At 39.9% G+C, this 144,179-nt stretch overlaps 5 protein-coding genes across 10 annotated transcripts; all 5 read right to left on the bottom strand.

Annotated features, from left to right (window-relative positions):
* Positions 1–30: 30 nt before the first annotated feature.
* Positions 31–7,726, bottom strand: LOC121185716 (mortality factor 4-like protein 1). The gene is made up of 12 exons (XM_041044087.1): positions 7,545–7,726; positions 7,176–7,222; positions 7,006–7,073; positions 6,736–6,822; positions 6,424–6,504; positions 6,184–6,209; positions 5,338–5,426; positions 4,311–4,412; positions 3,745–3,833; positions 2,559–2,731; positions 2,145–2,229; positions 31–618 (listed from the first exon to the last, which is right to left on the bottom strand). The coding sequence occupies exons 1-12, from the start codon at positions 7,582–7,584 to the stop codon at positions 534–536; spliced, it is 972 nt and encodes a 323-aa protein (XP_040900021.1). The 5' UTR covers positions 7,585–7,726; the 3' UTR covers positions 31–533.
* Positions 7,727–12,293: 4,567 nt separating this feature from the next.
* LOC121181832 (relaxin-3 receptor 1-like) lies at positions 12,294–14,102 on the bottom strand. The gene has a single exon (XM_041038006.1). It carries the CDS (start codon positions 14,088–14,090, stop codon positions 13,104–13,106), a length of 987 nt encoding a protein of 328 aa, XP_040893940.1. The 5' UTR covers positions 14,091–14,102; the 3' UTR covers positions 12,294–13,103.
* A 601-nt stretch (positions 14,103–14,703) lies between these two features.
* On the bottom strand, positions 14,704–66,087 carry LOC121178663 (E3 SUMO-protein ligase PIAS1-like). Of its 5 annotated transcripts, none has more exons than XM_041032931.1 (14): positions 66,056–66,061; positions 51,860–51,922; positions 40,805–41,300; positions 27,887–27,971; positions 27,642–27,780; positions 27,379–27,513; positions 26,089–26,194; positions 25,073–25,146; positions 24,609–24,769; positions 23,950–24,083; positions 23,374–23,605; positions 22,640–22,776; positions 21,496–21,536; positions 14,704–19,389 (listed from the first exon to the last, which is right to left on the bottom strand). In XM_041032931.1, exons 2-14 carry the CDS (start codon positions 51,914–51,916, stop codon positions 19,024–19,026), a joined length of 2,163 nt encoding a protein of 720 aa, XP_040888865.1. In that variant the 5' UTR covers positions 51,917–51,922; positions 66,056–66,061; the 3' UTR covers positions 14,704–19,023. The 5 variants fall into 5 exon arrangements, with proteins under 5 accessions (XP_040888865.1, XP_040888881.1, XP_040888890.1 ...); XM_041032947.1 differs by having other exon boundaries at positions 23,374–23,584; XM_041032965.1 differs by having other exon boundaries at positions 19,250–20,133.
* Positions 66,088–75,146: 9,059 nt separating this feature from the next.
* Positions 75,147–81,797, bottom strand: skor1a (SKI family transcriptional corepressor 1a). The gene is made up of 7 exons (XM_041038569.1): positions 80,034–81,797; positions 79,296–79,371; positions 79,134–79,205; positions 78,909–78,971; positions 77,745–77,819; positions 77,476–77,550; positions 75,147–75,631 (listed from the first exon to the last, which is right to left on the bottom strand). Exons 1-7 carry the CDS (start codon positions 81,795–81,797, stop codon positions 75,537–75,539), a joined length of 2,220 nt encoding a protein of 739 aa, XP_040894503.1. The 3' UTR covers positions 75,147–75,536.
* A 10,972-nt stretch (positions 81,798–92,769) lies between these two features.
* map2k5 (mitogen-activated protein kinase kinase 5) lies at positions 92,770–142,712 on the bottom strand. Of its 2 annotated transcripts, XM_041034877.1 has the most exons (22): positions 142,273–142,712; positions 141,897–141,945; positions 141,333–141,400; positions 137,306–137,375; positions 136,486–136,526; positions 134,939–135,006; positions 134,765–134,813; positions 132,907–132,971; positions 125,489–125,528; positions 125,261–125,329; positions 124,473–124,554; positions 123,302–123,363; positions 121,229–121,277; positions 121,043–121,116; positions 119,948–119,998; positions 119,743–119,814; positions 118,428–118,457; positions 113,846–113,872; positions 113,450–113,482; positions 107,480–107,541; positions 106,298–106,343; positions 92,770–95,906 (listed from the first exon to the last, which is right to left on the bottom strand). In XM_041034877.1, exons 1-22 carry the CDS (start codon positions 142,402–142,404, stop codon positions 95,796–95,798), a joined length of 1,350 nt encoding a protein of 449 aa, XP_040890811.1. In that variant the 5' UTR covers positions 142,405–142,712; the 3' UTR covers positions 92,770–95,795. The 2 variants fall into 2 exon arrangements, with proteins under 2 accessions (XP_040890811.1, XP_040890820.1); XM_041034886.1 differs by lacking the exons at positions 92,770–95,906; positions 106,298–106,343; positions 107,480–107,541; positions 113,450–113,482; positions 113,846–113,872 and adding an exon at positions 116,238–116,330.
* Between the last annotated feature and the right edge of the window lie 1,467 nt (positions 142,713–144,179).

Genomic DNA, 144,179 nt, shown 5'->3' with positions numbered 1-144,179 from the left:
ACAAGAAACCACAGTAAACAATGCAGAAACCATGTAGAAACATTTTTTTTTTTTTTTTTTTACAAATTGATACAAATACACAAGATACAGATACAAAAACATTAGCTGCTGAGTGCTGACCATGCGGTCCAGCATTAAATTGCACCTCATGTGGCATAAGAAACACTAATAAATACACACATGCAACAGTAACAAATATCTATTGGATGGAATGCACAAAAACACCAAAGAGCTGCTTGTGGAAACTGTGAATTTTTGACAGAGAAACATATTTTCTTGTGTCTTTTCAAAGGAGTGAGAGAAAAGGGGCAAAGGGAGAGAAAAGAAAAAGAGGTTCAGCTAAAAAAGGTTTCCTCAAATTTTTGACTTCTCAACTGTGACAAGCTCCTGAGACCGTTGTGGAGGAAGCGCATCAGTTCAAGTGAAAAATGTCATCCAAGTCTGCACTCAGAAGGGTAGTAATGGTTATTGTACATGTGGTCTGGGAGTGCGGGAGGATGTGGCTCAATAGGAGCGCTCTGTGTTGAGAGCTCTCACACAGCCTTGCGGTGGTACTCTGGGGGTGCGACCTCATAGTCACTGGCACTGAAGAGGGTGGATGAATTCTTTACCAGGTACCTGCGGGAAATGTAAAACCGTTTGTCATTGTGGACCGACACAGAAACGGTTACTGATGAAAGAAGCAACAAATTTGTTCCTCGACAGTTGTCACACCCAGCTTGTTATCCAATTACCAACGAACATCTAAAATATAACAAATTACTTTTATACTAAGATAAGATAGTGAAGGCTGTCTGCCTCCAGAGGGGCCTTGCACAACAGGCTTTAAAAGAATGGAAAATTATAACTCAGCCTGCTATCCTGTCAGATTAGAGTCCCAACAGAAGTCTCGTCCAGTTGGATTTTAAAAAGGATTTGTCTAGATAAACATATGATGTGACAAGAGAACGCTCTTCACAGGAAACTCAGAATATGTTTGCAGGGCTCAAACAAAGTAATCCTCTGGGGAGTCGACAGTTAGAAAACAGATAAAGCCAGTTTAAAAAAAAAAAAACTTAATGAAATGTTTTTATAATATGGAGCAAGCGTGGGGCTAGATAAAGAAGGGGTGAAGTTATTATATCTTGAGGCTCAAGGCTAAACCACAAATATCTGCTTAAATAAGAAAAAAGAATAATTTGTTTAATCAGGAAAATGTCAGAACACGGTTTATGGCATCTCATTCTGTTTTTTTTCCTTACCTTTTTTTTCAGTGTATTTCATCAGTAGTGTGTTCACAGATGTTTTAATCAGATATCCTTCACCAGCATTTTCCAAACCTACATAAATATGTGTGTGACGTGACTAGTCACAGCTTTTTCTAGTCTGATAATCAGACCGAATTAACACACATCTCTACAAATGTTTATCCCTTCTTTTCTACTGCTACTGTGGTTCATTAACAGTATGAATGATAATGGCCAGTGAAACCAAGCTGGCATACACAGCAGTGTAATTACTGAAGAAAAGAAAACCTCTCTGTGTTCAGCATTTATCAATTTTTTAGTCTGGTACAGCTACTGCTGAAAAGACTGCAGTTTCATTTTTAAAAAGAAGTGTATCTTGACAGTCCAGGTAATTTTTACTCTTTGAGAGCTTTTGTCTCCCAATTACTGTTTGCTATTTGTCAGGTTACCTTGTAAGGTAACGTGAGTAATTTCTGAAACTTCAATATGAAATATGTATTGTTCTTAAATGTAATGTGTCACAATTAAGTCACTTGAGAATCTCACATTAGTCAGTGAAAGTAAATCTGCATCGCAGGACTGGGACAGAAACAGGTTGTGTGTTTGTTCTGATTAAAAGTTTACATAATTATCAGAAACAATCAAACATCACACATGAATCATCCGTGAAACCCTTCTGAATGTGCACTCTACTCAAGGACCCAAATTCCAGATCTACCTGACATAAAATGTTGTTGAGTCTACAGCTGGTCTCAGCAAAAATATTTTCCAGAGCAGAAAATCAATTTCATGGCTTATGTTTTGAGGATCTGCAGCAAGCCTGGCTGCACTAATATGGATGTGGATGTAGAATGACATTTGAGAATCGGTCAAACATGACATGGAATCTGTGGTGGTGTGGTGGGAGTTAAATCTCACTTGAGGAAGTCTTGGAGGTAACTGAGCAGCAAAGCCAGACTCTTCTCGTCCAGTGGAGTGTAGGCCAGCATGGCTCCAATACGCACTGTTGGGGGAACAATGTATGTGAGGAACAATGCAGAGCGAGACCTCAGGCTCAACAAAATTCAGAACAATTTTTTTTTAACAGTGTGAATGTAAAAATGCTCCTTGAAAAGGAAAATAATACAGCGGAGTAAATAACATGTTATACTCCTATGCAATTTAAGTTTTGTACACAACATAGCTATTTCAAACTGTAAAGCTGTTTCAGGTGCTTTTAGCTTTAAAACAACCAAACAGGTATTCACAGTTCCAACAGTGCTCAGGGTAGGAAATATGGATAATATAGTCTGTTTGTGTGTGTGTGTTTTACTATGTGTCCAAGGTTCCTACCAAATAGGCGCAGCAAGTGTGGAGCTCCGTAGACCTGAGACATTGGCATGTCTGGGTGTTCAGCCAGGATCTCAGCATACTGCGGCCTCTCAAACTTGTAAAGCAGCTGTGTGCCCAGCATGACGTTGAAGTACTCCCGAATCCCTGCCACCACTTCGTTTACCGCATACTCCCTGAGTGAACGGAGAGAAGTCGCATTTTTCTCTGGAGAGGGCTTCCATGGAGACTACAGAGACCACAGCTTTAAAGAACCATCAATCATATGGATTTGAAAACTTGCTTGAGATACAAAATCAGTCAAAGCTAATATCATGCTTGGGTTTATTTACGTTAAAGTCATGCTTTCGTTGTGGTGTGATGCATTTTTAACACTTGAAAATCAGCCACTCTGGCGTGTTCACCTGCTAGGAATGAATTTTGGAAATGTGACATTAGAGACCGAGCTGCTGAAAAGCAGCGAAGTCACACACCATGATGATGAAAAATCAGACACAGATGGAAAACAATAAGTAATCACTGATGCTGTGAAAGAAAATATGAATTTAATTGCTTTTTTACCCCCTGACAACTTTCTGTGAAACTCAGTCCTGCTAACCTCTCAGAAAGAAAATTGTTTGTTTGATTTGTAAGCAAGCACATGAAGCACGCGTCTTGCAAACTGCTTTTGACAGCGTTACAGGTCCAACAGCACAACTTAGATGAAACTAGGTGTGCTTTTCATTGTATGCCTCTGCATTTGAAGCATGTACCAAATCTTAGCAAGCTGATTTTCATTATCTCCTGAAATGAATGATCGTCAAGAAGACCGGAAAAAAAAACATATACAAAAACACAGACAATGACTAAGCAGCATATATTATTTAGTGTGAATGGGCTAAAATATGGAAATACAGTAGTTATGGTAATTTTGATACTTCAGAATTTTGTAGGATGTCTCCTTATAGCTGAGGCAATGGAATACAAGTGCCATCAAGCCAGGTAAATTGCACTAAATTCTGTCTGAACTGCCTGTAATTCATGCCACAGAAGAACATTAAGGACACTGATGGAGAAGAATGCATAAACATGCTGTGACAGTTGGCATGATGAGCTGGGCACATGCAGCGACGCTAAGTGGATTATCACAGGATACCAACGTTTTTCTCTTCTTACGTCATCTGAAGGAAGTTAGGGTGTTTATTCTTACTTATTGTCCGAGTTTCCTTTTGATTTCTTATAGTTTGCATAGTCCTCCAAGACAGTCTCTACGTTCTTCTTAGCAGGCAGGTGAAATAACTGTAAGCAACAGAAAATTTCCTCTCTTTATCCAAAACTTTCATTTAGCCACAAACATTTACAAAAAGTCACTTTGAGGGTCTTTTTCAAGTATACCAATGTGTACTATACCACGGGCAGACAATTTTCAGAAGCATAACAGATCTGATTTGAAAAAAAAAAACAAAAACAAGTTAAGGAATAAATTTGTATTTTGAGAAGATTCAAGCATTTCCTGACAAAAGAGTTGAGGATGGATATTGGTTCTGACAGTGATTTACTCCCTGGTTCATCTCATAGATATTAAGTACAAAAATGGTTGCTAATTAGGTGTTTTAAAAAGCAGGACATCCATGTGAATTTTTAAGATATACACAACTTCTTTACGGCCATTAGGCCATCTTAGCTAACGTAAATATACAGCAAACATATGAACTTGTTATGGTTTCTGTGTGTGTGTGTGTGTGTGTGTGTGTGTGTGTGTGTGGTTATTTTCACCTGTTTCTGACGTGTGATGAGGTCCCAGTCGTCCACCAGCCAGGGCTTCAGCTCCTCTGGGATCTTAACCTTCACCTCCACACGGTTGGTGAACATCTCCTCCTGGACACGGACAGATGCACACACACACACTTTTATAGTTTCTTGTTCTGTTTTTTTTTTTTAAATACTTATATAGTTTTTGTTGATTATTTCAGTAGGTGTTTGGGAGCAGCAAGGCCTGTCCTTCACCTCTACACAAAGACACAAACAAGAGAGTATAATGTGTAACTGCAAAGCTTTACTCCCACAACTACCGTACCTGCATGATACAAAGTCTGCAAGAATGAACTTAACAGGATGAAAGTGAAGGGAATAAAGAAAAGTACACACTTCACTGTACAAGGTTAAAATGCTCTGTTGCAGTTCTTCTTGATATTGTCAAATGCCGGTATACAAATAAATTTTTATCAAGTTGACATTTTCTCACATGTTCTCTCTATTATATTTACATTTCTTTTAATACAACTGAATTATATCAAGACCTTAGACTGTGAACTACTACGGGCACAATGAATATTAGTGAATGCAAACTACATTTCAAAATGAATCATTCTGTTTTATTTTCAGAAATATCTCAGTTTTCTGTTGCTGGAAAGTGATATCGGGTCATACAGAAGAGAATAATGCCCTTCTCTGTCTGCAACCCATCTCAACCCTCACATGATCAGGGTTTCAATTACACAAGTACTCTTATCTTTTTCTGACAACCTAATTTGTGCGCAGGTCATAATTTCTTCTGCTGCCGGCTGATTGGCTGTCAACATATTCTGCTGTTTCTTGCTTTCTGAGGCAAACAAAGTTTGCAATTAAGGGCTTTTTTGCTTTGATATCTCAGTATTTTCCCACAAATTATCAGTTGTGACAATTTATAACTGTACAGAAGTCTGTTTTTCTTTTTCCCACATTTAGACATAAACAAATGCCATGCCAGGCAGGTATGTTTTCAGGTGGGTCCACAGGGTTACCAGAAACTGATGATACATACACTCTCCACAGTTGGATCGACCCGAGCCCTCTTCTTCCGTGGCCCCTGGGGCATTTCTCCGCTGCTGGTACCTTCACCCGGCCCTGGGGCTAAACAAGACAAGACTCATTACAGCTTACAAATCATGTAGGTTAATGGATTTAATGAAAAGTCTGTGAGACCAGTTTGGCAGGTTGTCAAAATAAAAGACTTGTACCGAAGAGATCCATTACAAGTTCCACAAATGAGACATTGCTTTTAGGCTTAATGGATGAGCGGGTAAACAACAACTCACTATACAAACCACATTTTTAGCCGCCAAAATTATTTGGAAGAAGTAAGAGGATATGTAAATAAAGCTGCACTTTCAGCCAATTCAATATACTGCTGGGAAGTGTTAATGTTTTTTCCTCAAAATCACGTTGGATAAAAAGCAAAATATTAAGAGTGGTTAACTTGAAAATAGAGTTAATGTAGTACACTTCCACTAAAATCCATCCATTTATCCATTAGCTATACTGCTTATCCTTTGAGGGTTGCAAGCAGCTGGAGCCAATCCCAGCTAACATTGGGTGAGAGGCAGGGTACACCCAGGATAAGCCACCAGCCAGTCACAGGGCTGACACACAGGAGCCAGTCATGCTCATATTCACGTATACAGGCAATTTAGAGTTGCCAATTAACCTAACTCTGTCTTTGGACTGCAGGAGGAGACTGGAGTCCCCAGAGGGATCCCACATAGGTATGGGGAGAGCATTTTGCAGGTCTCTCTGACGTGGATCATAACATTATCAAACTCAGTGTGTCTCACGATAAAACGTAGCTTAAAGCCTCTATCAACATGTCGTGTAGAAACATTTTACTTACTTTTCTGTTTTGCCTTTTTCACTTTCCTACAAGCAAAAAAAAAGACATAGTGAGCAGTAATACGATATAACACATGTATCCTGTTTGTTCCCCTGCACAGTGACTACATTTAGTACACACATCTGTACATTACGCCATTCAATGCTGTATATACCATCAGGCCAACATTACCTCAAGTTAAATGGTGTGTTTACAATATGCTGAATTATCAGAAGGTGGAAAAACAAGGTGGACACTTACAGATCAACATTTTTCTGCTGCACAGCAGCAATCTTCTTGCTTGGTGCTAAACCCCTCATCTTTCCCTCAACATAATGGTCCCTGGGGAAGAGAAAATGAAGTGAGGATCATTAAATAAATAATTTTCTGATATTTTTCAACGTGCTATAGAGTCAAGAGTACAGTGTTTTAACTCACAGCAAAGGTAACTCCTGGTCAAAATTTTCTTTTTGTTATTTTTTAGATTACTTGGGAGAAAAATGACTAACCATCAACAATTTGTTTATTTATTTTTACTCTCTCTACCCTCTGTGCACAAAAAGAGACACTTACTGATTGGCCTTTTGAAGCTCTTTTTGTTTCGCAAGGTTGCTGTCCACATATTTGAGAACTCTGCTTTCAGGAACCCATTCATCCCAGCTGCAAAAGAAAAAAATATGTCAAACCCTGAAATACAATCTCAGAGAGAATTAAAAAGTCCGCTACTGACTGATTTTTTTTAGTACACACACAGAAAACGGCCATAGTTGGGGATCTGTGGTGGGAACTCAGAGAGAAAAATAAACAGAAAATCAAACTGTATCTAAAAACTAAGCTTCTCACTTTTTGTTCCATCCGCTGTAATGAATGAAGTACTTAATCTGCTTATCCTTTATGCTGATCTTTACACACTGTAAGACAAGAAAACACACAGGCCTGCGTCAGTCGTTGGCTGACATTTGTTTTGCAGTTAATAATTTACTCATAACACACGATTATGCGCTGAAACACACCTTTGCCTCATAGAGCAATGGCCCATGAAAGCACAGGACTCTTTCACCTGCGAGGAGGGAAAAACAAAAGTGAGAATTTGATGCAGAAAAACACACCACCATACAATGCGTAGCATAATTAGCATGCTATCTAACACTTAGCCTAACGCTAACGTCTGATCCACACATTTAGCTTCATTTTAAGGCGATACGCTTTGATATGCGCTAATTTTGGGTGTATTTTAAATGTATTCCCCACGTATATGTGCAGTTATAATGGCTACGTCTCCCTCCCTGGAGGCTACTATTGTTGAGCTACAGCAGCAGGAACAACAACAACAAACCCGCCCCCTTCCAGGGATTCAGCCGGAGCTGTTTTTCTGTACCGACCTTCTTGAAATTTAGGTTTAGGGTCCTGTTTTGGCGCCATTCACAGACTCAACTGATCGGATGTCTGAGTGATCAAATTCGTGCATTGCCAGAGTCCATTTCTTCCGGGCAAAAACACCTCCGACATCGGAGCCAAAGCGAAGGAGAAGCCGAAACTGGCCTGCCTGCTGCTGGGTCACCTGACCGCGGCGCCTCGGAGCTGCGCTGCGTTCAGGAGCTCCTCCTGAAACTCGTAAAAGCAATCACTCCTTTTGTTCCCAGTGCAGTTTGAATTTTAAACACTATTTTAATCTTTATTTGCTGTTCTCATCTGGTATTACTCAATGTGTGATTTACATTTAACTGACAAAAATATTGTTTATATATATATATATATATATATATATATATATATATATATATATATATATATATATGTATATGTATATGTATATGTATATGTATAGATAGATAGATAGATAGATAGATAGATAGATAGAGAGAGAGAGAGAGAGAGAGGGAGGGAGGGATGGAGGGAGAGAGAGAATAAAAAAGAAACAGGACAAACAAAAAGCAACATTACAAGATTACATGGATGGAGGATGAAGCATAAATCAGATAAAAACTATTACACATTCAGTCACATAAAACAGTTTCCAAAAATCACAGTAGCCTTTTAGATTTAGTAAAGTTAGCAATCCTTACGTTGTTGAGCAACAGGCTGAAAAAAAGAGTCTACACCATGGTTTCTCAGCCTTTTCTGGACTGCGATCATGTTTTTTAGGTCACAAATTTCTCATGAACTCTCAACTTAGCGAGTTGTCACATTGTCATGTGAATTGGATCACAGCATACATTTGTGTTGTGTTTTTTAATAGCACTGTCAGACCTCCAAATGAATCAGATGATTATTAATCAGTATATCTGTTTGTCAGATGTTGTCTCGCTCCAGTGCTTGAGAATCTCTGTGCTGCAGAAAAACAGGCCAACTTTAGATCCAGTCACTAATGTCATTTGCCCCCCCCCCCCCAATGTTTTAACATTGCAAAACAAATTAAGTAATGACAAACCTGAATGATTTGGGACACCATGATATGTAGTAAGAATGAAGACCAGTGTACCAACAAGGAGATACAGTATTGGTTCAGTCTCATGTGATGGACTGTTATATATAAGTATTGTGCAAGACACTGGAAAAGCCACTGAGTCCCTACCAACTGTCCACGAGGTCCCCAGAGGAACATGCAGAGCACGGCATCATAATGAATTACCCTTCAAAGACCAATAAACATCTTTTCAACATTTCAAATAATGTTTAGTCTATTTGCTGGTGAGGTAAAGTCAAGTTAAAATGGAAAATGTGCACTTTATGGAATTATGCTGGAGTGGTTATGAGAAACAGCAAAGAATCATTAAACAATATCAAGAAAAATACCTTCAAGGCATTTATTGAACCGGTGGCTCTTTCAGATAACGCGTACGAGGAACCCCTGGCCGCTTTGCTGATATTTTGCTCCTCAGTACCTGTTTCACTGCATCACATCTCCATTGATCACTTTTTTCTACCTTTTTTTTTTACATTAAATAAACTAGATAAACTAATCTACAGATTCAGAGCAGAGCAGTACACAACCAAGAGATACACAGACAGAGTGCCGCCTGGAGCAAGGTCAAGAGAAAAAAAATGAGGCAGTCTGAGAAAACTACAGTGATAGTGATGTAAGCTGAACGCCTGTGGTTTCACACTTCATACAGCCGGTTATAGTGCAGTTAAATTGTTTTCATGGTTCGCACTTCTGTCAGCATTCAGAGACTCTAAGACCGAAATAGAAAAATTGTATAATGTAAATGTCAGTGAGTCTTGTCAGTGTTGTTTTTGTCTGTGTTCTTTGTTTGATTGCTTCCTTCTGATGTCAACAGGATGCAATCAGTTCTTGTCCTTGGTCACGTTGGGCATAAACCCAGTGAAGTCAAAACATTGCCTTTTTAAGCTTTGTTTGGGGTTTTGGGAGATATAATCCAGTGTGCAGATACTGTGTAATTTTTCTTCTCTGTCTGTTTGTCAGAAAACCTACTGTCTGCAAAACTACAAAGAGTGTGTCCTTACCTGCTTCATTTAGTACATCAATTCATGTACTGTGGTTAAGTACAGTTTTATAAACTTGTACAAAGATTAGAGAATGTCCCTAAAAAAAACCCTTAAAAATCTGTGCAGAGGAACTTTGTTTTTTCTTCATTCTGACCCCATTTGAAATCTCACAATGCTCCGAGACTGAGGCCCTTTGAAGGGGCCTGTCTCTATAGGTTTGGAGCCAATGGACTTAACTAACTGTATTGAAAGTGTATAAAGCATATAAACTATATATAAAGTCTAAGGCTAGCTCCATCTCATCAGTAAAATGCTGCTTCCACATTCATGCATCAGTATTAAGAATTGCATAATATCACGCAAAATAATATATCTTTTTTTCTGTAGAGTGTGTACTTTAACGTTTGATACTTCAAGCATTTTGCTGATAATACTTCTGCTCACACAGGATTTTCACTGCAGGAGTTAATTGTATTTTTAGATTGTCATAAAATATACAGTATAGTCATGGATTTCAAGGGGCTTTGAAAATATTTGTTTAATATTTGCCAAGTAGCCGTTGGTATACCATTAAATAGCAGTGCATTCTTATCTCATAAATATCAAGCAAATGAAGAAGACAAAGTTTTTCCTTCTTACGGTTTATCATAGTAATAAAAGTGCATAATGGTAAGAAGATATAATGACAAAAACATTCACAACATGCAATGTAAAAGCAGTTCCATTTCAAAACTGGTGCTAAATGACTGCGGTTGATTAGATGCTTCATTTTACAGCAATGACCCCAGTCCTTATTTTCTTGGAGTTCTTTTTTTTTTCACTTTGATTTTCTCGGGAACCTGGTGAGCGGAGACACATTCAGCTTGGTAAGAGGAGGCCTGATTGGTGCTTTTAAAAGCCGTATTTCCTCCGAAATGTCAACATTATGACAAGTCCTTTTAGAGCCAGGAGCTGACCTTTACAAGACCTACAGTATCTCCTTATGATTAAAGCACTAGCAAAGATCAGAGGCTTTAAGGTTACACTTACCAAAATGTCAGAAGATTTCTTTTTTATCAAAACTTCAAAAAAATTGAACCGTAAGACTCCATACGAAGTTTCTGGACAATATTTTACAGACGCCTATAGATGTCCTCTGTGAGACAGACAACATTACTCTGGTGCATCTTGCCTTTTAATCCCAACTTTATTGACTCGAGGTGTTGAGACTTACCTAAGATACACACTGTCAGGCCCTGCTACTGCTGGGTGGGACACTAATTTACAATTTAAAAAAAGGTTCTGCAATAATATCATATTGTTATATACAGTATACATATATATGTGACATTAAACATTTGCATTTGTTTATTATTATTGATGCAGTAAGGTGCAAGCAGCATTTTACTGTTGCAGCTGTTCAAGGAGGAGCTAGTTTGAAATACTTTATATACAATGGAGGGAGGAGAAGAAAAAACAAAGACCAGTGAAGGTAAAAGGATTACTGTTTTTTTGGGACAGTAAAATCACTGCTGAAGAATGTTGTGCTGACTTAAAATTCAGTTTCATGCACACTGCTGCCCGTGTGTGTACATCATGATATACGTGTGTATGTTATCTGCACATGAGATCTGCACCTGTGGCATATTTTTTCTTTATACACATATAAACCACTTTTCGGTCACTATATTCATTGGGATCCGTCATTGATATATTGCATTCCCTAGTCCCTTACCCTAACCCAAATTCTAACCTGACCCTAAAACCAAATCTTACCCCTCGAACAGGCCTTTGAAGGTGAGTCAGAAAGTGAGGACCAAAAAGTCCTCACTCCATATGGTCTATAACTCACCTCTAACTGGTCCCCACAGAGACAGAAGAACAATTACACACACACACACACACACACACCACACAACTGTATGAGTCATCCTCTTCATGCTAAATATGACCAGAACAATAATAACATTTAGTCACAGGAGAGTTTTTTTGACTGTCTTAAATAATGAGTGAAGCTCTAAAAAAAAAAAAAAAAAAACCCAGGACACGAAGAGTAAATAGTGTTCAGTTTGCAAGTGGCGTCCTTGGGAAAAGAAGCCTGAAGTCTGTTTTTAATTAACTCATTTAAATTTTTTAATGGATCTAATCCACTTATTTCCATCATGGCAGAAATCAAACTATAAAATCTTAAAAACAAGACTCGACAAATAAATAAATACATACATAAAAACAAAAACCCATGTCAATACATCCGAAAACAAACAAAAAAAAACAAAAACAAAAACAAAAAAAAACAGCTGGATGGTTTCTTCAAATACTTGTGTAAATAAAACGGGAATCTATGATCTTGTATTTTGTTCAGTTCAACATTTCACATTCAGGACCACTTAATTCAATCCACAAATGCAGCCAGCCTCCGTCCTGCCAGACAAAAACACAGCCGAGTGTCTGATATGAATGTGTCCGCATAACACCCAGCTGTGCGTGCACGTGCGCCGCAGCTCGCTAACCCACTCAGTGAGGCTTTCGTGCACGTGGCCGATGAGTGTTGGGCATGAAAATCCATTATAAAGTCTATTTTATCCGCCCGCTTTGCATGGTTGAACCTATTTAGCTTCTGCCAGCGGATCATTCTTCTGAGGAGTGAGACCTGCAGGACACAAACACCTCGGCTCTGTTTTACATGTGGTGTGTTCACGGTTATTCACATCAGACAATCAGACATTCGTTATTTCAAATCTTATAACCTGTTACATTGACTGGTGCATAGTCACGGATTACTTATGAGGAAAACTGACCCATGTAAAAACTTAAGCACATTTTTATTTCACACATAGTGGATACATTTTTTTTTCCGTATTTACAATGATATTTCACAAATTTTGTTCTATTGATTTTGGCACGCCATAGTCAATAACTTCTTTCTGTCTTTTCTCCCTTTGCCTCAGACTGTGATGAGGTGATGTTTGTAGCCACGATTGCGTTATAGAGCACATTTATGGGACACTGGACACATTATTCGCGAAGACATTCACATATGCACGTAGAAAGCGCGCAGCCACTTTTCACCTGTTCAATCATAACACGAGCACATAAGGCGTAGGTAATAGTCATGCGCAATTACGCACGCAGCCACTTAGACTGTGGGCTAGAGATACATCACTCCTAATGGTTAGTTAACAAGCAGTGTCAGAGTGGTCGTACGTGTAATATTTTTACACAAAATTAGCAACTCCTATACATACAGCCCTAAACCAGCTACAATGGTTCTTTATACAGATCAGCCACTTTACGCAAGCCTTTAAAGACAAGAAGCGCCGATGAAAGTGTAATTTTTCATGAGCAGAATCGAGTAAACAGTCTCGATATGAAGTTACTTGTTATGATTGTGTTTTCTGACGGGTCTCGTCTCTCACTTCATGCCTTTTCTGCCGTGCGCACCCGGTGCGTCATGGTTACTGCTTGTCAACACATTTCGCGCTCTGTCAAATCATTCACAACGCCCCAAATCACTATCCTCTGCGTATCAGGCCTCTCAGTTTGTTCCTGAACTCCTTCCTCATGAGGCAGTAAATTATCGGATTCAGGCAGCTGTTGGTGTGCGCCAGACAGACGGTCAGTGGGAACACATATGTGTGGACTATGTAATACGCTCTGTCCCAGTTTGCAGCGTTCAGCTTGACCAGCACACTCCACAAGGTGATGGCATGGTTTGGCATCCAGCACAGGAAGAAGGACAACACGACGATGGTGATGGACTTTGTGACTTGGGATCTCCGTTTGGGGTTGCTTGTTTTCATACTCCGATTCCGGATGAAACGCAGCAGCATGATGTAGCTGATGGACACGATGGACATTGGCAATACAAAACCCACAAGTATTTTCTGTATGTGATAAACCGCTAACCAGTACTGTCCACCTGGGAACCTCAGTAAACACAATTTTTCCCCGGTCACGTTGCTGACAGTTGAGAAAATCGACGTCGGCGCGGTCGCCAGAGTCGCCAGTGTCCAAATGACCGCGGAGATCCATTTGGAGGAACATGACTTCCGCACGGTTCTGTTCTTCAGAGCCGAGGCGACTGACCAGTAGCGGGTCACGCTCATGGCAGTGAGAAAAAAGACGCTGGCGTACATGTTCATCACGGTGATCGAGAGGATGATTTTGCACATGGCGTCTCCAAACGGCCAGCTGAAGTCCAGCGCGGTGTCCACTGCCCAGAAGGGCAGAGTGAGCACAAACTGCAGGTCCGTCACGGCCAAGTTCAGTACGAAGAAGTTCACTCTGGACTTCTTCCTCTCTTTATTGACCCTGATGAAGAAGAGGACCAGCAGGTTGCCTATCAAACCCGCAGCGCAGACCACCGAGTAGACCAAGCAGATAAGGAATCTCAGAACCGGGCTCCCGTCAGCCGTCACGTCGATGTCCTCCAATTTGCTGAAACGGTCCATATCCGTCAGTGACCTGTTCAAATAGACGCTTTCATCTTCCTCATTCATAATGTCAGCAGCCCGCAGGCACCTCAAGATAATCTACATTAAAGTTAGAGAAAAACACTTATGTCCCAACAGAGCTGGATCTTGTGAGCGCCACATTAGTGTTAAGTACATGATGCCATCCCAACTCCTCCGTTTGTATCCACCCCACCCTCCTGTCCTGTCATCTCCCCTCCTCTATTCTCCAGGACGCATTATCACCCAGCATCACAGTTCTGACAGTATGAAAGGAATGCTTCAACCCCCGCCCTTCATTCACTCATTTCGGGGGTGGGGTTGAGGTGTTTACTGCTGAAAATTAGCGCTGATGCGTCCATCAGTCGTGTGCGTAACTGAAGCTCCTTGGAGCGTGAGGATTCCCCATCACTTTTAATCAAAATAAAAGCATCTAATTAATAACTTAAGATGTTCATGTTAAGCGCAGCTCGTGTCGCAGCCAGGAAGGCACCGGCTGGAGTTGACAAAGCGTGCGTAATTGGTTTTGTACCGTGATAGCAAGGGAATAGTTGATCAAAGCGACTCTCTGCTGCCACCCGGTGTCCGGTTCCAAGTGTAACAGGCTGGTGAAACGTCAGATCTGCCAACAGAGATAAAGCCACGACAACACACAGAGAAATAACAGAATGCATTTTATTACATCTAAACTTTTCTACATAAACAGGTAACATTCAATAAGTAAACAATTTCTTCCAATGCAGGTAATAAATATTTTTTTTTCCCACTTGGTATATTTGTACAAACTGACAAGGGTCTACTGTACACTGTCTTCTCCTTTCCCTCCTTGAAAAGCCTTTTTTAAAATGATTTTTCTCGGATTGGAGCTGTGAAACAGAACCTGTGAATGTTTTAAGGCAGTGAGTGCAGATGTCGACTCGAGTCTGACTTTGAAATTATTTCAGTTGTGTGAGACTCTTTATTGGCCACAGTCCTTTTTTTTTTAATAATAGTACAGCTTTCATTTTCTAAAAAATATATAAATTAATTTATTCTCTCGCTCTGAATTGACACACAAAAAGCATACAAACGGACATCAAACACCCACGTTTGGATCTGAACTTTCAGTTGTCATGTTTCCATACAGACATAATATACACATTGTTGACGGTTCCCTTTAATCTAAGGTGAGAAACTGGTGACAACCACAGAGTTGAGCTGCTTGTCGAGATTGCCTGTGGAGCTCTTGAAAAAACCATTAAGAGTAACTACTGTTAAATGTGGCCTTATTCCATTCACTTTGTACTGTGCAGACATTGGTTTTGTCCCCAGTGTCCTCGCACAGAGTTCAAACCAGCAAACACATAAGCTGCTGCAAAAATTGCTGTATTTATCCTGCGCACATGTTCACACCTGTGTATGACTGCAGACGGAGAGGGACTGAGATGGCAACAGCCCTGTGCTTGTCCATCCTTACACGCAATCTGACATATTCGAACAAAAAAAGGCCCCATTTGTTATAAAACGAAAGAAAGAAAACTCAGCTCCGTGATGACTGCTTCTCCCTTAAAATAACAACTGCGAACCACAGGAGGGAGCTGTGGACACTTAATGAAACAAGTTGCAGGGGGAAGAGGATCTCAGGTTTTCTGTTTTTTTTTTGGTATTCCCATATAGACCCCAGTATGGAGAGCACTTCAGCAGAAACACATTCATAACGGTCTGCTCTCTGACTTCATGTGCGTAACTGTTATCTGCTGCATGACGAGTGTGAGGAAAGAATAAGTTTGAATAAATTAAATCGTTATCAAATGCGTTCATTAACTGTGACCACCTCATCAAGTATCCAAAGACTGGTGATTAATATTCAAACTAACTAGTCATGGTAACACTTCACGATCAAGGCACAAACACATGCCTTTATGTGATTAGTTAACACTTAATAGAAAACCATGTAATGAATGGTAACTCAAAGTTACCTCATACTTATTTCATATTCCTCCAAATTAATATAACATAGCTGTTTTGTGAAAACCATTCAGATACAAGTTTTCTGATACATTTCCATAGGTTTTCTGCAATGTATCATCATGGTGAAGTGAGAAAGAACAAGACTATGGGTTTACAGCCATGCTAACAGGGGAACACTAAGATAACCCAACTTTTCTCAAGAGGTTATTTGTGTTGACTTTTGGCTCCAGCAACGCATTACATGTTTGCATCTGACGACCAGTTTGATAAAAACCAGCCTCATGTTTCTTTAAGAACTAGAACAGCCTTGTGACTAAGTAACTGGATTAGAGTTCATTTGGTTGCATTTAAATTAACGTATGAAGTAAGTGTGAGTTCATCATTAATTGATGATCCATTAGGTGTTAACTAATCACATTCACTCACAGTGACTCAATCATTCCTTAATGGCGAGCAACAGGAATTCATAACGCATCCTGAATTAATTCATACATTATATCATCATGAGCTGTGCACGTGTTAATTAAACATGTGTTTTCTGGCCTTATTATGAAGTGTTACCCAAGTCAGCTCCCAAGACCAAACATGATGCATGACTAAAACGATACCTTTTTTTGAGAAATTGCGCAGCCGGCAGAGAATAATAAAATGCATATTAAATAAAATCATATCATATCACAACAGCTGACTCACACTCTCACCCATGGAACTCAAACAATTTGTAAAAATATAATATATAGAAATAAGAATACAAAATAAATAAAATACTGCACAACACAGGAAATACACAAGACTTGTTCCGGCAAATGATTGAGACAGTTTGAGAGCCGGGGTTGATTCCCATGAGACGAGCAGGGAATAAAGTTAAAAGAGGGAGGGAGTTGGGGGTCATTTTAGGTTGCCTACAGTCTCTCAGTGAGTTGCTGAAGGACAGGACAGGGGATGTCAGGTGACGGGGGTGTCTGTCAGAGGTGATTATCTCATTGTGGTGGGGATAATTAGGCTTTGAAGTGAGCTGCCTGTCTCAGACGCCTGGAAATGGAAGATTGAGGAGAGACTGATAAGAGGGGACTCTGGGAAAGTTTCAAGGACACACAGGCTGGAGCAGGGATGGGCTGATGGGACTAGGAGGTGTGCCAGGTCTACTGTATGTCACTACTAATGTGACCAGAATACAGTGGATCTCCGCAACTTGGTTCTGTTAATAACTGTAATGGAAGCAAAGAACAAAAACTGAGTCCACTCTTAAAATTGCACAATACATTCATGAGCAAACCCTGCGTTTTCAGCTGAATGGCAACAACATCGAGGTATTCTGAAACCTCCACCTGGCTTTGACACTTCCACATCGTACACGGACTATCTCGTAGGGTTGTTAAGTTCCAGACAGGTCATGTATTTTTAAACCAGCTGGCTCTGTGCCCAGTCTAAGTTGGCAAGCTAAGATCACCCGCTTCTACTGTGGCACAAAATAGCCTGCTTACACTATTCTACGCTTTTCCACAAGAGCTTTTCCCAAAGAAACCTCCCTAGACAGTTATAGATATTAGTCACAGGTCAAATTTTCACAAACTGCTTAGAGAGAGATGGGGCGGAGGTTGTGGGTGACCACTTAAGACATTCTTTTGAGTCTGAAAACTCTATCCCAAACACGCTGTGGAGCATGCACACAAACAGGCACTAGTTGAAACTTGGCCACTCGCCCCAATGGAGCTGTGGCACATGTCACGGACGCCTGTCTCTTTAATAGGCCGGACACTGCTTTAACAGTTTGACCTCCATCGTAACTTTTTAACAGTCAAGCAAAAAAAAAAGAAGAAGATGAGACTGACAAGACAAAAGACAAAAGGACACAGTCAGTCAAAGTGTCGGAATACCCACCAGCTTGACACTTGACTGAAAACACTGTGGCAACAGACAGATGCAACTGCACTCTGATTATTGTGATTATTTTCATAGGTACCATACATTTTTTTTGGCATTGTGCAAAAAAAAAAAAGAAAAACAAATTCTTCCAGCTCAAAACTCTAAACTGGCAGGTATAAATAGTCTAAAAGTCTCCATTTCAAATGCTGTATGTCGCCAGAGTCTTTGTAAGGAACAGGAAGTGAAGAAGTGAAAATTAAAAACCAGAAATGGCTAATCTCTCACCTACACACTCCCCACAGCATTAACCTGAAGGTCAAAGGGAATGCATATATATATATGCATGTGTTTAAATATCATACATAACTTAAAAGCATAATAAAATTATTAGTACATGAATAAACTGTAAATTCAGCGTCTGAAAAGTTCTTGTCATTGGATAGAGAAATAATACACCGTGAATTTAAAAATGAGCTCGAGCAAGAGAGAAAAAGAAAGGGACAGAGAATTGAAGTTCATATTGGAGAAATAAAAATTGAAAATTTAAACAGGATAGAGCTAAAAGAGGAGTAAAAGAAAACCACATGGCATCAGGCATATGTATAAGCTCTTGTGAAAAAAAAACAAAAAACTCAGCCCTCCACTTTGAAACAGCGATAGAAGCAGCTCACTAGACTGAAAATGTCCCAATTTAACATACAAAAGTAAAAGAGGAAAATATATTTTGTTCTCTGTACACGGTGCCACTCTTCGTTTCTGTAAAAAAGAGCCATCCTCCTTTGTGTTTTTGCTCAGGTAGCGTCTTTGCTGTTTGTGCCAGGTTGGTACCACGATAGCAGTAAGGTGGGTTCACGAGCTGGACAGGTTTCTGGTCTGAAGTCAGTAAACCAACACAGTGTCCACAGCTGACCCCTTTAAGTGATGACTCAGTACTGTTTTCAGGTCAGTCTAGTGAAGGGAAATCTCTGGCCCTTTACCCTATCATAATATTAGTGCTCTTCTTGAGGCAGTCTTGTCATTACGACCCCACAAACGTTCTGAGTTTAATGACTTGGGACCAGTCTAGTTTCTGGATCAAAACTTTACCCTGCAGTCAAACTGTTTGTGACTGGGTTCGCTACTGGATCAGAGCTGGACCCAAAGTGTAGTCTCGACTCTTTTTTAGTCAGTCCAACGATATAACATCAGGTATCCCGCCGTAAATAGCTGCCACTGCAGCTTCAGTGCTGCTCCGGCCGGCCACCACTCCAGGGTGTGTGTGTGAGGAGTGTGAGCCCGAGTGTGAAGACGAGTGTGTGGAGTGAGTGTCACGGAGGCTGCTGGACGAGACCAGGCTGCTGCTGCTGCCCGAGCTGCTCGCCCCGTTGGTCGGTGCGGTCAGCGAAGCGGCTGTCGAGGCTACCGACTGGTCGAGGAAGAGCTGGGAGGCGGAGGAGGAGGTGGTGCTGTAGGGCAAGAAGCGGTTGAGAAGCAGCTCGTGGTCGTCCGAGGCTGAAGCAGCGGCTGCTGCTGCCATCACCATGTTGTAATGCTGAAATATGGAAGAAACATGTGAAAGGAAAACATCCTGACACTAAAAGTAGCTCTTGACCGGAAGAGTTTTGAGACACTCCTGAAATCAATGGGCTGCCAGAATTTCAATCTACAGACCCCCTTTACACGGTGAGAGTTTGGGCTGTCTGAGAAGTCAGCTGACAGCTGTGAGAGGAACGTGGTAAAATCTCGCAATGGGAGTGCTGCTACGACCCACGTCTGCAAACCAACCAATCACAATGAAATGAATACACCAGCCAATTTTGTAAGTGCTGTTTTTGAGTAAAGATTGGGGGGAAAAAACCCCACACATATTTCCTTAGCTATGACTGGGTCAACACTCTTCTTCTCCCCATGCTCCCTTGTGGTTTTTCAATGCATAGAGGGCCCACGCATGCTTATTGTTTTTGCACTTTCAAAACGAAAGGGCAGAGGAGATGACGTGCCTCTACAGTAATATGCTTTTCTTCCGGTTACGTTGCAGTGCTGCGATTCACAAGGCTGTCATTGCACAATCTGACATTCCTCAAACTGATATACAATCTGACAGACTGCAAACCAGGATTTTATTAGATCCATCTCACACAGTGTGACATATAGTAAACATTGTTGTTGTACAGTCTAAAGGCGTCTTAAGAGTAACACACAAAGCATTTTAACTGTAAAAGTAGCTCCTAAGTCTGGGAGAAGTTAGAGGGACTCCGGAGGTCTCACTATCAGTCAGCTGCTGCCGGTACAGGGCCTAATTACACCAGAGTTTTGTAAAAATAGAACATTAATGAATTTTTAAAATCATATTATAATAGTGGCCAAGTTAATAACAATCTGCTCACCACTCCAATAAATTTAGAAACACCAGACAAGATGGGTTTTCACAACTCTTCATTAGTTAAACACAAGAAAAATCTCTGAAGTGAAATGCCAGACTGTATCCAATGAATGACGGCATCAAAGAATAACAGCAGAGGACATTTCATTTTGAAATAAGCTATTTCAAGGACAGGCGAACGTGTCCTAGAGCTTGCCCAAATTACCAAAAAAATAAATACTTAATACCAGTAATCTCCAGCGGTATCCAGCTGTGTAGGTAGTTTTGTTTTTATTTGTCTGGGTTTTGAGATATCAGCCCCTGATTCCTGCCTCCACCTTTTAGTGGTGCTCTGCTTGCAGTATTAAAAAAATGACATTTAAAAAATTCAACACCAGCTTCGTTCCAGAGGCAACGTCACTGTTGAACCACAGAAAATGCTGCCCACAGTCTTTGTCGTGTTTTTTTTTTTCCTTTTTTATGAGAAAATTGTTCACAGCGAAGTCTGTGGACTCTAACCAGAGTAACAGGGGCACTTATTCTAGAAATGCAGTTGCTGTTGAATTGTTTTTAATATAATTTTTCAATAATGTGTGAACCACATGTGAACTTTGATTCACCCTGACTGTATTCTTTGATTCACCCTGACTGTATTGAGGTGGCAACAGAAATCTCAAAACCAAAACTAACAGAACAGCTAAATTTTCTTTTTTGTGTGTAGGTGGGGGAACCAACTCTTCACAATGTTAATTTCAAATAAGAGCAGAATGACAGATGAGGATATCAGAAATCAAGAGATGTCTGTATTTATGGCTGGCTGCCTCAGTGAAATCAACCCACCAGTAACTGTGAGGTGACAACCATCATCTGTCAAATGTCTCACTCTCATGTCTCCTTAAATAGCCCGTAAAGACTACAGCCTGTACCAAGTGGACACTGAAACAGGTACACTGTGTACCAGCAGGTTGCATAACATTTTATGGGCAGCTGAACCAAATTACAGGGTTCAAATATATCTTTTACAGTGTTTTTTTTTTTTTTTTTTAATCTAAAGTGGTTAACTCTGCATGAACGATCTTCAGTCACTGTTCTTTTTACTACAAAGAGGAAGCCTGTTATGCTAATTGTGCAGCTTTTGCTTTTTTTTTTTTTGTAAATGCACGTGTAGAGTCAGAGCCCCTGTGTTATTTTAAAACAAACCATGGTCACAGGCTTCCACTGCTTTCACTGAAAACAAAAGTGGCTTAGCTGGTAAATTCAGCATCTCCACATATTGTGATGCGCAGCTGTACGTACCTGATGATTGTCGCCTTGAAGAAAAGAGAAGAAGTTCAACTCTGGAAATCAAGTGCAGGTAGAATCAGTGGTCAATATCAACAAAAACCACAGTGTATAAATCATATTAATTAGACTGTAATATTCTAGTTAAACTAGACAAATTCTGTCAAAGTCTCTCTCATTTTGTGAGAGAAGCTACATTAGGCCAAAGCTTCGTCAAGTGTCGAGTGTCCTAGAATTCAACCTTTCCTGTCTGGTATTATTGATATTGTCTCACAAGCCATTACTTCTAATCTAGAAACAAACACTCATCTTTGGCTCCTCGGAATAAAAAGCGAGTCTTTCTTCATCTCAGAAATTCTTTCTCTCCTTTTCCCTCATTAGCTACTGTCCCAACCATTACGATGTAGCAAGGCAAGGCGACCTAACGCCTCACATTTTGAGAGGATTCAATTTGCTTTGGAAAACAAGCTTTCTCAGTGTGACAGAATTTGGCAACGCCTCATTGCACATCTTGTGACTTGAGACGAGACAATCAACGTGCTGCACCTTCGTAACATTTCACAGTATCACATAAACACAAAAGCTTTTGAATGAGTGAGCATGAACGTGGGAATTTGGTGTGTTAGGTTTACAGGGTTGGATCTTCTAGACTCCTTGTTGCCCCCCCCTTTATTTCCTTCCTAGTTTATTCTGTTGATATTACTGTTCTATTTTCTTTCTCTCTCTATGCACTGACTGAATGTCAGGTGAATACGTGTCAAATACATCTTTTGGATTTACAACTATGCAAATATATAAGTGTTTTAAAGTTAATAAAAAGCCAGAGGAAGATTATACTGCCACAGAAGTCCAACGGTTTTCTGAACAGATAAAAAAAAATGAATTACATTTTTTTTTTTAGAGAAAAACTAAATGAGAAAAAAAAGTCAGTTGTCATTATAAGACTGCATTTGCCCTCTTAAGCATTTTGTTTTACAATCAAATTTCCATATGAGCTCCTTAATAATTAGGGAGGACTTTTTTCCACACTGTATAATTATATTACATTTTGTTTATCTGCTTGTTCTGACCCTTTATGAAGCCACTGTAATGATTTTTACGGCTTTTATATGTATATGTATATGTAGGTTCATATACCACCCCAATGAACAGTCATTACCTGACAGTTCATTGGGATGGTAGTAGGGTCTGTAGTCCTGGATGAGTGGGGGGACAGGAGGAATGTAGCTGGTGTCGATCGCTGGCATGCTGGGAGTGCGGCTCACAGGAGAGGCCTGGTGGTGCAGGTTCAGCACTCTGAAGGCAGACACAGAGAAACAGTTTTAGAGATAAAGAGATAAAGAATTTATAAATTGGTGTTTATTTTATGCCATGTTTATCGGGTAAGTCACAGGGTGTGCTGCCTCGTCTACTGAGCTCTAAACACAAATCTCTGAACAAAAACAGTCAGGACTCATTAAAGTCAAATGAAGCAGCATGAGTAGTTTCTAAACAGAAAATGCACCTGATTAAGTTTCACAGAGCCTGAACTCGAATCCTCAGTAAGGTATGTTTTTTTTAGCAGAAAGTCCCTCCTGATCCTGATCCTTTGCTAATGATGCTCAGATTTGTTTCGGAAACTCACCCATTTCTAAATCTATATGTCAATTTTAACTTTCTTAAAGGACTAAAGAATGAAATGTTTCTCAGTCAGCACTCTGGGCGGCCTGCTGTGAGTGCTGTCGATGTGGAAGGGTGAAATATACTTGTGTGATTGACTGCAAAACTCATGAATTATTTAACATTAGATACATAACTACCCATGCGAGCAGCTAAAATGAGCCTCATTTCCACACTTAATGAAATCCAAACTGAACGTGCAGGTGAAATCACTGTCTCGGGTATGTGTCTGACCCTTTGTTGATGATGGGCGGCGAGGTCGGGGACATAGAGGGACATGCTCTCTTGGCTGGAGGAGGCAGAGGTGGCGGGGGCGGAGGTGGTGAATCCTGCCCTTCATCGTCTGAGGAGCTGTCCAGTGTCAAGTCGATCACTTCCACCTTCTTGCTGTTGCTGCCACCGCCGCCGCCTTGGCTGGACGACGAGGAGCTCCGCTGATCTGAGCCTGCAGACGTTCGACATGAACCTCGAGAACAGCAGTAACAGACCAGTTTGCATTTGCTCAAATGTTTATGATTTTCCAAAAACACATACATGTCTCCCTCGCTCTCATATGAGACACAGTATGTTTGTTACTATGGAGACAGGCAGTTTACTCAGTGGCCTTATGATTGATGCTTCACCAAATTAAAACTGACATGGCATGACCAAAGAAGGAGGGGATGTAAATGCACCTTCTCTCTCTTCTTACCATGTCTCTTTAATCCCAGTGTAATCACTTGCAGCCTCTTCACACTGTCTTTATGTAAAAGCAACCTCTCGATTTCTTAACCCACCCCGTCCCCATTCATTTCTTATGCCCTGTCTCACCATCCAGCCCGTTGTTATAAGAAGCAGAGACTTCCTGCACTTCCTTCTTAGACCTCATGGGGGCCCAGCTGCCATCCTCCTTAAACTGAATCTCATCACAGTCCATGCAGCTGTTGAGGATCTCCACAAAAAGCCTGAGAACAAACATACACATCATTCACAAACCCATCCACAATGTGCACGAACACACACAGGAATAGTTTTTTTTTTTTTTAAAGAAAGGGCAGAGTGCAGTGGAAAAGACCCTCCACTTTAAAGTCTGAAAGACAAGCACCCCACTCAACGCTGTGCTGTAAAGGTCTCTCTGCATAAAACACCTGAAGGAATACTACACTGAAACGTCTGTTGTTTGACATTATATTCTCACCACTTGTGGGCCTTTAAATGTGAGTGAGTGAGTGATGTGAGTATTTGAAAGATACTGAAAAATATTCTGTAAAAGTCTGAAAACTTTTTACAAACATTTTAAGCACAAGTCATTAATTAAAGTCCAACAACATAAAAAGACTGTGGAAGCCTGCTCCTTTATTTTTATGTTCAACAGAGTTTACTGATTGTACCGCCCTCTGAAAAGACATGATTGCTCAACCATGTTTAGGCTAAATTTGCTGTTTTCTGAACTGAACTGTTTCCTAAAACATCAGGGCTGGGTAACTTACCCGTCGATGATAAGGTGTTCATAGGGGGCCTTCTTGTCGCAGACAGGACACACCCAGGTGGGCTTCTTCTCGTTCATCTGGATGTAGAGTGTGGCGTCAAAGCACTGCAGGTGGGAGCATGTCAGTGCCCGGCATGGGATCATCAGCCGCATCTTCCCCAGCTGCACAGTTGTGAACACACATGTAGTCAGGGCATGAAGATGACTTACACAGCAGGGATGGAGGGCAATACGGGATGCATGAATGTCATAAACATGCCAAACCCACATGGAAAAGATACATGATAGGGGTTGAAAAGACCATTTGACAGGAGATCATGCTTTCAAGCAGGAGTTACGAGCAAGAGGGCATGCTGAGCCACGTACAGGGACAACGAAAGAAGAAAAGAATGGACGGACATGTTTGGGCATAACTGAAGCTCTAAACGCTGCCTTAAATTCATGAAGAGCAGAGAGCATGTTTACCGGGCAGAGCAGCGACACTCGAAGGCTGGTCGTGGCTATTTCACTGTCTGGGTCTGCTGTTAGCTTCTCTTTGACTGCAGAACAGAGGCAAAACACACACACACACACACACACACACACACACACACACGAATCAAACAGAAAAGGTGAAACAGCTGTACTCCTTACAAACAAGCCCAGTTTCTCATTTCAGACCAAAACTCCTTTACTGCTTGTTTCAAACCAAGGTCACGAATGAAGCTCCTCATGCTGTGTGGGGTGGATCAAATCCCCTCTGCAACCCGAATCCTCTTAAATCACTTTTCATAAAGTATTAAATATATATAGATAGATAAAACAGTGCTTCCTCATCTAAAATGGGAAAAATGTGTCCAACTGGGTGAAAACTTCCAGAAATACTAAAATAAGGCCCCATAGCTCATAGTTTCATACCTTTAAAATATTATTTATTTCTACCCAAGATAAAAAAATGTTGGTGCAAAAAATACGTTTCACTACCAGCTTCCTCAAGGTTGCTCATAAAACACACACAAGACACTATAAGTAAAAACCTTATAAACAATATGTCAGTATAAAACCATATAGTGACCAGCTAATATCAGAGTTGGGTTTCACACAGAAAGGTTATTTTCATAGTGTTGGGAAGCAAAAATCTTCTCTCCCAATTCCTCAAGTCAGGGCATCCACTGATATTGATTCCTGATCTTTAAAATGTTCTTTAAAACACGTCTACATCACTGTGTGAACGTCCCTGGGGTCACTTTTATGCATGATCACATGAAGCCAGAGATTGAAGACCCTCACTACAACTCAGACAAATGTTATATACAGATTTTTAAACACAAACTTAAAGTGGAGCCGTAATATGTTGAGAACCTGAACTACAAAGAAAGTTATATTGTGGAACAGATGTTTGTAATAAAATTGTATTAAATGCAGATCAGTCATGTCTGGACGATGTTGGGTCCGTACGTCTCTGTAAAAAAAAAAAAAAAAAAGTGAATAACAGTCCTTACTGAGCGCCCTGGAGTGGTCTGGGTTTCTGATGCCTTTTGCGCGTAGTCTCTGTAACAACACTGTGGACGACTGCTGCTTCACCAAGTACACTGCCATGGAGTAACTCTGTGGACACAGGAGTTCATACAATTATATAATCATATGCAAAATGAAACTTTAAATCCCACATAGATATTTTTTTCTTGCCAGAGTGCGAGCTCTGGGTCAGTGGTTACAGAGACTGTCCTTGAACAGTATTACTCAATGTAACTTCACCAGTCTTTCTAATGTAAAGTTAATTCTCTTGCTCTGAGACAAATGTATGTTCAGCTGTGTGTAAGGAAGAACAGAGCGAATAAAGAATTTATGCACTGTAAACTGACATTTGAGGCCAGTGTGTACTTTAGCTGTGAGATGGTTCCTTTACTGCCCTGTGCTGTCTGTCTGCAGATGGTGGGTTAAGCTCCTCCCAGCTCAATATGAGTCAGCATATGAGAAAATGGACTATTTTTGGTCAAAGCTGTCAATTTATTTGATTTAAAATGTTTCATCAGAAGCTGAATTTATCAGTAACCGTGCCCAGTCATTGTGCATTTTGACCATACAAGGTCATATAGATGGGCTTCCCCTGAATATGCGGGTCTATCCTTTTTTTTCTCCACCATTTACTGCTTGTGTAGTTAAGGTTTTTGTCTGTATAAATTCATTCAATGCGTTCAATCACACAAGAACTGTAGACAACTGGTCAATGTTGAATTTAAAGCTTTATATATGGACGAATGCTTTAAGTCCACATCCATTTTGAGAGACTGTTTCTCTTGTGTCACACGTTGTGGTGGCATCTGTGCATCTGTCATGTGTCGTGAATATGGCAACTCAGGAACAACGTGACGATTCTTCATACACCGATGCGAATCAATCAGATCTGAGCTTGTTGCATTAATTGCCATCTTAATCAGGATTAACAAGGATCTTCATGGAGTCAACAACTTATTCATTTTGAAATTACCCATGCATCATAGACAGACAAGTACAGTATGTGCAGAAAGAAATGATATATTAATATATTGTATAATTAGCATATTTGGGTGGGTTGTAGAACACATAGCTCAACTAAAGTCTCTAGAGTGAACAAAGCAACATAAGACAACATTAAAGAATAACAAAACAAAGTATTAAATGAGTTAAATGAGTGAAAAGCGAGTAAATCTTCTGATTGGAGGAGATATAACCAGCAAATATAAAAACATTTACAAACTATTAAAACTGTCGTCATTTATGTTGAAGTTGCGAAAGACTTTGGTTCTCACCCTTCCAATCTCAGCGGTCCATGAGACCACAATGGTATTGGGGACTGTGGTGGACAATCTGACCAGTGAGGTAATATTGATGGGCCGGCTGGGCCGCTTGGGCTCTACACCGTTTTTGGTTGGAGGAAGATAACCCTGGATAACAGAAATAAATATCAGAAACAATACAATCCTCATCAGCGTTTAAAGTTTTCACATCCAGCGGCACCAAAAGGACGGCATGTTCTGTCGGTTCATTATGTGGTTAATTCAGTGCTCCTCACCGGCAGGTTACATGGCTTCCCGTTGACTTTCACACACAGATTGGGTGGAAAATGGTCTTCCTGAGGACAGCTCGTCTCCGACAGGCAAAACCGCAACTGAACTTGAACTGAGAAGTCACATTTGGTCCCCGAGATGTCCCTTTGGGTACAGACACAGGTTTATCACCACACATCTGTAGAAGCCATGTACATTTATGAATTATTCATAAACCCCTCAGCTTCCTGTATTGATGGAGTGGACTTACATTGAGCTGCTGATCTGCTGGACTTGCTGTGGTGTTAATGCAAAGGCGAAACATGTCTCCTGAAACCGCTGGCTGTTGTCTGAAGCTACAGAGAAGGAGAGAGCGAGAGAGAGAGAAAGAGAGAAATTTTTAATAACAGGGAAAATTACAAATAAAAACAAAGAGGAATGATGTTCTGATTTTAAACTTTTACATTCAAAACCGCTAACTTCTGCAAATAAGACCAAGCTTTGTGATACACAGTGAAGTACAGTAAACCATGGTTTTAATGCATGGATAAGCATAAGACACTGAGAAAAAAAGAAGTATGTGCAAAGCAGTGTATCATTGGGTGTCTCTTGCACCTTGTATGAACAAAATTTTCAAAACCAAATAACACCTGGACGTCAAAACCACACCACCTCACACAGAGGTGAAGACAAAGAAGAAAATGTGTGTGTGTGTGTATGTGTGTGCTCTATTTATGGGCTCACCCACAGGTGCTGGAAATAACTTGTGCTACTAACCCAGCCTCCATTAAAGAGACAGTAGGTTCGCAAAGGCAAGAAAAGCGTGTGTGTATATGTGAGCAGGAGGTGAACATGAAACAAGGTTCAAATCCGAGTTTTGCATTTGTAGTTAAAGGAATACTTCAGCATTCTGGGAAATATATTTATTCACTTTCTTTCCAAGAGCTACATGAAGGTAGTTTAACCTAACTTAGATAATCATTTTAGTAAGAGTTATGTACTGGAAGTATTTCTTAATGGACAACAGTTTATGCATTTGACAAAAAAACTAAAACAAACAAAAAAAGCTTAGGTTTGGGGTCATTTACAACAAGGTACATTATGTAGGAGTAAGAGGACCATGTTCTGTTGAGTAAGTAAGTAAGTGTAATGAAAGTTGTGCACCATGATAATCTTTCATTTAATGGTGTTCCAAAATACAACTGAAAAAAAAAAAAAAAAAAATACAACATTCAAATGTTGTGTGGGCTTTTTTTAAGTCGATGAAGTGCCACAAATTTGCCAAACAGCTGAAAAAAATCAAAGCATGTCGACAGTTTGATCTAATCCGTTTCACATATAATGCGTTAAATTGCGAATCTTGCAAAGACTGCATTCATTCACTCCACATCAGTTTCTTGCTAAATTTGCAACTGTTTGTAGACCAAGCTTTCATGAACAACCATGTATGTGACAAACAGTTCCAAAAAATATTGTTTTTGATTCCAACTCTGAGAGGCAGCTCATGTGACCAACGTCCTGCTCTGCAGGAAATGGTTTTGTTTCTATGGTGAAAAAAGCTAAAATCTTCTCCACTGAGCAAAAGCTCTCAGCCTTCACCACAAGATTGCTTCTTACACTGGTGAGTAAGCATTACAGACTGTGACCACTGTTAAACACTGTGATGTTTTATTCCCTTTGTGTGTACGTGATATTTTGTGAAATGTAATCACTGAATCTCAGTGGAAATTTTTTGGCCCTTCAGGCTGTGTAAATGAGTGGGGAAGACGAGTTAAAAAAAAAAAAAAAAATCACCTATCGTGAATCATGATTGTCGCTTTAATTACTTAAAGCAATGTTGAACTGTGAGTGAGTGACAGCTGTGACTGCACGATCGTGCACGTAAACACACATGCACACACATAAAGTACACAGAGGTAATTTCTCTCCATGTAGGGCGTTGAGGGGGACGGAGTCTACAGTTCCTGTGGATGATTACTGGACCAATCATGTTCCTCCTCTCATCAGCCTTTCAAACAGCCATTAATTTCCCCAGTAATGACCCATCTTACCACCCACATGGTATATAATTTGTATGGCATGTATTTATTGTATGTTTCTGTTCCTGCATCCTTTGAGCGGCAGGCTGTGTACCGCAGAACAAAATCATATGCACCGAGTGTGCTTTCGAACAACAGTCTTCCTCCTCTCCGGGCACACAGAGGCTATAAATAGAAAGTGCTCTCTCACTCTCTCACTCTGTCTGTCCTCGCTTGCTCTCTCACTCCCCCCCCATCTCTCCATCACTCTATAACTCACTCTCTCTCTGTGGCAGTGGATTTGTTTCTGGTGTTCCAATGTGTGTGGTTAGGAGAGATATGAGAAGGGTTGAAATGAGCTTTGATGGATGTCTTCCTCTCTCTATCTTACTCTCGCACACACACACGCACACGCATGTGCGAGTGCACACACGCAAACTTACTTTTTACCCCAATGCACAATCAAACTCCCATAGTGGTTTCTTTAACTCTAGTGATTTAAGATGCGTACACAGTGTTTGACTTTGAAATTTACTTTATAATGGTTTTATTTGTCCGACATGTTGTGATACTAAAACTAAGGCTCGATATGAGGCCATAATACTTCTCTGCTACTGCCAGATGTTATCTGCTGTATCAAAAGCTGTCAAGTTCTGAAACCTGGCATAAAACACTCAGATTCATATCCCTCTTTACCTATTCGGGACCGAACAGGGCCTGATTTAAATTATAATGCAGCTGAATTTATACTGTATTTTATTTACGTAAACTTCTTGAATGGCTGCTTATGTTAGAACAACATTTAAAGGAACAGGTTGACATTTTGGTAAATGTTCTTTTCTTGCACAGAGTTAGATGAGAAGATCAACAACACTCTTGTATTTGTCAGTTAAAAATGAAGCTACAGCCAGCAGATGGACAGCACAAAGGCTGGAAACAAGGGTTAGGGTTAGGGTTAATGGCTAGCATGACTCCGTCCAAAGGTAACAAAATTTGTCTGCCAGCTTTTCTAAAGCTTATTCATTAACAAATTAGATCTTATTTGTTTAATCCACAGAAAAACCTAAGTATAAAAGCAAGCAAAGATTTTACAGGGGGGTAACGTGCCAGAGTATTTCTTGGGAAGCTGATTCCCCTTTTATAGTCTTTATGCTAAACTAAGCTAACTGGCTCAGTCTAGAAAAAGCTGAGGCACATAAAGGCCACAGCTATAACACTTTGTGGTACTACCCTGCACAGTTTACAGGCTCGAACAGACTCTTGTGGTGATGAGTTCCACACTACACATGAAAACTGTTTGGGAGGGAAAAATGGACATGTGCCAAACTCTAATGGAAATCATTTTTTAGTGAGGTTCAGCATATATTGGAGCTGTACCATGAGTGAGTGGAAGTTCAGGATTGAAGCTGGTGCTACACTATGAGCCTAGTGCTTTGTGAACCATGTACTTTGTGTTCCTGGGTGAATGTTGGTGTGATTGCTGGAACATACAGTGGTTCTGTAATCATTTTCTGAGGTAAATAAATGACCGCGACAGGCCTACACGTTTTGTGGAATGTGATATTGTAAATGCATTTGCAAATATAGGCAACACTGTGGTGATATATATATATACATATGTATGTAGGTATGTGTGCCCCGTCCCATATTTTATATAAATGTATAATTACTCACACACTTCACAATTCATCCACTAATAATCTAACATAAAATATACTGTAGGTACAGTATAACTGCTGAAATAAAAACAGTATCAGTGTAAAAACCATACCCATCATGCAAATGGAGGGCATGGGTAAAAAATAAATATGTAACTAATATTTAGTCGTAAAAGCTAAAACTTTTGTAAGCAAAAAAAGGTTTGAAATATAACATATCTTAGGAAGGATCTAAATATTTTTGCTTTTTACTTTTAGTCATTATAAATAATTAAATTGACTACAACACATAGATTAATTTCAATGAATGAAGTCTCTACTTAACTTCACTAAAAGAAGACACAAAATTAATGACGCAGGGAGCACAACTGTAATTACTGTTATTAAGCACGTTTCTGCCACTGCCTGTAATCTTATTTCTGCTTAGTGGCACTTATTAGAATATGAACATTAATAAATCACTGGGACATTAATTTTCAGACACAAGCCTAATTACAATAAACAAATAAGAGCCTCTAGCAGTGCAAACCTCCAACCATGCATCAGGGGGTACCAAGAGTTTGCTCTGACTAAACATCACACCTGATGAGACCTCGCTGTCTGGTTTAAGGTGCAGCCATCTAAGGAGAGGAGGACAGCTAAGGTGACATTTCTAAGGCTGTAAAGTGGATATTACAGAGTTTGTGGAAGAAAAAGTACTTTCCAAGTTGTCTTGAAGAGAATGGACTTGGAAATAAGGACACGCCTCTTTGCAGTGTGTGATGGACTGTTCTTGAAGTGAATTTTTAAAACGAATCCGACTGTTTTGAAACCACACTTTCACTGTCACGAACATAAGAGTGACACAGAGGAAGAACCACGGTGGAGTGACAGTATGACATGAAAACCTGCACACACTCTGTCCTTCATGAGACATGGTTTGAGCATTTCAGACCCCTGCTGTACCAGCCACTATGCTGCATTTCCATTGCTTTATAATGCAAAATGTATGTGTTAGTGGGACAGATGGTGGGAAGGTTGACAGATGGGAAAGTTACCTCTAATGGGTTGATGTTTACAGCGAAGGGGAAATAAATGAAGGACGACCTTGAACGTACAGTCAGCTGCTATTTTTTTAGGTATCATATAGAAAACTATACAGAGAGGTAATTCTAATGTTTTGTCCATCCCAACTAGTTAAAGAATCAATTAATCATCAGGTTAATCGATAATGAAAATAATCTCTAGGTGCAGCCCTAGTTCGTAGTGCAGTTGAACTGTATTTAGTTGCAATGAGTAGTGCTAAAATTCTAGAATTTAAAATTATCATAAAGTTGGATTTGCACCTTCATAAATACTGAACATTACAACATTGATTAAGGTAAGATTTATTACATTGCTGCTGTATTAGACTGTATCAGAGTCAGCTAGGTGTAACCTCTAAACTGGAAACTGTTTAGAAACTGAGTGTGCAGTAGACAAAGGCACCTGTAAACATTTAGCATAATTAAAAAAAAAAAAAAAAAACCTGGAAAAAAAATCCACTTCAAGTTCAAACACAGCATTTTGATTTAGTGTAATTTGGTCTGACATTAACTCTAATCTGAGGGATAAAACAAGTCTTTGCACCCTGCACATTTATGTTTGCACATAACTTGCTTTAAGAGCCAGTTTGGTCACATCTGGTCTCAAGGCACTCGTTACATTACAGTGAAATTTTTCTACATTTTCTCCTGCAGCTACAGCCTGCAGTGTTCTCAGTGGACATATGGGGGGAAACTGCCAGCAAGGTCACTTGTGGCTACCAATGCCTACTATGTAGTATGGAAAGTGCGAATATTCTTACCATGCTGATTCTGACCCTATGGTACATAAAACCCCAGAAAACCCTTGGTTCTGGGTTTAGTCCTGGTTTGAAGAGAAGACGTGTGAGCTAAGCTGCAGAGAATGTGCTCAGCTCTATAGCCTGTCTTCAGCACAACAAAGCCCAGCTGGAGTTTATTAACTTGTTAGTGGTGTTGCTACTTTTTCTCTGTTTGGTACACCGCAGGCCTCTCTCACACACACACTCACACACACACGCACACACACACACACACACACACACACACACACACACACACACACACACACACACACACACACACACACACACACACACACACACACACACACACACACACACACACAAAGACAGCCACACATGCACGCACAAACACAACATACAGCAACATTCACAGGCCGAACAAAGACACAAATCCTTTCAGCGTCACTCAGATTCAAAACTACAGAGCTAGAAGGATCCACAACAAAAGGTCAGATCTCGATGTTATACCCACACTGACAACTGAAAACTTTCCAGAACTGTTACTTCCTCTTCCCCTAACTGCAGTGATTGTCCTTTATTATCTGCTGAAGGGTGTTACACAGTTATATATTGACAGGGCTCATTAAGACATTCAAGTGTGCTTACAGGAGTGCTCAGGCTGGGATTAAAATTTCTTCTAATTTCCTAAATAAAAGGTCCTGTTATCCAAATCAATGTTGGCTGGCTTCATGCGATATCTGCCACGCCTAAGTGAAAACATCACGAAGCACACTAAGAGCAACACTGAGCGTCTGACACAACGGTGGAAAGAACAGCGTTGCTTATGTTTGAGATCTGCTAAAAGAGCGACAAAATGCTGGGAGTTACAATCAGGGTTAGGTTCTGTCTAATCAGGCAGCTGGTGGGGATGATGATGACGATGATGCATCAGCTCAGGCCTCGAAGAAAATAATACCGGTTTAATAGGCTCTGAGAGATGGAAGCCATTTTGTGCGGTGTGTTTATACTTCAGAGCAGCCAGGGCTCCTTTGTTGATGCTCATTTGTTGTGAGAAGGCTGAGTTGTTTACAGCGAGAAAAAGATTTTGCTTGGGATCGCGCAGGGGTCAGAGAATGTGGTGAGTAAATGTCAGGTTGTCTTCTGATGTTGAGTGAAGAGCTGCCTTATTGGTTTCTGTAAGGCAGATGTTTAGAAACAACGCTACCATAACCTGACGTATTTAGCTGATAATGACGGTGATATATCATCTCCTACTGATTCACTGAGAACAAGGGCAAAACACAATGTACACAACAACTGATTTGCACAGATTAAGCGCGGTTGCTCAAGGACACTCTGGCAGGGTGCTTAACTGCCATGATGAGGACTTGGACCCAGGGCTTATGGATGACATGGTCACGCTGAAAAACACACTGGCATCCGGCTAGGGTTAGTTTTCTGCTCTGTGACCAACAATAAATCAAATAATCAAAACAAAAGCCTGTATTGATCATTGATCAGCCTGTCGTTTTTTGTAGCCTTGTTATTCTTGGATGGCAGAGGGATGACACGGCTGATTAGATCTTTTTGTTGAGCTTAGCGGTAAAATCTCACCGGATAAGTTGGATGTTTTCTCACCTGTCCTTCTTGGTATTAGGCTGCTGGTCTTTAATCTCAGCACTTCCTACCAATGTTTCATGATAAAATCCTGTATGGGAAGTGAAAGAGTTATGGCTTTTGAACCAGTTTCAGTGCCAAGCATTGCTACCATGAAAATGAACACAGTAAAGCAGAGCAGATCAGGAAACAGAAAATTAAATATGATCAAATAAAATTAATTGGAAAGAAAGGAGTGTCTTTAATGAGTGTGTCTAATAATATAAGTCAGACTATGACGGGGAACTGTCAAGTCCTGGACTTATTTCTATTCAATGTCTGACATTAACAAACATCAAAGAATAGGGACTAAACAACTAGAAAAAGTTGAGGCACATAAAGTCCACAGTCATGACATGAGCCTTTATGGTCCTACCCTACACGGTTTGCTGGCTGGAGCAGACTCTCATGCAATAGAGTGCCACCCTACACATGAGAAGGACAAGCAGACATTTGCCAAACTCTAATGGAAATAACTTTTTGTGAGATCCAGCATTTATTGAAATTGCACCACGAGTGAGTGAATGACTGCAACGTGCCACAAAATATAAAACAAATGCCTGTAAAAAACGGGGCAAATAAACTTCTCTGTGGCTTCTTGTGACGTTATTGCTGGTTACATTTGTAGATTACGAAGGGCCACTTCTAAATATCGTACGAGCAGCAAGGATGGATTCAGTTTTTAGGATTTAAGAGTTGCTAAAAACACTGAATATCAAATGTATTCAAATCAATTCATTCAATCATTTTGTGGCAGCTTGAGAGGCACTTGAGCTTCCTAATATTCAACTATAATCAATATGGTTTATGAAACATAACTAGTTATGCAAAATAATCTCATTACGTAATTAATATTTTTTAGTGTGAACTTTATTTCCAAGAATTGTGGAATTACATAAAGTTTCTTCATCATATTTGGTAGGAAACTGCAAATCATTGGGCTTTAGATTCAGTTGGAGAGGAAATCTGTTTTATAAGTGTACTATTTGCATCAGGTATCGTTAGTTAATCAGTTATTATGTTCACAGTGTAACTACAGCGGCAGGCAGGTGGCACCATGCTGACATTATTGATGCCCTGGCACCAAAATAAAAAGTATTGTTGAAGATGAAGGTGGGTTTTTTTTTTTATATTTATATATTTATTTTCTCTGGTTTTGAAAGAATGCTGAATCCAAATATGTCTCTGATCTTCTGTCTAAACAGGTGGGAAAAAAAAATCGTAACAATGAAACCCTGATGTCTAGTTTTCCAGGTTTGTAAGATTCAGTCTACAAAAATGAAATCATGGAGTGACTCATCTTCAAAGGAAGCGCTGTATGAATCACTTTACAGGCATTTATTAGACTTTTTTTACCACAGTATTTTCCTCCACTGTATGGATAGCATAGCAATTTTCCCATGTAACAAGCCATTATGCATGAAATGCTCATCAAACACAAAATGGGTTTGCATCTTTTTCCCGGAGATATGGTGATTAAATCATGTATAATGCATGTGCACCACAATGATATCCATAATGAGCAGAGAGGCATAGTTCTCTACAGAGGAGGGATAATGATGGAGATGAGACTGGAGTTCAACCAGTGAGGTTGCCGTGGTAATAAAAGAGTGGCGAGAATGTTGACCAGTTTACAGTGGCAGGACTAACTGTGGGCCAGCCAGGTTGGAGACCAGCTTACTCTGAGGAATCATCAAAATTATTGGTGATATAAGCTTCTACAGCTTTAAGAGTTCTCAGGATTTGGAATAATGTCTCAGCTAGAGACAATGTCTAAGCAAACTTTCATATATCACTTACGGTGTGAAGTGTCTGGAAATGCATATAAAACAAATACAAGTCCAGTTTTTATAAATCAAAAGAGAGCCAAGAGAAAAACTACAAGACCAAACAAACCCACTGCTTATTCAGGTAAAGGTTCAAAGAGCCGGTAAGTCCTAAAACAGTACAGATTGTGTGTAAAGTCAAAAATATTTTACTGCTTGCAATAGATAGATATGATAGATAAGCCTTTGCTGTCCCAAGGGGAGATTTGTTTTCCCAGTCTGTACACATTCCACACTGAAACATACACATATCCAAACAAAAACACAGACATGCGGGATTCACATCCCAACCCGTATAAGTATATATATATATATATATATACACACAGATGAGTCTGGATCTGTACAGCAGTGTCAACGATGCAGTTTGTTTAGAGCTACTATGGCAGAAGGGACAAAACTTCTGCCAAAACGAGCCCTTCTCCATTTTAAAGTCCTGTATCTGCAACCAGACGGCAATCAAAGGCACCCAAAGCTCTTTGAATGAAAGCATCCAAATGTTGTTCAAAGTGAGGAATATGCATGGTGAAGAAACTAGAGGTCAGAAATGTTTAAAAGGAAAAAAAAACAAATCATCATATTTCTGTTGAAGTAGTGAACTTACAGAACAGTTGTAGAGAGGAACTGAAATTGTGGAACACTGGTATGGCAGAGATAACACAACATTTCATCTGATGCTACTATTAAATGTCATACAGTTTGTTTTGTTTGTTCATTCTTTACACAGCTATTTCTGTCACTCAATGCCTAAGAACAAATTCAACGCTATGAAAGTTATGTTGCGTTCGCCCCAAATTTAAACAATAATTACATCCTGCCCCTCTTTATGAAAAGAGGCATTAACCAACCCTTGTCCTAAGCTGAATTGTTTTCTGCTGTATTGTTTTGTTAGCGGCTATTTCCACTTTTTGTCTTTTTTTTCTATTTTTATGCCAAATTGTTTGTGTAATTACAAACAGACCAAAACGAATTTCAACTTTCAATTTCACACGGGTCTGAAGTTTACATATTACGTAAACCTAACTCATTCAGCTGTGAAAACAGGCTTATTTATTCAAATTTTAGATGCAATGATGCACTGAACAAGTCATAATCTTTCCTTTCACTGCACTTAACATGTCTTAAGTCTGTCATGTGCATGTGCTCAGTTAAAATCCTGGTTAAGCACATACATGGCCAACAAATCAGCTTTCTCTAGCCTTAAAAAAAAATCTAGCAAACCAGGAGTGAGTGGGGGAAGGGAGAGAGCAAGGGAGAAATAAAAGCGAGGCGAGGCAACAGGAGAAGCAACAACAATGGGGGAGAGAGAGAGAGAGAGAGATAAAGAGAGAGTGGGAGAGAGAGGGATTGAACAGTAATCAGGAGATCAGAGAGAAGTAAACAAGCAGTGAAGAGACAGAGTCTGTCAAAGAGTGTGGTCAGGGAGTGAGGAGACTATGGCTGCCTTAAAGCAACAGCAAAAAAACATCTTCCAGTCTGCCCTAGAGTGGGGAATCACAATTAATCAAGAGGTTTTCATTACTGCCCTCCATTACTATTAGGATAAAGAGGGTCAAGACCTCCAAGCTGCAGCTTAGTTTAATTTTTAGAAGAAAATTCAGCTTCGTTTAATGATGTGCATCGCCTTCCTCTGGGTTTTACCTCCTCTCACTCATCCTTCAACTCTCTCTGCTTCTCTGAGAACAATACGATCAACATGCATTATTTATTGGAAAGTGCGCTTGTGTTTTGAAAGTGCTGTACGCGCGGCTGTGTGTGTATCAGTCTGTGTGAGAATGATGTGATTCAAATGAGGGGAGGGTGTGTTCTGCGGGCACAGGTGTATGCCTGTGTGATTTCATCACTTCGCATGCAAATTTTAAGCGAGGATGGCCACGGAGACAGAGCGAGCACTGAAGACAGAGGGAGAGAGAGTGGAGGCAGAGAAGGAAGGGAAATGTGCAGGAAATGGAAAGAGTGAGAAAGGGAGAGGGAAGAGGAGAAAGATGGTGTGATGACAGAGCTGCAGGCGCTGTGTTTGTACATGCATCTGCGGGCAAATTAATCACGAGATGGTCTCTCACTCCATTAAAATGCTAATGTAGGAAAATCTAGACATTTCCATATATTTGCAATATATCCCAGAGCCCAAAGAGCGTTATTATGCTAAATGCAGGCTGGGTGCTGGATGCACAGCTAATATAATGAAAAATCTGACCAAGATAAAGCCAAGATTAAAAGTCTCTTCAGTAGTAAATTAAAGGGCAGAGTGGATATGAGACATGATGCTTTAACGCTGGGCCTTCATGAAATTAGACAAGATATTGGATATTTGGATTATATTCTCAATCAGCTTCTTACTCTCAGTGATGGGGTCTAACTGAACCACTAGCTGGAACTGTTTTAGCTGTTTTACATGAAAGATTTGCGTTTTTGTCTGTGTCCCTCTCACTGATTTAAAAGGGGGGTGGGGGCACAGCTGGACAGAGGTGGACAGAGGATGGGGGTGATGGGAAATACATCTGTGCAGCAACTGGGATTTTGTAGTATTTCAATCAAACTGATGACAGTTGGTTTGTTTATTTAAGGTGCCACTGACAATGAAATCTGATCAAACCACACCCGCATAATCCTGACGAAGCAGACTAGCAGAGTTTTGAATGTTCAAGTCTTAATAAATAATTCCAGGGAGAGTTTTTTTTTTTCTTTCCAAACTTTAACTTTGATTTCGGCAACCATGAAGATTTAATGGTGTGGAGAAAACGTACAATTTGAAACCAAGTTTTCTGGTGCTTTAAGTTTTCTCACCCTTGTTATATGATCACGTAACTTGTTTAACTGAATTCAATTTTTTGTTTAGAAAAAATTTATCTTTAGTATAAAAATGTAAGCATAAACATTGTTTACAGAATCAGGTGCTTTGTGAAATGAGACAAAAGATTAAAGATTTAATTTGAAACACAGATATTAAGGATCTTCTCTTATTTTGGATTCACTAAAGCTATGTACTGCAAATGTACAATGCTTTCTTAGCATTGCTGCAGAGTGAGGCTCAACTAATGTTCTTCTTTCGTTCGACTTTCCTTCAAATTTCATAAAGCCCTGGACTCTCATTGCTCACTTGTAGTATCCAAGGAGACGCAAGACTTTGTAAAGATAAATACAATCCTGTCAACATATGTTGATGGTCTGCATGCAGTGATTCATTCGTTTATCAGTGGCTCCCCACTAATGTAAAATTGGTCTCACAGCTAGAAATATATACATACAATGAAAAAATAATGACAATTTATCATGTGGCAGCATTTCTCAGCCCACGCAGAACAAATTCCAGCACAGCAGTCCACACTTAACGACATTAATATCCAAATAAGCACCATTATTCAACTGTATGCATACTGAAACCCTATCCAGTGACAATGACTGTATATCTATAATTCATTTTTATATATTGGTCTCAAGCTTGTGACTAACTGCAGGCCTCCTTGATCATTAAAGGAGATAACACCTGAGCAAGAACAACCACTGCTGCAAGTCTTTGAAGTAGTATAAGAGAATCTGAGAAGACAAATTCTTCAGCTGTTACTTTTTTGGATAAATGATGGATAAGGCACCCAATTAATATTTTCACTTACGCCTCTTGGGAAGCAACTGTGTCCTCTGTCGACTCTGAACTCTCCAGAGGAATGTGCAAATGATATTTCTGCAGAAACTTCTCTGTGCCCTGTCAGTGCATTAGCAGGCAGCACAGCACCAGGAAACGGCAGAGGAAACACAAACGTCACTGTTTTCTGTGACTGCTGTCTCGATTAGCATGGGATTTATATACTGATATAACCTTTTTATATAACCTGATTATTTTTTTGGCATTTGTTTCTCATTCATTGGATAGTTTGATAATAAAGATACAGAAAGAATATGGAGAGAGAAAGAGAGCGAGAGAGATGACATGTAATTAGGTTCCCCGGTGAGAACTGAATGGATGCTGTAATTATATGTTATGTATTTCAATCATAAGGCTAGTCTGATACCAACATTTCACAAAACCTTGATAAAAAAATTGTATCTGACAAAATCAGCTAACCTTATTTTTAACAGGCTACTTGATCCAAATACTGAAGGTCCTCATTCAAAGCTAGTTGATAAGTTTAGTGATATACATATCCAAAAACAATGTATATAGAGTGAACGTATCCATCCACCATCGCTGCCCTTAAACCCAGCACCACCCCTCATTCAAAAAACAACACACACATATTTCCTCACCTAGACTGGTGGGCTTGATGAGTTCGTCCAGCATGTCGTAGAAGGGGAGCCTCTGGAGCTTGACATCTGGATGGACCGGATGCAGCGTGGCTGAGGTGGGCAGGTGGTGTGCCAGCCCGGTCAGCTCATGTTTCCCTGGGCCGAGCAGTGAGAGGGGCAGTAAGGCAGCAGGCGATGGGGCTCCACCGTGACCGGCATGACCCTCGTACGCCAGCTGTGTCAAGCCAGCGGGCAGTGCGGCGCCCCCTCCTCCAACGACTCCAGCTGTGGCTGGATGGTGCGGTCCAGGCAGTGCCAGCTCTGAGTGGGATACCATTTTGGCAGGAAAGCGTCGTCGGTAGAGCTCTTTGATCTTCATGTGCACAGCGGGGCTGCAGCCGGCCTTCAGCAGATGCAGTGCCTTGGTCAGGAGCTCGTGTTTGCGTCCGTGCTTGTTCCGCCCAGCGTAGCCCAGCAGCACCTGCAGCTCCGACACCCGCAGGCTCATCACCATTTGCTGTGATGGGAGAAGGGATGAGGAAGAGGATTTAGAAATCAACTCTTGAGATGCAACATCTACACCAATCTTTTAATGACTGATACAAAATGGCATAAATACCGAAATCACTATTGTACTTTAAAACAGGATACCACATGTTAAAAAAGAAAGAAAATAAAGCTCAGGAAATTACTTCCTAGTTCATGGGACAGTGTCTACATCAGAAAACAGCCATCCAGCCAATGAAGAGGATGGAAATTATGTCCTCAATGCAACACACGGACAAAGATTTGTGCAAGGCCAGAAAGCGTCTACTGCTTAGCCTTACACTCAGTTCGCCTTCGAACACTTGCAGATTCTCCAGGGACAACTGGGGTAGGTTCCTGAGGAAGAAGACATTTGGATGCTCTGCTAGTGCTTCTGCTACTGTCAACCTGACCAGGTAGGAAATAAATGGATCAGTATTCAGTGTCTTTATTAGGCTCGATGCTGGTGTGTTTCCTCTCAACTAAGCCAAAGGCAGAGCCAAGTCTCTCCGTACATTAAGATACCTTAGCTCAGCACAGCTGGCAGTTTGCCTCACAGATGTTTAAAAAAAATGTTACACACAGAGTAGTTTTCCTCCTGGCAGAAAACCATTTCATCGCACTACAGTGCATACAATAAAGCTTAAGTAACACGTGCATGGGAACCTGTCGGCTGGATCGGCTGTCAGCTCGACCTGTCCTAACAGTACAGATGCCACTGATACTGGGAAGCAGTGCACTTAATGTAGTAAGTTTTCATCTGTGCTGGAATGAGGAAAAAAACTTTAACCAACAAAGGATTTTCCCCAGCTCAACACAAGGCTCAACATGAGGCTGAGGCGGTACCTCCCAGGAGGCAGAGGGATGGAGAAGCTGCAGCAAGAGCATGGGAAAAAGCACCGACTTTAGGTTCAGTTTGAGGCTGGCCAAGACTACAGCGAGCGCTAGCAGCTCTTCATCTAACCAGAACTACTGTTCAGACATATGTAAAACTTAACAAAGAAAAATAAATGACTATATCTCACTTGGAGAGGCTAATTTAGATTCAGGCAGACAGAGAAACACAACTGCATGTATAGTTACTGCATATACAATAACTAACATACACATTATAGTTTGTTCATACTGAAGAGTGCCCATGAGTTTCTTTTCCAAATTTCACCAAAATTCATTCGTCATTCACAATAAAGCCAAAGAAAGCACAGCTTACTTGAATTAAAATAGGTGAGGCGATAATTTCTCACAATCAAATCAGAGGTTTTTTTTAATCACTAACAATCAACTTTCAGCTACACTCATTTTAGTCTTAGAGTATTTGACGCTTCATAGCAACATATGAAAAAAATAAACCAATACGTTGATATTAAATTTACTCCATTGTTCTTTGAATTAAACAAAGATCTGAGCAAATAAAAACAGAACTGAACAAAACAGTAACACACAAGCTCTTTTATCTAAAGGTGAAGGTCGGTAAAAAACAGAGCTGAAATGCAGCCTCAGCTCATTTGCTTGCATCTATTAACCATGTGGACAGAACATGACAAATAATAAGATATGAAATAGACCTTCAAGAAAGCCAATCTTAACTTCATTACACAAGCCATAAACATGGACACATACTGTATATGCACGCTGGAACCAGGTCTTTCTTTCTTGAAGCGAACACACACACACACACACACATCTACTGGGTAGACTTGGACAAACCTCCTGTCTTCATCTCCTTTAATTATAGAGCAGGGATAAACAAAATCACAGGCACACACAAACACACGCCCCTAAAATGACAAAGCACACGGGGCTGTTAGTGCCGAGTGCGTCCGTTCCCGTTACGATAATCAATTATACACACACATGCTAGTTATTACTGTTATGTACAGAATATTTTTGGTGTAGCGTCCATGTAAAGGATTAAACATTTACGCCTTGATTTTGTATCTTATAATGAGGCACATTCTTCATGGGTTACTCTGGGGTTCTGCATTCAATTGACATTTAAAATGACTGTGGCAAGCACTTTTTTTTTTTGTGACCTAACCATACCAGCAGCTTTGTAAACTTGAGAAATGATAACACTAACATGTATAATGCAAACAACAAAGTTAATGCATAATGATCTGAAAATGTACATATCAAAATCAGCATACTTCATTGTGGAATGAAATAGCCCTTACCTCACTCACTAGCTTTTGATTTACTTCCTCAAAGCACTCTTTCATGATCTTTTTGTTGCAGGAATGCTGCCAAGTCAAGAGGACAGGACTGAAGCTTCTTCTACTGCCGCCCTACTTTGCTATGGGAATCATCTAAATGTTAAAAATAGCCGTAACAATGCCAAAACCTCTTCCATTTTTTTGCGCGTGTGGCCCAGGTGTGAGAGGAAGCTTTCACTCTGGTCCAAATACGGCAAGGTGTTATATCATTACAAATGACGCATTACCAGTAGTTTGGAAAGGAAGTGAAACCCCCATGTGTCGCAGTTTACTGTAAAACCTGTTCCACTTTTGCACTTCTAGCTTTCAGTGCCTGCAAGTGCAGCAAACCAATATGTGCCTCAAGTAACAGCACAGCAGCTGAACCATCTAAAGCCATCCAAAATCTTTTATGGTAAAACGCTGCGTGAAACAAACCGTGGTTCTCTTCTGTCATACGTTTATTTAGATGAGATGTTTTTTATTTAAGTATTTTGCGACATAATTACAGAATAGGAGAAGTATATATTAATTCTTTCACATATATCAAATAGTGAAATAAGAGACTCCTAGTTTTTGTAGGGCAGGAAAAACAAATAAACAACAGGTCTGATAGGATGACAAACAGGTCATCACAAGCTTAAATGCCTTAAAAGTAGAGCTGCAACTAACGATTATTTTCAGTGCTGTTTAAAACATGCAGATATTTTTCTTTATTAATCTATTATCCGTGGTGTCAATACAATGTCAAAAAAATAAAATGTCTACTAAAATATGTCAATTCAAATATCCCAGACATCAAGGTGACATCTTCAAATGTCTTATTTTGTCCATCCAACGAAGATATTCAGTTCACTGTCACGAATGACACTGAAAAGCATGAAAATGAAAATGCGAATGAAATCTTCACACTTCAGAAGCTGGAACCAGCAAACATGAACATTTTTAATTTAAAAAATGATTTAATGGTTATTATGTTAAAACAATAATTGCCAGTTAATTTTCTGTCTGTTGACTAGTTAGTTGAACAACTAACTGTTGCAGCTCTATTTAAAACCTGTGCTCAGTTTATACTCACAGAGGAAAGAAAGAAGCTGGAATCAGTCTTTTTTTTTTGCCATTTTTCTTGCTTAAAAAAAAAAAAACTAAAATAACAACAACAACAACAAAAAAAAAACAGATTTTAAGTTACTACTTTTTTTCAGCTGTACTAACATAGTTCATAAAGGTTCAGGTTGTGGGATGGCCCAGTTTAAGGGGTCTGTTCAGTTCCTGCATGGAAAGGACCATTTTTAGACAATCTGGGCTCCAACCAAGCTTCACACTGCTCAGTGCGACAGAGCAGAGGCTGCTGTTTACAGACCAAACACTGCATCTTGTGTACAGATGCCACATATGTATGGCCATGCACACACACACACGCACACAGTTGTGTTTCCATCACTTCAGGGGACATTACATTGGCTTACAGTTCCTGGAGACTCGGCTGTGTTCACATGGATGTTTGCCCTTCGTTTAAACAACGTAAAGGGGCTGTGTTGATAGGGGCGTGTTGTTTCATTCGCCTACTGAAACAATGAAATACGATCCTCTAAGTTGAGCTGGAAGAACAGATTTATGTGTTTCAAAGCTTGTTAGATGCCAAAACACAGCACAGTGGTTTGTAATACTCACAGACACGATTTTACAACTGGGGAGTTTTCACGACGGCAACCTTTGCAACAATCTTGAGGTAAACCAGAAATGTACACTTGGATGTATGTGACTGGCCAGCGCAGTGCCATGCAGGATCGCGTTTTGATGCGTTGCAGAAAAAGCTGAGCCAGTTTCAGGTTTTTCACAAATGACACAGCGTTTTGGATGATCTGCTTTCAACAGCCCCCACAATTACGAACCCTAACCTTAAACCTTCCCACATTTATGTTCCCACAACATGAGTAATACAAGTACACACAGATATTAAGTGTATAAAATCCAGACATAGTTACCAGTCATGACACAGACCTGTCCTTGTCCTTTGTCACTACAGACATACGGCAAAGGCAGATTCAGGAGGGGTAAAAAAAAATAAAAAATAAAAAATAAAAATCAGGAGGCAGACACCCATATGTGAATGCAAGTCTGATGCCTTCAGTCTGAACCACACTGCAGTTATAAAAACACATCAGTCAAACACAGACGGCTCCTACAGCAGGACGACAAAGCTCAATCACAGGTGCAGCACGAACGCAGCGGCTGTCTGTCTATGGATTTTCAACGCTAAAGAGATTTTTTTTTTTTTTTTTAATGGAACAATAATTTTGCTATTTCAATTTCATTCTGTTTAGTATGCCTAGACTTGGACAGCACATAGGGACACAGTAACACAAAAACCCCCACACACACACAAAAACCCACACACATACATACACACACACACCAGCAGAGTGTAGTGTGTTGGTTTGGCCGAGGAACTCTCCTGTTAGTGACACAAATGACCAGTTCCATGAAATATGCATGTGGAGGAGAAGAGGAGGATGTGAAAAAATGATGACACCGGCTGCCCACCACTTCACACACCCACACACACACACACCCACACATGCACAGACACATAAACACACACCTTAACACAAACACACACGCCAAGCCCCCCCCTCCCCTCCCCCCACCCCCTCTCTCTGCAAAGCAAACACTCACAAAAGAGAGACAAACACACACAAGCACAAACACTGGCTCACATAAACCTAACACGCACAAACACACACACACACACACGCTTCCACCATACTGCGGATGTGTAACATTCCTCTGGCTTCACAAAAAAAACCAAAGGAAAACAAATAGAGGAGAGAAAACAGTGGAGAGGTTGGTGTTGGAGGAGAGATAGATGAACAGTTCACTGCTCCCACTATCGCCTCTTTCTTTTCTCTCCTCTGTCCTCCCCTCCATCAGTCAATCATTCTCCTCACCAGGACAGGTGGCCCCCAAACCCCTCCATCTTCCTGACCAACAGGCAATGAAAGAAAAGCTGTACCCTGCTTTGTTTATCTGACATGAGAGATTTTTTTTTCACCCTAAAATATACTATCTGCCACCAGATTTTGAGAATTTACTGCACCAGTTCATGTTTCTAAACAGAAAAGAGGGCGCAGCTCTTCAAACGCAGAGGGAGCTGAACCGGTTGGAGCTTCTCGCAGTAGAAGACGATGGAAACGTCAAAGACTGATCCATACTGCTGCCCATTACGGTGTCACGTGGGTGCAAATGTCATGGTTACAGAAATGGCTGGACACAGACCCCCATTTTCTGTTTTCTGATGACAGCTCATGGATTCATTAAGCTCTACTCAGCTAAAAAGGAAGGACTTCAGAACTGATTAATCCATAATGAAAACAATCATTAGTTGCAGCTCTAATTTGCTTATTAAATTGGGTTAAATATGCAGAGACGCTACTACAGCAAATCCTCCTGCACTTCATAATGAAGCAGTGGCCTGATGAAACAACCAACCTGAGCCTGACTTACTGATTGGTTTTGCCATTACACTGAAAAACAACAACGAAATGCTTTAAAGTAATATCAAAGAGGAATTTCGGACATTATAATGTCACGAAACTAGCTTGGTTTCAACAGAGCACGTCTCTGTGAAAAGGTGCTCCACTGTATTGTTTTACTGAAACAGCCTGACATGTAGGTGCAAAGGGAAGCCGCAACAAAGGAAGGAGGGTGAAACAGAGAGAGAGAGAGGATTCAATGCAAAGAGAATAGCTACTGGTAATAGAGGAGTTTGTAAACACAAACACACGGCATGAAGACCAGCGTGGGTATCTGAAAGCCGTAGCAGAGATTTTAGCCTCAGATTTACCAGCAGAGGACATTTTACACCGATATATGTCGAGTATGTCTAAATGTGACAGCTTTTGTCCCACAGGACAGATGAGGATTCACTGTGTCCACCACAGTGAGATTATTGTCAGAACGGAAAGGCCCCTAATACAACATTTTGATTTAGACATGACAGTAAAACTGAAACCCAGAAAAACCCAGAATGATGAAACTGCTTTCGGCAAATAAAGAACTGCATGAAAATATATTTTTAAAAAACCCAGAAAAGAACAAAAAAAAAAAAAAAACTGTGCAAAGAAAGGTCACACATTTTACCGCTATCACTAAATGAGTATGTCATTTAGCTGCATTGAGGAAGAAACTCCATCCTCCAATCAGACGAGGACAACACACACTGGACAGTATCCTATTCTTATTACAGTATCTGGTGATCTTATAACTTAACCCTAAAATATTTTGTATGACTGGAAAGGAAATCATTAAACATGCACATTTATCACCACACATACAATTTAAAGACTCATTTACTACAGTCTTTATGATGTGTGTTAAATCTTGTATCGGGAATATAATGACAACTCTTTCACTACCATAATAACCTAACAATGTGCTGTTTACACCTTATAAAAAAACACTAACCCACCAACCTACCCGTGGGACTCTTTGTCCTCTGTGGTGCTACTTTAGGTGTGTTTTGGTCTGTACCAGACTCAATCTTCACAAACTACACATTGTTTGAAAGCTCCAAGTTTCCTGACTCTGTCTGTGCAAAACATCCTCATATCACTGGAGCAGCTGTTGACAAAGAATTGGTTCAGACTATGGCTTTGGATCTATGGCTCCAAAGTGTATTCCACGAAAAAGGAACCACTACAGGTCTTAAAACTCCCTTTTCGGGGTTTCTGCCTCTGGATCTTTGGCTCAGAATCTCTTACATTCATTGTGACTTTCTGGTTATAAAATTTAAAGAGACACCTTCCAAAGAGACCAGGGTCCTGACTGTATTCAATAGGGTTGAAGAACAGTAACCCTGTTATTTTGGGTACACTATTTTCAGGCTTGTGCACAAAAATTAGGGTATCTGTTCAGGGGTTAACTTTACTTTAACATGAAGCATCTTGTACGTCAGTGGGATTGTTTCTAATTAACAGTCCTGGAAATAAATGAAGCTGAATTTACTTCAATGAATTCAATTAAAACCGAGAAAGAGACAGGCGAAAGGAGCAATTATTACTCCTGCCATCTCTAACTCTGTCCTTTTTTTCACCCTTTAATAATGTCCTTTTTCAACGCAGGAATTTTTCAGGTAAACTTCTGAGGAATGTTATTTGCTTTTCAACCACAGGAATCAAGTTCCAGTTTTGGTTCCTGTGCCATAGTTTCCCCCCGCAGAAATTCCCTGCTGATGCAGTACTTCTTGATAGCCCGGGCACTATCCAGGTGGAGATTGCGGTGCTGCATTTAGTCAAACTTGTTGTAATGTAACAGAACTTTTAAAAAAAGTTTTATAACCTTACCAGATGGATGAATTTGCCGATTTCATGGATGGGTACAATACATTTAATAACAATGTGTTACCCCGGCTGCTCTACCCTGTGCAGATGTTACTTATTTATATCCGTAAGAAGAAAGCAAAAGAGACGGAAAAAAGATTTTTCAAAGTTCATTTGGCAAGGGAAAAAATCCAGATAAAGTATGAAAACTAACAGACGGGGAGGTCCAACACTTCCTAATATTATATATTATAATGGAGCCCGTTACAGTAAACTTACTCATGAGTGAGTTCATGCCATCTGAAAGGAAGAGAGGTGAGATAGGAATAGATTGACGGGTACAGAGGTACACTTTTCACACGATATCACTTATGAATAACAGGGATTTCACCCCTGGTATCGCAAAGACTATTCTGATCCCGGTATGAGAATGATAGGGAGACTTGATTGATGATAAAACAATGATGACAAACATGTTTACGCCACTGGAAACTTTCTTCAAGAGGAGGTGCGGCTTAATTTCACAAAGAAAGATGACGACAGTGCACCCTACGCATGAATGCCACTGCATCCTAACCCAGTAGCATGTCCGTCACCCTCTCAAATAGGGTAAATCTCCTATGTCATAATAACATTAGAGCCACACACACAGAGGCTTGGCAGAATTTTTCTTTGACTAAGAAAACTTAAGTCAACATTTGCCATGCTTAGGCTCTCCTTGGACGACTCAGCCAGGCAGATGAAATCACTTTCACATTAAATCGCCTTATTTCACTCTTTTCAAACTACATCTGCTCACGTTTCGTGCGTGGAGTAGAGACGTGCGGCCACCTGGCTGGCATCTACAGATAGCCTGCATGTGCTGCGTTTATGGAACATCTGTAAATTGTAGCATTAGAAAAATAAAATGGGTTACACTCCCCCTCTGAACTATTCTCAACCTGTGGGACCAACCACTTTCTATTAGGGCTGCCACCTAAAAACAGGACGTAACACGGGCGTAAGAAAATTTAGCCTGTGGAGCCAACTTGAAAATGCATATTGTTGTATATTATTTAATCTGCTTCATGGAAAAACCTCCTACTGTAACTCAGTGGTATAGGGAAATTCTTAGGGTTTTTCCAATGGAGAGGTTGAGTGCCAAGTTAAAGGAAAATGACAACAGCTTTATGGATGCATGTAATTTACCTATGTAAGATGGATTACTCGATCTTACATTGAATTTATGAAAATATCCAAGCTGTGTATATGAGTAACAAAGGTATATATCATTTTGTAACCATACAACCTGCAGAGTAAATGACATGGCACTCTGTGGAGCAGGTGGCCCCATCAACTCTATGCAGCTGTGGAGGTATGACAGCTCCAAATGCTGGATTTTCACAAAAAGTCAATACAGCTAATCTTTCCAAAAAAGTTCTGAGCAAGAACAGATGGAACAGGATCAAAATAAAAGCCCTGTTCATCTCCACTGGCAGAGCAGTAAACATTTTAAACATACAGTACAAAGTGCTCTCAGTGAAGCACTGTTTCTCACACAGACAAAAAAACACACACCTGAAAAACAATCTTTAAATGCATCTTTGAGTCTCTGGTCAGCACCGTTGTGACAATTCAGACAGGCACTGTTTCCAAGGCAGTCAAAAAGAGAGAAAGGGAGCATTAAACTGTACAACTCCAAAGCTGAAACAGCACTGCTGGCTTTAATGGTATAATCTGAATATATTAATATGATTGAATTACTTATGAATATGTTGCACTTGGCTTAATGGAATTTTTTTGTTTATGTTTTATATTTGAAGGCATACAGGTCATAGTCTTACGATGGAACATTGGTGTGTTATTTATTTATGTTATTTTATTTTATTTTTCCATATTGACACAACATCAGCTTTTGAGCATTGTGTCTTTTATGGGTAAAATTATCAGTATTGTTGTGTGTTTAGATTTTTCAAAATAAATCACAAAACTTATTTTATTATTTCATTTTCTCTGCTGGCCTTCTGTCTCTCATACTGTGAGACAGCAAAGTTAGGGACCCTCTCTGTTTTAAATGTCAATGAAGCCGATCACAGATTGCAAGTCACTATTTCATATGGGTGCAGCTGTGCAACAATAGAAAAACAATACAGGTGATCACAGACAGCAGGAGCGGAGAGAGTGAAGGCTTAACGAGCTGACACCCAGCAGAGTAACCGGGCTGCGTCTATCCCACTGCTCATCTGACGTCAGTTTCATCTCTCGCTGACCAAAAGAGAAAGACATTTAGCACCACCCTGTTCTTTTTCGTCTTTCAGCGTGGACAAAGATTTTTTACAAAAATGTCCAAAAACATGTAGTGTTTTTAGGCACTGCCAAATGGCTTTTAGGAATTCCAATGCTTTTTAAGACTTTTCGTGACCTGCAGATACCCTGTAGATTCTTGTCAGACTGGAGAGCGGTGTGCAGGGCAATAATTTGCTGGTGGAAGTAACGGACGGAAGAATGAGATGATGGGGGATGGGGAGAGAAAGAGAGAGCAGCTGAGCCTCCAAACCAAATGAAATTCTCCACAGCTCCAGTGAAAACACAGGAGGGAGGGGGAGGGAGGATGAGGGAGGATGGGAGGAGGAGGGTGGCGAGGCTAGAGGGGGAAGCTTAGATGGACACGTTATCAGTGCAGTAAAAGATCCACATTTCTGTACTGGTCAGGCTGCTAACGCTGCACTGTCGGAAATGGATTTAACCTTTTTTTGATTATAGAAAAATCAATTGTGCTACGCAGATAAACACAGCATGCTTATAATTTATCCAATATATTTTATAGATAAGTAACAGCACATCCTGGCTGATAGGCCAGATAAAGCATTTGATGGCGACAGACAAATACTTGAAGTACACAGAGTTGTTAGATGGGAGAAGCTGCTGGTAGCTTGCTGCTTTTTGGCACTTTAGTTTTAATAATATGATATCTTTTTCCTGGATATTTAACAATATTCTATCTTCATTTTACGCCCTTCAGTTTTAAGAACAGAGCTTTAGAGAAATGTGGTTTTTACCGTCAATTTGGTAGAGCCGGTGACTTTATTATTGAATGAGATACCCAGGAGCCTCATCCACTGCTGCTATGGAGAAGAGAAGAGTCAGATGCATGAAATCAGAGCTGCAATTCAGAATGATTTGTCTTTGCACCTGGGAAGAAAGCGTTTCACAGCAGTTGCCAAAATTATCTGAAACTGATCCAAAATTTGAAACCAAACTGACTTGAACTTCTGAGTTCACTAATTGAATGGTTTTTAACTAAATGGAAATGTTTTTACCTTGGGAATTGTAGTGAAGTCTCTCCGTCTATGTTTTAAATTAATGAACCAGTTCGCTCATATTTTGTACGAATCAACTGGGAGAGTTTCATGGCCGCCCAACCCTCAGAAGTGCTCTAAATGTCAGCAATCTAACTTTGTCTATGCAAAAAAATTCACAGGACTTTTACTCCAGGACGTCACCTCCAACTCCAAATCAGTTCTATTACAGTAATATTTTAAAAACAGAGCACCAAGCTAAATATAGCTCGTTTCCATTCCAATGCGTTATCAGGCACAGGGAGACAGAGAGCGATTCAGAGTGACACTGCTGCATCTGTGAGAGGCTTAGATGTTATTAAAACACCCGTTCACACACACAGATTACTGAAACACGCAAACCAACTGTTGCAGGCTTGGTTTCTCTTCTTCTTATAAACACTCACATACGCACTCAAACGACCCTTACCTCTGCCGTAAACACACACCTGTTAGCACCGCTGTGCTGCAGCTCAGAGCAGTCGACTGCAGTGGAGCCATAATGAAAGGAAACAGGCAGCACGGAGGCCTGTTTGATGAGGAGGGACAGGTTGGAACTGGCCAGTGGCCGAGCCGCCCTCAATGGACTGTTTTATCTGTCGGGGGGGAAACACTGGCCTCCAAGACTGCAGAGTGGCTCTAGTTTCTGAGAAAACCCTGATCAGTATAGGTCACTCCTCTCACTTCTGTTATGATTTATTTTTCCAGTATTTTCAGAGACAGTAGATTTTTATTTTTATTATTATTTTTCTGAGGCCATTTATTTTCCATTCTGTTTTGAGCTAAGATGTTTATTGGCTTCTTTCATTTTTTTCTATATCACCTGAAAAGATTACTGCCCAGAGCCCTAACAATACACTGGCAAACATGTACTCATCAAGCACCTGCTTATTTATGAAATTATCCAATCAGTCGATCGTGTGGCAGCAGTGCAGTGTATAAAATCATGTAGATACAGGTCAGGAGCCTCAGTCAACGAGGTTTAAGTGTTTCTGAAACTGCTGATGTCCTGGGATTTTAACACAGTCTCTAGAGTTTAACTCTGAATGGTGTGAAAGATAAAAAACATCCAGTGAGCACCAGTTCTGTGGACAGAAACGCCTTGAGGAGAATGGCCAGACTGGTTGGAGCTGACAGAAAAGTCACGGTTACTCAGATAACCACTCTTTACAACTGTGGTGAGCAGGAAAGCATCTCAGAATGCACAACACGCCAAACCTTGAGGCCGACGGGCAACAACAGCAGAAGACCACTCTGGGTTCCCCTCCTGTCGGATAGGGGCAGAAATCTGAAGCTGCGGAGGGCACCGGCTCACCAAAACTGCAAGGTGAAAGATCAAAAATGTATTCTGGTCCGATTAATCTGGATTTCTGCTGAGGCTGCAGACGGTAGAGTCAGAATATGGCGTTGACAGCATGAATCCATGGACCCAACCTGCTTTGTGTCAACAGTCCAGGCTGGTGGGGAATGTTTTCTTGGAACACTCTGAGCCCTTAATAACAATCAATCATTTGAATGCCACATCCTATCTGAGTATTGTTGCTGACCATGTGCATCCCTTTGACCACAAATTACCATGCGCTAATGGGTACTTCCTGCACGATAATGCTCCATGTCACAAAGCAAAAGTCGTCTCAAACTGGTTTCATGAACATGACAGTGAGTTCAGTGAAGTCCAGTGGCCTCCCCAGTCACCAGATTGGATTCAGTAGAAGAACTTTGGGCTTTGGTAGAACAGAGGATTCACAGCATGAATGGTGCAGCTGATGAATCAGCAGAAATTATGTGATGGAACCATGTCATGTCGGAAAATGGTTTTAAAGATATGAAGTTTACTGGCACAGACGGCTGAGAAAATTTGAAAATATCTCCACTTGAGGAGCTGGACATTTTGGTAAGATTTCTAAAATTAAGATTCAAAACAACTACCGTGGCTGATTTTCAAAGTTGATGTTGATTCATTTTATCGTTTAACATAGTTTTTCTGTATGTTTTGATTGACTAAATTTAATCACACCCAATCAGCATCCAAATTTTAAAAGAGGAAATAACCGCAAACAAGTGAAAACAGGAAATTCACATAAGTACAATGAGAACCCACACACACACACAAGTACACCCCGGTTATCATGCGAGGTGCCTCAGTTCAATTGAGCACACATGCAAAGGGCAGTCACATACACAAAGTGCATGCATGCCACAGATCTGGCAGACAAAGGTAGCATGCGAGGGGGGACATGGTCTCACACACAAAGCTCATCAGGACCCACCCACGCACAACACGAGAGATCATTAACCTCGCAGGGATCGCATGTGCTGGCCAAATGCTTGGTGTATGTGAAAAACCTCAAACGTACCATTCAGTCACATGACCATCAAACAACACGCACACAATGACAGTTGAAACAGGATTCTCTGGACCGCACCTTGATTCTGACTGATTCTAAGCTGTTTTTATCAAAATCCTGATTTTACACTTAAAACCACAGATTAGTCAGAAAACACTGGCATTTATCTGAAGGTGAAACGAAACCTCCACATTTCCGTTCTACCTATTGCCTGTGTCTACTGATTGAGGATACTGATGGTTTTTAGGGCTCAAATTGTAACTAATACAGCAAACACTCCAACTGTAACTCCATGAGACAGCACCTGGGGATTAAGAACTACCAGCTAATATGGACTTCAGACAACAATGAACTTCAGGTGATACTGGGGGTTCAAGTGGTGACTCAGTCAACATCAGCTGCAGAAGCAGTGTGTTGTTTGAGGAATGTAAACATGTTTTATACAAAAAACAGCTTGAACTTGACAGTTTTCAGTATTTGTGTTGACACATTTCGATCGGTCACAAAAAAAGTCTGAGGTCGGATTTTGAACAATGAGTGTTCTTTAGCAGAGCCTTTGTCTCATTGGTCTGTGTTAGAAACAGATAACTTGACAACGGACACAGACGAGAAAATCAGCGAAGTGTAAACTGAAGTGATCACATGCACATTCTGTTTCTCTCTTCTCAGTATGTATATGGGTAAATGACATTTGGGTCATTCCGTGTCAAATCAGATAAGGTTGCTGCAGCACCATCTCAGATACCTTGTCTATATCATGAATGGATCAGGCCTTGGATGAAAAACCAAGGCCTGTAAAAACATTTCTGTTCAAAGCCTACGTTTTCATATTTTTCAGCCCTTGAGATTATTTCATTTTTATAGCCTCTAAAACACCTTCAATGGGAGGCCATATTTGGGGATTATTATCTTGACAAGGATTGTTCCTAACCTCACCAGACTTTGTAGGATGGAAGACAAACATTAGGGGGACAAAGTGCCAATGTCCTTCCATTTTTCCTTCATACAAAACAAACATTTTTTTTGCATAAGTATCTTTGATGCAGATTACTGAATTCTTGTGTCATTGAAATTGTAAACAATAAAGCACAGGCATGTTTCCAGTGTGTTCATTGGAATAAAGGGAATTTGAGGGCATCTGATAAAACCTCTGGTATAAGGAGGAATAAATCGTATCGTAAACAGCCCTCACAAACTCCAGTGGGAGTATTTTAAATGTGTTTCCTCATAAAAGGTTGGATGTGTGTATACATGTAATTTTACAGTGCACACGTTAGAAATCTGTACATAGAAACTGTACTGATCAGCTTGTGGAAACATGTCCACATAATGAAATCGTAAGTATACGCCCTTACACGTTATCAATAAAACCAAGTTTGTACTCAATTCAGTCCTGCCGATGGTTAAAGAGAAGAGTTTTCATTAAGTGTAATTTCTAGAACGTATTTTGCCACACTGCACATGGGTTTCAATCAAGTGATCTGAATTTTCTTAGAGTATGTTTAAAATTTAATCAGTCCATTGAATATAGCATCTATCAGAGTTAATACCCTTTTCCAATAATGGGGCCCTCATAGTAAAGAACAGAGCTTGCATTAATAGCCTATAGTAAAATGAGTCTACAGAGGACCAGGAAGTCCAGGAAGTAAAACAATACTTTTAACTATGAGTATTTATCTATGAAGGGAACATGAAAGGACACTAAACGCATTTAAACATTGTCAACAGAGACGTAGCGAGTTTTACCAGTCACCGTGCCAGACTATATGGGGTTTTGTAAAAGTCTAAGACGTCTGCTTGTGTCCCCTAGAGGCCATCCTGGCCATTATACCAAACGAGTAGCGGCTTTAAGCAACCACCATCATTTCCCTTTGAGCTCCACACATTTGCTAGCAGAGCTAAAAAAAAATCTATTGCTCTTTACTTGGTTTTGAGGAGGTGAACAGTAATGCAGTTCTTTTGAGTCCCAGGAGACTGGGAGATGGTGAGGCTAATAATGTTGTGCCAAGCAGTTTCTGCAAAGGTTCTGCAGGATGTGTGTGTTTGTGTGTGGGTGTGTGGAGGTTGTGTAGGCGGATGGGGGGGGGGGGGTGCATGCACACTACCTGGCCATTATATAAAGCTCCCACACTCGGCAAGAGGGCTCTGTACTGAGTGCCAGCTCCCTCCCCATCCTCCACCCCTCTCTGTCCTCCCATCCCCCCTCCTCTTAGCCTTCCAGCTTCTCTGACTCAGGCTTAACTCTGAAATACCTCCGCCTGTTGTTTTCTCTCCCTCTCCGCCTCTGTGGTATCAGAAGCACAGTGCACATTGTGGCTCAAACAAAAGACAGAGTTTGGGACAAAAATATGGATCAGGCCATTCTTCCCCCGTGCAGGATTGGTTCATGCAACCCAGCTGGACTGAGTTTAGAAGGATTTCTCTTTTATTCATTAGTGAGTTAAATGCTGTGCCGCCACACCTGAGGATACAGAAATCTAGTCCCAGCTTGCCACAGGCAGATAGTGAATTTGAAACTTGCCTCTTTCAAGGCTAAATGGCACAAAGTTGCGACAGCAAGGGGGTTTGTAATCTGGTGCCAAAAACAGTGCAGGTAAATGCTGCTGGTGGCAAATAAACAACACAGTTTTGCTGCTACGAGGACAAAGAAGAGTGATGGTAAAGTGGTTCTAACAACTGAGCGGGGGAGAAACACCAGTTAGATCATCACTGACCTCACCCCTGCGTCGAAAAGAAAGGAAGGAACGTAATCTAAAAGGCTGAGAATGAGGACATTAGACACCAAAATCCCACTGCACTGGTCTGGCAAGAAAATGAGGAAGAACGGGAAGACAGCAGTGAGCTACACCCGCCCTCTGCACCCTTTAATTCCTGCAGACTTGATGGAGGTCAGCAGACACCGAGATAAAGGGGAATAGTAGAGACAGTAACCTGTGACTGCGGGCTGTGCAGCATACACGCTGCTGATAGAGTAGAGAGCTCAGATGACTTTTTATCATTAGAGTGGCCTCTCTGATGTTGGGCCACATCTCACGACCGCCTGGGAACTGCCGCTGCATTACTGTGGTCTCATCCCCCAGCTTCATTCAGAGAAAGAAGGCACACTAGATAGGCCCACCAGGCTGGTCTGTGCTGAATGAGGTCTCCCAAATCATTTTCTACTCTGATTCACATATTCTCACTATAGCTGCATGATGGGAAAAATGTTTTTTTGCTGCAATTTGTTTTAGCTGAAACTATGAAACACGGTGCAGAGAGAGCTATTTCAAAATAATTTCTTTCTTCTAAATTTAAACAAAAACAGAGAACAGAAGATGCTCATGATGCATCACACCAAAATACTTTCCTCATGATGTTAAATTAAAATTACAGCCTTTGGCAAGGACTCTGTCATATTCTCTAATGATGCCAATTGTCTGCTCACTGAAGATGGCTAACAGCACATCAAGTCTGACACCCGATTACGTCTGGTCCTGAGACATTTTAATCCTAAGTGACCCGCAGTGTCATGGTTTAAGTCACATTTGAAAATATCAAATTATCAAAAACCATTTTTATTTATTTGTAGGTATTGTGTTCTTTAATTACCAGCTTTACTGTATTGTGTATTTGTGTTGCTGTGATCACCTGGACAGGCAAACGTTATAAAAATGAGTATTTACTCTGCAGAGCCTGCGACAGTTTCACCAGCTCAACTGAAAACTGTAAAAGTCGTGTCTGGAAATACTTTGCCTGTGAGACTGACTGACAGTCAAAGTATTTCACCGTGATGGTACATTCTGGATAATCCTCAGAACGGCAAAGAAACGGACATCTGACCGCAGTCAACACGACGCAGCACTGTGGCTACACATCTGCACTCTACCCCTATTTGCATGAGCTCCAACCTTGCCTTCACGCACAGTTCACATTTAAGTCGTTAGTTTATCATGTCTCATCTGCTTATCGCTCGGGCGCCCTGCCACTTTATATTATTATCTACATTCACTGGCCACTTTATACAGGTACACCTGTACAGTCTACCGCAATCCAATACAACTGGTCTGCAGTAAAGTCCATTTTTATGTTGCCTGTGATATTCAGTTGTTGTTGATACTGTCATAGAGGTGTTAATTAAATTATATGTTTTAGCACCGAGGTCACAGTTGGCAATGGTGTTGCACTGGACTGTATTATACTCAGAGGTGTTTCTAATAGTCTTCCCCCCTTCATGTTGGTAAAACTGGACAAAAGATTTGAAAGACCTCTCAGTTTAATGTAGTCCAGTACAACACCGCCTTGAACATGCTGTACTTGAAACATCTAATTGAAATTAGTGAATTTACAAATTTTCCATAACATGAACAAAAACCGAACATTATGAGCTTTGTAGAGACAGATGCTGCTGCTGTGATATGTGATCACTGCTTGTGATATGTTGTACTCTTGTATGATAAGATATGGCTTTGGCCTACACCATTTCCTTTAATACCATAATCTGTGTTTGTTTTTTATTTTTTATTTACTCGTAAATCTGAAGTTGTTTCAGCACTTGGGTGCAGTGCTCTGTTTTAAATTATGTATGTATATATGTGTGTTTGCATTATGCATACTTAAATATATCCTGTGCCTGTATGCATATATGTGCTGTCTGTTAATTAATTATTAATATTTTCTTGCTTTATTTATTTATTTATCTTGTTTTTATAACTTTAAGACCAAAATCAATCAATTCAATAAACTCTGTATTATGGTTTAGTCCTCTGTCTGCTTATTTTATTATTAGTAATATTTTAGTTTTCCTCTGATTGCTATTAGTTCTTATTGCTTTTTTTTTAAATCAGCTTAGTTGTTATTACTTCAGTTGTTTGGTTTGCACTGCATCTATCAACCTATCTATATCTATCACAACATGACAAGTACATGCTGCTGGGAACACTGCCTGTTAGGGGTTTTGGGTATTGTTTGAAATTTTTCCCACATCGGTGCCGAGTATAATCATATTTTCCACCAGAACCTTTTTTTTTAATTTAGCAAAATAGTCCAAACTACTCAGAGTTATCAGTGTTAAGAGACACACGCTGTGTTCTGATTCATTCTGATGGGCATTTGCAATTATTTTTGACATTTCACTGACTAAACTAATAATCAACTAATTTGCAGATGAATTAATTATGAAAATAACTATTACTGATACAAAGAGATGTTTATGTCCCAGAAATGTGTTTATTTCATAATAAACACCCAAACGTACTTAATGCAGAATCGCCTGAAAAATGCTATTTTCAATCATCTTCAAAGGTAAGACAAAAAAAAAACCTGCAACGCCCTTTAATCCTTTTTTCCATTTTACCTGTTAAAAGCCGGTTACATCTGGACAAACACCCACTGCCATATTGTATATTCAACAAGAGCTATTTATATCACTCACCATGATATTATTAACCACAACAAGTTGGCACTGATTCTGTAATTTAGAAAATATTTCCACATTTCCATACTTTTTTTTCCACATAGTTTACACCATCTATCTATATGAAATCTGTATTTGAAAGCCTTATGAAGTTGCAAATGTAAGCAGCAAGATGCACCAAATTCTTTTCAAGTTATTGTTTCTATTTGCGTAACCTGTGGTGAAGGTGCTATCAGGTGTTACTGGCAGCATGACGTGTACCACACTGCACCAAGGCAGCGCAGACGTAAAACTTTTGACTCAAGATTTATGGGAAAACAGCAGCTAATCTTGAAGCATGTCATACACAAAACCTCATGTCACATTGCTGCAAATCATAAGTGAATTATGAGTCACAAATTACAGCAGTGACAGTATAACTCAACTCTGCACACAAGTTGCACAAAGCCGCATGCCTCGGGTGGAGAGATTTATGAACTTCAATGGGAGGGTCTGACGAACGCACCAGACTCCTAAATCCTGCAGCAGGATAAAGAAATATTTCACGATGGCGGGCTTTTCACAAGACATTTTTTTATTCATTTATCCCCCTTGATCCACACCAAAATCTCTCAAATATTCCAATATTTAAAAACCTTACAAATGATCTACCAAGAGGGAGCCCAGTGAAATGTCTGTCTTTCCCTTCCAGTTGGAGACACACAATTGAGTCTCAAACTGCTACCTACCCGTGTCCATCTCAAATGTGACACGTTTCCACGGCAACGGGACTGTGTAACAAAATCACCACAGGAGTTAAGAAAAGCTTAGCTTAAAAGTCAATGACTGCAGACAGCGTGTGCTCTCACAGGACAAAATATCCGACAAAAGCAGAGCTTGAATGCTGGTTTGGCTGGGCCGAGCAAACAGAACATAAATCATGCAGCCTGAAGAGACAAAGCATATTTGTTATTTTTATCCGGCTGCAGAACTGATGAACTTCACTAAATACAGAGAGCGAGGAAAAAGGCAACGAACCCTCTACAACAGTTTGTTCCAGCTGGTTCAACACTAAACACCTTTGGCATTTCTGTACCAGACGAGGTCTATTTCACATTGTGAGCTGTGTGTTGCGTTCAGCTTCCTTACATCTTCAATCCGCCTATCGACAATCAGATTCTTACATTTTCAGTCCTTCTCTGTCTGAGATGCTGCTGTGAGATACCACTCTTAATCACCTAGAATGACCCCAAAACACACACGTGAACATCTGCACATGCATGTCGTCTTTAAATACACCAACCGCTGAGAACAGTTATCACTCACACCGGTAATTTCCATGTGAACGTGTGATTCTCTTTAAACCCAAAAATTAACTGCAGCGATAATGACAATGACGATAAGAGAAATAGGCAGGTGCTTAAAGGAAGAAGGGGAGCAGAGATGAGGGCCTGTATCATTAGGGATTAACCTAGCCACAGGCTCTACAAATAGACTGTCTCCACCTATAAGCCGCCAGCGCACAGACAGTTATTTGTATTGCCAGGTTGCTGCTGCAGCAGCTCCAGAGAAGAGAGAAGACAGTTCAAAGAAGCTGAGGCGGATCGGGACTCCTGTGAAACAAAATGCAATGCAACAGGACACATCTGGGGGCCTGGCAACATCAGAGGCTTCCACAAGCGCAGATTTAGTCTGGGGCAGCAGCTTCACACGTTTATGCACCAGTTCAGAGATGATAATCAAATACAGCCAAGGACAACAATGAGCAGGACACGCAATAATGTAAACCAATATTCAGCATATTATAGCTGAAATAAATTAGTCAATTAGTTGATCAGTTGCTCAACAGAAAACTATTCAGCAGCTACAGCAGCAAAAATCCCAAACGTCCCCCAGTTCTCGCCTCTCGTTTGGTAAGACTGGCTGCTTTTCTTTGGTAAACTGAATTCCGATTTTTCAGGTTCTGGGGTTTGGACTGTCGGTCAGATAAAACAAGCCATGTGAAGACATTACCTAGGCCTTTAGCAGATAAATCTCTTTTATAACGGAAATAATCTTTAGCCCTACAGATGTTCTTTGGAATATGGGCTAAATTTGATCTTTTTTTTCCCCAAAAAAACTTCCATACTGGACAAACATTCATTACTCAGTACCAAATACTAAAGCAGGTAGGGCCAAACATTCATGTTACCAGAGCTGAAACTGTTAGTTGATTAACCAACAACAATTTTGATCATTTTCTGGTTTCAGCTTCGTACATATGCAAATAAAAGGTTATGGTTTTTATACAGTATACGTCACTGTAATGTTTTTGAAAAGTTCCCCGTTGTCTCAGTCATGTGTCGTCCACTTTCATTAGTATTCTCTGCATCCACAGCCTCTGAGCTCTCTCTTTGTGGTGGGCTGATGACTCCTGCCACACACTGTCACTGTTGTATGTTTGCAGTCCGCTCAGTGCTCAATGTCACAGCCAGTTCAGCGCTCTCGACCCTATGGCAGCTGACAAAAGCCCCACGTGGTGCATACGGACAAATTTGTTCATTAAAATAACACATTTTTTATCTAAGGTGTTAAAAAGCAGTAAACAGATCATTTGCCACAGCTCATTTAATTATGTAATACCTTTATGTCCTAATGAGTTTATTCACATAGCAAAGGAGAAAGGAGGGGGAATAGATCATCATGATTACTGTAACTTCACAATATAAACACGTCGGCTTTTATCAGCAGTAATCCATTGTTGCTGCATCAGTACTAACCATGTATCATGGCACAATGTGTTGCAGTACATGTACCTAAAACAATGAATATGAACTAAATCTGATCAGTTATGGCTCTCAAAAGTCATAAAGCCTCAACACATTAAATGCAACAAAATGTAATTTAACACAACCTATTAACACTGTAAACTGCCAGAGGTCTCAACTGCTGCCTGAAAAGATTAACATGTCTTAAAACATGTCCTTGTCTTGCTCTAGAAGCCTAAAAATAGTTGGTGTGAAGGTTTCAACAAAGGTTTGGTGCAAACTGAATTAAACACAAAATTCTTATCTAGACATTATTTATTCTTCAGTTTTTTTTTACAGATGATTAAGGTTTTGCATTTTTCATGGAAAAGATGAACTATTTTCAAAGTTTTCACTGAAAAGAAGAAAAAAAACAAAGATAAAATAAATATGACTTTGGTCTTTTTTTCAGTTCTGTAAAAAATATTGTGGGTGTCTCCAACTGTGGGGCCACTGTATTTTTAAACTGCTAATCTGTGTCTCGTAGTGTGTTGTCTGGAGCTGCGACAATTGCTCAGTTAACCAAGTAACAAAAAATTAATCAGCAGCTATTTTAATGACTGAATAATCATTTTAGTTATCTTATAAACAAAAGTGCAAAAGGTTTTTGCTTTTCTTTCCTGCAAAACAAGCATCTGGAGTCATCAGCCTGGGCTCTGAGAAATTCTAAGGGGCATTTTTCACCATTTCCTGACATTTGAGAGATATTTAATGATTAATCAAGAACATAACTGACAGATTAATCAATAGTGAAAATAATCATTAGTTTACCTTACTGTTGTCCTACATCTATGCCATGTCTTTAAGCATAGATGGTGTGGTCGAGATCATGCCTCTGTCAACTTATCTGCTACCTTCATTTCATTCAGTGAGCCTAGTTTATCCACAGGAATTCACGAGTGACTGGCTCCTGTACAAACACTTGAAGCAGGTTACAAAGAGTCAAATCACTCACCAGTAAATCACTGCTAAACCAAACCTCACTTGTTTGGATTCTAAACAAAGCCCTTAGGCCTCTCTGTCAGATCCTTCCACAGTGGTTGTACAATGCTGTTAATATAATACTGAAATACCAATAAACACAAAATACTAATACTGAAGACTATCTATGCATCTATAAAAGCTTCCTCAAATTGTAGACGACAGAGGAGTCAACAGCAGGGTATGAGGTTAACGCTTGTACACAGGATACAACAAGACCAGCCTAATGACTTCCTTCATGTTTGCACAGACAAGAAATCTCTAACATTATTCATTTTAACATCCCACAAAAAGCTCTTCTGTTCTCAGTCAAATGTGAGCTGCAAATGTTGATTTAGCTACTGATTATTATATTTCATTATTCAATTAATCTGAAAACCTATAAGGACATAACAAAAATGCCTTTTTTTTTTGTTTAATCCACAGCCCATAAACTCATTGAGTTTAAACTAGAGCTGCAGCTAACAGACTGTTGATTCATCAGCCGATTACCTTCTTGATTAATTGGCTTGTCTGCAAAATGTTAGAAAATAGCGAGAGGCACCTGCTATAACTTCATGAAGCCCAAGACAACGTATTCAGATCACCAGTTTTATTCAACAAACTGTCCAAAATGCAAAAACATTCAGTTTAACAACCAGATAAAACAAAGAAAAGCAAACTGTTGGGGCTTTATTGTTTAAACTCTAATGTGATACTCACTTGAACGTCTCGTTGGGTTTCTGAATACTGGTTAGACAAGACAAGGTATTTGCAGAAGTAAGGAACTAAGATTTTAGGAAACTGTGATGGGCATTTCTCACCTTTTCCCGACACTATGTGGATCTGATTAATTAATAATGAAAGTAAACATTGGTTGCAGCCCTGCCCTCAAGTATTTAACTTCCATTATGAAAATGAGAAAAGGCAAGTTAGTCAGTTAGAGAAGCTATAACCATCTCTCCACAAAGAAACACATTTGACAATCATTAAGCACAGAAAGCCCAGAATATACAGGCACCGGTATGTTCTATAGTAAGGACACATCTGGCTTTTCAGAGGAGGCAGAGGGTTTAGCTAAAAACCTGTTCATTACGGTCTGTGTAGATGAACAGCAGCTGGCACAAAGAAGCGTGTATAGATCCACAGCAACACACAGGGGAAAAGTCTAAAAATAGCCCAAGACTGTGATCAATAACTGCTAGATAGGTTCCAGCTCCGCTTTACAAAGTTAAATTAAAACACGGTTTCAGTGTAGCTACCACGCTGTGTTTTAATGCAAAGGTAAGGTGCATCAAGGTGCCTGTCTGATCACTGAACCCCCCCCACCTGCCACTGTCTGAATGTGAACTCTGCCGCCTCCACGTTCCCATTAAGTCCTGTGCACCCAGACCTCCGACACTGAAACCATGCTTCATGTCTCAATCTATGGTCATTTGATTAAACACAATATTATTTAGGATATGCTCCATGTATGGATAATGTACTAGGAGCCTTAAAACTGGAGTCTGACAACACAGGGGCTGCCTTAGATGATACTGTACTTTTGTGGTGCAAATAACTCCACACATTTGTTACTAATCAAATTACTAAAATAAGAGGAGATGGATGAATGTGCGGCTTCAGGGGCCGCTCAGGATACAGAGCAGTTGCCCGGCTGGAAATCTCGCCTTGTCCGCAAATTTCTAACCAATTAACCCAAATCGACCCAAATGATGTGGCGTAAACTTGAGGGTCAGGGGTCGGCGATCCAGGCCTGAACACCTGAACACTCTGTTGGTTTAACCTTTACATGAAGCGGCGTGTTTTTTTTTTTTTTATGATGCGAGTATCAACAGGTAACGTTACTTCAGCTGCAGACGGACTCTGCCTGTGCTCGGACACGATGTGTGCTATCGACATCAACTTTATAATCATTAATGAGCGATTTTGATAATAATAATAATAATAATAATACGGATACCAATGAAAAGCCGTCCAGGTGACGAGTTTTCAAACCTGAACCGACACGCATGAAGCTGCTGTCACATTCAAACGGAGTGACAATCTAGAGCCCGTCGGCGCGACAAACGCCCCGAAGCTAGCGTTGTATCCCCTGAAAATATCACCCAGCAAAGCGACCCGAGGTGGATGCCACGGAGCCGTGAGGTGACCCGCTGCCTTCAACTTAAAACAAGGCACATAGGATGGTTTTGAAGTGAATCCCGCCCCGCCAGCAGCGGGTGTGCTGAAGAAAACGGTCCGTTCACACAAACCAACATCAACATAAACATGCTCCTGCAAGCGCTGGCGCTGGCGGATTCAATAAAGTTCCTGCTGTGTTTGAGCGATAAACAGCGAATCTGAACCCATCTCAGCCCGCGGAGGCTTAAATAACTGAAACACTGTGTGACTTGACAATCAAACGCTCGGCAACCGAGTAAATTTAAAATAATTTCAGGCTGCGCCTTACCTTCAGTTCCGCACTCTCCGCCATCTTGTATTTCTTTGCGCAGGCGTGGTGAGGGGTTGTCACATGACTGGGACGCGCAGAGCGATATGTGAACGCGCACACAGCGAGCAGGGTTGCGTTCAGGAACACAAACAATGAGAGGAAAAAAAACAGCTGTGGAGTGGCTAAAACGGCCTAAATGGCTAAAAGTAAAATTAGTTAGATGATAAAACTAAAAATCCTTTGCTTTTATTCCAATTAACAAGCTGAAGTTTGTCAAGTAGGTGGAAAACAGCAATTAATAGAACTTCTTCTGAATTAAAAAATGCTGTCAAATTTAAGAGCTCCAGAGGTCTCTCCAGTTGTTGAAGGGTAGATCCGTGATGGGTTCAGAACAGAAACCTAGTACACTTCTTTTTTCAGTGATAATAAAAATAACAACAATAATAATAACTGCATAATAGTAACTGCAACCACTGTCTAAGCCTTATTGTCAACACTTGTCAGTGTCACACTAAATTACATTTCAATACATTTCTCTTGTGTGCCTCATCCATTCTTGGAAAATTTTGTTCTACGTGGAAGGAAGTCACTTGATAAAAGTGTCTCATTGCTCAGACTCAGCAAAGAACTTCTTTATTCTTAAGCTGGTACTTTAGAACATCCATAACTGTAAGTTTGATAAATATGGGCTCGGATCTCACAGCCTTCATGATGGATGGAGTTTGTTCACATATACACTAAGCTGAGCAAACTCGTTCCACTAATAAGGTCATTAAATGAGTGAAAGCTCCAGAAAGTAAGCAGGCCTTGAGTTAAGAATTTTGTCAAACAACTACTTCAGAAGGTCATGGATGGACTTTGAACTAGAATGGAACTGAATTACTGGAAACTGAGGGTTTTTTTTTTTTGTTACCAATCATATGACTCCTATAACTGATTTATATCTTAGATCTTAAGTTGTTGAAAAGCAGCCTATTCACTGTTGACCATAATCATAAGCACTCATTAAACTCGTGTTCATACAATGTTTTCTTCAAACAACTTAGGTCAGTTTGTAAAAATCAACAGATAACTTGTTAGCCATCTTAAAAACTATGCCATCAGTGTCACCCCAGAATGTGCTCGGCCCATGTTCCCTGTGCCAGTGTTGACCATGGACCAGCAGGAGACACATCTGGTCCAGATCAGTCTGCTATGTGAATTAAATCATCCTTCACCAACAGCACCTTAAATCTGTTCTTCCATTCAGCCTCTAACCTAACCACAGGTAGTCTAAAATCCTTACTGTCTGGAAGATTAGAAAAGGTCTGACAGGTTGCAGTGAATTCAGTCTTCTTCACTTTGTTATAATGGAAAAAACTTATGTATAAATAATGTACATAAATAATGCATCTGTCTCAGGCTTCTGTTAAAAAATGTGCTCAGTTGTACTATTTGCTTACATTAGATGTAAACACTGACCTGCAGCTTTGATCCCAACTGCAGCTGCGTTACTGGTACTGAATTTTGTTTGTGCTGCTCAGAGCAATGAAAGGTCACATTTAAAAATTCAGCAGCAACATCTCATTGCAGAAACAGTGTCCAGGTTACTCTGGATAACCCAAAGGTCTCTGTGGACAAGCTTTGAGTGGAACTATTTTCTACTAGACACATAGTCCCAATAAAAAACTTCTGCTACTGTCTTCTGTGGAGTATCTAGAGCAACATTTTGTCCAAGGCAGATAAAACTGAGATATTGCTCTTGGAAAGAGAGGCTTGTATTATGAATATTTTTGTTTTCAGTGCTGTGATCTGTGACTTCCATTTTATTTAGTGGAGGCAGAAATGTTAGAGCGCAACATCGCAAGACCTGGACATATAAAATCCAAAACTGCTTACATGGCTAAATCCCATTTGTGCTCTGTGATAAAATAAGCTGTTTTGTAATTTGGGTAATTCTTTAATAGACCTATTGCACCACATTCCCATATGTTTATCTTTTGTATTAAGGATGCAAACAACCCAGTTACACTGTGTGGCCTTTGGAGCTCTCAGTAACCAGAGAGCTAATCCCATTACACTGGAAGTATGCTGCCCCCATTTTCTAAACGCTGGCTAAGATACGTAATGTGTTTCATTCATATCAGTGTAATGGCAAGTTTGCATTGGTGGAAGAAGTATTCAGATCCTTTGCTCAAGAAAAAGTACAAATACCACAATTTAAAATAAAGGATGTAAGTAAAATCAGGAAAATGTGCTTCAAGTATCAAATAAAATTACTCACTGCTGAAAAATGTTCTCTGTGGCTGAGATTAAATTACCCATGCATTAAAGTTTCAGCAGCATTTTACTGCTGTAGTTAGCTGAGTTAGAGTTGAACTTTTTTTCATAAGACTACAACAATCAGATTATTTTCATTATGGATTAATCTCCTTTTGGTTTCTTACTTAATTTAGTGCTTTGTGAAAATTACAACTACAGTCCAATCAACAGTTCAAACCTAAAAACGATTAAAAAATGAATTGAAACGATTAATCTAATTAAAAAGAAAAACCAACAACCCTCACATATGAAAAGCTGGAACCAGGAAATGTTTGACATTTACATGATTTCAACGATGATCTGCAGATTATATTTCTGTCAATTAGTTAATAAATCAGCTAATCATTTTGGGTTTACTTGAACACACTGTGGGTTATTATAATCTTGTCTGACTGGAATTTCTAAACTCTTCTTGGGTTTTGTGTGCAAATTATTAACATGAAAAGTAACCAGAAACTAATGCATCGTCACTCAAAGAAGAACTTTTTTCTCTTAAGTTTTTACTTTAGAGAATTTTTTAGGGTAATTCTTGGAAGTTTTGTAAATGCCATGTCTTGTCAGGGGTGTGGAGGAATTTATGAGGAGAAAAAGCTTCAAACTCCAGAGTCAGGTGGTGTCAAATTTGCTCACGTATCCAAAAAGAAGATGAGAACAAAAACTGTTGTACTCTGAAGTCTGATCCTGCTTGAGAATTCCCCAGTAATGACAACAGTGAGGATCACGCACACAGCACAATCATGGTTTATTTTCTTGTGTGGATCATATTTTCATGTTATGTTAAACCAGCTGGCTCTACTCTACTCTTAACTTGAATTACAATTGTTTATATTAGTTTAATCTCTAAAATCTTACAAATACAAAAATTGTGTTTAAACCGGGTGAATATAAATCACCTTATCATACTTTGTAGTGATGACTCAGATTTCCAAGATCATCATAACTTTCAAATACGACCTCGCTCTTGTTTTTCTTTTTACATTATTTTCATAAATAAATTGACAGAAAAGCAGAAACAGTTGCTTATGAAAGCTCTGGTATCACCAAGATTCTTGTGATGATTATATCTAAAAGTATGATCTCCTAAATATTTGTGGTGAGCTTAACTGTCTGCTGTGGTGCTCAAAGCCACATGTCCACAGTGAAAACCCAGAGTTCAGGGAGGATCAGTGCTTCTTATCAAAACATGGAGAACAAGATGATCAAAAGCATCTCACCAGCATACACACAGTGGGTCACAGTACTCTGAGGGGTACGGACTACATTTACATTGGCTCCATAGAGGTTTTTCTTTTCTTTTTCGATGGCAACTTATATTTCAAACATCAAGGTGAGTTTACTTATGTTGGGGAGAAGAAGTGCTCAGCCTGTGAAAACAGTTTTATAATGTTTTGTGGTTCTGGATGGAGCCACAAAAGACAAAATAACCCTCAGTTTGAGATAAGAGACTGCATTTGTTTTAAAACAGAAAGCATATCAGAAACTGGGATCTTAGGGTGGATGCTAGCAGGCTGCATCATATGAGGTGTAGCATCCATCATGAAGTGTGATCAACTGAAGGTCCAGATTTCTCAGCCTACTCTGTCACTCACAAGTTTAAACTGAAAATTTTGAACTTTGATTTGCTTTGCACAAGCCATTTAAAAACAGACTTTGAAGCAATAAAATGAAGTGCCGTCCACATTCTTTTGCAGACAGAGTACAGAACGGTACAGTGCACAGAGTACAGAAACCAGGACTGTAGCTGTGACTGAGAATAATAAGGTCGTGTTCTCTGTATATTGTTCCTGGAAATTTTACTTTTCTACAGTTTTACAGTTAGAAAACTAACATGATGTGGTATATACACAAATTCCAACATTTTTAGATTCAGTATATTCTACTTTTTGGCACACACAAAAATGACAGATTCAATGTTTATTGACCATAATATTTTCATCAAACAAAAATTTAAGACTTTGTCACTTGGGAATTTAAACAAAGTGGTTCTTTATGTGGATTTGATGCCATTACTTTCTCTATTCAATCAGTTTTAAGTGTGGTCAGAAAAAAAGATCTAAAACAGACAAAAGACAGCTGTCCAAAGCACAAGACTGTGACGGGGTAAACTTTAGCTTTAGTGCTGACTGAGCCAGTAGGTGGCAGCCTATCATTTCAAATCAAGATGACTGAAATAACAGGAACTGAGTTCTCTGATCCAGATCCCCCTCAGTGTTTTGTCCTCAACTACAGCCTGTGCAGCCTGTTTGTTCCAAAGCAATGACATCTCTGCTTAGTGTAATGGTTTTATACTTATGTACCAAACAAAAATTCACTATTAGACCAAACACATTAGGCTTTATGTCCAAATCCATTGTCAGAAAATGCCCGTGCCCTCAAGGTGCATACAAAGAATCTATTGAAAAACTAGTTCTGCTGCTTGTTTCATACAGAGAGAATCACAGAGGTTTTATTATATCATTATGTATCGCTGCCATCTGCTGTATTGTTGATGGCCAGTGATGGGACAGGTGTCCACTGACCACACATGTTTATACAAGCAAATGATTAATCCGTAGCCCATATTGCATACTACGAGACAATATGTCCAACAAGAAGATAAAACATTATTCTTCTTTTAAAGTGGTTGATATTACAGTGTGTGGGTTCAGTGTTTGTTTGCTTCTGTGAATGCACCCAGTGTGGACATTTTTCCTCAGAAACCACTTCACGTTTTGGACACTCTGTCTTCATTTTAAATGGATACAATTTCCATTTTCATATTACACTCAGTAAACCCTCAATGATACACAATGACAGTGAAAATATGTTTTCAAAAGTTTTGCAGATTTATTAAAAATTAAAAACTGAAACATCTCATTTACAAAGTATTCAGACCTTTAATTGAGTACACTGTTGAAGCCTCTTTGGTAGCGAGCTTTGCACACCTGGATTTGGGCAGTTTGTCCCATTCTTCCTGGCAGATCCTCTCAAGCTCAGTCAGGGGCGGGCTGGGTTTGAAATTCAGCCCGGGAGCTTGGTTTGGAGAGGCCTTTTATCCGATCGCAGGATGGATGTAAGTGGAACTGTGATTTTAACATGAATACTTTATTAGCAATATAAAAGCAATCTAATGATATACATGATGTACAGTCAGTAGAGTGTATTAAAGTAAGCTATATGCTCACACATACTATGCACTATGTTTATTTAAAAATGAAAACTACTCTGTGTGTGTGTGTGTGTGTGTGTGTGTGTGTGTGTGTGTGTGTGTGTGTGTGTGTGTGTGTGTATGGCTTCTTTCTTAATTTACCCCGCTCGTCTTTCTTGTTTTCTTTTGACAGTTTGATGACTGACTGAGCGGCTGTGCCAATCACATTTCAGTAGAAACAGGGATCAGCTCATATTAGGAGGGGCCGCTCGTATCCCCCTTAATATGCAAAATATTAGTTTGACCCAGTCCAGAGGTGCGGAATCATCCCAGTCTAACGTTACGTTCCACTCTGTGCCACCTGCGGCTGCGAGGACAGGCTGCTGCGGTACACCGATGCTGCATTTTATGGGGTAAAAAAACGTTCCGAACATCGGCTGGGAACGGACAGGCCGTTCGGGAAACCTCCCGATGGCCAGCCCGCCCTTGAGCTCAGTGATGTGAAGTTCACATCCAATCTGATGGAGCTGGAGAGGATCAGCTCACAGACACATTATGAAGTCCTCTGCAGAGGACTTCTGACGATCTGTTCTTGGTCACCTCCCTGACCAAGGTCCTTCTTGCCTGGTTCCTTTGTTGAGGCTTGTCGTTGTTTGGCCTGAGCTTCCAAACTTCTTCCATTTCACAGTTACTGATCCTCCCGGGAACTCAGAGCTTTATAAATGTATTTATACCTTTGTGCTGATCTTTGCCTCACCTCAGTTTTATCAGAGAGTTCTAAAGAGATTTCATTGAACTTTTTGGCTCGGTTTTTGTCCTGATATGCAGTGTGAATTGTGACACCTTATATACACAGATGGACCCCAACCAGGTTCTTGACACATCTCATGGAAAAAGAAAACAAACAGGACACACCTGACCACAGTTTGGACCGCCACAGCAAAGGGTCAGAAAAGTGATTTCAGTATGACTTTCGATAAATGAGCAAAATTGTCTTAGAATGTGTTTTCACTTCGTCATTATGGGTTACTGAGTGTAGATTTATGGGTAAAAATAGCAGTGTTCTTCATTCCAAATTAAATCTACAACACAATAAAGGTGTCTCTGAGCTTTCTGAAGCCATTGTGTAGAGATTCAAATATGTTATGACAATGAAAAATCAGAAACCATTTATGGATAAAATATATGGATGGAAAGTGTCAAATCCCAGTGGTGGAAAGTAACAGAAAATACTGCTCATACAAATTTAAGGTACTTGTGCTTTACTTGTGTGAGTCCATTTTCTGCTGTTTTATGTGTCAGCATCACAATATTTCATACAGAAGTATGACCAGAATACATAAAACATTCTTTCACTTTTGATGCTTTAGCTTTTTGTCAGTTATCTTTGCTTTGCTTATGTGTATAAAACACTTCAAGTTCACCAAGTAAAACAATAACAGTATAAGTTGTGGTAATTTGTGAATTATGCATTTTCTCATTTAGCCTTTATGTAGTATATAACCAGTGTATCATATACAGTACATGCACCATGGAGCAATGTGGGAGCACAGGGCACATTTTGAATGAGCCCCTAAAGTCCTACTTTGAAATTTAAAGATGCACAATTATGAAATTAGAATAAAATGATGTATCATGCCAGCAGCTTTCAGGCCTTGTGTCCTTCAACTCACAACAGACTTGGTTTACAGTATAAGTTTGGAGGGTTTTGTTGAGATATTTCTTTCCACTTGTCACCACAGATGGATTATTGCATGGGGCTGCTGGGCACACGCCCACCTGCTCAAGAGGTCAGGTGGTTACAAAATACTGAAAAACAGGCCACAAAACCACCACAAAGACAAGAACAACAACCACAAAATGACACAAAACCACTGCAAAGGAAAACAACCAAATAGTAACAAAAAGACTACAAGGAGACACAAAAAAGCAACACAACTGCTGTGAGATTCAAAACAACTAGAAAAAGACTCAAAACAACTACAAATAGATGCAAAACAACTACAAAGAGATTGAAAAGGACCACAATGAGATGTAGAATGACCACAAACAGAAGCAAGACTATAAAGAAGCACAAAGCTACTATAAGAGATCAAAACGACCACAAAGAGATGCAAAATGATGACAAAGAGACATAAAATGATCCCAGATGAAAAACGACTGCAAACAGATTCAAAGAGACACAAATCAGCTAGAAACAGATTCAAAATTAGCACAAAGAGACCACACATGCGGCTGCATAGTTTTGTGTGTCTTTCAGCCTGTTGGTCTTTCTCTGCACGTATGAGGAGGGGGATGGGTTTTTTTTTTTTTACATATCCATGCCCACGGCCACACTGTCACATCATCCATCCATGTTTGTCAACACATATCAACCTAAATCAGGTTTTGCGTAATGTCAAACATCTAAATAAAAAAATACAGCAAAGCAGCCAATCATTCCCACAGTGCTTCAGTTCAGTTCAGCTTTGCAGGCCTTGTTAGTATTCAAAGGGAACTGGCTTTGCCATGGAGGGCAATTACGTTCACAGAAAATTAACATTCATTGTGCGTCAGTGACATTATGCGAGTATCTGTCTCAGTATGAAGCATCCAGGGACCGAGGGCCGTGTAATCAATATCTATTAGCCGTCCCATCAGAAGAATTAGATTTCACTATTAGATCAGCCTGCTCCCCTGACTTGACGTCAAACATTATAAGTCGACTGGACATGTCATGCACTGATGTAGCCGCCTAATGAAAGAGATCATGTTGAACTCAAATACAATAAGAGGAAATATGATCCATCTCATGAGGAGTTATTCTGTGTGGATGCCAGTAGGTGTCAGGCTCACACCAGTGAATGAAACAAACAAAGTTAAAGATATTAAGCAGAAAGTGGCTTTCACATTTTATTAATATTGACATGGGTACATACATAAATGAATAAATTATGGGTAGACTGTGTCAGAAACCAGGATTTGTTTCTTTTAGATCTACTCTTCGTGTCTTTTTAAATTACAAACGAAATTCAACAAATGAAAATGAAACGCTGCTGTGTGAATGGCAGTTTACACATATATCACACAGAGTCTCCTCTTATAAAAAAGACCATCAGATGATAGGAAAACGTTTTGGTTTTGTCTCTTGTGACTCACAGATGCATGTAATGATAGAAAAAAACCCTGAAACAGAGGAAATGATGGGACCAGATTTCTGTTAAAATACTCTAAACTGTACATGAGATCTATAAATGGCTCAAGAGTTTTTTTTTGTTTTTTTTTTGTTTTTTCTTTTTTACTCGTCACTTCAAAGTTCGTATGACACACGACTCGGTGAAAGAAAGTGTTTTATTTTTTTGATGCCAAACCTGAACGGCTGTTGAAGTAAGTGCTCACAATAATGTGCTCCATTTAAAACAATAAGATCCTTCTACTTTGGATCAGAGAATTTGGTATAGAATGGTATGGTCAAATGCAGAAAAGTAGCCCGTTTAAAGTGCTTAACAACATATGCAGTGATACAAAGAATCTAAACAATAAATTAAACCAAAGACAGATAAATAACAAATATATGTAAAAACTCAAGAAATCCAAACAACAAAAGCTAAATAATGAGATACATTTTGAACTTAATATCACAATTATACAAGCCATTGCACATTGTCACGTGATATATATATGTATATGTATATAGTGTTATTTGTTTTTCTTTTCAGAACAGCTAAAGAGCAGACGGCTTTGATTCAGAGAGACTCCTTGGTTTCAACTTTGCAGCTTCAGAGCAACAATCCTTTGACTCACAACATAAAATGAACTCCACATTTGAGTAAATCCTGATCTCGTTTAACTCAAAGAGTTCAGTTTTTTGAGGAGACGTCGCTGCGAAAATCTTCTCCGAGCTTCGACGTGTTCACTCAAGTGCTAAAATCAGTAGTGTATCTATACAGGAGGTTGGTAATCCTTGGGTTACAGGTGGGAGGTGAACACATGAGAGCTCTTCTTGAGGCGGACCTGTGTGTGTGTGTGTGTGTGTGTTTTGTTTTTTTTCTTTTGGCTGTGCTGGGGTCAGATGCAGGGTCGTGCTGGGCACTAGGGAGGCAGCAGCGGGGGTTTGAAGGTGCAGGCTCCGGTGCACTGACGAGGGGTGAGCATCTTGCAGGAGAAATGGTGAAGGGCGTCATGAGCTTCTGGGGAGGAGTGGGTCCAACAGTGAGAACATGCAGACAGACACTGACAACACTCTCACAAATTTTTATTGTGTTAATCAGCTGGGAGTTGTTGTTTTTTTTTTCCCTAAATGTTGTCAAAGGATAAGTTCACATTTTAAAAACAAACTTCTCATGTCCACGTGCACATTTTGGGCACGTTTTCACTGTTTTTGCTCTTTGTAATTGTTCCCATGGCTGGATTAATCTATTATGGGGCCCTGGGGCAAAAATATTTGTTTTGGCGTCCAGAAACCAGGCAGCATTTGATTCGTTGAATTGTGACACACAGAAAGAATTAAAGCAATTTCATAAAATTGTTTTCAACAAACAAGTTCAATATAAACTGAAAAAATTTAGGTCTTAAAACTCGATTTAAACACGGGGACCCTGCACAAGACCAGAGCCACAAGATGGAGGATGGGGGACCAGCATTAGTTGCAATTATACTTCAGAGGTGCAAATTTCAGACAAATCTGAGGCTAATCAAATGATGTGGATTCAAATTAAATTGAGTAACCCTTGGGCTTTTAGGGCCCCTGGGGATCTGGAGCCCCTGGGCAGTTGTCCACTCTGCCCGGTTGGTAATCCAGCCATGACTGGTCCTTCAGTCCATAGCGGTCATAAAGAGAAATGATGATTTCAGTGTAGTGGACGAAGGACAAAATCCACAGTCCCTGTACAAGCATCTTCCAAAATCTTTTTATTATAAAAATTTCTTCTTTGACTTTTTGTGCTAAAAAGACGTTAGAAGATACACAGTTGATGTGACTGGATTCAGACTGCTGAAGCCTCAAATTAGCTTTGGCTGAACTTATAATTTTTTTTACAAAGAACGACTGTGGATTTTCCCATCACTTACATCGAAATGGCTTCAAGACTCTTTCCAGTTACTATGAGTTATAATTAAAGAGAACAATAGTGATTCCAATGTACATTTGGCCATGTAAGCATTGCTTTAAGTCTGCGTAGAAAAAAAAATGTGAATTTATCCTTTAATGTTGTCTTACTGTAAACACTGATCACACTGATCACAAGAGATGTTTATTAAAAAAGTAGCACTTGCATATTTATGTTTATAGGCAAAAAAAATATGTATGTATTCGTGTTCCTTTTTGGACCAGATAAAATTACCTTTTAGCTTCTGCTGTATTGCATAACGAGCCTTTCTCTCTTGGTCCAACTCGCTGCACAAAGTGTCTATCAAAAAAATAACATGAATAAAAATAAAAAATGGTCAAAAAAGGAATAAAAACGGGAAAAAAAAGGAAAAATGCTGTGTAGTGTCTGAAGTGAAGGAGTGTAATGTATGCCATTTGCCCCTATGGTATTTAGAGTGACCCCTCTGTGTACTTGAACCCTGTATTTAAACTACTGTAACATTAAACCAATCCTTTAACGGGTGGCATTAGTTGCTGTCTACTGCATGTAACTGATACAGCACTACATAATGGTCTGTCTATTCAATTTTCCAGAGCATGATTTAGGAGAAAATAACCTTTGCATACAAAACAATGTGGTTTCAGTTTCACCCTCTGATATCCAATAATTTACTCGACTCTAGGAGGGAAAAAATATGGAATTTACAGGAAAAAGGCTGGACACAAACTGCCAATATTTCAATATGCAAGTGTCACTTTTCCTTTTTTTTTTTTAATTTTTTTTTTTAGTTTAGAGGCATGTTGGTTCAGATTGATTGATATGGCCTATGTTACTTAAACGTTTTTTGTGGCTTGATCCCCCCCATAAACGTAAAGAGAATTGATCTACATCCACTTTACAGTCAGAATCAACAAAGGCACGAAGTTTAGAAAGAGACCAACCTCGAACAATCTGCAGCTGCTGGACCATTTCCTCTCTGTAGGACAGCTCACGCTTCATTTGATCCTGAAAATTATCTGAAGAGTACCGAAGGCCACATCAGATGGAAACTCTCTGACATTGCGGAGCTAAATTTAAAGACACATTCCTGGATTTCAAAGGACAAAATAACTCACTCTTCTCCTAACATCTAGGCTGAGAGCAGAGGCCTTAGATACATCTGTTTGTGACATTAACTCACAAAATACAGGCAAACTCACTTTGGTCTTACCTTTTAAATGCTGAAATTCTCTCTCCAACTTTTTCCTCAGCTCCACTTGCTCCACGAGCTGCTTCTGCAATTCCTCTGCAAAGCAAAAAGCCAAAATGAGTCAGTTTCAGCACCAAATTCAATTTCATTTAAATCCAAAATATTCATTTGCTGCAAGGCAATTTCATTATTTACCCCCAAACACTGAAACATACCCCATCTGACACCCACAGTGCTTCTGAATAACCAGCAGAGATGAGAATTAAAACGCCATAATGGGAAAAAACAATATCAATTTAACAAAAAAAAAAATCTTTAAAAAAATCCTAAAAAAGCGATTTTTTCTTTCTCAACCCTCATCCACCTCCCATCAATTCAATTCCACTTACTATGATGTATTTTGAATTTCTGCACATTAAGATTTATGTCAGCCCAGTAAACCGACTTCAGGTGCGTTTACATCCTTTATAACAACCATTTCACTGCTTTCCCTTCGCTCGCTGCCACAGTAATTGCCATGCATTGCCTGGAGGTTGAGACGATAATAATGGAGTCCCAGGGTTTTTCCAAGCGTTGTAAAATAATTAGCTGCCGTGCCTCGGGGTTATGGCTCTGTTCCTTAAAATATTAATAGCCTCTAAACGATTTCCTCTTACAATAATAAGTCAAAACTCCCACATCTCGTGATTAAGTGGTTAACAACTATGGAAACACTCTAGGCCCACAAAATGTAAATTCACATTTAGATTTTGGCACGTCATCTCTGGCCGGCCGTGAGCATTTAGTCGCATTAAAATGAGGCGGAAAACAGGTTAAATATTTATACAATACACACATATATATTTTGTCATTTTTAATATTTAAGCAACCTTGGATAAAGGGTCGAGATTGGGGTTTATAAATCTAGAAATTCAACCTAATTAGACAATAAGCAGCTATATTTAATTCAAATTAATTGCTTTGATTAAAAAAAAATAGCAAATAAATATCGGTCTTAACAGAATGTGGTAACCAGGCCCTGCCAGCCGTTTAGCTGCTGTATAAATATGTATTTGTTGGATGGCGATTGGCTACATCCAGCCAAATCACAATCAAAACAGGAATAATTTCTGAGGGTTATTAATATCACCTGCTTCACCTTTCCCTCTCTTTTATTTCCCTTTGATCCTGAAAACAGCCTCTCACCTTTAGCCATGTTCTCCAGATCTCTTTCATGCACGCTGATGTCGATGCGTAAAGCTCCATCGGCTGCACAAAAACAGTAACACACACATTATTAAACCTACAATTAATCTGCAATCATCTGTAAGACTACAGTGCTGTAAAAGGAGTCTGAGGAAACACGGGAAAGCAGCTAAAAAGAGTTAGAATGAGAGGATTTTTAATTGATAATAAAGCATAATTAAACACCTTGTCTGTCCTTTTGCTCCTGATAGGATGCTGCAGTGCGTTGGTTGTGTATTTCAGACACGTGATGAGCAACTAAACACAAACAAATATTTTCAGTTAAAAGAGACGAAAATGCCCCCAATTTGCATCAATAACCAGAACATAAAATGGTTAAATAATTACCGTTGGATCTGCGGGGGCTGCTCGATTGTTTCGACCCAAACGACGACGGCTCCTTCTCCTTTTCATGAGCGTACACCTGCAAATTGAGGCAGACAATCCTGTTTAATAACGCACACAATTATGTGTCATTTACTGCAGTTCTTCACATAATTGAGGCCTCAGTTCTTCAGGAAAGAAAAAAACAGGAACACTGCAATTTAATGCCAAGATGTTGAACTGATCCTTAAAAGAAACGTGAATGGTTTTGAATTTAGAAACACAAACGAAACGTGGTGGTGAACTGTCCAATAACAGAACAGACTCATAGAGAAGCATTTCAACAATAGGAATACATAAATATAAATAAATAAATCAGGATAAATCAGGGTATTACATTTTATTTGCCCTAACTCAAAACGGCAAAATCGGCCATAGATTATTATAAATCATGGCGGAGCCTAATTGATCTCCTAGAGCCTTGTTGCCTTGCTCAACGGCACTTCTGCAGGACAGCTGAATGACATTTTCTCCAAAAACCAGGCCCCCCAATTAAACCTTATTCTTATTAAGATTTCTAAAATATGCTTACTCAATATCTACATTTAGTAAGCATATATTTTTTAATTACAGGCCACTTGATCTTGATTACATTTTTCATAGGCCTCCTCTCTTCTATAAACTCTTATCATATTCTCCACCACTGCGACAATTCAACTTCCCCCACGGGGATCATTAAAGTTTCATTTAATCTAATCTTACTTCATGAAGAGGAGAGCCATTACGCATCTGTCTGTCCTCATCTGATGACCCAGTGTGCGCGGAGTCCTCCGGTGATGCTGCTGATGCTCCGGGGCTGGAGGCATCAGGCTGCTCCTGGCTCTCCTCAGCACCCGTGGAGACCCGGTCCGGCACAGGGGAGTCATGGTGCTCTCCTCCCGGTGAGATCCGGATCGGCTCCTCCTCGTCTTGTCCTCGGTTGGACTCAACATCCACGTCCGGGTCGTCGTCGTCGTCGTCCACCACGCTGTCCCTGTCCGGTGATATCGATCTGTAACTGGAGCTCTCGCTGATAAAATCCGGGGACAGGTAGCCAGGGCGCACGCCGTAGCTGTCCCGGTTGCCGTAGAGTTTGGCGATGGTCTCTGCGTCTTTGACCACGGGTCTGAAAGCCGAAATGTAACTGATTTTCCTCTGGGAGGTCTCGTCCCCGGATTTGTCCTCGTCGTTCCTGGTTGAGGAGGACTGGGAGCTGGGACAGCGCTCTCCGCCGTCCTGCTGGTGGTGAGGGTGGTGGTTGGTGTCTTTGGGTGTGTTTGCGCCCCGGTCGCTTTGGTCCGATAAGTCGAGCTCGGCCTGCCGGACGCCCGGCAGCTCAGGAGGCGGTTTGGGTGGAGACCCCGGGTAAGGCGGCATGGGGAGGCCGCCAGGTGTAGGCCAAAACATGGGGAAAGCAGGGTAGAGGGTGTCCTTTGCGCCAGGCCAAAACACGCCAGAAACATTGGTTTTGTTCCCATCAGGCACAACGTCGCTCTTTTTATGACACAGCCCATAGCTGGGGAAGCCATAGGGGTGGTGGGGGAACAGAGGTGGGGGGATTTTCTGAAGCATGCCAAAGCTCTTGCTGGGCACTGGGATGACTGGGTAGTTCCGTGCGCCGCTCGCCAAACTCAGGTTATTATTCCCCTGATCCTCGTCGCACCGTAAAGTTTTGTGAGGGATCTCAGGGGAACTCCTTTGTGCCATGGTGGTCGAGGCCTGTGATTTCATCGACGAGGACATCCCCGACCCGCTCATGGGCAGAGTCCTCTTTCTGCTCCCCCCGTTGAACATGGCCTTTACATCCTCCCACGCGTGGTTAACATCATCGGATGACTTTTTTTCCGTCAGTTTCAGGTGACGCCTCCACGAATTGAAGTTGGCCGCGTCCGGCTGCAGATACTTGGACTCTGGGGTGCGATGGGAGTGGAAAATGAATTTATTCGGGGAGAAATACATGTTGCAAAAGCTGCACTTGATGCACTTTGCCCTGGAGCTGTTGTATCTGGCGGGTATAAAGCTGCCCCTGCATCCCCAGGCGCATTCATGAGACACATCAAATGCGAAATTTTCAGGTAGCTTTGGGGGGCTATGTGCTCCCAGAAATGACTTGCAGAGCCTTTCGGCCTCCCGTTTGGTGATCATGCCGCAGCGCCTGGAGGAAATGGGCATGGCCCCGGCACGCCGCAGGAGCTCCAGCTGGACTGGGGTGCACTGCACGCAGGTGATGCCCAAAGCGACCCGGCGGTTGTGTATCTCGTTGTAGCTGTAGTGTTTCAGCAGTGTGTTAGAAATCTGCGCCAGGCAGAGTCTCTCCTTACCGTCTATGACCAGAGATACGATGGGCACCCCGTACAGCGAGGTCTCGCTCACTTGGTTTGGTTTTAGGGAGCTGGGGCTGGAGAAGCTCTGTGCGTCCTGCTTTGAACTCGGGGAAGAGCTGGCGTCTCGTCCCGCGTCTCGAAGCTGTCCGGGCATCGACTCCATCCCTGGAAGCCTGTCAGTCACGGAGGAGACAGGAGTGAGCCGGAGGCCTGACTAACAGCACGCACACAGCACAATACTTTCACCGAAATGATTCAGCATGTGAGAATAAACGAAATGCTTCTAAAAAACAAACACCCTAAATATGTTAAGGGAATAGAAAAGTAATGTTAATCCAAAATATTAAATATATTATTCAAATAAATTATAATAATGTTAGGAAAGTATCATGTTTCTAAAAATCACATGAATTGAGATAATAACCTATTATTATTATTATTTTTGTGTAGTATTTATAGTAGAAGTATGCCTTGGTGTTGACATTTGTAGGGCATAATAATAATAATAATAATAATAATAATAATAATAATAATAATAATACTAATAATGAAGCATTTTTAAATAGATGACCAAATATAGCTAACACCAGGATTTTGCAGGAGGCCATACTGAGAAGTGAAATCAGTCAGTCGTGTTGTAAATTATTTCTCCTATCATTTGATTTCATTCCTCCGTGTACTCGGCCTCCTCCTCTCTCAGGTTATCCGGGTTCCAGCGCGGAGGTGGATCTGCTGCCCCTCTTATCTTCAAATCGGCTCAGCACTTATGGGGCAACTACTTAAGAGTCACATAAGATCCTTATACGCGGATAAGGACAGAAGGAAAATGCAGCCTGAGCTGCGCCAATGCGCTTAGCGGAGAGGAAAAGAACAACTATAAGCTGCTTTCCTGATAATTACACAGATCCACCCGTGCGTCTTCGCATTGTTAATAAAAGACTAGCCCTATATATAATTAAAGCTTCTGCGCAGATTAGCCTCAGCCAGTTGCTCGAAATTAGGTTGAAGCAGGCCTATCTCACGTTCACCTGCCCATACTTACTTTTTGTCACCGGTATCACAGAGGCCGCTAAAATACATGGAAACAGCCCGCGGCCGCTTTAACGATTCACCCGAACAACTGATGTGAATAAGAACTGTTTCAGAGTGACTGATAACCAGTGTTTGGCAGGTTACGATCACATTTTGCATGAGAAATAAAAGACAAATTAAACAAATATCGCCAAATTAGCAAGACTTCTGACAGAATTAATGATAATTATAATATTAATAATAAACAAATAAAATACATACCTTTCTCTCCTAAAAAGACGACACACTCCAGCGGGATTTAGGATGGGAAAAATAATAAATAATATGAATATAAATAGACGTAAATTCGGGCCCGGTGAGTCCAGAGAGGGATGATGGCAAAGACAAGGCGGTCTGAGCGCAGAAACTCTAAGCTGGAGTCTTTATTTCAGTTTATTTCAGTGCAGGCAGCAGCAGACAGGACCTCCATCCTGTTGGAGCCCGGGGAGGTGAATGGCGTGTAGACAGGAAGCACATGGCATCTCTCTCTCTCTCTCTCTCTCTCTCTCTCTCTCTCTCTCTCTGCCCCCCCCCCCCCCCCCCCCCCACGCACACATAGACGTGCAGACCTTCTACACACCAGTTTTAATTTACAGTCATGAAGCTTTGACGCAAAAACATGATCAGAAACAAAAACATCACGCCCAATTAGGCCCCTGCTGACCTCGAATGGAGAACAATTTTTGACCCATTTGTTTTTCCATATAATTAAGAAAAGAACAACAAAACATAATCATAGAAAATGTTGCGAAACAAATACCAAAATAGAGGGAAATTATAACAGATATATTGGTTATACAATCTCCCACAAGCCCCGGACCCCATCGAGGATGGACCCTCTAGGGGGCCCCCGGACCTCACATTGGGAACCACTACTGGCCCAACTGATCATGCACAGTGTGTATTAAGGATTATTTCCACCGCAGCAGGAGCGAACTGACAAACAGAGGCGAGTGGCACTTTGCGGGGCAACAAGAATGACAAAAGGCCCGGGCTCATTTATCAAGTTACACGACCATCTGTTAGGCTTCCGCACCGGCCACACAAATCAATCTGAGGCCTCAGCGATAGAAGAGAACCAAGAAGGGAAGAAATGAAGGACAAAAAAAAAAAAAAAAAAAAAAAAAAAAAGAAAAGAAAAAAAAGGAAAATCCTGGATTTGGAGGCTTTTGTTCGGGCGTCAAATAATTTGGAGTCGCTTGAAAATGTTTTCAGCTCAGACGCTTTGCGATGAAAATGGAGTGAATCTGGGATGATGAGCTGATGAGGATGCCTCAGGCCAGACTGTCACGCACACACGCACGCACGCACGCACGCACACACACACACACACACACACACACACACAGTCGTGCACAGAGAAAGCTCAATAATCTGTAAATGCAGATGGAAAAAAATCAAGGGGGTAAACGGTGACAGTCAAGCCCATTGGTTGCCTTGAAGACCTTAATTTATTATTAATAACCGGATCGATGACTTAACCAAGCTATAATGTCCCGTCTGTCCCGCACAGATAGAAGAGTCGATACCTGCAGCAGGTGGACGAACAGAGACACAGACTCTGTTCGTAACGAAGTAACTATCATATATACGCATATATGTATATGTTAGTTACTTCATATATATGTATATTCATACATATATGTAGTATACATACATCATCTGGCACTAATTGGTAAAAGAGAGTGAGGAGCAGTCACACCTTCAAATAAGACCCCCCCCAACATCCTGCAGGACCCTGGAACAAAAATTTGTTGTTGGACTCATACTGAGCCCCACAGTCCATGAGTTAGTTGACTGATAGAAAAACAGACAACAGTTTTGACAAAATTTGCCAGAAATTCAAATTTCAAATCAATCAGTTATTAAAGAAAATAATTGTCAGATGAATTACTTACAGTTCTTCTGTGATGGAGTCATGCTTCTGTGGGCAGGGCTTTCTGGGTGTTTATTACTTGACACTGAAAAAAAATTAAAGCAGTTTAATGAAACACTTCACAATAAACAAGCACAAAGTAAAACAATTCATGTCTTGTAACTAGAATGCGACACAAGATGGAGGAACCCTCATAGATGATGATGAACTGTAGTGGTGCAAATTTCTAACAGATCCGTGATCAGCCAGGTTACGTTGACCCAAAGGCTGTGGAGTGAAACTGCTGGTAATCCAGCTTTAGTTCTCCTCCACCCTTTGACTGACTGTTGTCTAGAGCCAGAGCAATGAATCAACCAGGCCCACATTCTCTTATTGCAGACATATTGTCGTCGGTGTTTACGTCGACTGAAAAGCCAAAGACATTTGAGGTCATTTAACAGTGTCTCCTTTGACCTCTATAAAAACAAAAAAACAAATAAATAAAAAAAACGATCCTGCAGGTCGTTTGTGCAGCAGTACTCATAGTTACCTTTCAGTTTCAAGTGACATCTGCTCCTGTCACATACGCCCTCTAGTAACCAGGTTGGATGGATGGGTCAACAAAATGTTGAACTTTAACACAGGGGACTGAAGTTTGTTTCCTGTTTGAAACCAGCAGTCAATGTGATCTTTTCCTAAATCTAATCAAACCAGTCGCTAAGTTTACTAAAAGCCAAGCTTCGAGCCGTAGACCTTCATCAGGCATCAGTCTCAGCAACAACAAGTATCATCTGTGTATGGTACTCCTCTACAGGTGTACGTCCAGAAGCTATTAAAAGCATGTCAAAGGGCCTCACCTTACCCCGGGTTACCTGTTCCCTCATGATGAACATGGGCGCTGTATTTAGCTGATCCTGTATCATTCCCCTGCTGAAAATAGTCCCCAACAAATGCAGTATTTACTTCTGTTTGAGTGACATTTACTAAAAACAACAGTGCCCAGCTAATCTAGGGAATCACTGAGCCATTTTGAAACATTAAACTATATATATATATATATATATTTTTTTTTTTTTACCTGTCTTTAAAAGTGTACTTGATGCAGAGTGCCACACACAAACTGGGGAAGCCTGAAAGTATTGAGAGATAGACAAAAGTGTGGTTGGTTTCGGTCTTTTCCTGGCATTTACTGACAGTCAGGCAATAGCAGAATAACAGCAGTGTTAAACTTTAAAGAAGAATTAACTGGGTGGTTACAGTAAGCGTATTTGTTGTGGGGTGGAGGGTTTAAAGGAGCCAGTGACCAAAATTTCAGCATGGACCCCATAAAAAATCTCAGACCGGCCCTGTATTCAAACTGCATAGGTTTTACATAATATGTAGAATAAGACAGTTATGCTGCAAACAACTCAACCTGACAGCCAAACGGCTTTAGACAGCTTATCAAAAATAAAGTGAGACCACAGCAGATCATCTAACCAGGATACACTTCACACACTTGGGCTGCTGCGAGTGTGCGTGAGGAGAGTGTGTAACGTGTGTATGAAGAGTGTGAGACGAGTGTGTGTGAAGCATCATCTACCTGTGTGCAGCCTGAGCTCGCCAGTTTTACCTCCCTGCAATATTGATGCCGAACCTGATCCTAAGCGCATCCTCTCCTCTTTCACCATGAAGAGGCTTCCCCTGCAGCCCCCGCCAATAATTACAATTTTATACTGTAATTATTCCTCTCTTTTTAATTATTTAGACCGCCGACTTGAATGCAGCCATTGTCGCTGCTTATTCCGGGGGAAACGTGAACTGACGTGGCTGGATCAGCAGCGAGGGGTTTTTAATTAGACATTTCAACGGTAATTTTAGGCGAGCTCTTTATTATTACTGTTGGATACAAATTACCCGGGCCTCATTGATATGCGCTCAATTGTTCAAACAAACCTTTAACCTAAAATATTAATGCGCTTCAGGTTTAAGTCATTAGGAGTCCCAACTCACCAGGTGAACCCAGACCTGATGGATTATTTAACAAGACAGCAGATGCGATGATTTTTTTTTGGGGGGGGGGGCGGGGGAAATAACGTCAAATAAGCGTTTGATTTTTTTTTTCATTTTACACGTGTAGCTTTACAAATTTCTGCTGCAAATCGGAATTAATGTCTAAAAACTGCTGTTTTTTTCTTCTCAAAACATAAGAAAATATGACTGAACTCATGGATTGAGTTTACAAAACATCACATGGGAAGTTTTCAGGCACTACCTCTTATGAAACTTTGAGTATAAGTAATTTTGGAGATGCTAATACACTACTACGCAGCACTTTTTCCCATGTTAATGTATTTTATTTTCATTATAAAATACATATTTTCAAGCTTTTACAAATACACTAGCCTTGCTTCACCTATTCTACAAATACTTTTGCAGTATTATAAGTGTAAAAGTCAACAAACATGACAGTGATGTTTAAATGAGGATCTTTAAGGGAGAATTTATGCCTGTTTTGTCTTTATGCTTGTCTTTTTTCTTATTGCTTGATAGATCTCCAGCAACTGGAGACCAAGTCCAAACCTCTTATTATATCACTGTCACATCACTTCTTGTATTATAGTCCAATGCAAACATATAACATATAAATAATGGGGGGGGGGGGGGGGGGGGGGAATGTGTTCGTTAAAACATAAACGTCCACTGCGGGAGCCAACAAACTGTACCCGTGTTAAAATATGCTTTAAGAGGCAAAACAACACATTGACTGGAGTCTAAAGCCCGCGCTGGGGCTGAAGCCTTGGTATTATCATATTTTTCTGCAGGGCGTGTTTCAGCTCACTGTTAAAGGTTTATTTCCCGATCAACTTGGATTTTGCCACATGATGTAAAAAGATGAATCAAGCCCGCTTCAATCAGGGCAGGTTTAATAACAGCAGCAATTGAGGCCAAATGTTTTATAATTAACAGTTGTATCAGCACCCTATAAAACCATGACCCCTATAAATCCCATTTTAGAGACCAATCAATCCTCCTCTTGGACTAAAGGGCCTATTGATCCCTCGCTGCTCGGCTCACTTAAACGCTTTCTCCGTATCCCTTTTTTTGTTTCCAGTGAAAAGAGCATTTCGATTGCACTTTTTATTGGAGGAAAGATTCCGCCGAGAGGAAAGCGATGGCTCGAAAATTAAACGGTGACATTTTAATTACAGGACATTGATAAAGGGATCTGGGTAATGGCTGTGTACAGGGCGGCCACTCATTGTCCCGCCTGATGCGCTAATCAAGTCGGACTGCTCTGGAAAAAGGTCATCGGCCGACACAAAGCAGAGACGCAGCTCGGTGGGAATTTGGGAATATGAATGTCCCGGACCGCCAGAAATGAAGACGCATCTCCAAACAATGCGCGGTCAATATCCCGGAGAGAGGCCCGCCAGATGAGATCATGGAGCGTCAAAAATTTCATTCCACACATATTATCGCTATAGGTCACAATAAGCACAGCCATAGATCATCTGATGCCACAATTTACATGCCACGGAAAACACTTTGTGGCAGGCGGAGCTGTCACAGCACCGGGCTGAGCGGTTCTCATCACCGCTCCCTGCAGGCTGCAGGTTAGTCCCATCAGCCCATCTGATCGGCAGGTGTGTTAACAGTCAGGTTATCGTGTCAGCTTTAAAATGTAATACAACATCGTCACTTAACGCTGGGATCTGAATAAGGATCTTACTCAGTGCCTTGGAAATGATTTTTTTTTTTTACAAACGCTGAGGCGACGCACGCTCCACCCAGACCTCCACCTGCAGGAAAAAAAATAAAAACAGTTACGATTTTTAAAAGAAAAACGTTTTGTCAAATTCATTCTCTCCTGCCTGGCTGCAGTCGCTCTGACTCTAATCAACTTTCCCCAAACATGAAACACTTTTCTGGGACGTTGGTGCCATGAAGTTCATACAGTACAGAGGCGGTCATGGAAATTAAAAAAAAGAAAAAGAAAAAGAAAAGAAAGGAAACAGAGAAATACAAGGACGAGCAGTATTCTGGCTCACAGCGAGTATTTGTTGTCTTACATTCCAGCGGTGTAAAAGAGGTCACACTGCAAGTGAAATATCTGTCACAGCGGGAGGATCAGTGAAGGTAACCTCAATCACAAGATCATCTTGCTTAAGCCGGCTTTCATTTAAAGATCAAATAAAGCGGGGAATGAATTTCTGTATAATCATATAATAACATAACAACAAGTGTAGACCAGCTTTGAAATTACACTGCTTGTCCTTCTGCTTTCTGAGACGCCTTTTAAAAAGTTGGTAATACACACAATACAACAGAGCACAGACTGACTACACGCTGCTTAGGTGTGTGTGTGTGTCAGGGTCCTGAAACTCCTTCTTGTTACACACAGCCACATAATTATTAAATCAGACTGCCTGTCAATAGATGTCCAGCTGCATTCAGACAGAAATAAATTGTATAAATAACAATAGACAAGGTCTCTGACTGGAGAATAAAGTACAAACACAACATTAAATAACACAATAAAGCAGTGAAGGCTATGAGTCTGTAAAGAAGCCCTGGGAGAGGACGTGGGTAAATATGAGATTTGTTTGTTTAATTTTATAGTGATGGCAAGAAAATTATTTGGTGATCTTGACATCAGATGTTTTCTTGAGGAAAAAAGGGATTTGAAACACTATTTGAGAAAAATGAAGCAACAAAAAGAATTATAGAAATTAAGTTAATTAAGATTAAAGTAGCAAAAAGGTTTTGCACCAGAATAAATGAAATCTTCTCCAAACCCTGTAATCACATGCTTCTTAGCTGCTGTATGAAGAACCCATAAAGTAAGAGCCAAAAGCCTTTTTTAACTTGCTGCTACATAAAGCATGACAGCATCACTGCAAATTTAAATTCAGTGACTTTGGTGAATGCAGCTTCCCTCTCAGCGTGGACACTAATGTCATGCTTTGCAAGAAGTTTTGGTTTGTTCTTGACTCACACAGCTGTGAACAGCAAAGTTTTATGGCCTTTATACTTTGCAGATCAGAATTCTAATAATGTCCTTTCAAGTAACTTCCTCTCGATGGTGGAAATACTGCAAACCTCTTTGATACTAAATAAAACTGCACCGACCTTCATTAGCATTCTTGTTATTATTTACAGTTTCACATGTTGTAGCCTGAATGTACACACACCATTTTCTATACAAGAGTGAGACGTGAAGATCAATGTTACTCTTGTTTCTGTGTGTTAAGTATGGAGCTGAAGTCAGTACCACGTTCTGATAAAACACCATTTAAAAAGGACTTATGGGGCTGAAGAGGCCTGTGTATGATTAGTTATATATTCTTAGCCTTTTTTGTGGTTTCAGACCAGTTTTATTTAAGCTTAAAAAAAAAACAAAAAAAAACTTTTTACCTTCTCCATGCACCTTTGAAGAAGACGAAGCTGGGCCAGAATTCCCTGCTCTGCTTCCACAGGTTGTCGAAGAGCCTCCTCTACCGTGAAACTTTGCTCGTCTTTTTTAGTGAAGTCTTTAATTTGTCGGGGCGACACCTTCAATGAACTGTTTGACCACTTACCCTCTGGAAAACAACTGCAGGACAGGACATGTGGAACAAAATCCATTGTTAAACTGCTTCGTAACAATAACATCTGAAGACTACCCCTTCAGAGCTTCCACGACCTAGTGGCCTCAAAGTTGATCTTATAACTGATCTATAAACCATTTGTAAATAATGCATTACCCATTAACAAATCCACCAGTTAAAGCTTGTAAATGGTGCCACATCACAAAATGGTACCCTGAAGTCTGGGAGGGATTAGCCTAGCTTAGCATAAGACTGGAAGCAGGGGGAATCAGGTGACCTGGCTCTGTCCAAAGTTTGACAAGTCCTGATGATGGCGCTAGGGGAAAAGTCAGAGGATCAGCAAAGTGAGTATGATTCATCCTGAGGGGAACACGAATGTGAATACAAAACATCATTTGTCAATCAATCTGCTTAATCGCTGTTGAGATATATTTCAGTGGGGACCAATGTGGTGGACTGACCGACAGACAGGCATCAGCATCCACGGCTAAAAACAACAGGAACTCAGGAAGCTGCTGTCGCTTGTTGATTTCTGGGCCTCAGCTTCTCTCTGAAAGGGAAGCACCTGAAAATACATCAAGGTATGAAAAAAAAAAATTTTTTTCTTCTACATGAAAAATAAATCATCTAGCCACAGTGAACCTCAATACTTCTCCATAAAAAGGAAATAACAAAGAAATAAAACTTATATTCAGATGTTTTCTAAGCCCTTGGTTTGTATTAGTGCATTTTTGAATTATATAGTGTTTTAGGAACACTGTCTTCTATTTCAATGCACATTTTCTCACAAATTAAGATTAGCCACATTCATCAGTTTTCATTTCTAGACATTATTAACATTAAAACTTTAATAAATATATTTACTCGCAAATCATTACCTGGCTCAGGTTCGTAGTTGTAGGATTTCTTAAAATATTCCAACACAAATAATTTACAGCATCTTTGTATTACAGTCACAGTCTCCTCTGGAAATCACCAGGATTAGATTACGAGGTACAGTTCTACATGTGAAGCTGTTGAGAGGATGAACTGTGTGTTTGGTCAAATGAATGCCAGTAGCGAGTGGCTTCCAGCGTATCACTGTTTTACTTTAACACCTCTAATAAACTTAAATAAAATAAACTAATAAACTAGTAAATGTATGCACTCTTTGTTTTGGAGATAATGAAGTTCAGGATAAGGAGGGGAAGGGTTGGGGGTGACCCTGGTTATAATAAACCTTTCCTATTCAAGTGCATGAACCTGCGGAGAAAGAAAACACGCTACGTCTTTCATGCTTTAAGAGAAAAAAAAAACAAAAACAGAATCTTCTTATTGGACTGTACTTGTGTACTTTGAACTATTTTCCACAGGTTAACGCACAAATTAATAACCAAGAACATGGCCAATGTTAATTAAAGGTTGACTAAGATTAATTATGAAATGCAAATTTTAAAGGAAGGAATGATTGGAAAGGTGCTTGCAGGTTTGGGTCATTCTACGCCAACACATACAAATGTCAAACTATTAATAAATAGACTATTTTTCTATACACTTTCAGCCAGGTGAGGAGACGGGGCCATGTCCAAAAGGTGTCCCAAGTCCCGTAATTATAATTTTAATGAAAATATCAAGCTGGATGTAGTACTTTACTCTCTGTTGCCAGTTTATCAGGAACACCTCTAATACAACAGTCCTGCAACGAATCTTTCCCTCATGCAGGTTATAATTTTGTGCTTTTAATGAAACAGTTTTATAGAGAGGTCATTTTAGAGGCTGTAGTTTGTGGTGCTGTTGAACTGTATTGATACTGATGCTGGGGTTTCTGGTCTATTTCCTTTATATCAATAAGGGTTGAGTAAATATTAGAAACAGATATTAAGTTTGTTTTTCCAAGTACCACACTGTGGAACAGCTGCGTCCACGAACACCACACTCAAAAATCAACCCAAGTTACGATGCATATTTACATCTTTCAGTACATTGAATGGAATTATACTCAAAGCTTCACATACTTCAAACCTGCTTAGAATTAGCATGTAGCATGGACCTATGACAGCTTGAAACACAGTATTTCCTACATTTTGTAAACAGCGAACACACCTCTCAATACTGTATAATGCAACAGCACAGCAAACTACAGCAGATCACTATAAAGTTTAATGAACTTTATACAAACTGAACACGATAGTAGAATTTACTGTATTGCTGTTGTATCAGACTGCATTAGTTTTAGCTTCTTGTGCCTGACTGACTGGCAACGGGGTGTGACTTAAGGATCAGTTTATCATTTCTCGTTTGCAGTGAGGCTCGGAAGTGGCTCTCAAGGGCAAAACCAGTTACCAAGTTACCAAAAATTCCCAGTGAGTGCTAGAATATAAGTCAGCCAGAAGCACAGTAAAATCCTGTTTCTTCTAGAGGTACAATTTTGAGTGAAATATTCAAAGTAGGGAGACATTTCATGTACAAGAAGGGAAACCTGGAGGTTATTAAGGTGAACACAAATAAAAAAAATGCTCAATGAGAAGTGCAGGGTGACTGAAAAACAGATATTACACCCTCAAGCTAAAATCAAATCATTGGCATCCATATGGCAGAAGACACTTGCATACACAGAATCATGCTTATCAGTGAACAACAAGATCTCAGAGTTACCCAGATTATGTTTAAATACATTTTATTTCATTTGTGCGGGTTGGAATATGTGCCAACACATATAATTACAGAAAAAGGCCATAATCAGCCAGTAACATCACAGCACTAATATTTCAGCTGAGTCCCATCACTGGCTTAATGCTTTGTGGTTTAGGCAAAAACAGGTAAAATAACATAATCACGAGAGGCGATCTCTGTTGTAGGTAAAAAAAAAAAAAGTTTAAAAAATAAATAAATATTCCCACTGACACTGCAGATTCATATTCAAATATCACAGTCAATGAGCACGTTGCCAAACAAAGAAAAAAAATGCGTCTGAGCTTTTGGAGCTTTTAATACATCTATTCAGAAATATGATTTTTTTTTTTCTTTTCAGTTTGGTTGCGAGACTACATAAGCATTTTTCAGAGTGTTCATCACTCTCTTTATTTTACACTCATTTACTAGTTTTAACAGACTGCAAAGTATTTATAGCTTCAGTTACATTTAAGGCCAACTGAATGTCTGTCTCACAGATTAACAGTACGATAGAATCTGACTTACCCAAAGTGACAGATGAATATAACTAACAATATATTTAGTAATATGCAGAGTATGCGTTCTATTCATTGTGAAACTGTTGGTAAATCCACGCTGACGTATTTCAGTAACAGAAAAATCTTTAAATTTTGAGTTTCATCAGTTATCAGACTAATAATAAAATGAACATCTTGCACAGATGCCTTCCCCTAAAGTGTAATTTATGTACATTAAAGTAAAAAAAAAGGCTGTGCCACATTTTCAGGTTTCTGAGACAAATAAATGGCACTAATCAAACTTGCAAATATGTGAGAGACAACGACACGAGGCTCCTCTGCTGGGTGCTGTTAACACACATAGACACTGCATCTGAAAGGGCTGACCTCGCAAACTGTACCCCACCTGCTGTAACACACAACCGAGTGCATTGAAATAAGCAACATTTATTAAAAATAATAAACTGTTGGACGTAACTTGCGTAATTTAACGTAGCCTGGGATCACTTATTAAATTCACAGAGAGATGAAAGACAACAGTGTCCTACAACTCCACTGAGGTTAAAAGAACTCTGGCCAATTTTATGAGTACTTGCATTTTGTAATATACTAAATTTTGTATGCATACATATGTGCATTACATGCCCAAAACATGCTTTTTATTAGTATGTAGTATGGAGCTTGGAATATGCCCACACATTTTTCCTTTATTTTTTTCTTTTTCCATTTCCGTTGCGGAGCAGGGTCAGTTCAAAAGCAGAGTAAATGCTAAATAAAAAAAGCCTACGTCAGAAATAAATTCTGAACAACATGATGGAGCACATGCTTTTGGGCGACAAATGTGTTCTCAGTTTCTAAAGATTTACAGTTAAAGGCCAGAGATCAGAGAAATTTCCCACCTGTGTCTCCTCACGGTAACAGAGGATAAAACCACAGCTAACAGGCTACTGAAGAAACTACACATCACGCGTGTAGTAAAATGGCGCTTTAAGCTTTTTTTTTTTTTTTTCTGCGTTAATGTGCTGCTGTTACATTCTTTTTCAGCGATGCTCACACTGTACATGCGTCACTGTAGGCTCTGTTTACTGTGCCTTTGTGGAAGTAATGGCATTTAATTGCACTTGAGCACTCTACACATCTCACTAGCTGCACGTAAACACCTTGTCAAAGCAACTCATTTTAGTCACTTAACCCATTATGTTTGCCTCAGTCATGAGAAATCCATATTATTCGCCATTTGGCTCGCCAGTGGTCTTTGGTGTTATGTGCACTCCACAAATGTTTTCCCTCTACAATATATGATCTCACTGGGCAATCCAATAAAATAGTATAATTTCTGTATAGTACATAAAAGATGTACTACTGCTGATAATGTGGATTAAATAATAACTTCAAATGAAACAAAGTGTTGGCTTATAAGGGGAGGAAGAGTTACGGTTCCTGTGATGCTTCCAATCGTCTGTGGTTTCACTTATTCTTTATGGTTTAAAAAAAAAAAACAAACAAACAAAAAAATAAACAAATAGATGCTGAATGAAAGCGGAGATCTGCTTCAGCACAATTTCCTCTCCAACAGTTCATTCAGCGGCATTCAATGTCAGGCATGACTGTGCAGACGGAAATAAAAGATATGCAACCGAGTTAAAAACTGGTTTAAAAAGAAATAAACCTTGGTTCCCCCTCATGACTGCGGACAATAAACTGTTTGGTCAGTGAGCTTGAGAATCAAGAATGCATGTGTCGATATTTCATTCCACTCTGTAACACTGCAGTGCTGCTTCAGACTCGCTGGTACTGCAGGCTCCTTGTCGTCTGTTCAGTAAACCCACAACCTCGCAAGGCTTGAGAATAACTGGCGATAAATGCTCGACTCCAGTAGCTGAAAACAGGTGCGTTTTTTGGGGGAGAAATCTTGCTATCAACATACTTCTGCTGAGGTAATAAATTACACCAGTGGAAAAACAGGCACACACATGGGCAGTTACTCACAGGTAAAAACCTTAACATTCACTAGAGGGCTGTCAACAGCAAAGCACAAGATGGTTATTAGAGACGCCATCCTAGAGACAGATCACAACTCTGCCAGCGTACTGCAGTCTTATGCTTTTAAGTAGTTTACTGTCACTGATCCTTTAAATCAGGACCATTTATCTCCACTCATCAGACCGCGATGCTCACTGCATTTCTGAAAATCCCCCCCCCCCCCCCCCCCCCCCCCAAAAAAAAAAAAAAAAAAAATGCGGGGGCGAAGCTGCGGATGGAGACCCACATTGGAAAGAAAGCACAGATCTCTGGATGCAGAGATTAATATTCAGTTGAAAGGATGTGAGCTCCTCATTGTCGCGGCGCATGAGTGCAGTTAAGTAAAGAACCGCTCACATTAAGTATTTAACATCTAGTGATTTTCGTCCATTGAACGTTAAGTCGCTTCTACAGTGCATATGGACGTACTTGATCCTGAAGACTCTGATAAGCGTCCAAGGTTTGGGATCAAACGTCCAGGTCCATCAAGGGCATCAGACACGTCCTTGAGCCTGCTGAACTCGTCTCTCCTCCAAGCAGCGACAAACCCACATCGACACCACCTCTGCATTACCATCATTATACTGTATGATGAAGGAATGATCCTAAAGAGTGAAGAGACAAGGAAAGACACGAGTGTAAGAACATTTTTAGTTGGAAAACAACTTAACGTGTTAAGGCTCTTTTAGGATATAAAAGAAATACATATCCCTGAAACAAAGTTAATCCTTCAGGATTTTACTTGAACTTTCATCACTTTTAATAAACAGCTGGATTTATGTAGAATGTAGAAATTCTGACATATGTGGCTAAATTTCAAATAGGATATGGAATGAATTGGGACTATTTCATGATTTAACTACTATTTTAAGATTTGTTTTTTTCAGACTGAAATTTCAGGGGGACATTTTCAAAGAGACAGGGCTGATTTCTTAAATTTTTCCTTGACCAATTGAGAAAACTGAATTTTAGTTTGAAAACCAAATCCAAAAACATTCAGCTTAGTGATCTTCTACTTTTACTTCCAGGTAACTGGATTAAACTTGTGCTGAAGACATGACATTTTTGAATTTATTTAATCATACACGTGTTTTTGAGTTAGCTGATTCATTATTTCATATAAAAACTGAAATTTTTGGACTACGAATGTAATCTCTTTTCTCTCCGTACATACAGTATGACCTTCAGAATAATATTCATCTGTGGTAAAAATGAACTGAAGTAGCTGTAAAACACAAGTAATGATCTTTCTCATAAAAAGAGAAATTTATATTCTCAGCTATTAAAAACAGATTATTCCTATTCTGCAGTATTATTTTTTATTATCATACAGATTGGAGCCACAAACATTATTGCACCATAATGTGAAATGTGTTGTTAAGTTCTACTGGTATAATTGTTCTAGATCATGATTCAAGAAATAATAATAAAATACAAATAAACTAAACAGGAACATCATCAAACCGTCTTAAATATTAATGTCCAACAGATTTGGTTTTAAATGTGAAACGTTTAAGTAATGGCTTGTCAGGGCATTTTTGAAGGAATATCTTTGGAGTTAATGATCTATATGAGTCATAACAGGCTGAAAATTAGCTTTCTGATAAAGATAGGTAGCACTGATGGCACTAACAAACCATCTTTTTGCTGAAAAAATACCTGGAGAAATGCTTTTCAGATTTTCAACATAGTATTTTCATCCATAGCGCCAATAAATGAACTGTAGAAATCCCACAAACATGAGCAGTCTGTTGATTGGTAGCTCATCAAGTCTGTTAAATGCTGCCAGCGTTCACTTGTTACTGCTGCGGGACTGAAACAGAGATGTCACATGTGATATCTCAATGACACTGGTTCCAATCACCAGCCTCATCTGGGGGACTTTCCAAACCAGAGCTGGGGGGTCACCGGGGTCACAGAGAGGAGTCAGAGGTGAGAGGGGAGGAGGCGGTAAATGAGACAAGTCAACTGAGGCTGACCATGAATTTTATTTGTGGTGTCTAGATGTCCAATTAGATAAACAGCCCTGCAGCTGGCCAGCTTAAATGAACTTGTCAACACTGATTTCAACGATATCTGTCCTTAACAACAAGAGACTGTCACTGTTGTACTGTTGTGTTAATGGGAGCTCAGTTCTAAGTACGAAGATCAGTCACACCAGAGGGATTTCTGGAAGAAGACTTTTCCTCGGCTATTTAGGGTCACAAGCACAACTCCATAGAATCATAGGCTGGTAGCAGATGTACAGACATTGCTGCCAGCCAATGAGCAAAAAGAAATTTCAGTACAGAAATGTAAAAGATATGTTTGAACTAATTTAGAAACAATATCACTATTTAATAGTATTACTATTACTATTTACTCACCAGAGAACACTGATAAGTTTAATTTTAGTCATGCAAGCGGGATGCAAACATTAATACTGGCCTCAAAAATCCAATATTAGTTGGGTTACAGTCACGATAAAACACCTTTTACTATTATTTTGCTGTGCTTCACAGGGCTGTGAGCCAATAGAAAACAAGCAAATATTATCGATATGAAAACCATATCTCACTACACGAGTGGCATTACTAGTTTGACTCAAATTTCAAGCAGAAAGTGACTCCAAGGTGAGCAGCGTTGCTGTCAGCTGTTTCTTCTGGGGTCAGACAACGTTAAATATCCCCAAGCAACACGCAAACTGGTGCAGACAATGTAAGATTAGTAACAAAGTAGGACAGACTGGCAGTGATGGTCCACTTTTTTCCTCCTGAGATCCTTCTTGTCTATTTGCGGTTACACAGGCTGTGTACATAAAATGAAATAACAAAGAGGGCGGATACAGTTAACATGTTTTTAAGTTTTTTGTTCTGTTGTGATTCCTTAATAAAACCTATCAAAAATCAATTAGCTTGACTTCTGTTTGAATTCTATTCTTTCCTCACTCAACTGCTGTCACTTTCGATAGTGATCGTTCAATCACCGCGTGTGTCGTCTGGTGTAGTTTTATATTTCAAAGGAAAACGGTGACACATTCCAGTGGGCTCTAATCCTGAACAAACTGTAGAGATTGTGAAGGACTGGGGGGAGCCCCATCAATCCTGTTGTCCTTCTAATGGGCAGCTGGGGTTAACATAGTCTGAGGTTAATTACTCTCATATCAGTAAGAGTGTGTGTGTGTGTGTGTGTGTGTGTGTGTCAGTATGTGACGGGTGGAGTGGACGCTCCTGGGCGTCCCTATGTGCTGAATACTCATCTCATCAATCATTCTTCCTTCCCTCAGTAGAGAGGGAGTGATACAGAAATAAAGAAGGAAGACCTGACTGATGTTTTTAAAATTCAGCTCTCCACCTCTGCCCCAGAAATTAACCCTGGCAGGACAGAGACATCTGCTGGAATTTGACCTGGATGAAGGCGCATGTCTTGTCACACCACAATCGCACACCATACATCCATACCAAGACACTGTAGAAGCACAACATCAAATTTTTTTTTGTCTGAAACAATGTCCCGTTTGCTGAATGTAATTTAAACTCGATGCAGGGACAATGAGCACCCTTGAAAATAAAGTAATAGAGTAGCATGTTACAATATGTTGTTTGCTTGTAGGTACATGTGCCTGCTCAAAAAGAAAAAGAAAAAAAAAGTCATGTCTCTGGTTCGGTTTAGCCCTCATCTCATCTCTCTCTCTTCATTTATCCTACCACCTGTCCACTTACTAGATTGTGTGATTGGTAGAAAGCTTCAGAAGAGCTACTAAATGGACTTTGTGAAGAGACTACTTTGGCAACTACTGTTCTCACAGGGCAGTTCAACTGCTCACAGCTTCTCATACACTACAGCTAAGATTTTTTCTTCTTCTTCTCCTTCCTTTCAACCTCCCACACAAAATGCAAGAACCCAATGAGGGGAAAAAGTGCTTCGGAGTGTTCTCTACACACTCACCATTACATTAAACATAAGCTGCCTCAAGAGTCGTGGTTTGATACAAACACATACAGGTGCACACACCCCCTGATTTTGAATACATTAGGTATATATTTCTGTCACACACATACGCATGCATGCATGCATGCATGCATGCATAAATCACCTAATAATTAAAATTTCCAGCAACTTAAATTAAGTATGAAACCTGCAAGGGAAGAGTAATAAATACAGAATGAATAACTACTCCTTGTTAGGTCAATGAAGGTGTTCTGACTTTCTGCTGCAGCAGTGTGTGGACAGAGGTGAGACGGAGGGGAAGGACTCATTTAAAAGTTACATTAATCACCGTCTGGCCACATCAAAATGGGATAATCACCTGCAACTGCTCTGCTCAAATAGAAATGGCCTAAACCCAGGGGAAATTCTACCTAACTCTTTAATTGTTTGAAGCCTTTGAAGGGTCTGTTTAATCTAAGATTAATTTATGCGATTTTAAATAACACTATGTATGATTAATACCCTCAGAAGAAATTAAAAGCAGTTTGAGGCAATTATAACAAGAGACTGGTCATCACCTCATTAGAATAATGTTGGAAGAAACATGGTGTGCGTGTCAGTGTGTGGATGTCTGTGTGTGTGTGTGTGAGAGAGAGACAGAGAAGGGTGAAGAGGTAGATAGAATAACTAGGGCTTTACAGATTTGCATGCTAATCACAGGCTCCCTCTGGAAGCTGCCTGGAATTGGTTGGTGTGTGTATGAGTGTAGACTTTGGTAGACTTCTGTATGAAATAGTGAACAGGGAATGGAGGGAAACTTCTCTTCGGAGTATCACAACTCTGTTTTTCTCTTGTTTTTTTTTGGTGTATCTACTTTCAAAAACAAGTCTTCAAGGAGAGACTTTCTTGCTGTCTAATTATCATTTTACTGATGAACTAACCATTTCACCTTCCCAGAAAATGAGACAAGCTTGCTTAAGCTACAATACTCATTATTGTCTAATTTCTTTTTACATCTTGTTTCGGCCAAATCAATGTTGGATCCACAGAAGAGGAAAATTTCATCCAAGTGCCAAAATTTAATGTAACAGGACCCAGACATTGATTTATGTGTAATTTTGACTCCAGCTATCATTCAAAATGATGTGGCTGAACAGGTGCGACATCCCAAACTGTAGTCCCAGTATGTGTAAATGGGGTTTAAGTCAATGAAGACCCAAGGGTGAAATGTGAAAACATTTGGCAGAAAAGGTGTTGACAGAAAAGTTTAGGGACGAGGAGACACCAGTGAGTTGGTACACGTCTGAAAAGACACAAGAGGAACCCCAAAGAGGTGCAATGATACATAAACATGCATGTGAAAATCCTTTTTGCACATGTAGTGATGTTAACATTGACAGACATCTATTCCTAAGATACTAAAACTGCTTCCAAAGTTTGAGCCACATGCTAACTAGAACTCACGCAAGGCATCACACACATATGTGGTAATACGATGTCTGATATACACTCTACCTTTTCTGTCAAGGAATTTTTTCAGTAAAATTCCACAGTATCATCAAAAATGTGAATAAGACATGAAAGCCAAGAACACAATGGCAAACTCCATCACTGCTGAATAGCTCATAAACAGCAAAGAAGGTTAAACGAGTGGCTCAATCTGCTACTTTCATTGTTCAACCTGAAAAAATACATTAATATAAGAACAGTGTGTGTTACCTTCTGGCTTCCAGTCCACTGCATGCCTCACCTCATACATGTCTGTCTCAACAAAGTGGTGTCACTAAGTCAGTCAGTCGGTCAGTGGGGGACATTAGGATTTCTTCATTGGCTCAACAGTATGGTAAAAAAAAAAAACAAACAAACGTGGAAAAACAGAAACACACAAAGAAGAAACTCTAATACTAAAACTTCTTATAATCTTATAAACTACAGTTTATAAGGAGACAGTTTTGTCCTAGTGGTAAATTGACATGTCCATGGTGTCTCATATGATGAATGAACAGAAAACATCATTAAGGAGAAACCTTATAAACAGTGTGGATAATAAGAGTCAGTGGCTATTATACTGACATGGTTTATGACAGATACAGTGTGGGTTAATATTAACTAGTCAGAGTTTGTTAATAACAAACATCCACCGTTTGTTATACTGGCGCTGTAAGTGGTCAAAACTGTGTGTGTGTTTGTGTGTGTTTAAGTCAAAACTAGATTTGAGGACAGTCAGAGACAGGAGGGGTCCCATTGTGAAAAACCGAGGGGCTCATCTGGTGTCTCCAGGGTTGAAAGGGGGGCGACGAAATTTGTGCCTGTGTGTATGTGTGCATATGAATAGAAAAGCAGAATAGGAGGCCTGCATTGACAAGGGTGCTAAAAGGCTGTTTGAAGGCTGCTGGCTGGGGAGCGAGGGATGATGAGGGAGAAGGGGGAGGGAGAAATGAAATGTCCATCAAATCACAATCAAAGAATATAAGGGAGTGGGGATCATCCCTCTTGTTCGTCTTCTCTAATACACACAAATGAACATAAGCAAAAACAGGTACACAAATGCACAAAATATGGTTGCGTCATTTGTATTTGGTTCTACAAATGTAGAAATATGGGTCTAAATGTAAAGGGTCACGAACCTTACATTTTCTGCCTTTCTTGCCCCAAAGCTTAATAAATAAGACAACAGGGGCTGCACACAGACCAGGCTTTGTGGTGAAGGGGGAGGAGAAAGACAGCCTGTTTAGAACCAAAAGAAAGAAACCTCAGACACGACGGGTCATCACCAAATACCTGCAGCTAACGTCCTGGGAGCGGGCCAATGGAAAGTCTCCTCAACTGACCAACGTCATGAGCTTATGATGACAGGATAGGGTGTCCACAATGAAAGATGCATTAGTATGAGGAGAGAAAAACACACTCACTTTCCTCTCTGATGGCTCATCATGTGATTCTTCGCAAAAGAAGGGACTTAGAACAAGTGGGAAGAAAGATCTCTTACAGATACAAGAGACGCGCTGAGCTTGATGCAGCCAGACAGAGCTCAGTTAGAGACTTCTTGATTAATTAGTGTCCAATGAACTGACAGACAGATTATGAGTCACAGTGTAAACCATCTGGGCTCAGATAAACTCAACGCTTCCATTGGTGTTAAGGCTTTTTGGTAAGGTATTAAATTACAAGCCACTGATTTACTTGTTACAAAAAGCACATCACTATAAACTCACAAGGAGAGCACACTAATGAGCAATTCCTAACTCTAAAAACCAAATAATCTGAAATTTTAAAGTCCATTCAAAAGTAATAATTTATTTTTAGAAACAAAATATATGTGTTAATCAATCCAAAAAAAAAAAAAAAAAAAAAATCAGCTTTGGGGTTATCATGTCAAAAGGATGTGAAGCAAGGCTAGATTTCTGTTTGACTCATTTGGTTTTGCTTCTGTTTGACACTTAAAGGTAGTGAGTGGAGGTTTAGACCACCACTCTAAAATATTAACAAAAACTGAAATGACCAGGATAAAATATCGATAGTATGAGCAAAGCCTCCAGTGTAAGTAGTTATAACAGACAGTGTAAAGCTTCAGGGGCAGAACCCATCACGAGCAGGCATGCAATCAAACAGCAGCCTTTTAAAGAACGTCTAATAGGATAAAATCCCAGTGACAATGACGTCAATAAAAGCTACACCAGTGATTAGAGAAACCACATGCTGAAACCTGATGAGCAAACTAGAGCCACTAGGTGAGTTTTGAATGGCCATAAAGTAAAATTATTTGCTCAATGTCTACACTATTGTGTGATTTCCCGCATTACCTTCCAGGAGAAATGAGCTGCACGGATAAAATCTGAGAGCAAATGGTAGCACTTTCTGAACAGCAGAGGGAGAGGAGAAAAGGGGAGCTGAGGCTAGGTGCATTAACATACAGATAGAATAGGTAAAGAGTTTTAATGTACTCAGGAGGCTGTGGGAATGGGGAGGTAAAGTGAGAGGTGGGGAGGAAAGAGGGAGTGAGGAGGAGGAGGAGAGAGAAAGACAATCAGCAGGCTGGTGCCACAAAGGCAGGCATCCATAACCTTATATCTCAGTTCATCACGGGCAGAGGAAGAAATGAAAGGCCTACCGGAGGACAAAAATATAGGTGAAGGAAAAAACAGAAGCATGGAGGAAAAGAGGGAGTCGAAAAAAAGACTGGCAGAACTGTAAAAATGTGAAAAAGAGCACAGAGATCACAATGAATATGAAAAAGGTGGGGCAGAGTAGGGTCGTGAGCGAGAGTGAGAAAAAGGAAACACTGACAGGAGCAGTGCCGAAAATGCCACCATGTGAGCTACGATGACCCGAAGCATTTAAAGACCTCGTGGGTGGAGAAATTTCTAAAGGGAAAAATAGCTTGTTCAACTGAACAGCAAATATGCTTCCTTGTGGTCAAAGGTGGGTTGTATGCTAGATGTTGTACACATGCATCACTGAAGACAGGGCCATTCAGTTTACCAGCTTTTTCAGCCGCACTGTAAAGAGGGCTTCTTAGGGCTTCTAATTAATTCTTGAGGCTCAAGTCCACATCTAACCTCCCATCAGCTGGCACTTCGAGCTGTATCATGGGTTGTTTTTGATTCTTTTTATTTGTATGCCAAAATGTCAATAGTCATACAAGAGGGAACAGGCTCTACTTCTTGCCTTTACTCTGGATTTCTACAAAAACAATTGTGTTAGATGCATTTCCTTCTGCGCAAAATAATTGCAAAGGTGATTTTTTAAAGTACTTTAGATCCAGAAGTGTTTAATTGTTTACTTGTTTGCTGTCTTCTTTTTTGCTGGCGCATTGCTGCATTTCTTGGGGCGTTTCCTCCACCTGTGCTCATGTGTGTCCTCCCAAGCCCTTGAAATAAAGCCAGGGACCTAACTCTTCAAAACGTTGCTCCTCAATGTTAGTAGCGATCTTTGAGATGATGCCAACCAAGAGCTAAGATGGTTTTTGTGATCTTTTTTTATTGATTCAATCAATAGCTCCACTAACACACTGACTTTTTAAATGTGTGAATTCAACCAAGTTTTAATAAAACCACTGACAAAGCTGTCTATTTAAGAGGGAAACCAAGCAGAAAGGTCAGACATCAATTATCTGACAGTTCGTAATGTCAAACTATGGAGGACATTCTGGTTTGTTTCACTGGCATTAGAGAAATGAATATATATACTACAGAAATACAGTATTGCAGTGTAGACAAGAAGCGCTGGATAACTGGCTTTAAAGGGGGGCCCTGGATCCATTGGATTCATAAATTGGAGGATAAAGTGACTATTCATTGGCAGAGGTCTCATAGTGTCTGGTAAGTATTGGTAATGGATGTTTGATGTGACCCTTGTCCTTGCATTATTTGGCATTTGAATTACGCTTGGTTGTGAAAGTATTGAAGGACACAAGAAACCACAAGAACACACTGTGAAACGAGCCCATAATTCAATCTCCTCCAGTGTTATGATATTCTTGTTCAAAGTATGCGTACATAAGCAGTCAAGAGCACGTGTAAGCTGGGCATTCAGCCAGATTAAGACAAAAGAGGATGACGGATTTTTCAGTCAAACAAAAACAACCTCTCCACTACAACAATTACATAGACGGACACGCAAATATTAATGACAGGAGTCAAAGGTGTTGCTCAACACAAACAAAGTAAGTTGTGTTCAAATAAAGGTGAACAAGTGACAAAAATATGAGCAGCACACCGCGAGCACAACCCAAGCTGAACTTCCTTAAAAGCAGTAGTATGTGGTGTCTCCCCGAAGAGAACCACTTCTGTCTGGAGGCAAGAATTCCCAGTGAGTGTCTCGACAACATTCCCCTTTACTCCCCCTTTCTGGTGTGAGACTGAGAACATACAATCTGTTAGCAGCTCTGCATTTACACCCTCCAGCCTTCAATCCCCACAACACAAACCTTCACCCCTCCTCTCCCTGTGGACCCAACCGCTGCTGTCCTTGGTACTGACACAGAAACCAGAGCGTATTGCAACTCTTAAAAGGCAGTTTGTGCAAACTGCTGTGGCCTAGTGTGCTACATGTTACAACGGCAAAAAATGGCACAAAACATCAAGTCCACAATGGGAGGGAGGTTTGGCTAGTCCTGACAGGAAGAGCTGGAATTTAGTGTATGGAATTAAGTGTCCTGTCTTATTTATGAAACTGCACTAGAGTCACAGAAACTATGGCTTTCGAATATGAATATTTATTAACTTGCTGGGGCTGCTGGTACCAACACAGTACTAAATCACAGCTGCTTTATTCTTCGTCAGCAAGTCTCAACCACTGAAAATCAACATTTCAGCCCCTTTCGACTTTTGTTTATTTTTATTTTTATTTTACTTGTATGTTTGAGTTTCACAGTACAAAATGTTTTATGTGTAGAATTTGACGCTAAAAGATGCTGTTCACGTTCACGTATAGATAAGATCTATAGGAAATGGATGGATAGATTATTGGACTGTGTAAGTTATTCCCTCTTCACTTCAATTTGAATATTTCAGTGAGGACAATGCCCTGTCTAACCCTAACCTAACACACAGACAAAAGGGTGGTGTTCATAGCAAAAAAGGTCAGGCAGAAAAGGAAAGAAAAAATGTGCACACATGCACAAATGCTCGCACACACACTTCCTTTTGTCCCTTTCTCAAATTTTCATTAGCCTGTAAAACATAATTTCGTAAACTAGAGTTATTTGACTCTTGTGCAGCAGCTAGGACTGATTCATTCAGTTCGGCTCCAATGCAATGAATTAAACGAATTATTACTGAAGTAGGTCTTAATCCTACTTCAAGGTTTCAGGCTGACCTCTCTCTGACATCTCTCATTGGTAGCAAGAAGTTCATTGCTGTTGTTTCCACACAGCAATGCCAACTTCGAGGGTCCTTGACCCACAACACCTCAATCATTGGGAAAAACACAACTGTACATTCCAAAAGCTACAGAGATAATAAAATTATGTTTAATTGAATTTTCATTGGAATGCATGGATATGATCACCTTCTGTACACAGTTATTCAAAATTTATATTTTGTGGTCCTTGGAACTGTTTAATGGAAGGCTGGGTTTAACTTACCATGAGGTTATTAGGGGCAGGCCTCTCTTTGGGTTGCCGCCGCATACTGAAAAAAGAGATACAAGCAGTCTATATTCAACCACTATTCAAACTGTGTCTGTAAGAGTGCAAGGCAAGTTTTCATTCTAACTTTCATTTCAACAGCATGAATATTCAAGAGGAGGCTTGAAACAAAACTATTCAATCCACAGAAACTGAAAGCGGTTTCACAGACAGTAAACACAATAGGCTAACAACACAGTACACTTATTTCTAATAAAATTATTTAATTAATATTTTTAAGTTCAATTAATATTTCTTATTACTCAAAATGCAGAAACTGAAGCAGTTATCACGTCGGTTCAGTGGATTTCTGTGTGTGTCCTCCACATTGTGAATACATACACGATCTGTCAGAACGACCTACATTGGGGACTTTGAGGAATTAGTGTGGGGGCCTGTCTGCAGTTAGTCATGTAACTGGTTTGTGTATCGCAATGAATGTGCCGTGACCCTCTAAGAATAGCCTGGGAAAACACAGTGCTAGTCCTGCACCAAGGCATGGCAGGGCACCTGTACCTCAGTCTGTCCTGAGAGAGAGGTGCCCTGTTTGAGTAAATAAAGCAGCCATGGGGGTTAAACAACAGCTGGTATAGCCAGCTAGCGAGTGCTTTACACACACACACACACACACACACACACACACACACACACACACACACACACACACACACACACACACACACACACAGCTTGCATGAGTGTGTATGTAGATGTTTGTGCAACTGTAAAGGTTATAAGAGGCTAATGAATCAGCGGCAAACCTAGGGTAAACATTGTCTTTGTCCTGTTGCATTAGATAAATCAATCATTCCTCGTAAAATAAGAACAGCTTTTTATTCAATATCAGCAGCACTGAATGTCCTTGCTAAAACCATTACATACACAATGCATGAACACACACACAGGCAAAGGCACTTTACTCCCATTGTGTACCATTATACCTTTGACTGTGGGGCTCAGATGGTCGACTGTGCCAAACATATTAAGATAGGACAAACTAGAATCACAAACAAATGCACTGCACGGTCAACAGCCACTGAACACAGACCATTTAAAATCAGAAGGTGTTCATTGAAAAAAAATTCGGAGTGTGTCTTTCTAGAATCAAAGCCTATTAAACAGTAATGGAAACTGACTCACCACTGCGTGATGAAGTGAACAAACTTTTCACTGAACTGCTCGACGGGAAGAACTGGAGGATCCTGTGAAGAGGAACAAAACAATTTAGACAATGAAGAACATTTTATTCTGGAATGATGACAACCTGTTGTACTGACCGAAGAATCGTGGCACTTAAAAAATAGAAATACGGCTGGTTTACATCAACAGGGATTTATTTAAACTAAGATTAGGGTTAGTAACAGTTTAGATTAACCGTACATGTGTTGCACAACTGGATAAAATTTAGATTATTAAAACTGTTTAATAATTTATACATTTATGTTACACAGTCTAACACACACAGTTAACAAAAAATGTATAACATCCATCAATCCATTGTGTGACGAAATCTTGTTCTTACTTTTCTCCTGGAAATCTGCAAAGAGGTTGTAATCTAGTTTTTCAACATGCCAAGAAAGGATCAAAATTAAATATGATTAATTTAAAACTAGATTTAGGGTTTTAGTGCAAAAAACCTCATACAGTTAATGTATTATTTAGATTACTTTGAAGAAGTGGAGAAGCAAGAGAAAGCAAAACTAGGCAAATATCGGCTGGGCTGTTGACAGAGACTCAAAAATACTGTTCATTCGAAAATGAAACCTTCGACTAATGATTCCTGTTCATTTATATAAATGACACTGAACCCCCTTTTCATACAACATTTCACATTAGTTCAACACTTGTTAAAAGTCAAAGCAACATAGAGGAAAACCATCATGGTGCCCTAAAAATAGATATCAAATAGAAATGGAAATACATTTTTCTGGAGGCTGATTTAGTGGAGAACTGAAAATAATATTCTGCTTGCCGCTGATAAATATTCATGCTATCAGTATTGCTGGTACATGGCCAACCCACCAAGGTGAAAAAAAAAAAAAAAAAAAAGAGTGCTATTTAGTCTGTTTGGGCCAGATGTAGTGCTTCTGTCTCTGAACAAGAGCTTTTTGTGAACCAAAGTTTTGCTAACACTTTACCACCTTCAAACTGGAAACCTCAGCCAAACTACAACAAAAGGGGAATAATTTGGCAGTTGGCATGTTTTTTTTTCATATTTGCTGATGTTACTGTAGAAGCCCTACAAACTTCATTTCTACCAACAAATTTTTAAGCATCCACCTATATGATAAAATTTGCTCACACAAACTTTATCCCACATTATAACCTGGTCAGGAACAGTAACTTCCTTGAGTCTCTGCTTGTTGCATGGCACCTTGTCCTGACCAAGAGATAGTGGTGCCCAAAGCAGAATAAAACATCCACGGTCCTTCTTAATTAACAACAGAATATAACTGACTCTAAATATGAGGGGTGATGCCGACCAGTCGTGACTAAACCTCACATGAACATTTAAATTCAAAATTAAGACTAAATCGGAAAATTGGTGTGTGTGTGTGTGTGTGTGTGTGTCAGGCTTGCTACATCTTGTCAGTGGAGGGTCTATGAACCGTGTCATGTAGAACAGCTGTGCCAGACTGACCCTCTATTAATGCCCCTCACCTCATTACTCTATCAATTTCCCTACTCTGAGTCTGCGTCTTCCTCTGTCTTTCACTGTCAGTATGAAAAGCTTTAAATATCTAGACTTATTTTTCACCCTCAATATCCTTGCAGAAATGTTAACCACTGCATCACAGTAGCAGCATTAAATTAGTATCTGTATTATTTCTCTTTGTCTCAGTGCAGTAAATTCCAGCAGAGACTGAAGAGTGAAAATTAACTGGATGAGCATTCTCTGCTTTCAAGTGTTGAAATTTGTATTTCTAGTTCTCAAGAAAGTAAAACTAAAAATAAATAAAATACATAGCTTTTTTTACACTTTAATTCAAAAGAATAAACTTATTTAAAGACAGTATAATGTTATAAGATGGCACAATCTATATTAATTTTTTTTGTTTTAATATATAGTTTCAAATACATTAACAAGCTCATTCCTTACAAATGAGAAACACACACAAGAGGTGCTATCTGAAAAGATCAAAAGTAAGTTGACCAGTAAGCAGATAGCAGGTGTGAGTCCTACAAGATTTAAAATATGCACAGCAGAAGTCCAATTATAGAAACAAAAAAATACACAAACTACTCATAAATGCACAAAAATCATAAAGCCTGGGTCCACAACCAGGCGTTTATTCAAATGCAGAGAATTAAACCTCTTTACATGTGAAGCCCTGCTGTGCCATTAAAAACACCTCTGGGCAGTGTTCGCCATTCCTTAATGCTCTGATCGGCAGGCTTCTGCAAAGCATGATGCATGAACCCATTTAAATTAACAAAGGAATGGGTTCCTTCTAATCTCACTACACTTCACAGTGCTGCCGCCACTTGGATGAGTAATATATCATAGCAGATGCACATACACACACACAAACACGTGCATGCAGAGACAAATGCCCTTGAGCACTGCGCACCACAAGCCTGAGTATACACTCCGTTTAGAGGGAAAGTACCAAATAATTTAGTGTGCATGTATATACACACACACACACACACAAACAGAAAAAAAGATCAATTGCGCCCACAGTTTGTGCAAAGTGTTGACTACACAACTAATTTATGTGTTGTGTAGGCTAAATCTGATACAAAATCTCTGTCTGCACTTTCCCCACATATTTGCATGCACATGCACCTTTTCGCAGACACAAACACAAACACAAACACATGCATTTATGCATGTATTCATGTCTCCAGCTGAGAGGAACACCGCTGCAGCTTTGATGTGGCAGCAGGCGATGGCACAAAAGACAGGCAGGCTGATGAAAGTGGCTAGTCTATGTGAATTATTCCTCTGGTTGTCAATGCGCTCCACTATGAGACAGAACACACACTACAAGGGTACAAGGGTACAAGTAAATATACATGTCATTGCCATGAAGCAATTATTAGGCAAAATTAGATCAGTAATTACAGGCTTGAAAATAAAGTGGGAGTTCTTTATTAGTGGAGCCACTTGCTATTCAACAAATAGAGGAGAGAGGCACATTAATGAGAGTGGACAGCAGACAGATGGTAGGAACAACTACTGAGAACTTGTTCAAGACCTGAGCTGAACAGGGTGAGTGTATTTCTCTGACATGCACTAATACCAGCCAACATTAAAAATGTGCACTGGATAATTTACTGTGGTGTAAGTGCACTTACATTCACTTAAATGAAGGATAGCTAAATTAACTGAAATTAAATATATGCCATAGCTAACAAGCAATGGAACCACTCTTTGGCCTCTGCATATCTTAAGACTTACTTGAATCAGTGTTGTGTTTATCTGGTCCTATAACTTGGACTCATGCTGCTTGGCCATTATATAGGTCCTGGGTTATGGCGTCCTTTTTTTTCTCCAAATAAACAAAACTTTACAAAGCTGACTCAAAGATTGTGTGTCTTTGTCGGGCAGCCTTGCATAAAAGCTATTTCATCATAAGCAATAAATGTTGCCTTTGTTAAGCTCACTGTGTAACTTGTTTTCTTTTGTGAGTCCTCGAGATATGCATTCAACTGTTTTAATTTAAACTGCATCCAGCTCCCTTTTGTTGGGTTGCTGGCTGAACCTGCAAAGTTATATGCACTAAGTAAGCGAGAAAATAGTTCTGTAACTTGGGCGACCCCGCTCTTTTAGGATCTTTGTACCCGAGATTCATTCAGTTTAAATCTGTCCACCCTCTAATAGTTAAACTCAATGTTCATCTCCCTATCTATTTAGTCTGTATTGTGAGTCTCATAAGGCTCAAATATTTATTTGAGCCTTTCTCAGCCATGTCTCACTGTGTATTTGTGTGACAGAAAAGAAAGAAGAAAAAAAAAGAGAGGCAGACTGCCACACTCCATCCTCCACCACATACACACCTCTAGCAACAGTAGTATTAATGACCCAGTCACAGGAGCCTATTACTCATTCAGCCATTACAGCAACTTTCAGATCCCCAGTGGATAAGTCACACACACAATATCAAAGCATCACATTCAAAGAAAGTAAAAAGTATTTGGATCACATCTACAATGAGCAATGCTTACTAAATGTCAGTAAGTCAGTTATAATTTAATGCATCGCAGCTACCAAAATGCTGAAGTCAATTAAAAATACCTAAGCATTAAATTATCCACTACATTGAATCAGTGTTAGCCCATTCATTCAGGTATTTTTTTTTATAAACATAAAAGAAAGAAAAAAAAGGCACATTTCTACAAGTGGTACTCTGTCATGAACTGGCAACAAACTGGAAACACTAAGATAGAGCATTTCTCTGGGTACTCTACCACACACTGAAGTATATATTCACTAGGTGCTTTAATGGAACACCATACTAATACTGAGTAGGCTGTCCCTTCATGGCACGCTTCCACAAGATGTTGGAAACCTCCCTTTTAGATGCTACTGTGAATCTCCTGCCCTATCACATCCCAAAGGAGCTCTACAGGATTCAGATCTGCAGACTGGGGAGGCCACTGAAGCACAGTGAACTCATTGTCATGTTTACAAAACCAGTTTGAGACAAATTTTTTTTCTGACATGGTGGATTATCATTGCTGGAATTAGCCATTAGAAGATGGCAAATTGTAGCCATAAAGCACCTGGTCAGCAACAATACAGATAGGATGTGGCATTCAAACTATGACTGATTGATATTAAGGGCCCAGAGTGTGCCAAGAAAACATTCCCAACACCATTATGCTGCCAACAACACCAACCTGGACTGTTAACACAAGGCAGTCTTAAACTGTCCAGTTGTGGTGATCTTGTGCTCACCACAGTTGTCCACAATGGGCTCTTCTGTGAGCTCCAACCTCTTATCAGCAGGGTGTTTCTGTCTGCACAACTGCTGCTCATGGGATGTTTTCTGTTTTTCACACCATACTGAGTTAAACTCTAGAGACTGCGGTGTGTGAAAATCCCAGGAGATTAGCAGTTTCAGAAATACTGAAAAACCAGCTCGTCTGGCACCAACAATCATGCCATGGTCAAAGTCACTGGGATCACATTTCCCTCCATTCTCCTGTTTGATGTGAACACTGGCTGAAGCTCCTGACCTGTATCTGCATGATGCACTGCACTGCACTGCTGCCACATGATTGCATGGATAAGCAGGCATACAAATATTCCTAATAAAGCGCTCAAAGAGCATATATGCTGCTTCAGTCTAATGCAGTGCTCAACCTTTACATTTTTGTAAAGGTTGAGAGTGCTTATCATCTTGTCTCTTCCTCCAAAGCACTGCATTACCTAGGACAGTAAGGCGGTGCTGGCTCACCAGGGACAACAGAGTGTTCTCTCGCCTCAAGGGGAGACGGCAAAGGGCACAGGAAAAATAGTTTGAAAGATGCCTCCGTCTAGCTGACTAATGAACAGTTCAGCCCGGGTCAATCCATTACAACCAAAAGCATTTAATTATTAATTACAGCCAATCTATAGGCAGTTAAGGACAAGTGACATTGTATGTTTAATATGTGATAAGGCTGGTGATGGGGGTATTGGGGGAGCCGGTTTAGGCTACAGAGGTGTTGTGGCACTTTTGCTATTAGTGTATGTCAGCAAAGAAGAGAGTGGAGGGGAAGGTTGGGACTGCTGCTTTTGATGAAAACGTAGACAGTGTGAGCTTACGTATCCATGTACGCCAACACAAGGGAAAACAAAAGCGTCCATTTATCAAGAAACAGAAAACTGCTGCTTTATGTATTAAACATATGTTTTGGTACTGGTTCTGTAACCTACAGAATTCAGAGCTGTGTTTTTTTTGTGTGTGTGTGTGTGTATGTCACTCATGACGGGTCCAACCACTACAGTAATGTGCGTGTGCATATGTGTATTGCCTGAGGCAGTTGCACAGGGTGAAGGGTTGACTGAATGGGGAGCAAAGCCGCCTGAGTGGTTTGCTTCATTAGGAAACAAAATATAAGCTTTCCGGGCCATTAGGACTGACTTTAGATGCAAAAGCACATAAGAAGACAACTCACCTCATCAACGATGCATTGCAGTAACTGGAGAGGCTGGAAGAGGAGAGAAACAGGGAGATGAAAAAAAAAAAAAGAATTAAAAAAAAAACACAAGCTAGCCTGCATGGAATTTCTTGACGATAGGGAAAATCAAGTGTGATAAAAATTATCTACTTAGATTAATCAAATGCAGCGAGCTCAGGCAAAGCCATCCCTCACCTCCTGAATGTTTTTATTATTCCATAATGGCACCTAATGTAATACCAGCAGTTTAAGCATGATCGAATATTTCATTGCGGAAATGCAATTTGAGCGCTTTTTTTTTTTTTTCAAATGAGACAGCCAACCAAGAGTAACTGACTATAGTGTGGGAGACCTCTATTTTCTTTCCTCATGTTTCAACGCAGTAAAACTTACCATTAAAGATCCTTGATTTTTCTGAATCTGTAGGGCAAGACAGAGAAGGAGAGACAAGCCAATATGTAATTAGCGTGTCATGATCAAGACGATACACTTGGACACATTATGATCACGAGGAGAAAATTATTGCCTTTCTGTTGGCAATTTGTGAGTATGCATTAAGACCATTTACATAATGAAAACACACAAATGTTAATGGCCTTGCTCTCATTTGTGGAGAATGGGGGTAAAAGATCCACTAATGCTAATTTTCAGAATAGCACTTTATTCCTGCCCCCCAGGTTATCTAGATGCGCAGGGATGTAGAATAACTGTTACAAATACTATGAGCAAGGTTTGTAATGAGAAGGCTCAATGTGTCCATTTCACAGGTGCAACACTGACAATGAACAGGCCAGGACATGGTAAGATACCTAATACCTGCAGTGAAACTACAGAAAGCATTTAGTTTTTGTTTTTAAATCCCCCATGTCTGCATTCATCCATTTTAATTTCTCAAAACCCAAATTTATAACTGCATCACATAGATCAAATGATTCCAGCCCCAAAACCTAGTCTCAGCTAAACGTCTAATAACGTTTGGTAAATAAATTGCTCATTTCTCCAGGTCTTTTGACAGTGCATTAGAGCACTTATTGATTCACTCAATTAAATACAGGTTTTCACACTCTGTAAATACCAAGAGACTCCTAAACTGCCTCTATATCCAGTTTTGCCTGATTCAGACACATTAAAGGCAACTATGGAAAACTAATTTGTTCAGAAATAATTACTAGGACAAAACTGCGTGCTGCTCCAGGGGTTGAAATTGGATAGTGGGAGACTAACTTGTTCAAGCATAATTGAGCACTTATTCTTCTTGTACTAGGTAGCTTGACCACATACCAAAAAGATGTTTAATAATCCATCCCCATCTTTCCCTCTTTCACTGTGGGCTGATTATCCTGTAGACATTTCATTATCTGTTCGTCCTGAGGGTAAACATTGTTTAATACAACATTTATACTTAAACAAGACTTTCCAATAAGGCATTTCTTCACATTTTCCTCTGATACCTGATCTAAGAAGAACAAACAAATTGATGTTTGTCGCAGAAGGTTTGTTTGTGTTTAGTCTGTAAAGGACTGTGTATGGGAGCGTAAATAACCGTGTGTGTGTGTGTTTGTCACTATATGATGACTGGAGCTGTGCAGAACATCAACTCCAGCCACTCCAGTGGACGATTTTTGAGCCACATCAAGTTTTTTTTTTTTTTTTTTTGTTATTTCAAAATATCACAGTGAGCTCAGTGTGAAAATAAGAAGTCACAAAATCCATTTTTAGATGTCAAACGATTTCTTTTCCTTTCAAGAGGAACTCAATAAACACTTTTAAAAGATCAGATGGCTTTTCCCCCTCCTTAAGGATTTAAAAGAAACGTCTTCAAGGGTAAGGAATCAGAAAACTCTTGAAAAAGCCCCCTTTTTTGATCAAAACCGTCAGTTTAAACAAAGGCTGACAAGCATGTTTTGGTTATGAGCAAGGGCAGTCTCACTCTGCCACCATAGAGAGAGAACTTTAAGAAGAGGGAAAATGGTGAGGTCCTTTTTTCTGTTCTGTTCTTTATTGTTAGGTCAACACCAACAAAGTCGCTCTGTTGGCCTGAAATCTGCCACTCTAAAATTACAGGCCATTAAAAATCATCCGACGACTGCAGTTCTCCTCTGATCTCCTCCAAACTGACAACCTTTCATCCTTAGCCAAAAGCTTCAATACTACTCACCTCAGATTCACTGAGCGGTAAATTTAGAAGGACATCACCTGTTTGTCGAGTGATAGAGAAAGCTCTATCAAGTCAAAATACTGTATCTCTTATCATTCAGAGTCTGCAAGAGCAAAGGCAAATACCAGGTTGTGCAGACATAGTGCATTGTTTGGTGACAATAATCGGCATGGTGCTAAATAGTGACAGATATGGTGCAACTTTACGTACTTAAGACTGAGAATGAGGGGTCAATATTTCCTTCACATCATCTTTTAAGTAATCTAATGTTAAAAGGGAAGTCTAATATACTGAAGTGAAATTTTAACCAATTTCTTAAAGGAGCACATGTGAGCAAGCAAAGTGTGAAGAGAGACTTTTTAGATTCTGGCATATGGCGCTGAAAAATCACAGCAAACATTGTTTACGACACACGTACACAGCACAATGGTGCCATTTCCTTTCCATTTCATTTGAGAGGAACAAACAAAGTAACAAAGGGAAAATGTGTGTATGCTGTTTGATGGATGCAGTGATGTGTAATGGAAGCTCCTGAAACATGCTCACAAAAAAAAAACTGACATGGTATTTCATCCAGAAATTCATTCAAATTTGAGAAAATATGACAAAATGGAGAGAAACAAAAACAACCATAGAGGAAAGAAAAAGACAACAAATCAATCAGAGGCAATAGTGCTGGCGGCTGTATACACATCACATCAGGTCTGGTGTCTTCAAAGACTTTCAGAGCGAGCCGTGAAAAAAAAAAAAAACTCCATTAACTCCTGACAAAGAATACAAATGAATCCCAACATGTGGTGAAGTGGAATTAAAGAGACCATCTCTAATCATGACAAACATGAGGTGATGACTCCACTGTGTGTGCATACACACACAGACACGCACACAAAAGAATGGATGAGAGATGATGCATCAACTAAACAACATCCAAAGCACTTGGCAAGCATACACGCTTCCTCAAAATGTAAATGGTGAACAAAAGACCCCAAACAATGCTAAAATTGGCTTTTCAAAAGTGCAACTCATGAACACCCGAAAGCCAAATTCAACTTTAACAGCTCACCCTGAAAATACCACCAGTCTACAGTTGAAAACTCAGATGCCACTGATTCTCTTCCAACCTCTTTCATCTTCTCCAACTTCTCCCTCAGCCTGTACTAAAATGTTCTCTGTGAAGTGTAGCAGGGGGTTTTGCACAGACAGCTGTGCCAGCGTCTGCAAAAATGACAGCTTAGGCCTGAGGACTTTGGCTGGCTGCGCCTGACGAGCTGGATCCGAGCGCTCTCGCCACACCACTCTGCTACAGCCTGCAGGTGAACTGTCTGCAGTACCATATGGAGTTAGGGAAAAATTAACACTGAGATGAGTATAGCTGCACGACAGCGGAGAGCCTAAACTATAAACTGAGATGTGTTTCTAATATTTTGGCCACCTCATTTAAAATCAATGAGGGTACACCATACTAACCTTCATTCACCAAAATACACTAGCAAACACACCTTTGCTCCCTCGCACAAAGGTTTGCGTTTGCTTTTCATCGTAGCTTAAGAATTAATGATCGACAGAAAATAAGTGAGGAGCTACATCACAACTGTGTCTCTGTGATCTATCTCACAGATGGTTGTTTACCATGGAAGAACCAGGTGCTGAGTAAATTCCTGTAAAAACACTTTTGGGTTTCTCTCAGCGCATGACAGATAACATTAATGGGATGACATCTTCAGAGGTAACTGCCAATAACAGCCAACACACCTACAAGCTAGAAGAAAAAAAAATTTAACACATAGACGCTGAGATTTTAAAAGTCCCATATGACATCCAGCTCCAAAGCTCCAACATTTACTAAACTGGCTCCCTCTTTCCCAGGAAGAGTAACTGGCATACTGAAAAGAAGCAGTCACTTAGGCAGTCCCTGGGCAGATTGTACAGTGGTTACATCACACTCTGCCTCTTTCATCAACCACAATGAGGTTTCATTTGACTGACGGAGCAGTCCAAGCTTAATGCATACATTAAGCCTACAGGAAAATTACAGAGAAAATGGTTGTGTGTCAATATGCAGAACACTTTCAAGATTTAATAATTTTCCTTGTTAATCAAACCATTCAAAAACAGAAGGTGTAGCTCGTGTCAATGGCTGATGTGAAAAACTTTTGGGTGATTAATGTTTTCAAAGCATAATTTTCATACAATCACAACACAGTTTTAAGAACAAACTCTTCATCAGACAAAATCTTCCCCTTAACATTTCAAAGGGGCGGGTGGCCAGGAGGTAACCTGAGGTAACCAGATTTGGATTGCTCAGCTAGGGATTGGGGAGATAAACCCATCTTAAAGAGCTAATTAAGACTTGATGGGATTGGGAAGTCACTTCTGTAGTCGGCAATTACATTTGAGCAGGATTTTAACTTTGTGTAATGAGGGGAAAAAAAATGAACCCAAATCCATTTATACATTTAAGGTTCTATATCAATTCTGAACAATTAATCTGGAAAATACTGTGGATTACATTTCTGTCTCACTGAGGGCTGTGAATGATGATTAGAACCTCACATTACAATTACAGCAATCTGAAAATTCATCTTATTTAATCTTTAAAAATATAATGAAATTTTGAAGAGAAAAAATACAATTTGAGGCACACAGTAATCACTGAGGACATTGCTATTGTAAACTAATGTGTTTTCCTGCAAGAGGAATCACCACAGCTAAAATCAGTTCAAACAAATCGAATTCTGTTTCTTTTTTTTTTGGCTGGAAGCAGGTTAAGTATTATAAGAAATAAGTCTGAGATACAAATAAATGAAAATAACTCACCTGTGGATAGGGGAACATACCCAGCGCCAGCTGTGTAAAAGAAGACAATACTAAGTGCTACAAGATATTCTCAGATTATTCTTGAGACATGTGAAAGAATTTAAGAAAATACTGGAAAATGCTGATTATTACATCTGTAAGAACCTGTGCTAACTAATATCTACAATCTGTGTACTCATGCATTAATGTACATATGCCCTTCCATTGGCAGTGTCTTACTGGCATGGAATTCACATGTAGACACAGAAGGAAAACGCTGCTAAAGCCACTGATGCGTGCGGAACTTGAGACTTTCAGTCTTTGAGGTAAGCTTAGTGCCCACCTGCTGATAACACTACCTCATCAAACAACATCAGCTATTAGTTAATAACCCCCCCACGATTACCACCTGCTGAGAACAAAATAAAGGGATAAAGAGGAGGGGGACAGGATTGTGGGATGGTTGTATGCAATGCGTGTATGTCTGTTATTTTGGCTTGGGGAGTGTGGAGGGGGGGGGGGGGGGGGCTGGGTGACAACTCTCCCTGACATTTGGCAATTCACTTGGGGTGGACATTTTTCATCTTGGTCAAGGGCAGCTTATTGGCAACATTACGTTATTAAAACGTCAAAACGCTCACGGTCTTTCCTTGAACATAAATAGACCAACTACTAGGCTAAAGATCAATCCACATTGAGTGGGACTGCAAGACATTTCATTTAGCTTAATGCACACATTCACAGCTAGAGATAAAGAGAACAGGGCCGGGAGGGGTTCACTGCTTTAAAGCTCTATCTTTATCACACAGAAATCATGTCAATAATTTTGACATGGCTCCTTCTGTGTGAACTCATCCATTATTGTTATAATTGTAATGATATAACATTATTGACAAACAAAGGCGAGGCAGAAGCCCACATCATCTGTTATAGTGCAGAGGGAGAGCTGTGGACAGAAACAGATGGAGAATCAATAGTGTCAGTGGGAGAGACCAGGGAAGTGTAATACTGAAATTAAAATGTTATTTGAAAACGCACGGTGTCAGTCAAACGCTCGATCAACGCTATAGGGAGAGATGAACGGAGATACTGATGCGCACACACGTGGACACACAAACACATACGCATCTTATGTTGCTCAGTCAATGAGAATCAGCCAGTCTTAAAGACATACAATGCAATCTAATGGGTTTCAACTGTCTGATGACTGTGTGATTATATTACATTTAAATGGATCTCATTTTAACTAGATTTTAGTGCCCTCTCCATAAATTTGCCACACAACTTGCTGTGCAAATACCAGTTACAGCATAAAGCCATTTATACATTGTCGTACCTCCATAAAAGAGATTCCCACGCTCCAGACATCCGCATGAATACCATACTGTTCTCCCGATATCCTTTCCGGCTGTGGAGCAAAAACAAGAACATCAAGAAGTGCCAGGACGAAGTCAGAGCGTGACACCCTGTGATCACTCATGGCTTCTGTAGTACAACTTCAAAATGATTTGACCTAAGACTGAAATTAACGGATCACTCACCGCCATGTATGCGTTAGTTCCCACATACGTTTTGGCAATAGAATTCACCAACTGCAAAAGAAATTCATAAACAGTGGATGAATAACCAACCGCATCAAGGAACCTCAAACCTTATTAATAACTTTTAAGACTCATTATTTCATTGCCCAGTGTTAGGGGACAAAAAGAAAAAATGGGAGATGGACCTAACTTACATCACCTAAATCTATTGACATGTCAGGTTGATATTTTGGGCTGCTCCCAACCCTCGCACAAGGGAACAGGAGTAAGACAAGGAGACATTAGTGAGTCAGTGTCTGTATGTGGATACAATGGCACATGCCATCAATGACAGGACTGTGATAATGAGTGTCTGTTCCCTCATGGCTGTTTTTTATTTTTTTTTTGTTTTTTTTTTGAGCATGCCCTACAGAGTGTGAGAGAGGGAGGGAGACTGTGTATGTGTGAAAGAGAGACAAACACAAAAACAGAGTTAAAAAGACAGAGGACAAGTCAGTGCTGCTAGTGTTACACATGCTGGGTGTAAAATTCACCTTGGAGTTTCCATGGAAGTGGAGGTTAAAAATGAATAACAATTTGCCACAGAAGGGATGGTGTGTGTGTGTGTGTGTGTTGAAAAAGGAGACAGAGTCCTCAGGGTTGATGTTCTGGGGAACACTGAAGGTCTGTCCCCGATGATTACATTACAAACACACACTGCCCCACACACACACACACAGACTAAGCTATTGTCTGCCACCTACGCCGTCCCCACATCTACTGAATCCATACCAATGAGGCTTTGCCGTTGTGTGTGCGGGTCATAATTATAACAAGTGATTTTTTTTGGAGGCTGCAGAACAATGGAGCTGAGGGGGGGAGTTAATGTGAGAGGAAGACCCTTGGGACAGCGCTGATGTTTTGAGTTGAAAATGAATACAGTGATTGACAGATTGACCATATGCACACAGATCTGTGCACACACACACAAACACACACACAGATTGCACAGGACTGTGGTGATGCAGCCATGGACAATTGTTTGTCTTCTTCTCTCTTCCATCTTCCATCCTTTCTCTCTCTCTCTCCCATGCTCACACAAACAAATCAGTATACCTGTGTGCTGACACCAAAGTCACAGAGCTTGACTTGTCCTCGGGTGTTCACCAGCATATTGGAAGGCTTGACATCTGCGGAGACAAACTGCTTGATAGAACTGCAACATCAGCACCCTGCAGCTTGTCTTTATCAACTCTGCTCTTTTCTTTTAATAACACCGAGCCTACGCAATACCTTACTCACCTCTGTGAAGTATCTTCAGGCTCCACAGATATGTCAGGCCTTTGACTACCTAGGGAGACAGACGACAGAAAGAAATAGTTCAGTTATTTTGACCACATTCAAGAAGCACACTTGGCTGAATAATATAAACAGCCATGACCTTAATCTGGAATTGAATGTAGACAAATGAGACTTTAGTCTACACTGTCATTTGTTCTGTCCTGAAATAGATAGAGATTTATCGGGCTGTTAATTGGTGTGTCCACATGAGTTTCAAAACGAAGGCTGTTCTCGGTCATCTTCCAACTGCTGTTTGTTCATTCTGCAAGACCTTTTACGTTACGTACGACGTGGGGTGTTGGGAAAAGTCTCATCTCACTTCTGAGATAAAAAAAACTAATTTGACCAATGCATACTGAACAGATATGTAGCGGAAACATGACAATGAGACTGGTTACACCTCCCAACATGGCTGTCGTGCACATGTCACTGAGGTGGTCAGTAAGCTCCTAAGGGGCAAAGGGGGGAGGGGTTAGACAAGATTCATCCTGAAATGCTGAAAGCTTTGCATACTGCTGTGCTGTCGTGGTTCACACATGTTCCTAATGTTGTATTGATGTTACACTTAGACTGGCGATCAGGAGGGATGCTGACTGTTAGCCTCCACACTGATTAGCCTTCTTGTGAATTTTCTATGGTGGAAATTTCTAAACTTCACACTTGTGGATTTCTGACTGATTTTATTTATTTATTTATTTATTTTTAAACTGAAATGATGATAAATGAGGTATCATAGCAATTGCCCACTCTGGACTGTGTGTGCTTTTAAGATATTGAAAAAGACAAAATACTGTGTTGGCCGATGACTTCTATAACGGTGCTAAGGGTGAATGGGCAATAGAGTCAGAGCTGTAGAGACATTCTGGACAATAAAGGTCAATTACATGCACTATGGGCACTAAATTCAAGCAACAGGGCAAATTGTCTGTACTTCTGGTCTTGGTTTCAAGGACAGGACATTGGACAGAAGCCATGGTCCAGAGAGTGTCCAATTTGGAGACCATAGGGTTGCATCTGTGCCATTTTTGCATGTTGCTGTCCTCAGACTGTGACCATGGATTGTACTGACTGACTGGGAGCAGACACCACAATCAAATACACACTGCAGGGACAATATTTTTTTAAATAAAATTGTTAGGGAAAGAGAGACACTTGCTTTTCCACCATTGTGCAGCTGTGTTCATCACACTCATATGATTCCACCAGCCTGATATATTGTAATATTTTTACTCATTTATTATTATTACTCATTTCCTCATTTGTAATACTGCTTTGAGGTGAATTTTCCATTTATGGGATGTGAGAGTTGATTCTAGCCTCTAGTGTCCCGCCGTCCATCCCTAATACACAACGGCCTCTGAGATAAAATTAAGAAAACACAAAAGCTTTCTGAAGTCTTGCTGCCTCAAAAGGTGTGAGCGCAACAACTGGCATGTGCAGCTTCACTCACACCCTCTCGGGTGCTTATCCTTCAGTGATAATTAACAACTGTGACAGTGGAAATGAGGCAAAGCTGTGAATTAGAATTAACACTGACTAAATAGCTGTCATTGTTTGATTACGGACAAAGTTAAAGGAGGGAGACAGAGAAGAGAAGGAGGAGACAGGAGAAGGGTAATGAGTGTGGAAAAGAGACATGCCTTTATCAACTTCAAGGCCATTTCTATCAAAATGGTAGTTTTAACTGAGAGTGGAAAAGGACGGCGATAGTAAGAGAGAGGGGAGGATAAGGGGAACACACTGACTTTGTCCGTCACTTCACCCAGTAGAGGCTAATTGAAAATTTCACACCTGTGGTTCTCTTTCTTTATTTTTCATTAATAAAATGAGTGTTTTTTCTTTCCTCAGACCTGTTCTGTATCTGATTAACGAATAACAGGTCACAGTGAAAACTGTCAAGCCTGCATGGACGACCACACTCTAAGAAACTACAAATATTTCTTAAAAACTCCAGAACACACCCCTTGACTCAGAGGCTTTTCACTCAAACTACTAACAAGGCGTTTTTTTTTTTTTTTTTTTTTGGAAACTCACTGCCACTGCGATTCTGCCCAGCACAGGCTCTGGAATTCTTTTGTACACGTCCAAAGAACCACCTGCAAAAGACATATTTTTCATTAATACAGTGATTAGTGTGGCACATTTGTGCACCATTTCCTAACTAGTCTCTTAATTGCCTTTTTGGCACAACACAAAGCCAAATTCATGTTGCTCATACAGGCTGTAACACTCATAAAAACATTGCTTGCAATTCCATTTGGATCGAGCCCTACAGTAAGTCACTTAGCAACTTGTCAAGAAAGAACTATGCACTTACACAAGAAATGTACACAAAATTAATGTTTGAATATACTTCACAGTCAAAGGTAAAAACACTTGCTCATGAGGGTAGTACGAGAACCATCACTGACAACATGTGTACTGTGTGACTCTCTAAACCTCAATAAATTAAAAAAAATTACAGAAACAGTCAGAGAAGACCACAGGAAAGAAGACTAATATTTTCAACATGGTTAATCTCAGAATAGCTGCCCACTGCTCTTATATTTAATTTGGTTTCAGGGCAGAGGATGGATTCCACTCATGTCTACACAAACAAAATACAGAAACGCAAAATATACTTGAAAATTAAGTCTACACAATTATATTCAATATATTTGCTGTTTGTTAAAACTTAAAACAGTCTTAGTTTGACATTTATTTGTCATCTCAGTTAAAGAAGAAATAAGATGACAATTTCACTGATTTGTTTCCTCAGAGTCCAGATGTAATTTATTGTTCGCAATGGCCAAGTACAACTGGAAACGACTGATCACAGAAAAGTTTCATAAAGTAAGAGCGTGCTCAGAGGTTAGACAGACTTTGCTGACAAGCTGGCAAATGTGTGAAACAGGGGAATCGCTGCATTAACACACACATGGACTAACACACATGCCTAAAAACATAAACGGCCCCCCATCTCACACTAGGCCAGGCAAACACGTACAAACGCACCTACAAATGCACTTAAGTCAAGATTTATCACGCCCTTGTAGCTTTTAGCACACAGGCATGCTAAGCAGCTCACAGAGATAAGACGTTCTCTTGATCTGCAGAAGTGTAAATGGATACACAGCAGAGAGACAGAGGATAGTTCCCCAAAGTCTCTGGCTAGCAAAGAAAAAAAACATATGATCTACTGGTTTAAGCTACAGAGAACACTCACCGTCCATGAATTCTGTGCATATGGATATCCGGTTCTCAACAAAAAAGGCACTGAAGAATGTGATGATGTAGGGTGAATCACACTGCAATCAAGAGAAGAGACAGTCTGATCATTAAAGAGCATGCCAAAATATTTATCTGTGATACAAAAGAATTTATTTTTATATCATCCTCGTTGTGAATTTGAGCGAAATGCAACAGCAGCACTGAATTTAAAGTTTTTCATGATCACTCATGCTAAAGTGATTCTAGTAAGTGCTCAGAAGCATGCTTCAACAGCATTAATTTTAAGTCTATAAGCTGTTTTTGTTTGGAAAGAAACAATTTTATTGATGATTTAATTCCACACACACTGCATGGGAAAACGGCTTGCTCAGCAAAGCGGGGCCACTGAGAAACACACCAACATACTGAGCTCGAGTTAGGTGATGTCCCCTCTGTTTCAGGGTAGCCATAACTTCTTTCTTCGTGTTCAATGTTTATAAGCCTCTCAGTTTTAAGTGAGTCTCCTTGCTCACGGTGTCTGGGCCTGTATGTGTCAGGTTCAACAGTAGAAACCTCTTATGCATGGAAAGAAATTCAGACTGTTTTTAGTAAACTCACATGCCTAGTCCATGTGTATGTTGCCTGAGTGTCCCTGTATCGTTGATCCCTGGCTTACACTGTAAGCACTTCATGAGCTACACTCATGGTTAATTAACAGTGGAGATATGGCAGGGCCATAACATTCAGTGGAGAAAAGAGAAATTGTTTTGGTTAAGATGAACAGATGAAGTCAGTCAAACCAACCTTGTAGAGAATTTCTAATTCTGACATGATCTGCTTCTGTAATTCCACCGTGATATCCAGTGGGATGACCTGTAATGGAACAATGGGGGGGGGGGGGGGGGGGGGGGGGGGGGGCGTGGGGGGGGTGGTTAGCATTTAATAAACACAACACTACAACATCAACAGGTTCTGCTGATGTGGTCGATGGTATCAACAGTATAGTATCTTCAAAACGGAAGGAGGTCTCACCTTGACAGCTAAAACCCTCTTGCCGTGAACATGGTACGCTCTAGAAGGACAAAACAGGAGATGATATGAAGTAAAACTATTGAAAGCAGTTGCTTGAGTTTATTGAAATGGCAGCCTGTTTTTGTGTTTTGATTTTCAGACTTTTTTTCCCTTTTGATGAAAGAATTTGACTCATGACACTTTAACTTAGTTCTGATGCCATTTTTCCCACTATCACAATTCTACTTAGAAAGCAATGACCTGTCGGAAACTTGAGGCACAAGCTTATTTATAACACACACTCGCTGCAAGTTGAGTTACTTGAACGAGCCTCTGATGAGTAGATCAAATCCACCCGAGTGTCATCTGAACGCATGCCTCAATGGAAGGGATACAACTCCAGGAAATCTTACCTTTTGTGTAAAGGAGTTAATTTGCTTAAATATGATTGCTGGCCTTGAAAAAATGCAGAATCTTAAATATTTCTTCTTCTTCCACAGGTTTATGTGAAAATGTTAGAGATTTTCTATGTGGTCTCAGACAACATAAAAAGTGGTAAATGGTTTTAGTGTGCGGTATTCAGCAAAAGTGAAGACAGAGTGAATCTTACTAGGACAGAAGTGTAACGCAACCGTACTTTTAGAATTAAAACAAAAATGGAAACAGGAAATTCAGTATAACTTGACACAAACTGGAACGCAGGAAGTTCAAGGGACAGGTAATTAAAGTACATTCTGTGAATGACAACGCAATAAAAAAAACTCCAAGGGTCTGTGAGTTTCTAAGCAACAGTAGAGTCTAAATTAGGATGACAAAATGCTGCTGTCATTACTCTTAAAGGTCAGAGGTCATTACCCAAAACCAGATCCAGCCAGCCCTATTACTAGTTGTTCCAGACAGAGTTTTGAATTGCAAGTAAAGCAGCAGCCACAGGCCGTCCCTGTAATGATTTAATTATCAAACTCCTTAATGCCAAACGTCGGCTTTAGTTACAGCCCTTGAAGGTTAGTTTACGGCACCAGTGACAATACCTGAGGACCTTTCAACATACAATCCTCAAGGACGAATACTGTCCAACAGCTGTCAGGTGATTGGGATAAGGTGGGTGCAGTGTACGTCATACAGGATGGTTAGCTTGCAAGCAGGCTTAGTAAATGTGATACCTGGCTACTCACCTGTCAGTGGGTCTTGCAGAGAAAATGTGTATGGTGCAAGGTGTGATTAATGTGTCTTAGATTAGGAGTATCGCATTGCTCTTCGGCCAGACACCTCTAAACTGGCCCAGGCCTTTAATTAATGACACCTATTAGTGCCACGTCAGGTATTTACCCACAGTTAGAGCAAACACTGGTCTGTGACTGTAGCTATGCCATGCAGCATGTGAGCTTAACCAATCTTTAATAACAGTCTCATGACTGATGAGAGAATCCATAGTAATCACACATATTCAACTACCCAATTATTCCATATATTGCGGCAAGTTCTCAATAAATAACTATTTTCATCATTTCCTTTAATTTAATCTTAAATGTAGTAGGTTCACAGTTATTGAGACAGAAAAGATGTGTCCAACGTCAGTTTGTTTCAAGTCACACGACAAGCTTTGTAAAAGATTTGCACATAAAGGACAAACAAAAAATATGAAATGGGTATAAGATATAAGCTTTCACTCTTTTACACTCTTTTTGCAGAGTGTAGGTGATGGTAGGTGTAGGTGGCATTTCTAAACTTTAGTGTCATCTTTTCTGAGAGCCATTTGCACTTTAATGTTGACGGCCTTGTTTCCATTCTGATACCTCAGTTTTCCTTTAAGCTACAATCAATATCAGTTAAGCATGACTGCTGCCTCTTAATTAAGATGAAGATGTTAATTGAAGCAAGATCGCAAGGGCAGACATGTTAAATACTGACTGGGCAGGTTGTGTGTCTGGGTAAGGCAGCCTGAAAAGGGATTAAACCAAGTCTTCACCACACTAAACCACTTGTAGTCCTCAATGAAAAGTCTAGACATGCTGAAAAATATACCAAGCCTGTGGCTGAATGCACCTAACTTCTACTTAAACACATGAGAAGTTCAGCATTGTGAGATATAGACTTTGCGTGAGATACCTTGAGCACAGGTTTTGTTTGAGTATTTGTGTTTGTACCTTCATGCAGTTTCACATCTATTTTTTTTTTTTTTTTTTGGCCAGAGTTTGATGAAGGTAAACAGACATTAAAGACATTTGAGACAGACATTTGAGACATGAGACTGAAGCACAATATTCCCATAACTTCCCATAAAATCAACTGTTATTTGTGAACAGGATAAACAATAACATTGAGCCTGTGGTGTTTATATGGCAATAATAAAATGCTGTATGTCTTAGTTAGATATATAACAGTTCAGAAATCTCAAAGTTTAAACAAATGTGTTTTAAGGGCAGGTATGTTTTAGAGCTGAAGATATAGTGTGACTACTGCTTGGTTAAAGCTTTATTCTCAGACTGTCCTTGACCACCTCAGGGCAGAGCATCTCTGTATGAATTACAGTGACAGGATTGTGACAGCGGGAGACATGGGGACAAGGTTACATAGCCACCCCCCGTCCACTTCCCCCTAATCTGACCCCAGTAAACGTGCCCCATTGCCTGGATCTTATTTACACTCCAGCTCGCTCTGTAATAAAAGCTCCATCATGCAGTATTCATAGGGCCTCTCGCTATGTCTCTGAAGTTGAAGCTGTGGGTTAGAGAGACTGGCCTCCTGGATCAGGGCTAACGTGGTACGTTTACACTGCCACATGGATGATGGGCCGCCTTTCTCTCTCCCTGACTCTCTCACCTGACACGGCCATAATGGGTCTCCAAACTGACACACACAGACAGAAATCTAAACAGACATTCACAGACAGACATGACGGAAACACAAAAAGTTTGCTAAATATCAAGCAAGGCTATGAAGATCAAGTTACAAAGTTGAAAGGCTTGCTACCATCCTACTTCCATGAATACACTTTGAAATCAATTTGGAAAGCAGGCCTCTTGTGGCTGAGAAAAAATTACATCAACACAACTGTTGTTGGTTTGAGGTCTGCAATAACACACCCAATCTAGTCTTCTCCAAGTGAAGTCAAACAGCAAATGGTTGTTTTTTCATGAGATGGTGTATGGGCCAGTAGCTACAGAACATTATGTGTACTTCCATAAAGAAAAATATTGCTGTTGATTCGTAGTCTTTAACGTTGATCTACAGCACTTGGTCACTGCCACACCAGCTCTACACATGCCACACTGCACCACCTCCAGGAAAGGAAAGTAACACATGCAGTTTAGACCTGCAAATGTAGACGCGTCAGTGTCGCCATCTACAGGCACAGACCGGAAGAACGGCTAAAACTGTATGTCTTGCATACAGTGGGTTTCACATGTTACATTATTTCCCATTTAAATAAAAAAGATTAATAAATTAGAGCAGTAACCTCCAGTGGATATTAAATAATCATTCCATAAAACATTAATTTCATATTAATTTAGCTTGAGGCTGTGAATCACTGAATGGTGGATTTTGAGGATTTTGAAAGTGAATGTATTTTTAGCATTTTCTTCACTGGGGTTTAAGATTTTGTTTCTTCAGGCTCCTAACCATTAGATAATTTATAATTTATTGAGTACGACTTTCTTGTATCAGAACACCTCGTCATGCATTATTGCTAATTTAACAAACAAATTGTCTCTGTATAAGCACTGACTGCCATGTGAACTTAACTAGTGCCAACTGTACGCTAATAAACAACCTCAGCATTGACTAAAAATTACATTAGAGCTGCTGGCAATTAAGTAGTGAATCAATTGAACATTATAACCCTCAGGAAGGTAGAATTTACTGCAGAGATATTGTATAAGGCTGCATTCAAGGAGGGCATAGTCCTCTTCATAGTTTTGCATATACAATTCATCTCCAAATCAAACTTGATTTACTTTTCTTCTAAACCACTAAATATAAAAATATAAAAACAAATGTGACAACTGACAGGCATGTAAAAATAAATCATAAAAGTCCACTCAAAAAGCAAATCTCAAACTTTTCTGGGCATTGTGATGCCAGATGTAAACTGCAGTCCTGTTCAGCTGGTTCTGGACTTTTAAATATCTTGATCTAAGATACTAGGTTACCACCAATTAACCAAAGAGGTTTGGCCTTTCAATATACAGTCTAATCAATGAGGCAAAAAAACAAAATCAATGTAGAAAATGGGCTAAGAGACTAAAGGAACAGCCATGGGTGTCTAAGTAGATGTCACCCCAGTCACAGCCAGGCCAGTGTGCTCGTTTTAATTGCACTGCTGGATCCATGAGTCACAAAAATAGCCTTTGTGTCCTTGTTTTTGTATTTATAAGCCATAGAGTCAGTTAGATTGGTGGACAAGATGGACCTCTGAGAGAGTGTGTAATAAAAAACAAAGGCCGACAGTGATGGATGGCTAGGTCAGCGTGTGGCTATGGAGAGCTGAGGTGTTGGTAACATCCAATTGAGTCTAAATGGCTCTAGGTCATAAATGGGCTAAGAGGTTAAAAGGTGGGGAGCCTTTGGTAGTGCTTTTCAAACGTGATAAGTCTAATATAAGCTGGACCAAAGGGTAGAGGCTGAAGACGATAGAGAATTGACTTCTAAGCAAGGCCCTTGTCCAGGACGTCCTGGCCCTTGGTGCATAGGCATACAGTGTTTTTTTTAATGGTTCATGTCCTGTGCCAATAATGAAAACATGCATCTGGATAATTTATAATGAATGTATTGCAAATATCAGCGTGCTGAAAAAAAAAAACTATCACTGGCATATTTTATACGTACATACAAAATAGAGCACGGTTTGCAATACTGTGACATCACAACCAATGAATGTAGTGAACCAAAATAAAAATTTTGGCAGGAGAAATAACACATGCACTGACGGGAAAACTCCCCCCTCTTTTCCCACAAAAGTAACAGGTAAACCACAGTAAGGAAACAACTTATTTTATATTTTGCTGTTTTCATTCAAAGGAATTCCACAGCTGGCAAGTACTTCTGTAAACATCGTAAATAATGAAAACATTAAAATATGTTTGAGATAATTAGACTAATCCATTCTAATGTAATGCCCTTTTTCTTGGTCTCTGTACAGAAACAAAACACAGAGATCGTGGGCAACAGTGACTGAGATGGTCTGTAGATTATGGTAATCATTCCAACCTAGACTGCTCATCTTTACTTTATGCATCAGTTTGGATAATGGAAGTTTCCTGTGCAAATCCTGAACAAAATCCCACAGTGATAAAGCTTTTGTGAAGACAGACTGTACCGCAGTTTTGTCACCAACAACCTATCAATAACAAATCAGAGGTGACATTAAGGGAGGAGCACTATTAAATATTTAAAGTTTTTTTTTTTGACTGTGACAAAATAATTAAAATTATAGAAACAGGGAAGCAATTAACAGTTGATGAAAATTTCTTAGAGCTGATGTCAAGGGCACCCACACAATTAACACCAATTTTGTTACAAATTCACAATTTTGTGTGTTTCCTCAGGCTCTAATGACCAGTTTAGATATAAAGAGGCAGGGAGGCCTAGAAACTAGAAACTTGTGTTTTCTGTCCTTTTTCTGTTTAATTTGGTAGTCTGGGAAACAAAAGCCCAGTTGTAGAGTGTGGAGCTGAGATCAAAAGTCCACGTTTTAGTCATATTCAGTAAATCTCATCCTTTTTTTTAGTTTACTAAACTCTGGACATTTTAGTCTTGTCCTAGTCAAAGAAAACCATAAACATGTTAGTCTAGGTTTAGTTGACAAAACACAAAATCTTAGTCTTCTAAATCTAAAAACTGTTATGTGAAACTTGAGGAAACAATTGGATTGTCAAGATAAACACCTGGAAACACAAAGTCTCCAGTCAAACAACATTAAAACCACTGCAGAATAGGGGGTGACACATTTAAAAGAGAACCAGTCAAGTCTCCAACAGTGAAATATAGAAAATGTAGAATACAGAAATGTAGAAAACAGTGATATGGCATTTTTGTTTGTTTCATGGAATGTAACAGTCTCGTTATCGCTAAACACACATCTGATCTTCAAATTATTAGCTAGGTCATGTGGTTCATGGATTTATTTGCTAAGTCTGTTTCCATTGCACTTTGATGTATTTTGTATTGATATACCAACTTTTCCTCCTAAGCTAAGTTTAAGTTTTTTGCAATATTTCCAGATTCTATTGAATTTCCAGTGTTTACAGTCGTTTGTTTGTCGTCGTTTTCAGTATCTTTTGTCACTTTAGTGTGAACACACTACATACTCAAAACTTCCTTAGAATTACTGTGTAGCATAAATTTGACACAGAGTGAGTTCAGGAAAATGTTCAAATGGCTTTGTCTTCAAACTGCTGAAAAGTAGGTCTGGGCTCCTCTGCTTGCCTTGAAAACCACCTATGAATTGATCTTTTTTTTTTTTTTTTTTTTTTTAAATCTTAATTAAAAGATTTATTTGAATTAAAATGGACATGAAATACAACATCTAAAACATCAAAAATAGCGTAATAAACAACCAGGTTGATTTTTTCTTTCTCCTTTCAACCATAAAAATTTCAGCACCAAAGCATATGGATTTTTTTTCTGGGTTAAATTGACTGAGAAAATGTTGGGCTTGCAATATTGGCCTTCCTCAGTGCAGTGTAACCATTTCTAGTGCCAAACTGATCAGCAATTTTATCCCCCTGCAACTATGAGAGACTGGCTCTTAATGAAACTATTTTAAAGTCATAAAACAGTAAAAAGGTGGTTGGGTTGGAAAGGGGTGAAAAGAAAAAAAGAGAGTCTTATGGCATTTGCTGGATAGGAAATTTACTGGGTTTGCTGGGGACTGTGTGAAGCAGACCACTCTGTCAAGTCAAGGTTAGTCTGAGCAGTGATCAATACTTCAATCTCAATAAAACAGCTCAATAGCTAAGGATTGATGGGAAAAGAAAGATAAAAGGAGCACCACAAATGCCAGCCTTGTCATAATGTTAGCAGGGCGGTAATACATTTGTCTAGCCAGGGAGGATGGAGCTCCTCTATTGTGGCAGGTAATGTGCTGTACTATAGACCGATTAAGTCAATTGCTGTCATACTTTACAGCCCCAAATCAATATCATATATGTTTGCAACCTTCAAACCAGAATAAATAAATGAAGGTACAGACACAAACCAGCCCGATAGATGTCACACCAAGCACTGAGAGATAAATGGACAGATGAAGGAACAGAGGGAGGGTGGTGAAGAAAATGGAGAGCCCTTCACAGAACCCTTTTTTGCAGAGTAATGTGTGCAATTTTGTCATAAAAACTGGGCAGAAAAAAAATATGAAAAGTCACACTCATCGGTCTAAAACTGGACACAAAGTGTTGTCCTTAATATCTGCAATACATATGGAGGCAAACACTTACTTGTAAACTGTGCCCCCATTTCCATGGCCGAGCTGCTCTTGATAGTGGATATCTTGGGCATTTATCTGCACAGCAACGAACACACACAGGTATACAATTATGGTTGTTAAATGTTATAACACCAGAAGACGTAACCAGTGGAATTGTAACTAGACAAAAAGAGAGAGTGAAAGAGAGAGAGAGCGAGGGAGGGGGGACTACACCGGAGGCAATAAACGAGACAAGCATTCAGGTCACTCCAAGTTCAGCAACATGAGGCATAAGGAGAGAAAACAGAGGACAGAGGGAGGAGAAGAGGAGATCAATACAACATTTGCTGTTCACTTTATAAAAGGACACCATGCTTGGTGAGTGGGGGAGTGACTGATGTAGAGTTTAATGACGATTTGTTTGCTGTTGTCATTCCACTCTACTTATAAAAAAGTGTCAGAGGCAGGTGATGTGGTTTAAGCCCGAGCTAACATGACTGATCCGAGCAGTCAAAATTTTTGTGCAGGTCAATGAATGCGGTGCTTGTCTGATGATGTTATGGTATGAAAATTAAATCTGAGGAAAACTTTGATTTTTCAAGTTAGCAGCAGCTTTAAAATAACATACTTTAAATCAAGTGTTAATACAACTGAAAGACTGAATAACTTACTTATCCTCATGAGAGTGTGGAATATTTTATAACTAGACAGTTATTATGTCTCGTGTTTACGTACATTTTATGAATACACTTTCACAAATTATTATGCTGTGCTCGTCCTGATCTTCAGTTTCAGAGAGAGAATTTCAGTTTTAGAGTTCTTTGAATCTCATCTGTTAATGAGGTAACTGAAAAAAACCCCAAAACAAACTAACATGCTAAATGCTACATTTCATATCCTTTCTCTGCCAAAAAATAATTTACATTTACAAAAACATATTGTCTACTATGAGAAAAAAAACTTTATTATAAAGCTGAAAAGCTGTATTATTAACAATATTTTATAGGTCCTATTGAAATAGCAGGAAATGTACATTTGCAAAATCCTAGTGTCTTGGAAATCTCCTAATTTATAAATATATACAGAATGTTTTAATAATGATAATGTTTATATCTTAAAATGTTTATATTTGCATCCACAGTGGCCAGAATTTACAAAAAGCAGTGACTAATTCTCTAACTGATTACTGGCCTAGCCTAACGCTGCACTGGAGAACCTCATTCAACATGTGTAGGAACAGTTTGTGTGTGCGACGCTCACTGAGGTTGCAGGTGTCCTGTCATTGAGCCAGATTGTGTGGACAGATACCTATTTGTACTAATATGATATTAATGTGGGGCTGCCAAAACTACTTTTGTACAGACAGAAAGAGGCAGACTTCACAACATGCATGTGAGCGTGCATGCACACAACACACACACACGTTTCCCTCCCAGTTCACCTCAATTGATTTGATAACATGGTGAGAGGAGATAGGTAAAGAGAATGAGAAGAGATGGATGAAGAGATGGAGGGGAAGGGAAAGAACAGCTCTATTAGTTCATTGTGTTACAGCAGAAACCTGAGAGGCCGCTGGCTTAATTGCCTCCCTGACAGGTTAGCCACTGTGTGTGTGTGTGTGTGTGTGTGTGTGGGAGAGAGTGCAAGAGAGGGAGTGTTATTATAAAAGAGAGAGAGATGACTGTAGAAGGTCTGATCCTTGCAACCTACAGACCCCCTGCTCCCTAGGTAGCACAGAGAAGAGAGAATAACCAGATATACATTCTGTATAACATGCCCACAGCTGGCATCAGATCAACAGAGGAGCCAACCACCACCGCGAATGTGGTTTCGTGAGCAGAAAGTAGGCGTGAGGGCAGGGGCAGCGAGAAACTGAAACAAAGACTCACCTGCCCATTTGTCAAGATCCTTTTCAGCTCAGCGGATGATTTTTTTAAGCTGCAGGAAGAAACACAGCACAGTTCATGTAAGTATCACAGAGATCTTTCTACTCATCTGTCAACCAACCAACTAAAGTTTATTCCAGGTAGTGTAACACGCTCCTCGTGCCCCAGCAAGCTCACCTGTTGTTGGCCATGGAGTCTGGGACAGCATGAGTGCAGTCATTGGCTGGGTTAGGTCTGGTATTAACCTGAAGGTGCGGAAACACATACACACAAATGTGACAAGGAGATACATACATACACACGCATGCACAAACACATACAGACACACACTTAGCAGTCAAGGCCAAAAGATAGACAAGCAGACAGACATATGGCCAGACCCCCTAATGAACAAGAACAAAACACAGGCTCTCAGTTCAGCCGGGAGGTTAATTGGCTTTCGTAGAGAGAGAGAGGGGAGGCAGGCAGAGAAGAAAGAAAGAGGAGGGGAGAGGATGACGGACAGCAGAAGGAAAAAGGGGGAGAAGGGACATTACGAGAGGAGAACAGAAGAGAACAGAGGAGAGGAAAGCCAAAAATATATTTGCATGAAAGTACAGCAATATGTCGCAACATTAGAAAAAGGGAGACAGACAAAATGAATCTGAGCAAAGGCGGGAAGAAAATAAAGTTAAGACGTTAAAAATGTCATGCCTCACTGGGGACATTGTTCCTTACAGCTATTCATCTGCATCTATGTTTACTCCAAAGACCTCGGAACGCAACCCAGATATCAAATACAAAAGAGAGACAAGACCCTGTGAGGGCGATACTAAAAATAACTTGTTTAATTGAGGTCAAAAGGCCGGTGTGTTGGGTCTACTAAAGCACAGGGATTCTCCCTTTAATTAGTGCCCAGGAAGACCTAATTTAAACAGTGCACAAGCCTCTCCTTAGCCAATTACTTTTATATTAAAACAGGAGAAAAGAGGGGAAAGAGTACCAAAGGACTAAAGGTTTTTGGAAAATATCATCTTCTCAAAACAGACCCTTGACCTTAAAAAAAAAACACTGACACAGTTCAGTAGTTGTTAGCAAAGCTCCTCAGAGGATACATTAAATAAAGCATTTTCAGTATTGGGGTTGGGGTGGGGTAATTTTATTACTGGAATGGAGATGAATATAATATGGATCATCTGGAGAGATGGAGGAGGTGTCAAGTCATTTAACCCATTGTAATTAGCAATGAGTTTTCGTAGCAACATATGCCTAACATAAAATGGGAAGGTCTGTGGTAGGCCATTGGTAAATGGGAGAGGGAGCTTATAATGACAATTTCATGGTTGAACAATGACATCTTCTTACTGCCAGACTGAGGTTTTGCTCTAACCAAATCTGATGTCCTTCCTATCATATGAAATGAGAGGATCATAATACTCTGGAGGGGGATCAGGGTTTCAGCATTACACCTTGCTCTTAAATGACTATCCCAGCATAAGAAACAAGAATACAGGGGGAAAGAGATGGAGAGAGATGAGCCTTGTCATAGACACGGCCAGCCATCACCATACATAAACACAGACGAGAGGAGCAAGAGAATGAGTGAAAGAAAAGGAGAGCCTTGACTTCAATTGACATTTCAATAAGTGGAACACAGCGTTACCAATCCATTTGCCTCAACTTCCCTCCCTCCCCTTCCCTTGTTCTCTGTGTAAGGCAGCTGAAACAATTATTGAGATACGTACCTTGAGGCCATGTATGTTCCGGATCCCTGGAGTCTTGCCGGCTGAAACAGTAATTGACTAGATTGTAGAACACATCACTGGACCATTTACAAATGTGCTGAAAAGGAATCAGTTCTTTATAAAGGGAAAAAAAAAAGATGAAATGAAATGAGGGTTACTCTGAAATTAGTTGTAGACGAGAGTGATTGAGATGTTGGGCTCTTGAGACAGCTGGTGGTAGGTAGGAAGGAAAAACAGAATCACAGAGTTAGAGAAAAGAGAAGGAGAGAGGAAGACAGAGGGAGAGGAAAAAGAAAGACAGGCAGAGAGATCCAGATATAGAGTAAAAGAGATAGAGACAATAAAATGTTTCATCACTTTGCCCTTTGGGCCTGTTAGCGATTACGTATGGCTCATGAGATAACTATATGAAGATATAGAAAAGGCTTGTACTGAAAAGCACTCATAGTGAAAACAAGCTGAGGAAGAAACAACAGAATGCCAGAGATTTGGGCACAAGCTTGCAGTTTTAATGTCCTTGGAGCAAAAGAAATGTAGATTTATAAATGACAGTCAACAGAATAACAGAATGAGCAACTGAATTTTAATGTTGTCCAGGGGCTGCTGTTATTTCTAGCTACCAAATGCTCCCGTTATTATTGTTTGAAGACATCACAAGTGATTTACCCAAATTTCAGTATAATAGTTTTCAACTAGAAAAGTGTGGATGTTTTTTTTTTTATATTTAAATTCTACTTGCAATTAATTGTCAACATATTAACTGCAAAGATGCATTTCAGCATTTCCAGTCCATGATAAACTGTAATGTGCTGCACTGTACCTCTTGGAAAAATCTGGAGAGGGTCCGGCAGCAGTCCGTTCATGCGTTGTTCATTCATTGTATTGCAGTACTAAAGGGGAGAAGAAAGTCATTAGAATACAATAAACACTTGACAGCAATGGTAGTTTGAAGTGATTATTACACATACTGGAACTCTGTCTCATAAATAAAGAATGACTTAAAATCTGAACAAGAATGTCAACAACATAGAAAAAAAACCCGATCCAAATTAACAACATAAAACAGATGAAACAAAGTCTTGGTAATTTTGCAATTTTGACTGTGCTCCACACTCACACACAAAAATGTTTATTTAAATGACGTCAGAATTAATCCACACTGTTCCCAAAAATGCGGGCATGCTGTGCTGAAATCTGTTGCCGACGAGGACCAATGCCCTGTGGGCTTGTTCAGAAGGAGTGTAGCATTAACCCTTTTCTCCTCCAGGTCAACAGCTCACCAAACACTCATATCCTACAGGACTAACACGTGCACACACACTCTGGAGCCTCTCAGACGCTTGCCAAGGCAATGCAATAATTGATGTTTCAGTTAACCAAACCATCTGTTAAACTGTGAGCGTGTGTGTGTGTGAGAGCGAGTGTGTGTGTGTGTGTGTGTGTGTATGTGTGTTTTGTTTGTCTCTCCTTCTTTTTGAGGCTTCAAACCAACAAAAATGTACATCAGGACCTTACCCAGGACACGGTTAGTCACTTTAGGAGGTGTATTCATTTCTGCAGTGGAAATGTACATGTGTTCACAGTGTTTCATTTATAATCCACTATGAACTACCAAGTCATCACGGCGATATGTAAATTTGCTTCCTCATTGTGGGGGAGGGAATGAGGGAGGACGATGGGACCGGCTTGGATGGGAATGGATCAGAATGGCTCCCCAAGTGGCACAGCTGTTATTAAAAGGCCTATTTATCACTGTCAGATCCCTCCTCGCTCCAAGCCCTTTGCTTTCGCCCTCCAGCGTTCTCACTAGGCCACATCTGAACAATGGGCCTGATACCAAAAAACGTGTTGTGTGTGCTGGGGGGGTGGAGGTGGGAGGGGTCGGGCTTCATGTACCTTTAATTTTCCGCTCAGCTAGCTTATTGATTAAGGCTGCAATTACCACCTAATCTGTAGTAGGTGTGTTATTAAAAGACATTCTCCATTGTTGGCCAATAACTAAACAGTGTCCGATCCCAAATACCATCGCTCAGCCTTAAGGGACAAGTGGGGGAGCAAGAGCAGAAAGCGGGCCTCATCATCATTAGCAGACTAAAGGGAAAAGGGAGTAAGAATGGTAGAATTAGAGCCACTACCTCCAGGGGGAGCTGAGCGAGGAACCGATGGGGTCACATGTTTTTTTTTTTAGCACCTGACACAGGCCAGTCTTTAACTTTGAACAGGGGCGTCTGTCTTTCAAGGTGTCAAACAATGATTAGAGATGCCTCGAAGACCAGTGGGTCTCACAGGAGCATGTAGCAATCAATGTTCTCTGTGAGGGGGGGGTACTTTTTTTTTTTTTAACAATAAATGCCCTCTGCAGACTGATGTTAATTAAGTGCTGAATTTGAGCATTAATTTTGCTCAGCAATAAGTAGAATGAATTTTTCGCCAGGCAATGTTAAAGCAGTGATCTTGAATAAGGAAAAAACACTGTGATGACAGAATATGTAAAAATCTGGATATAAATATTTTAACTAATTATCACAAGCGTACAAACACATCCAAACACATGCACAAACAAAGCAACCATGAAAGACTAATGAATTATCCCACCTTTCACCTAACATGCTGCTTTCCCTTAATTCCTTAATAATTTCACATAATGGCTGTCTGCTCACCTGGAATTAATAACACTAAGGCAAAAATCCACTGGGGTCTCTACGGAGGCCAAATGGCAAACGCAGCAAACACCCACAACAAGGAAAAAATCCTCTGAATACAAATGCAAATGACTGCTGAAGTGCATAACCCTTGCATAAGACATTTAAAGTACTCGGCTAGTGTAAATTATATTTTAGTGAGCCCACTATTTTCCAGGTGATCAGCAGCTTTTTGTACACCCAGCTGTCCCGTGAGAAGTAGAAAACCATTACAGGGCCCCTGGATTTGTTTGCCAAAAATTAATTGTAGAAATGGTTTTTGAAATCTGTGGACGAAGCAGTGCAGTGTTGTGGATACTAAATATTTGCGCTGGACAGAGTGAGGTCAAGGTCATAAATTTGTATGCTGTTAAAACATGTCACATGACCTGATTAAAGAACGAGGTAGTGTCGGAACAATAAGATGCCATTATGCATTAAAAAAACAAAAATAAAAGTTTATGTTTATTGCAGTGTGCCAAATAAATGTACATATATAGGTACTAATTAATGGGATTAAGTTCACTGATATTTTAAAATAAAATATTTGACAAAATTAACTGATGTCACATACAAAATTTATTGATGACTCCAATTACAGTTTGTAGTTGTTAATGGCTGTTTTGCAGCTGTTTCTGTGCTATTTAAAAATGCACAAATATACTAGTGATTACTGCTACTCAGCATCGTAACAAAAGTACCGTGGTTTTACTTTTATTACGCTACATTAAATTACGCATTCATACATTTCTGGAAAGAATGGAACAAAATAATATTGGGAATTCTGTGCAGTCTTGACTTTTTTGCCAAAATAGGCAAAATTTTCTTATTTTCTTTTGTGCAATTTACATAAAACATTTTTAAATGAAAATACCAACACTTTCAATGCTTGGATTTAAAAAGGGCATTATTGCCAGCATTTTACCTGATTTAGACGTTAGCATCTTATTAGCATAAAACCTGAGAGTAGGGAGACAAAAAGTCTCAACAAGCAAAATTGCAACAGAGCCTCAAAACATTTCAGCAGGATTTGTGAATAATAAAACTGGCTGAGGTCAATGCGTTTCACAACACTTGTCGGCAAAACAGCTGTCTCTTTTTGCTTAATCACCCTGCTACCCTATGCTACTTAATGATTAAAAAGCAGCCACAAGTGAATGCATGATAAAAATGGACAAAAAACAGAGAGTGTAAATTGTGCCTATGGCTCTAGCAGCATCATTGTGAGCTGATGGGGGGTAAAAGACATCCACAGATGAAAGTAGATTTTGAACAATTCTGCAGCCCAGGGGGGCCGCTCTTTAATGAGGCAAAACTTTAAGTACTGAATAATAAATAATAAAAATTGACAGTTCATTTAGCTTTCAGTGTACCTCATAAAGAAACCCATTACACGTCATTACTCTTACTGTCCGTGGCATGAACAGTAAGTATGGTGGAATATGAAATCATACTGCACTACGCTGGGGAGCTGAATGGGTACTGGAAGAGTGTGTGTGGTTTGTGTGTGAGCTGCTGAAATCTACCAATGAGCTGGTTTTTACCTCAGGTTAAATACAACTAGATGTGTTTTAATGGTTTAGAAATTCTTTGTAGGTTACTGAGCTGCAGATAAATACAATGTCAGTATAGAGGTGGAAACGAGGTAAAAATCGGTCAATCCTATCTAGTCATCAGCTTTTTTCTACTAGACCGCTGGTGCCTTTTACACAATATAGCAAGTGTTTCCTTGAGTTTTAAGAGACAAGGTTTAAAGATGTCTGTCTCTAAGATATTTGCTCAGTGAAAAGGAAGGTAAGAGGCTTTTTCACTGTGCTGGACAGAGCAAAACACAAACACAGGACATTTATCTTATTTATATACCCCAAAATGATTCGTCTCAGAGAACTCTATAATCAGTACAACATACAATACTCTATATTCTTAAACTTTTGATTTAGATTGGAAAGGCTGCACAAAAAATTCCTCTAACATAACGTCAGAAAGCTTGGATGGATAACAGAGGAGGGATCTCTCTTTAAACATGTTAAAACAACTTTCTAATGAAGAAACTGCCCCAGTGACAACTGCTGACACATAAAACTACAAAAAAAGCAATACTATGTGTGTAGGATAGATGTGTGTCATGATGAAATACAAAATTAATTTATTCATTTATATACTCACATATGACAGCATGGCTTTAAGTTCTTCATCACTTCTTACAGTGATTCTGTCTCCCACCTCATCTTCATCTACAAACACAGAAGCAAAATTTGTTTTGTAAAACTTTTTCTTTATGAAATTAATTAATAGCATTGTCTAGTCTATGAAATGTCAAAACAAAAAAATGTTCAAAAAAGTTCACAGTGATGTCTTAAAATGTCTTGTTTTACTCAACCAACAGTCCAAAATCCAAACACATCCAGTTTACAATGATGGAAAACAGAGAAAAGCAGAAAATCCTCACATTTGAGATGCAGACACTAGAGAAAATTTGGTATTCTTTCATTCTTTTTCCTTGAAAAATGATGACTGAGAATGAGACGATTCATGGTTTATAAAGACAGTTGATTATTTTTCTTTCAACTGACTAACGTATCAATCGACCAATAATTTCAGCTTTAACCAGGAGCTGTAAAAGCACTGTGATGTATAATAAGTCGCTCCAGGTCACTCCCCAAGTTCAATGCTGTGATTGTATCGTTCCTGTTTCAACATTAAAGTAACAAGTGTTAAATAGACACTTACATTCAAAGGCTGTGACAGTGGCCTCAGGCATGACTTCTCTGATGGCGGCCTGAAATGTTTGTCAGACAGATTTATAACAGGGACAATAAGTTCAGCGTTTAAAACAGTGAGCTGAGAGATGCAGTGAGCATGTTACGATTAAGGAAGAGACATAGACCTAATTGCATTCAAAAATATTCATGCTTAAAGTGAGGTGACAATGTTGTAAAACTAACTTGGCTGTAATTGTAAACCTTAGTTGGGCTCAGACATGATAAGTCATATTCAAACTTTATGTAGGTCTTTTCACTGCACAGTTAGTTTTTAAGTGAAAGCTTCTGAGATAAAATGAAAAAGAGGCACAGTTAGCTGGCCCTGTAGCATTTTAAAGACTCACCAACAAGTCATTGAAGTTCAGAAGAGATGGACAGTCGACGGACGAGTCCATGTCCCCTGACGGCGTTTTTATACGGATAACTATTGCCTCGGTGTCCATTGCGAAGAGGTTATTTAAATCGAGTATAAGCATAGAGAGGCAAAATTAAGCCTCATAGTAACACTTGGCTAGCTGTCTAAGCTAGCTTAACGAGCTAATTTCCTGCTGTGGTTTGCTCACGACAAAAGCTAGCATCCTGCTCAGTCCAAAACACTTGCGTTAAGTGATGCGGACATTTAAAAACGTTAACCGCTGAGCTCAGTCACCGCCAACACCGGAGTCAAGACATAACCAAATGAAAGGTTCAGCTTTAATGATAAATGCGTACCCGCCCGCTGTCTGAGGCAAAGTTTGCCACTGTGTTATCTGAGATATTTAGCCATGAAGCTAGTTTTGAGGAAACCACAACTGCAGCGTTTCCGAATCAACATCCGCTCCGGTCATTTCAAAATAAAAGACTTCTGTCTCTGTGCCAACTCAAAACATGCTTTTATGCAGGAGGGCTTACACATGTTGTATTGCTTAGTATGAAAAAACAATTATAACATACATGCAGAAAATGTGGGGTAATATGGCACTCAAACAGCAGAATTGGTTTACATTCAGATCTACTCTCATTGTCACATATTTGCATTTGTTAAAACACTTTTTTTTTTTTAAAATTTCTATTTATTTATTTTATTTCTATGTAAAATCAGTTATCTTAATCCCAGTCTGACCGTGTGCTTCTCCTACTACAGCAGAAATGGCTCAGGTTTCCAATCATGCCAGACGTTTCAAAAGATTTCTTTCTTTCTTTTCTTTTCCTTTTTTTTGTGATGTATGTCTTTGTTTGATCAACTACACATATCCTGTAAAAGTAGATAACCAATTTGATTTAAACTGTTTTTAATGTTTTGTTTAACTTTTTGGAAAGTGAATATGTTGTGAATATTGGATTTTTAATAATGTGATTTAAAATGTTTAAAATAAAATTATTTAGCATCACTGTTGTCATTGTTCACTCCAGGTAAAACCAAGATGTCATCCTAGGTTTAAAAAAAAAGAGACTGAAAAGCTTTGTAAAGAAAAGTGTGCGAAGGCAACACTGGGTGACACACTGTGTATGTGTATGCAGCCTTTTGTACTGAATTGCAATTATTGAATGCTCCATCAAAAGAGATTGTTGCCACCTTGGACTGCTTTTGCTGTTTATGACATTGATGTGAGATCAAGTTTGATAAGAAAGTACAATATCAACCATACAGCAGCTCTCTGAGGGTACAATGTGACGATAAATATTTTTGAAATTGAGCTTAGATTACTATTCTAAACGTTCAGTGAATATTTTTTCATGTTGTATGAATGGTCCTCACCTACATAGAAACACACAGCTGTACAGCTGAAAAATTTACAAGGCTCCTCTTCTCTGTTTACAATTCACCTAGGTGAAACTCTTTTTAAAAAGCAGAAGGTGTGCAGAGGACTGTGTGCCCTCATGACCATGGCTTTTCAAGTATTCAGAGAGGTTTTCCTTCTCTCACTCTGCATTAACACAGCATTAGTATTTAAAGGTTTCCACTCGCATGACTCATTTATGTATAATTGAATGTAAAACAAAGGAGCACTTAAAACCATTGTTGATTACGGCCTTATGATTGAAGAGCTGCATCAGTCTCTCTCCCCGGCTCACCAAAGAGCTCTGATTGCAGTTCCAAGAACAAGACATTGATCCCTGGGCAAAGTGAAGTCTCTGTTTCTGTTAATTTACAGCACTGTGCACACAGAGCGGATACCCAAGACTGGTAACTTTTAAAAGCTATCTATCTATCTATCTATCTATCTATCTATCTATCTATCTATCTATCTATCTATCTATCTATCTGTCT

Source organism: Toxotes jaculatrix, chromosome 1 (assembly GCF_017976425.1).
Source record: "Toxotes jaculatrix isolate fToxJac2 chromosome 1, fToxJac2.pri, whole genome shotgun sequence".
In the NCBI taxonomy this organism is placed as follows: domain Eukaryota; kingdom Metazoa; phylum Chordata; class Actinopteri; family Toxotidae; genus Toxotes; species Toxotes jaculatrix.
Note: the sequence above shows the minus strand (reverse complement) of the source record. Positions and strands in the feature narration are given on the sequence as shown.

Excerpts from the sequence above, each read along its gene's own strand:
- LOC121185716 (XM_041044087.1), bottom strand. The coding sequence starts at position 7,584 with ATGGCGCCAAAACAGGACCCTAAACCTAAATTTCAAGAAG. Across the intron at positions 7,074-7,175 it reads CATTGCTCTATGAGGCAAAG|TGTGTAAAGATCAGCATAAA; the intron begins GTGTGTTTCAGC and ends CTTGTCTTACAG. Across the intron at positions 2,230-2,558 it reads ACACTTGCTGCGCCTATTTG|TGCGTATTGGAGCCATGCTG; the intron begins GTAGGAACCTTG and ends TTCCCCCAACAG.
- LOC121181832 (XM_041038006.1), bottom strand. The coding sequence starts at position 14,090 with ATGAATGAGGAAGATGAAAGCGTCTATTTGAACAGGTCACTGACGGAT.
- LOC121178663 (XM_041032931.1), bottom strand. The coding sequence starts at position 51,916 with ATGAGGCTCCTGGGTATCTCATTCAATAATAAAGTCACCGGCTCTACC. Across the intron at positions 27,781-27,886 it reads CAGCAGATCAGCAGCTCAAT|GGACATCTCGGGGACCAAAT; the intron begins GTAAGTCCACTC and ends CTGTACCCAAAG. Across the intron at positions 27,514-27,641 it reads GGAAGCCATGTAACCTGCCG|GGTTATCTTCCTCCAACCAA; the intron begins GTGAGGAGCACT and ends TCTGTTATCCAG.
- skor1a (XM_041038569.1), bottom strand. The coding sequence starts at position 81,797 with ATGGAGTCGATGCCCGGACAGCTTCGAGACGCGGGACGAGACGCCAGC. Across the intron at positions 79,372-80,033 it reads ATGGCTCTCCTCTTCATGAA|GTGTACGCTCATGAAAAGGA; the intron begins GTAAGATTAGAT and ends CTCAATTTGCAG. Across the intron at positions 79,206-79,295 it reads CAGCCCCCGCAGATCCAACG|TTGCTCATCACGTGTCTGAA; the intron begins GTAATTATTTAA and ends GTTTGTGTTTAG.
- map2k5 (XM_041034877.1), bottom strand. The coding sequence starts at position 142,404 with ATGCTTATACTCGATTTAAATAACCTCTTCGCAATGGACACCGAGGCA. Across the intron at positions 125,529-132,906 it reads AATGGGGGCACAGTTTACAA|AGCGTACCATGTTCACGGCA; the intron begins GTAAGTGTTTGC and ends TTGTCCTTCTAG. Across the intron at positions 123,364-124,472 it reads ATGCACAGAATTCATGGACG|GTGGTTCTTTGGACGTGTAC; the intron begins GTGAGTGTTCTC and ends TGTCTTTTGCAG.